Raw genomic sequence first — 144179 nt, 5'->3', positions numbered from 1 at the left:
ATGCATAAATAATAGTCTTCATTTTCTACTCATTCTTCTTTCCCACCCTTTGTCCATACTTTTGAGCTCAAGGGGAAACCTGTCTTTAAATCGTTTGCATACAAAACTGGATTTAGGCCTGTTATGCTCCTTTCAGGCTCACTACCAGCCAGTACAAACAATCACCACATAAATCTTACATTTAATGTCATTTGTTTTGTACCCAGGTTTCATCCAACATGCTTCTGATAAAATGTACAGTCCTCCTCCTGTAAGCTGCAAGGATCAAGCCTGTAAGGTCAAGTTTAGGCTTGGCGCAAATGGCTGCAATTTCCAGTGATCTCTGTTGAGTCTCACCGTTTGTGCTAGAGCTGAATTTGGCCTGTGATCTTTCCCCTGCATGCCAGAAAGACTGAAATCTTTCCCCTAAGTCTATAATATGTTATCAACGTCTTTCTCATGCTCTACAGTCAAAGAGACTGCTGAGCCATATAGCTAGCCCTGGGCCTCTTTCCGTTACTGTGTGTACCTAGATTAAAAATCAAATGGTAACATATTTCAGTATCCATTAAGCAATTCTGAGGAGGTTTTTTTTCTGACTGCTATGGGAATATCTTTGTCCATATTTTAGTGAGTGTGTGCAGCTCTAGGTGCCTTTGCTGCAAAATCAGAAGATTAAAACTAGAGATATGTTTCCCACTTGGAAAAAAATACAAGTTTCCTCTATGAGCCTAGGTATGTAGGGCCAGGAATGACAATCTGAATGTGGAATTTAATTCTGGGTTGCAGCCTACTGTATTTTATCAGATGCCATTCCTGTAACTGTAGCCTGTGAAAATGACACTCCCAAGGGTAATAACACTGTGGAGACCAAAAGGCAAAAATCGGTCATGTTGCTTTTTGATTTGCTGTTTTTGCATCTACTGTTTTGAAGGGTGGTTATGGAACACCTCCATCAAAACAAATGTGGGCACCTTTACATCATTTGCAAAAGACAAATATAACTTGCTTGCAAGTGTCAGCTCTAAGGAGACAGTCACAAGATAAACTGAAAACTTCCCCTTCTTTTTCATCCTTGCACCAGTTATTTAGGCAGTGCCGGTGAAGTAGCATGGTTCTTTGTAATGTGCTTTCTCAGCTAGGAGACACAAAGCTTTGTCAGAGTGCAGTGAGGCACGAATTCTGAAAGTCTCTCTTTCTCCTAAGAGCAGTTTAGCTCACTGTCTCCAGGACTCTAGTATCAAAGGGAGCTGGTACCTTGTTCCATTAGCATTGCTATTCAAAACTGAGGATGTTTGCAGTGCCTGTTTAGGCCTTGTGATGATGACTGGCAGAAGGGTGCAAGCCACATGGAATGGGGTAGGAGTCTTGCTGCATAGTGTGCTGTGATGTGTTGGTAATCCTTCACAAGCAAGTTGAGAGGAAGTTCATTGGGAAAAGATGACTAACCAGAACAAAAACTTGGCTTAAGGCATTACAGGTATATTTAAGTAATCTATCTATCTATCTATCTATCTATCTATCTATCTATCTATCTATCTATCTATCTATATATATCAATGATGAGTTTCATATTATTGAACATGCAGAAGAGCACATGAGACACAAAGCCTGCCTGAAAGAATTTATGATCCAGGAAGACAAGAACTCAGCAGCAGTTAAACTAAATAAAGCAAAATATGACCAGAAGTAGGCATTGTAAAACAGAAGTGCAGATATTCTACTGTGGTTTTAATTTGGCAATTCTGGTATTTGTGAGTGCTTGTGTCTAACCGTATAACCCATAACCTATCTCCAAATGAAACTTTGGGGCAGTCAGTTTAAGGATGTGTATCACTATTAATAAAAAGATTTCAGCCTTTGATGTAGTCTGCTACAGCACTGGTAGCCCACATATGTGGTCAGCCCAGGGAATCTGAGCAAAGGGTGCCAGTACCAGGCTGTGAGAAATGGGAAAGCCCAGGGAATTAATTTTCCCTGGTGGCCTAATTCAAATGATATCTTACATATAGCCACAAAGGAGAGTTTCATACTTCTTCTGGAAAGTGTCTTCTATGTTGCTGCATGCTTTCCTGAACAGTGTAAGGGAACTTGTACCTACCTTACTGGGTACACTTTGGAAATGTAATTAAATCACGACTTGTGTATTATGCTGTGTAAATTTGCTTTTGTGGAGCACAGTGGGAAAATAATGCCAGCAGCTTCCATTTGTAGACAAATGAATGTAATCTTCTTGTTTTGGGGTTTCTACAGCATGCTGACAAGAACAAGAATAAATTAAACTGACCCACCCTGCATATATAGAAATTACGTTTTTTTCTGCCAACTTTCAATTTCCACAACAGGAACAATATAGAAAATAAAATATTGTGTAAGGAAACAAATCTGCTGCTGAATCAGAATAGGCCTTTACTGCCTGAATGACAATAAGTTGACATTCAATTATCCTGTTAGTTGAATTAAAGCAAGACAGAAATGACTTAATTCCATAAGTATATGCTCCTGTCAAGTTACTTATTTAATAATTGATGCTTGGTAGATGGAGGATGGGAAAATGGCCTTATAAGAGAATTCTGAGAGGTTAAAAATAAAATTAAATATTCCCACAATACACTATGGATAGGCAACAGAGCAGAAGCAGCTTCTTGATACAGGAAAAGTGTTAAATTATTATTGGAAATTATACGTTTCATAATTTGGCACTGTCTTAAGCATGAAATTCATAAGAGCTTCTGCTATTTTGTAGAGCACACTTGAATGACAATACAAACCTTTTTCCTCCCCCAAAACACTGCAAGGATGCATCTCTGTTATACTTCCTACAGCACAAAACTATTTAAGCCTGAGGGCTAAGAATTCTCACAGCTGCAGAAAAAAAAGAGGTAGGGAGGGGCAGTTGACTTGCTCATACCTGTTTGAAGTGCTGCTAGAAATACTGAGGATGCTTCTCACTTGCCGTGCTTTCATAAGCCCCCAGTACAAGTCCAGTCTAGCACAAAGCAGTGAACTGGTAGCCACTGCCAGGGTCACGCTTGTTTGCCTTCATAGAAAACTATTGACAGCCAAACCTTGTTACTCGTGAAAATTAACAACTCCCCAGACAGGCAGAGCTTAACTTACCCTAAGTTTTAGGACAAACCAGGACCAATCAGAATGTGCAAAACTACCATAAGGATCATTAAACCACTTGTATATTGACCTAAGCAGTGAGCATCTTCAAAAGGACAACAGCTTATAAGAGCTCAAGCTGTTCTTAGAGGACATGCCAGTGCCTTTAAAAGGACAAAGTGGGGTGAGATGACCACCCTCCAGACAAGACAGCCTGCAGGCACCATTCTGGCCAATTATCATAGAATCATAGAATACTTAGGGTTGGAAAGGACCTTAAGATCATCTAGTTCCAACCCCCCTGCCATGGGCAGGGACACCTTATGCTAAACCATGACACTCAAGGCTTTGTCCAACCTGACCTTGAACACCACCAGGGATGGAGCATTCACAGCCTCCTTGGGCAACCCATTCCAGTGCTTCACCACCCTGACAGTAAAGAATTTCCTTCTTATATCCAATCTAAACTTCCCCTGTTTAAGTTTTAACCCATTACCCCTTGTCCTATCACTACAGTCTCTAATGAAGAGTCCCTCCCCAGCATCCCTATAGGCCCCCTTCAGATACTGGAAGGCTGCTATGAGGTCTCCACGCAGCCTTCTCTTCTCCAGGCTGAACAGCCCCAACTTTCATACAGGCGGTGCTCCAGTCCCCTGATTATCCTGGTGGCTCTCCTCTGGACTTGTTCCAACAGTTCCATGTCCTTAGGCTGAGGACACCAGAACTGTACACAATACTCAAATCAGACTGGGGTTATCAAAAACCTTTCCCCATCCAGTTAAGGACTTTTTTTTACTATAATACCTTCTATTACATGGTTAATGTTTATATTACCATTGAAGACATGGTGTTCATGTGATTATTCCTGGCTCACAAGATTCAAGGAAAGAGGGCAAGACAATGTGTACACAGAACACGGTAGGTGTATAGGTAGGAAATAATTAAATAATGGCTGTATGATGATGTTCCTCTGAAGTAGTGATGGTTTAGATGGAGATTTACAGAATTGTTGTTAGCTTCATATTATTGAGTTAACCTTGTGCAATATGACTATGGGAGGGAAAAGTCAGGTCCCAGAGGACTTTTTCAATATGCTGTGACTGTAAGAGCACAGCAGGAGTGTTTATTTTTTATATTTGTGTAATGCAAAATCCAGCGCAGAGGCAGTAGATACATGATCTTTTGAAGATCATTGTTCTGTATAAAATTCTTTGTTCAGCTATGTTTTTTAAACTTGCTATCAGAATGATGCAGAGGCATAGCAATATACAAAGCAGTATAAGTTAGTCTTTGTTCTGTAGGTCAAGCTAAATTCATTTTAACAACTAGGAACAGATTGTTGCCTAATTTTTTATTCATTTTCAAAACAAACAGTACATTTCCCTAATAATCGTAAGCGATTACAACTTAAAAAGCAAATTGCTACCATTTTTTTGCAAAACAACAGGAGATCAGTCAACACTATATATTTATCTTAATCTGGAGAAATTACAAGTGTATGCCGATACAGTTGCACAGCTAAAACCAATCTTTATATTTACAATTTTAAAAGCCTAAGTCTTCTCTGTTTCCATTATGATCCTTTGCTTCCCTGGGAAGCAAAATCTTTAATCCTGTTAGGCAGCCATATCTGTGGTTTGTTCTGTCTCTGAAAGCAAATCCTCAGTCAAACAAAAAAACGTTTCAAGAGCACATTCTTTACAAAAATTGTGTTGTACTAGATCCTTCCAGCCTGACAGGACCACTTCCACTTTGTAGCCTGCAACTGTATTGTCCTCTGCCTGTGTGCTGCAAGGTCCTCTCCATTACAAGACTGATGGTTTTACTGGAGTGTTGGAAGGTCAAAAGAGATCACTTTAAAGTTGCATAAAGTTTCTCCTTCTGGGGAGTACATGTTCATGCGTGATTTTCAGCTGTTAAAATCAGGAGACTACCCCAAAATTGTCATAAATAGTGTTGTCTATCTTTTGCCTTTGAATCAATAGCTCTGTTAACTAGGTAGTGTGGAACGGAAGGAATAAGGTGGATAGCCTTTACTCTCTTTATGGAGGCTTTCCATAGGTGCCCACGTTGTGCACTTAGCTGGAGAAGGGGACAGCTGAGACTCGAAGCTGTTGTTCCATTTTGTGTAATACCATGAATCCCAAATGTCCACGAAAACATGAATTATCCTCTGGCGTGTGACTTAAAAATTGTGAAATATAGCAACATAAAAATAAATTTTCTGTCCATTTATTTGTCTCTCTCACTTTTAAACCTTCCATTTAGATGTTTTTTAAGTTTTTCTCTGCAACAAGTAAAGCTGGGAGTCAATCCTGCTTAGTTACATGACACCAAGATGTTTGCATGACTCCTAAATTTACCCTTTCAGAAAAAATATGAAGTAGTGAGAAACTCATGGTAATATTTGCAAAGAGGAATGCTGACTTGTTCCCAAATCCATCACTGACACGGCTAACAGCAAGTCATTAGCTAGGTTTCAAGTGTCAGGAACTGGTTCTCCTCATAAGAACTTTCAACCCTAAATCTACTTATGCTCTTCTAACATCATGTTACTGTAGTGCTGTGAGGTCATGCCTAACCCTCCAGATAATCTTTGATGTTGAAATTTGTGTAAAATTGAAGTGATTTTCCAAGCATTTTAATCTATTATGAGATTGTGCACATGCTGCATTTAAAATAATTTGGTGAGTTGAGAGAAATATGCAGAAATAGATCCGTGCTCCCAAGAAGTTAATTAGACTGATATGGGATCAAACTGGAATAATGACTTACATTTATTATCCTAAGCAGCTCCATGAAGCTTCTTTGACTGCTCCCAACAGTTCATCTGCGGAAGGGAGAAAGCCTTTTGGCTGATCTATGTGGTGCCTTGATCTTCACCTTCATTTAGCTCAGATGTCTTTCTGCACATTCTCATCTTCCCCAGAAGGTTTTAACTCATGTCACTAGTGGGAACCAGTAGAAGGGCCTACGCCTGCTTTCCCCCATCCCTAAAGGTCGTATTTGAAAGCATGCTTGGTGCTTCACTTTGAACAATAAAACCTGAGATGCAATGAAGGGTATTGTTTTTTCAGTACTGCTGGGTAGTTAAAGGGTGTTTCACAGTTGGAACAATATTTTCTTTAAAATATTTGATGTTTATTATTTCACTCTTCAAGCAATATGAGGAGGAAAGGCTGTTTACTTAGAAAGACTTTCTGAGGATGCATGAGACAAACCAGTAATATATAAAAACAAAGCCAGATTAATTTTCCAATGTGACACTTTGTTTTTAGGTGTACAAAAAGAAAACTGAAGCTGCCAAGAAGGAATATCTGAAGCAGTTAGCTGCCTACAGAGCAAGCCTTGTATCCAAGGTAACACATAATGCATATACATACACACATATATATATAGTGACATATTGCAAACCATTTTCAGCATTTATATGGTGCTGAGCACCATAGTATTTAGTGCAAATAGTGGTGTTTGTTCTTACCTTAAACTTGGGTTTAGAGTGCAAATGTTCAATAAACACAGTGTCCTCTCCATGAAAAGATATCCTTACCCTTATGGTCAGAGAGACAGCACTTCATCACGCTGGGAGTATCACTGCAGTTCAACAGAGGAAGGAGATATAATGGTAAAAAGACCTCAAAAAAACATGCCATGCCAGGTGGTTGCTGTTCCACCTGTAAGGGAAAAAAATATATCATACCTGGGTTTGTTTTTGTTGTTTTTTTTTTTAAGTACTGCTTTTTACCTTGCAATCACAATGCATAAAAAGTCAAGCTCAGCTCACATAGCAAATTTTCATAAGAAAATGTGAAATTCCAGTTTACATCCAGCAGGCAATTTGTGTGAGCACAGCATAGGTCACTGGAAGGCTCTTATACTCTTACACACAGCAGAGGATCCCCAGTACACAGCTACTAGCAATTTTATAAATATTTTATATAAACATTCTTAGTGCCAAAAATTTTGAAATAGACCTTTAAAATTTGTAATAGACCTTAAAATATGCAGAAGAATGTGAAATTACTGCATTGTGTCGATGTGAAAAATCAACTGAGAAACTTCAGAATCATACCAGTTACAGTCACACCAGTTAGAATCACTTGGTTTGGGTCTGTCAAAACAAATTAAAATATATTTTGTTCTTACATAAATGAACGTAATTTTAGAGGTAAAGGTGGCAGTGTGAAGGACTAGAATATATGACATGAGTAGAACTTTTTTTTTGTTTAAAATGTCTTTGGGGTCTTGCACAATACTTTTCTGATGTTAAATTAATTTGTATATGTTATCAGGGAAGACTATAGGATTAGCCATATGCATCTTTCTACATTATCTTAGTATTCAGCCAGTGTTTGTTCCAGACTTAACAGCCTGAAATATGGGTGTTACCTTATTCATTTTTGGGGGTTGTGTTTTATGCAATTTAATTTCTTAGCTACCATCATAAAGACTAATGCATTTAAAGTGATTTACAAGGTACCTTTAATTTCTGTCTTGGGGCTATTTGGTTCTAGAAATACTCATTGCCTTCAGAAAGTGTACCATGTGCACACAAATAGATTTTTTTTTAAATAGCCGCCTTATTGGCAAAAGGTAGGTCAAAAAACCTCAAAATATCTCAATAGGCTTTGAAGAAATGTATGAAGCCAGTTTTTCACTTGTGAAAATTATTTGGATGTCATTAATTCAGCACATCATGGACTGTTACACAACACTGTATATAGCTTAATTTTGAAATAATATATATTAAAAAATGGATTTTTTTTTAAGAGAAAAAAATTGCTGTTAGAGAAGCGCTGAAGCATTTTCTTAACTTTTAAGCAATTGTTTAAATTCTGCCCATAATGTAATATTTTCCTAGTGTAGAAAGTATCAAAATGTAAGTGTAATGAAGTTGAATACTTGCTTACTCTTCATGAACACACTCACAAATCCAACAAAGCAATCATTTAACTAAAGCAAGTCCATTTTGGAATAAGGATGTAAAATACCTAGATGTAATATTATATCAGCATATTCTAAATCATCATTATTAAATATTTATGAGGCACAGGAAGAATTGTAGTGTAGACAAAGAATGTAAGCATTAAGGAATATATATAATACATTATTAAGACTGTTTAGAGTCCATGTGGTCTTTTACATCTATGTGTTACATTATCATCCATAAAATCTGCTTTTAGAGAATATTACTAAGATTCAAAAGACCTCGTTCTCAAAAGTTAAGACATGCCAGAAGTAACATACCTTTTCCAAAAATGCTTTAATACTAAATGATTTGCTCACTATATGTTTTATAGTTCATATTGCACTCTGTGTGAGTCTCATTTCATATGCTTAAAATAGGGTTACCACCCAGTAAATAAGGTAAACATATGATTGTCTAAATGTCAGTTATGCATTAATCCACATTTAATTTATCAGGTTATCTGCTGTGTTTTCTCCTTTTTCATAGTGATTGAAATTAATGGGGCTGTTCACAAGTTTGTTCATGTGTGTAGGAATTGATATGTGAAGTAAAAATCACATTACAAAGCATTATATCTTCTGCTATGCAGTTTGCCATATTGCTTATAGTACTGACTAAGCCTTTGCATTGTTAACAAGTGTCTTTATATTTGCCCTTAGTTGCAACTTTTAGTACTATTCAGGTCCAGAAATGCAGTCTCTGATATCTGGTAATTTGTACAACATTACATAAAGTGCTGTGAATTGCAATTTTACTTTTTCATAAAACAAGCACTTTTTCTAGCTTATCCAGCCCTTTTTCTGGCTGACATTAGAGTTTTTGCTGCATCTTTTAAATATATGTATTTAATATGGATATAGATGGGTAAATGTACTTTCATATATTATATATGTGCAACTGTGTATTTATATAACGATATATGCATATTATGTATTTAGCATGCATAATATATATGTGCATATAACTGATACATATATGTATGTTAACTGTAGCAGTACAAGCTTGACTGTTTGACTAGTACAAAGATTTCTTTCCTGTTTTGTTCTCTCTGGCTAAATGAATCTTTAATTTTCTCTCTGTAGTGACACAATTTCAAGTTTCGTGCAGACATATTTTAGCAGCTATGGCTGAAGCTAAAAACCTCTCAGCAAGGAGAATATTATTCAAATTCAAAATATTCAAGCATATTTCAAAATTCTCATGTTCTATCTAAGTCAAAGCGGTGTCCTCACTTGACATTGCAGCAAAAGCATTGGCCATTTTTCAGTTTTGTGGACAGTGCAGATCCTTTGGACATGTAAAATTGCGTCTTGAAAGTATGTCAGGCAAAGCTTTCCTAGCCCATCACCTTGCAATTACGTTTCATAAAAAAACTAAAGGTCATATCTAGTAAGACTGGCATTGCCTTAATGCCATTAGCGCAGCAATTTGTAACCAGAGAGTTTCCAGGCACAGAGAATATCTATTAGACTGCCTATATTGTGATACAATTGAACAGCCTAAGGAACCCGAGTCTCTTACGGCTGCAGTGAATATACATGAAAAAGTTCATACATGCATGTGTGTATTTGCCTAACGTATAAAAATGAAAAAAAAAAAAAAAATCTCCCAGATCGTGCATTCCCCCACTCCTAAGTAAATGTTGATGTGCAGGTGTGCTCTCCCCACACTTTGTTTTCTGTAGCCCGGTGAATCCCAAATTCTTTCCTGCATAGTAGCCAAGCTTCAGATGTGGGGAAACACCTTATCCTGGCTCACTTCTCCTTGAAATAAGCAGCTGCTGGGGTTTAGGACATTTGTTTTGGAAACACGGTTCTGAATATCTCTTGATGGAGTAGGTGACTGAACTGTCTTTTCTCCTGGTCAGTGCTTTAATCAGTTAGGTATTGCACATAAGGAGAGCAGCGTCCCTTTTGCTGCTGGCAGAAAGGCACTTGGTTTCTACTTTTTGAGACAACAGATTCCTATATTATACCTAACCCCAGTTCATGAAGATGTTTTGGAGTTTAATAAAACAGTTTAGGCTGTTCTCAATGAAAGGATCAGAGGAAGAATAAATAAAAAATATGGTTATGTTTGATGCATGATTTTTTTTTTTTTTGTACCTCTTGAAGTGCTACAAGTCATTTGGCAATATTTCCCTTAAAACAGTAATGAATAACCCCAGAATGATGACATGCATCTACAGCTTTTACTTTTTTCTGTTAAACATTAGAATCCCTACCTGGGAAAAAGATAATGTATGGCTTTTACAGCATGTACTTCATGCTTGTGTGACAACTTGGTATTTCATTCTTTCTGGAGTTATTATAATGTAGTCAGAAATTTTCAAGAAATCATAAAGTTATGTATGTGCAAGTATGTGATGTATCAGAGTATCTGGTACGTGAATGCATATATTTATAAAACAATTGTCTAATCTGATAAGAAGACAAATCCAACCATATTCTCATCCAGCAAGGAAACCAACTACCTACTGCAGCTGCACATGTAGAACAAACTATATTTAAGTTAATGCCATGAATTCAATTTGAGGCTAAATCTTGTGAAGCTTTACGTTCAGCAGTGCAAAAACTGAGAGATGCTCTCACATAATTTCTGCCAAAACTGGCAGAAATGTCTTGAGCTTGAGAGAAGCCAAATTTTGATTTGGAGAGGAACTGTGTTTGGTTTTGAAGTGAGTTAATAAAACTAGATTTCCCTATTAGCCTAGTGCTTCCATTTGGGGAATTAAAACACTTGTATCAAATTAAAGTTGCATATCCTTTATCACATGTACCCAGGTTACATTCATAAAACATCCATTTTTACTTACATACCCTGAATGAATCCATGACAATCCCCTGTAGATGATGACAAAATGTATATTTAGATTTGAAGATGTTCTTCTGAGCCACCTCAGCTAATTACAGATGACAACCCATGGCTTACTCCTTTGTTCTGAAACATCAAGAATGTGTCAAAAAGCTTTCTGAACTCTCTAGAGTCCCAGATGTTGTTATTGCAATAGGTGACTGGAATTAACAAAATACGAAAAGTCATTTGGTAAGAGCCTCTTGTGACTTAGGTAGGAAGGCAGCTGTACTGCAAATATGCATATAAGTTCTCTACCAGAGTGGATGGAGTTAAGTTGAAGGAGTCTCTAAAGGAGTTAAACAGCTAAGCAGGAAAGAGAAAATGCTGCCAGGGAGACTAGTCATTCTCTCATAAACAGCTTTACTGGAGTAATAATAAAATGGCTGAGCCCATGCAGGCTAGAAAAGGGATTCTTCTCAAGGACAGGCTTGGGATTGGAAGTGACCTAAAATGTCAGAAACCTTAAAACCGGACAGAAAAGCTGAGAGAAGGAATAAACAATTCAAGATGTTCTTTCCTCCAAAGAGACAGCAAAGACAGCAGATGCAAACTTAAGCTTAGGTAAGCTTTGTAGGAGCTGCATAAATATTCAGCCAATTTCCTTCTATCTACCTCTTTAATGTCACAGTACTAAAGATAACTCATTTAAAGCTGAGTCAGGCCTGCCTAAGTTTGATCACAGCCTGCACACACTGGACCTTCCTGGTACCAGCTAACGTAATCACTGCCATTACGTGAATGTAACCTTCATTCTGATCATGAGTCTAAAACTTGTTGAATTTCTCATCATGGCTTAATGACAGATACCAGCCACTATATGTGTGTATGACTCCATCATGAAAAGAGACAGTGTAGTAACTATATAGGTTTCTGACACATATTCATGTAAAACTTGAATTGAGTTAAACTCTTTTCTAGGATTTGAAATACATAATACATGTTCTTGTCTATGAAGAGAGAATGCCAAACATCTGTTTCTCATTTAAAGAGAAGCACCTGTTTCTCATTTGAGGTAACACCATGTTACACCATTTTGGCTATGTAAAAAAATCTTCTGAGGTTGGAATAGGTTATGTTTGCCCACAAATAAAGCTGTTTGCATTGATAGAAAGTTTATGCTGGCCATGCTGGCCGTTCTGGCCATAGGGCTTATGTCTTTGCCCTTGAGGAGTTCTGTCAGCCTGTATTTAAAGGACACATAGACATACAGTAGTACCAAATACACTTACTAAATGTTTTGAACGTACTGAATGTATTTACTGAATATTCTACTATAAAGGAGAGCTTAATTGCTGATGTCAATAAAGAAGTATTTTGATAACGTATGGTCTGTAAATGACTGAAATTATATTGCTCCAGCTGAAAGGCTTTGATCAGTAACTAATTTTGTGAAATCAACAGAAAAAGGAAAAAGACTTTATTCTCTGTAAGTAGAAACAGCTATGGTTTCTTTGAGACAACACTGATTTTTTGATTTTGTATTGCAAACAGTGGTATTAGTTGTTCACTGCTTATAGAATGAAATTATTGCAAATGTATTTATGTAATTCCCATATGTTATGTTATCATATGCTATAGTAGATAATGCTGAATATAAAGCATGAGCATGTATACAGTATGTAAATTGAAGATGTTCATATACGTATCTCTGTATCTATATGGTCCTAGTTGCTGGCAACATGTCTACAAATGACTGCATTAACATGTTAAAAAAGCAAAATGAAGTAAGTACAAGCACTTACAATTTCTACATATGCTTCTGAAGAAACATAGGTCAAAAGTAGTGCTCATCACTTGGGAATGATTCTCAGCCTCTGTTAGCCAGGTCCTACCTGATTTTAATGAAAAATGAAATGGACATCCAGACATTAATACTGAAATAACAGTGTTGGGCTCTGATCCAAATTCACTTAAGTTAATAGGATACTTTCCATTCAATTCAAGAATCTATGGCTCAGGCCCTTGGAGTACTGCCTTGTTAAAACACATCCTTGCTTTACTTCCAATCACATGGATGTTGTTTACTTTTCAACAGAATTGGTTTAGAAGAGCCAACAGTAGCCAGAAGTCAGCCACAGGTTAGAATCAAAACCCATGCTTAGGTCTCTACAGCTGTTTGGTTACCCAGGTGTACAGGTGAGGGTTTAAAGTGCAACTTTTCAAAGTAGAAGCAAAATTACATCCAAAGGGAAGCTGTGGAGATGCCAGAATAGCATCACTAGGCAGTTGCTGTTTTCTCTTACACAGCAAAATTAAGCAGGACGTCTGTCCCATAAATAATTTCTCAGCTGTAGGAATGGGTTAGATGTTTTGGGGTGAGGGAAACCCCAGTGTCACTTTCCTCTAAGGAACTGACACTCCTTCTGTGTCTGAATTCAGTCTGTGATAAGAACCATCGTGCTGGGGTAGTTGTCCTTAGAAAAGAATAGCACAACTGGATAAGCAATGCTTAACTCCTTAACCTAATTTAATTCTTTGATTCGGCAATTGTGCATAAACGGTTCTGGTGCATAATAGGAGAGTTAGAAGGTGAATGGGAGTGCTCGCTTTGCTCTAGAATTGGAAGGAAAGGCATGAGTTTGGTGAAAACTGGTCGGAAGGACTTGATTCAGCACTTCCCAAACTTTGTGCAAAATTATCAGATAATTTTGTGTTGTGCCTGAAGGGCAGCCATACTTTTTCTGTGGCATTCCATTGCCTTGGCCTACCTACCTTGTCTTCAGCTTCTGATTTTTTTTTCTTGTTTTCACTTTAAGCAACACTATTAGATGATGATGTTATATGGAAAGGAAGGTCTATAAGGAAGCCTACTCCTAGCCTCTGAAGAACTTGAAAGGCTTAGAGTAAGGCTTTGACCTGAACCCCGGAACAAGTAGAAGCCACTCAAAGAGCACACAGGATTGTCAAGAAAAGCTAGGTTTGTGGTCATAGTGTATATTGGCTAATCTATGTGTACAATGCTACTTCCTACCATTAACTAAATATAATATTCTGTCACCCTCTAGTGGTGGGTCTACAACACCATACTTCTGACAGTAGAGTTACTCACTGCATGTCTAGTAGAAGACCTTGGTGCATGTAGGAGATACTAAGCTTCAGTGTGTGGTGGCCTGTGTGTACGGACTTGTAGTTTTGGTCTCCGTTGCTTATATCTGTAAATTAGTTCTATCCTATAACTTCATGCCAAAAAATTAGAGATGTAAATTGTCCGTGTTGGGTTTGGGCAGATTAATTAACTAAAGAGGATTTAAAAAAAAAAAAAAAAAATTTCTATCCTCTTCCTCTTGGATAAGGCAAGAGAAAACTACTGAATTCTAGCCTGCAAAGTTAGGGAACATGAGTGTTCATTTGAAGCCCACATTGGCTAATCAAATCCCTTGTGTTTTAATTCCTAGTTTTACCCATAATAAAAGTCCTTGTCTAAGACCCTGTGATGGACAGATGCAATGCCCATTCAAATCTGTGAAAGCTGTAATGATGTCCAAAATGGTAGCATGACCTATGCTTCATATATACCTCTTGTTATATTTCACGTTAAAGACACATAACAAAGCCAAAATATTTGACATCACCCATTCCATTAACTTCAGCAATACTTACAAAATCTATGTTGCTCACCCAGCCTTAGAAAAAGCTGCAATTGCAGTATGCTGGAGAATAGCGTTTAATGAGTTCATTTATCAAGATTACCAGTAACTGATAATATTAATGTGTTTTACACTGATACTGGACAATTTGGCTTCAGATCACATATTTAAAGTGTCCTAAGTAACAACAAAATACTTGGTCTGAAATTGAAGTGTTGTGCTTTTCAATGCATCAGGAGGTAGTGAAACATACAGAAAGCTGATTGATAGCTCGAGACAACTGGAACAGTCCCTTTTGATCACTTTGCAAATGCTCTTCTCAGAGGTAAAGCAAGTGTTACTCATCTCTGGCCTGAGACTGTACAATTTCTCTTAACATCATTTGGTATTTGAAGTATTAAATGATACTAAATATCTGATATGTCTGTAATTTTATCAGTATGAGCCATGCATTCACCACTTACGTGTGGACTCAGGTTACCCAATAATTAAATTGGTTCACTGTATCTTCGTTAAAGAGGTGTATGGCAGCATCTCTCTAGTCACAAATGAAATGTAAGTATGGCAGTACATCACAAATAGTGGCACAAAGGGTTTTTGCTACCTCCTCACCAGGAGGAATTGTTTAACCGATCTGCCCTTAGACACTTCAGGAGCAATTTTCCTGCTTGGACCAGATAAAGCCTGCCAGCTACACTGTGGAAAAGCAATCTGTTTTCATGAGGAGACAATGCTTCCAGTAAAACACAGCGCTGTACACATTACTCCTGTAATGTGTAAAGAGCCCAGGACATTTGAGAGGAGGGTCCTTACCATGCTGCTAATTAGAAAACCTTCTTCTGAGTCTCTGAAATTTCAGCAAACCTGCCAGGCTTTGCTCCCACACTCACTGGAGTTTCCTAAAAATACAATGGGAAGAGAGGGAGAAAATATTTCTCATGTGTTCATGAACTTTAGTTCAGGGTTTTAAAAATAATATCAAAAAACTGCCAGACTTTGAACCTGCTTTCAGGTTTTATCATTTACACCCTGTGGGTATTTATGTCTGCATCTGAATCCTGCAAACATGCATATAATACATATTGCACACTTGTACACCCACTGGTGAGCAGAGTCAGGCAGATCACAGAAGCAGAGATTTGCATTTGTTTTATCATATTCATTTAATTGTCCTTAGTTTACTGGAGAAAACCAGGGGAGTTGCTAATGGAACTGCGGTTATATTTTGGGAAATGAACTTGGCTTTTTCAACTTTATTATCACAGACAAAGAAGCAATTTCAATAATGCACATGTCAGCAGATTGCTGGTGATGGTACATCCTTCAGAAAGAATCTGAATAGACTTCACTGACCCTGGAGTGCTGAGAGTAACATGAAACTTACTCTGACTTGTAAACTGAGCAAACATGACACAGAGATCACAGAATAAGGGCATCTATGCATCTTTGAGCCCTTGTTTTGACAAAGTGACTTCTTTCTCCAGAGGCACATTTCCACCATTTTTTTCCAGCATGTTTCACCGTTCACTGACTATTAATCCCAGTATGTCTTAGCTGCAAATTATGATTCCCACGTATAAGTTCATGAGAGTTAATTCTTAATTTTTTTTTTTTCATCATTTATTTGAGCACACAGAGTTAGCACTGAGGAGATCTAAGAAAATAAGGGTATAGAAAACAATAAATTTAATTAAATAAAGTTATAAATACTAGAACAAAGAGTATTAGTAAAATTGACATTCATTAATGGAAAGATTTTATTACTAACATCTTTAAGAAGAAATCAGAGTAGATCATAAAGTTTTTGAAAATCTGTGCATTTTCTAATACTCTATGTGGTATTCTTCCAGGTTGAGTAAGATAGCTTCCTTGTGCCTGATGCAGCCTCACATATATGTAGACATCAGTTTTATATAGAATTTTCAGAACTTTATGAACTGGATTAACAAAGGAAGTTTTGCTAAAAGTGAAATTATTCAGAATATCCTTATTTTTCTAAATGCATGGCTTATGAAACATTCAATTGCTGGCGTGGGTAGCAACCCAGCACAGAAAGTTTCAAAATACAGGTATTGGCACAGCAACTAGCATATTTGTTCAATGCAGTAGGACAACTGTGAACGGGGTTTAGCCTCTTCATCATATTGGCTAAGTAATAAAGCATCGTTAGCAGTTATCAATGTGTATGGTAAAGGACACTGAGCTTCTTTTTGCTGGTTTGCAGATGGAAAGTTAAGACATGTCAAAGATCACTGCAGACTTCTGCTGGAACCCGCCTTCTGAAACTCTTTTCAACTAGGCCATCAAATTGGAGAACAATAGTAGTGGCTGTGTATATGAATAAATGTAATGGGCCTGGTTGTCTTTGTTGTGTAAGTTACTAGGTCAGTGATGTCAGTTTCAAGTTTGGAAAAAGCAAAATGTCAGGTTAGACCAGGAAACAGAGGAGCTAACTTCTTTTTTTTCCACATTGTTGAAGACTGCAAGGTAAAAGGGATTAATTCTTTTCCCCGTATAATAACCAAAATCCGTTTTGAGAATAATTTAATGGTCCAGATACGTGTTTTACTGTGGTGTAACTCTTAGACTTCAGTGGGTAGACAGCAGCATTTTATAGCTTCTAAGTATTGTCTGGTTTTTGTTTTTCTCAACAGAGCTACAGTGAACCTGTTGATGCTAAAGCCTCTCCACAACCTCAGATGATGAATTCAAAGCAGTCAGTGTTTCATGGGCCCTCCCAGGCTCACTCTGCACTGTACCTCAGCTCCCACTATCACCAACAACCAGGAATGAATCCTCACATCACTGCCATGCATGCCAATATCCCCAGGAACATAGCACCCAAGCCCAACAACCAAATGCCAGTGACTGTTTCCATAGCAAACATGGCTGTGTCCCCACCGCCACCTCTTCAGATCAGCCCCCCTCTGCACCAGCATCTCAACATCCAGCAACACCAGCCAATTTCAATGCAGCAGTCCATTGGAAACCAGCTACCGATGCAGGTCCAGTCTGCTTTACACTCACCTACAATGCAGCAAGTAAGTTTGAGCTTTTCACTTGTCGTGGGAATTCTTTTTGTGGTGTGGGAAGGGATGTCGTCCAGAAACGGACGTGGTGAAGGGGATTTGGAGCTATGGATTAGCTTTAATTTTGCAGGGTTCCAAAACTGTGGTAGTATAGTCTGAGGGCTTAGTCTTTTGAAGACAAGAACAAATGAATGAGGTTACCTAGATGACAGGGAATTTCAGTAGAACTGTTTGTGTTAGCAGCAATGTTCAGCACATTCTTCTGAACTCTAGCCCTGTCTTCCCCCAAATTCAGGGGGCATCCTTTAAGTAGAAGTGCATCCATCTGCATATGTGGGAGCATCCTGAAATAGAAGTGAAATGTTAATCTTCAGGACTCACATTTTACAAACAAAAGGCAGGAATGTCTAGGAAAAGATCTGATTGCAGCTTGTGCTGTTACCCTTGTGCTGACTGTGATATGGAATAGTCAGAGGGAACATAAAGCAACACAGGTTGTGTTAAACATGACTGATAAAGTGAACACAAGTATGTTAGTTTCTGCTGCTTTCATAATTACATTTTGCTAGGTAGGTATACTGGAAATAAGTGGGTTGTACCCAGTATCCCAATATGATGGTGCTTTTTTTTTTCTTCATTCTCAATGGTTTAGTTGATTCTCAATACATTTCCTAGGAGTTCTGAATGAAGGCAGGCCAAGCATAATATTGTGACTTTTGGGCCCAGGCCTATGGAGGGTTAGAGCCGATTAACTTTGCTAACCTCCTGAGAGAAGATTTCCTTTTGTATTGGATGAGCCCTGACTATCAGTAATAAGATCTTGCCTTGCAAAGAGGCTGTAGAATTAAATTATTTTTTTTTAATGGAGTTGCAAGAATCTACAGAATTTGTATACACAAAACTTGTCAGTTCTGGTTGATAATAAATAGTCATGAACTTGCTGCATGTTTTGAATATCTCTATAAATTCACCTTTGCTAACAAGGCATTTGCATTTGCTTTCCAAGCTGGAAACATTTCATCTCAAGACTGGTCTTTAGAGAACGGAATACCTGAGCACCAAACATAGCTGGGAGAACAATTTAATGGGGAAAGAAATTTTTCAAAGCAGGACAAAGGCAAAAAAAAAGAAAAAAAGATTTTCAAATCTGGGCTGATAAATTCAGCTGTTTGGAAGGTGAACCAAGGTTCAGTACTCATGGTGATATATTTTTTTTCAGTCTTTGATCTTAGTCCTGAAAGTGATTTGGAGTAATCAGACAAGAAGGAAAACTTGTATTTTTCCTGGTCCAGTTTATTTTTCACAATCAGAGTAAATACTTATCAGACTTATGACCACAAAAATGTGGAGTCTTTCACTGTCATGTATTCCTGAAGGTTTTCCTATTGGTTAGAAATCCAGTGTCCTGGTGAGAGTGTCCTGGGAGAGCGCATGCTCAAGTCTCAGAGAAACCCAGGAATTAACCACAAACCTAGACAGCTGGAATTAGCCAGGGAAAATCCTAGACAGGTGAGCCAGGAGGGTCTGTCTGGGGCTTCTAAACCTGATACAATCCTGGTTGAATCTGAAGGGTCAGGGCAATGAGAAACAAAGCAATGGACTCAATGCAGTACCCTGCTTCATTTACCAAACATGGCAGATGACATTTGTGACAGAAGCCTGTTTAAATTGTATAGTTATATTTCACCGAGTTTTTATTAGAGATCCAGTCTTCCAAATTCAGATTGTTTGACAAGTTCAGTGTCACTTGTACATTACTTGTCCAGTGCAGAGTTATTGAAGATAAAACCCCTTATATGTTTTCCAGAATCATTGATAGGCATAATTTACTCAACAGATTTTAAAATCTAGATTTATGGAATTTATAGTACAGTAGGGGCTAGCAAAAGATGTAATGCAGATGTTAGATAATTGCATATGTATACATACATCATTATTGTATGAATCCAAACACTTAGGTGCTATTCCAAACCATCACATACTACAAAAAAGGTAAGATAATATGAATCTTCTGATGCTTTATTTTACCATATTGCACGCTTGTAGCATATGGTGTGCACATCAATGGCTTGAGAGTAATTTCACTCATCTGTGAGATGTGTGGCATGCAATTATTTCTAACTTAAGAGAAAGGGCACTAGGTTGTATAATAGAGGTGTAGAAGTCATATGTAGACCCGTACTATGATGAGTCTTCCTTTGCTAAGAATAAGTACAGTAAAGCAAAAAATGGTGTATCACTGTGTTCCTGCTCTCCACTATTAATCTCCTGAAAGGTTAGGTTAAATACCAGTTTATATTCCTTAGTCAGAAAGGCTGATGCTCATAATGAAGATACCATGGTGAGATATTTCTGAGCTTCACTCAAGGTGGCAGGTGCTTAGAACGTGCTGAAATGCTACACTGCCAATCTTAACTACATTTCTCTTTAAGCACTGTGAAACATCTGCCAGACAGTTTATACTTCTTATACTCCTCCTTTTGTTTTAAAGTAATATAACCTTTGACCTTTGGAAAAACTATGTAATTTCACTTTGGAATGTTTGTAAATTTGTTTGTTTGTTTGTTTGTTTGTTTTAGCACACAAAAGTTTACAGAGTTTGAGAATTTATTTTAAATGTAATCCATTTCCTTTCAAGAGTGATGTTGGTAAAGTCAAAGCAAAAAGTAAGTCAAATTTTAGGGCAACAGGCATACTACACCATGATTTGCCATGCTAGAATAGCACAGTGGTATCCTCTCTAGTCTCTTAGGTTTGCCTCTTTCTAGTCATACTCAAGCTATATTAGAAAACACTATCCCTGTGATTTTGTACTGCATTAGAGCAAGCAAGACAGGTTGGACACCAAATGGCAAAGAGCAAGAAGTCAAGAAACTGTAACCTGAGCCTCTTACTGGCTCAGTTTTCTAAGGACTCTTCTCTCTGCTCAAAACACTGCTTATCACAGAGTGAGTTAAGAGGAAAAGGCATAGTGGAAAAAGAAGCAAGCCCTCCAAATGATGGAGAAGCATAGAATCAACAGCAATGAAGACAAACAAAAGGCACCAACCTGTGTGTGTGGCCCATGGTGAGGAAGAAGGAAGGTCTCTAGATGCAGGGCTCCAGTCTGCAGCAGCACAGTGTAGACCCTGCTATTCTGCTACATAAAAAGATAGCCGAGAAGAATGGGAGACTATGTGGTCTGTTAAACCAGAAGCAATAGTTGTATTTATTTCAACTTTTTTTTCACTTCCCCCTCCCTCAGCTGTTTCATTTCCTCCATGCTGAATGCGTGGCCACCCTAAGCCTTTTCCAGACTCCAAAAGGAATCTAGTTTGTGTAAGCAGAACAGAAACTAATTAACATCCCACTCCCTACAACATGACTTACAACAGGAGAGATTTTCCTTTTCGGAAGCCTCACTACTGCTCATACCAAACAGACTAATACACTTTAAGAAGAAATTAGGTAAATTTTCTCATGTCACACTACAGCATGAAGCATAATAGGGACAAGGGAAGGGTCAGTGTGCCAACAGCTTCCTAGCAGTCTACTGCAGGCATTCACAGACTCACCTGGCTGGGCACCACCATTGCACAGACAGCTGTGCTGCAGACCTGTTAGAAGCAGTAATCACAGCTACCACCAGTGGTGAGTTGTCATTTCTTTCCTTTTTTTTTGTGACATCTAGCTTTGAAATAGTTAGTGGCTTACTAGTGGGATGCTCAGTGGTAACAGGCTCAAGAAATCCCTGCTCTCTACAGATCTCCTGCCTTAACACTGTAGCTTGGGGAGATTTGGTCACTCATTTTTTCCAGTCACAGAAGAATAGTTTCTTATCCTGAAGAGCATCTTGTAGTATGTCTGAAGTACAGCCAGCTCGAAGAAAAATCACATAAAGAACCAGGTTCCAGTCCTGGAAAGCAGAAACACAGTTCTCCAAAGCCACTGTGCGTGAAATCCACAAATTATTCTTCTGTGCGTAACTTTGAGAAGGAACTGATAAGTGCTGACCTGGGGAGACAGTTCTGCCCCCACTGCTACCAGGACAATGAGCTGATCTTCATCAGCTCCACAGGGAACAGCATGTCCTCCACTGCCTGCATGTGTGCAGCTGCCAAACCAAGAGAGACTGCCAGCTGGAGAAAGGCAGTCTCCTCCACGAGTCCACAAAAAGTACAGAGCATCAAGAAGATCAGAAGGGTTGGTAGCCAAAGATCCTCAGTGACTGCACAATTTCCATCATTTTAAAAATCAATTAGTTCTGTGGAGTATACAGCAATGCATCCAAATTGTTCTGAAAGGCACAAGGCAAAGTAATGTTTAAGTATTAGCATTTTGGTCATATGCCTAGAATTGGTAAATACTTTTTAATTTGTTTTGAACAATCTCCTCTATTTTGAGTTATCTAAACATTTTTTTGGATTTTTTTTCTGGAAAGTAGACTATTTTGTCTCTTTTCGTGCCTGTTCCAAAACAATTAATTAATAAATTAAATAATGAGCACTACTGTAGACCTTCGAGGTACTTGTTTACAGTGTTAATCCTTTGCACTGTAAGAAATGACTGTTTAGTTCTATTCTCAATCTATTCTCAATTAGATCCCGATTGTTATTATATTTAACTTCTAATTCTGAATTATGCTATGTTTTTCTTAAATATTATTAAAGGGAGCCACATTAAAGTTTTACTTTGTGAAAGTCTAAATCCATCGTGTGGCAGTTTTTCTTTCATCCACTTTTGATACACTGAAAGAAACACAGTAGAAGAGTATGATTTTTCTTTAATTAAATGCTCATGTGAGCATTTTATCAGTGTATTATTTTTAACCTGATAAAAGAGTTGCTTCTCTCCAGTCTGTTTCTTAGGTTTGACATGATGTTTAGTTTTTTCTTAGTTGGGATCAGATAGTCTGAATCTTAACACTTGTCATTCAAATCAGCACAATTTCTCCAATGATCAGGCTAAAATGGTGTCTGAAGTTGCAACCTGTTTTCTGTTTCAAAGTTGTTGCTTCCTTTCTCTACTCAGACAATTTTGCTTCTTTCTGAGTGTACCCCTCTGTGCAGCCTGTTGTACTGTGCTGTTTTGTGTGGGGAGTGACGAGACTGAGGATTCATTCCCTCCCAGATACACCCAGTCCTTGTTAAGGAAGCCTTTTATGTAGCCCTGCTGGAAGCATCTCCTTCCCTGTTCAAAATCCTTCACCCAAGCATTGGGTGGGATGGGAAGTCCTGTTACAATCTCTGTCCCACATCAGTTCATAGGTAGAGCAAGCAAAACTAGATTCTTAATGCCTAGTAGTCATGGCTGCAAGTGTATGCATAACAAAGTAGAAGATTAATGTATGTCACATCTTTTTTTTTTTTTTTTTAAATAATAACTCATTTAGTCTACTTCTAGGTATTTCTTTTCCTTTAGAAAATAAATGTATACTGCAAGATGATTGCATAGCCTGCCAAAAGTAATAGCCTCATTTTTTCTGGTATGTATTATATATAGTAAACTCAGGGACCTGCTGTATTTGTCCAGATTTTTCCTCTTTTTTTGTTAAGCTTTGTCTTCGAATGAGGTCAAGAGAAAAAAAAAATCATTAATATCTGTCAACTTCCTTTATAACCTTAAGGAAAAATCTTTCTATGATATCACACAGACAGATTTTCAATTTCCTTGTGTAATAAACAGATGCTTTAGGATTTGGATGTAATTTAAAGGTTTAAAATATCACATTGAGATTGATGAATAAATCAGTTGTGAAGACAAAAACATTGATGCCTGTTGAAAATACCTCTCCAGACAGGCAGGAAATGAAATTAGTTCCCAGTAAAGTGTGGAGATGAGGATCACTGTTTAGTTCTGCTGCAGGCTTTTTAGGACTTGCTACAGTGGCACAACGAAACTGCTAGGGCTACAGAAATCTAATTAAAAAGCAAATGTCCCTCCTGACATCGAATTAATCTTTATCAAGTTCCCTATTTTTATTTCAATCTGGAACAAGAAAATGAAGTTTAAAATTCTAGGCATGTTGCAAAACAGTTGGTGATTTTCTCTTGGGCATTACGATGCAAAAACATTCAGCATTGTTTAATTAGACCTCGAAGCACTCATTTTCTGAGCACTTTTTATTTCATTGTTTGTTAAGGGCTTACATAAATAATACAAATATATTTACTACAAGTCTGGTACAAGGCTGTCTCCCTCTGTTGTACCTATCTCAATTTCCAGAGCTCTTATGTTGGTGAAAATGCTGTAGTAATTATTGCTTACATCTTAAACATCACCATGCTTTATCAGTCCTTCATATTGAGTTTGGGTTTCATAAATTACTTTGCCTTAGAAGCACACTTCCCAGCACCCACATTGCTGGTATTCTTGTAGCCCTCAACCCCAGAGGGACTGCTGAGCTCAGCTGCTTCGGAACTGCAGCCTGGCTCAGATACCTCTGCACCACATTAAAATCTAGCGTGTGAGCATGTCCTAAGAAACAGGCTCCAATCCCAGACAGTTATAAACTAAACAGCCTTGCCAGGTGCAAGATGAAAGTGTTGTTACCCCTTAATTTGCAGATAGGAGAATTAAGTTTGGATCCGTGGTCCCAACTTTAATATGAGAGGTATCAATTCAGTCCAAGTGTATGTGCATGCATGCTTCCCTGGAAGACAGCCAAAGCAATTTGGCTGTGGTCATACAGAAAACCTGAAAAAATATAAGTCCCCACTCAGTTCGAAGCTGGCATTTAAACTACAGGACCATCCTCCAGCATCTAAGCTATTCATTTATTTCATTTAGGACAAGAGGGAATGGCTTTAAACTGAAAGAGGGTATATTTAGATTAGACATGAGGAAGAAATTCTTTACTGTGAGGGTGGTGAGACACTGGAACAGGTTGCCCAGAGAAGTTGTGGATGCCCCATCCCTGGAAGTGTTCAAGGATAGACTAAATGGGACTTCGAGCAACCTGGTCTAGTGAAAGGCGTCCCTGCCTATGGCAGGGGACTTGGAATTAGATGATCTTTAAGGTCCTTTCCAACCTAAACCATTCTGTGATTCTATGATTCTATTATTTGCCCTAAGTCCAGAAGAAATGAAATGGATATTGCATTGATGGTCTCTTCCTCTGATTTGAGGGAACTGTCTCTTCCTGCTGCATGCTCACTTGCATGCTTTGCTACAGCACTGCTGGAGCTGCTGGTCCCATACAGTGTTTTTCTCATATATGATTGTTTCATGAAGACATAAGAGATAGCTCAAGGGCATTTCTACCAAAGGTAAACCTGATTGCCTGAAGGTGGGATGTGTTTCTGCGGTTAGTTTACTCTTACAGCTAAATTAGAAAGTCCTTATGGGGGATGTTTTGTATAAAAATGATGATGGTGATCTACAAAACCAATTTTTCTGCCTTCTAATTACATGGTCCTCCAATTAAAGTCTTTGGGAAGTCTGCTCAATTACAGTTTCCTTTGGATCTGTTGCAGGCATGGGGGTTGTTTTAGCAGCCTGATGTGCAGCTTTGGAGCCTGGTGAAAAAACAGTGTACAATCACCACGGGTGGTTTTATTGTACTTTATTAGCTGGGCAGTGTATAATTTACATGACAACTAGATGCAGAATTCAGCTGTGGAATTGCCCACAACTGTTTCTTGGAGTCATCAAGGACAAAGTGAGGCTTCAAAGAGCTGAAGTGCATACTGAAGTGTGACTTGGGATATACTCCATATGGGAGATAATATGGAAGAAAATGGCACTCATTTATGGCCACAATCCAAGATCAGGATAAGTGGAATAGGTTGATGTGGCAGGGCAGAACACCCTCAGGACCTCTGGGAAAGATCCGGAGTATAATGCACCAGAAAGAGGGATTTGAAGAAGGAACTGACATGCTATACTTGAAGGAAGTTCATTTCTGTGGATGGAGGGGCAGGCAAAAACCGAGAATACTCATTTATATTGATTAAAGATAGTGTGGCTGATTTGTTAAACCTGCAGAAAAGAAAAAAAAACAGCTCTCCACAAAATTCCTGTCCCAGTGGAAGCTGTGTGCAAGAAGTGATCACAGATATGATGTCATAATTGCATAATGAGCTACAATTTAAAACTAAAAGCTGTGAGCTTCAATTCAGTCTATTCTCTACGTGGACACTGGCCAGGCAGAAGGGGTTTTCAAACTAAGTATCTCAATTCAGGTTCAGTTTCTGATTTAGCAGCTACATATCCACATAACTTGAGTGGGAATTGTATGCCCTTCCCCAGGAAGGAGTTTGGTCTGTTTTTTTTTCAGCAGTCACTGATTGCTTTCATACAGCATTCCCATACTTTTACCCAATATAGTTCTTCTAACTCTACAGGAATATACATTTACACAGGGTGAACCAGATACATTAGCCTTGAAATTTCAATTGTTCTCCTGGTTTTGAAACACAATATTTAAACATCCTCATATATCAAAAGAGCTAAAAATTATTATGACTTCACATGACAGAGATTTCAGGGAGAAGGTTAGATGTCTCTTTGTAACTTCCACTTTTTTTTCTCAGCTTCTTAGTTTCAAAAAGCAAGTTATTCTGTGCTACTTTCGCTGCATTAGTCCAACAACTGTTAAAAGGCTTTGGTTGAATTTCTGTTTAGTTGAGAGAGAAGTACAAATAAAAGAAGCAGCAGATGGTCCCTTTGTGACTGAATGAAGAAAAAGGGGTTTGAGAACAATATGTGAATAGGTGTAGTCTAATAAAACAGTCAGCCACCTGCTGCCTCCATCCTTCTAAAGGATTCTGTTGCATATTCTGGGAATTAACGACTAGTGTGTATCCTTACATTTAATCTAAATGGAAGCTCTAAGGAGCAAACAGGGGTTTTTGCCCCAGTGCTGATTGAGTTGTTCTCTTGGTTTTGAATTGTTTCTGCCCTGTCCCTTTTAGTTCCTTCCTGTGACTCTACTAGGTAACAACAGTTTGGCAGTGTTTCATTTCTCAAATCAAAGAACGATTTAAAACCTTAGAAAACACCAACATGTTTTTTCCTATTTGAGGTTTGATGACCTAAAGTACACCTGGAAAAGGAATTATTCTACAGTTTCACAGTATGCATATTTTGGGTTTTTTTAATGTACCCAAACTCTTGCTTGGTTTCCATACATTGTAATGTACTTGCTTTCTCCTCTAGGGATTTACTCTTCAACCTGATTATCAGAATATCATCAATCCAACATCAACAGCTGCACAAGTTGTTACCCAAGCAATGGAGTATGTTCGTTCAGGGTGCAGAAATCCTCCAGCACAGACTGTGGACTGGAATAATGACTACTGCAGTAATGGGTGAGCAGCCAGTGAATGCCACCTTGTGTTGAGCAACGTTCATGACACAAGTATCTGGTAAACTTTGGAAACAACTTTGTTGCCTGTTTCCCTACAGGATTTCAGAAGTGCATCTGTGAATGTACTGTATTTATTCAGCAGTTAGACTGTTGTGGGACAACAAGTTTTCAATACATGCACTTATTAGATATTTTTGTCACTTTATCACAGCACATACACACTTTCGTCTTAGAGAACTTCCGTTCTTTAGAAAATCAGAACTGAAATCTTGAGGGAGAAGGTACAGGAAAGAAGTTTTAAGATCACTATGTCCTATCTGAGAGGCAAATGGCATGAACTATTTTCTCCAAATACTCCGTTGCTGAGGAGAGCTTGCTGCCAGTGAAAACAACTGGTTTGGGTCATGAAAACAACTAGTTCGGGTCATGAAAACCCATCAGTGAGATGCAGGGGTGATGTATGTGGTACAAGATACATGAGAATCACATAACTGTAACCAGAAACAAAACACCATGCCTGCAAGAGCTGTACCATAAGGTTAGTAGCCCCTTCAAACCCCTAGCTCTTCTGCAACATGGGTTTTCTGGAGCCATGTTGCTGTCCACAGAACTGCAGGGAACCATTTAAGACTCTGAACAGAAGGTATCTTTTGAGTTTTAAATAATAGATGTTGTGCCTTGTGAACAGGCTGACCAGCCTGACCTCTCCTTGACCTTGGCATGAATCACCAAGGCAAAGGCAGATAAAAGCTCTTAGTTGCGACCAAATCGTCAAATTAGGGCAGAGAAATGAACACAAACACATGCCTACCCAACGCATTTTGGCTGTCTGTATGAGTGAATAAAATAGGCCAGAGATATCAGCGCCTGGCACCTATGTGTATGTAACTAAGCTTTCATGACCTCTAAGGAAAGTGGCCACATCGTATTAGGGTGCTTATGGAATATTGTTCCAAGATCTGTGCTGAACCCTCAGCTGTACCTGTCTATGCAGTACATGAGAGAGGGACCATCAGTGCTACCGATGTGCTAAAGCAGGTGATGTCAAACCAGAGCTTAAGCCCACGTCCCAGTCCTGTGTAGTTTAGAGCCAGATGTTGATCTTTGGGTTGCTACATGCCACTTTGGCACTAGGATTTTTCTTACTATTACCATGGTCATGCAGCCAGTGATATGCTTGGAATTAATGACCTGTGGTAGAGATATGGGTTTTTTTGGAAGAATAGGACTAAAATATCGGAAAAAGAAATTTAAAATCACATTTGTTCTTTTTTCTTTTTGAACAGGGGCATGCAGAGGGACAAAGCACTCTACCTTACCTGAAAATCTGAAACACCTCTCCTTTCCACTGAGGAATGCAGGGAAGTCTTTTCATCATGGATTGCTTTATGCAGTCAAGGCAGTTCTGCATTTTACTAGGAAATACAAGTTGCTAAGCACTTAGGACTATTTGAGCTTGTGGGTCCCCCACTCTGGAAAAAATAGTCATGCTTCTTTCCTTTTCTTTTTTTTTTTTTCCTCTTTTTCTTACCCGTTTTTTTCTCTTTCTTTCTCCTCTGCATCCCTACCCTGAGATCCTTTAACGGACATTGCTTTTCTTCTTCCCTGAAGGAAACTTGGACCATTCAGATTTTATGTTGGTTTTTTGCTGTGAAGTGCTGCGATAGTAACTGCCTTAGCAACTGTAGATGTCTCAGATAAAAGTCCTGGATTTTCCATTGGTTTTTCATAATGGGTGTTTATATGAAACTACTAAAGACTTTTTAAATGGCTTGATGTAGCAGTCATAGCAAGTTTGTAAATAGCATCTATGTTACACTCTCCTAGAGTATAAAATGTGAATGTTTTTGTAGCTAATTGTAATTGAAACTGGCTCATTCCAGTTTATTGATTTCACAATAAGGGTTAAATTGGCAAACATTCATATTTTTACTTCATTTTTAAACAACTGACTAATAGTTCTATATTTTCAAAGTGTCTGGAGAAAAAAAAAAACTAAAATATTCCCAAATTATATTAATTAAAAATATTGGCTTTATCTCATGAAATAAACACAAAAAAAAAAAATAAAGGACAGAAACTAATGTTGATAAAGAGCAAACACATTTATTTTGTACTGCCTAAAAAAGGCTTTTTTTTTAAAAAAGAAAATCACTTTATGTGTACTGGTTAGTAAACGTCATTTAAGTCCTTTCATGTATAAAACTGCCAAATGCTTACCTGATATTTTATTAGATGCAAAACCAGATTGGAGACAGCTAAATTATAACCTTTACATATGGCTATGTATTATTGTTTCTTCATACTGTGTCTGTATTTAATCTTTTTTATGGAACCTGTTGCGCCTATTTATGAAATAATAAATATAGGTGTTTGTAAGTAAATTTGTTAGCATTTTAAAGAGGTTTCTTTGATGCTTTAACGTTTGCTGGCACAAATTGTTCACAACTGATGTGAATACTTTATTTAGTTTTTACAGTGACATATACAACACCAAACCTGCTTTACTGGCAGAAAATGAAGGTAACCAATACTTATTTCTCTATTTCTTTGGTTGTTAAGGAAAAAGAAAAAAATATATTTTAAGTCATTCCCTTTTTAAAGCATTGTAGCAGAAAGTTGCCCAAAACTGAGGCTTGAACCAACAAAACTAACTGAATAAAGCTGCATAATGCTGCTTCTTGGAACTTCATCAGTTTTGGTTAATTAGTCAAGTGGAATAAAAATATTGCCAACAGAAATATTACCAAATATGCTTCAGCCATTTTATTATACATGCAAAAGGTCCTACAGAGTTGTAGGGACTGTAGCACAAATAAAGTGAAAGGTAAGTTCAACAGCCACAGGGAAAGGGTTAAAAAAATCCAAAAGAAGGTATTTTTGTCAAAATTTTGGATCAGGGATAGCTCTGAAAATATATTTCAGAAGGATTTCATCCCAGATGCCTGTCGAGTTAATGGAGAGTACCATGGATTTGTATTTTCTGTGTGAAATAAAGCAAGCAACTTGGATAAAATACACATTATGCAATGCCATTGATTTTTCTTTAAAAACAAAACAGAAACAAAGGCATGCTTGTTTTTGAATGATTTCAGGCAATGTACAATCAGAATCACTTGGCATGTAATAACTAATAAATAATGCAGATCAGATGTGATTACTCAAATGACTGTAGCTGAGAGCTCTAATTTTCCTGTCTTGAAACTGTATGAGAACTCGTGATTAAATTCACAGTTTATTGTTTGTCTGTTTAGTACTTTAGAAATATATCAGCACTACTAATTACCCAATGTCTTCTATTTATTATATTATAGTAAACTACATTTTCCACTCATATTAATTTTAAAGCAAGAAGATAATTACTGAGGATGAGAAAAATCAGCTTTGATTTTGAAAGGCAGTTTTCCTTTTTCTGTTATGGAAAAGAACTGTGTTATCTTCATTTCTTTTAGAGCAGGTGCACAGTCACATAAAGTTGTTAATTTCGGTATCCAATCAGAGTTCAAAATACAAGAAAACTTTAATGTAAATAAAAAAAATACATCATGAATAAAATACTTATTCTGTATGAACATCTGGCTAGTTGGTGTCCCTCAGTCTGTAAGAAGGGAAACCTTTGGTGTGTTTACCATGCAGCACCTTACCCATCCACTGCTTTGAGTGTGGTTCTGTACCTGGACTCTGTTGGGATGGGACAGCTATGCTGGAAGAGCAGCCCTTTTGGCCAGGGTTATACTGAAGCCACTTTGTTCCAAAGGAAGGATCCAACTTCAATGCATAAACATCAGTTCTTCTTGTCTGACCTTGGGAAAAAGCAATGGTTGCCAGCAAAGGGCAGCTGCTACTTTGGTTTCAGCTGTGCGTTGATATACACAAGTTGTCAATAGATGTAGTCTAGAAAGTTGAGATCTTTCTGTAAGCAGGTGAAACTCCACTGGAGTTCATGAAGATATTCCCCGTCCTTCGCTAAAGCTCTGTGGCTTAGGCCACAATAACACATACACCAAAGTCACTGGTTGTAAGTTGCCATCTGTCATAATGATGATAGCACACAGGAACAAAACAACCTACACATTGAAGCAACACAGTACAGCAAGTAAATAAGATAAAGACATCTGTCAAAGTGATAGAAACAAAGGGAAATAATGTCTTCCATCAACTGAATTTTTAATTGTTTTTGTTTTAAAGTGCTAGGCAAAATGCAAGGTTAGCAACATACACACTGCAAAATGTAAATCCCATTTGCTTTCACCAAGGTAAGCAGAGGTTTTGAAAAGGAAAGGCTGTTCAAATTTGATGCTGCTCTCAGTGTGCCACATTCTGGCAATGCGAGTCCAGGTCTATCACCAAATTCACAGAGGTTAGAGCAGAAATCCCACCCTGCTACTGCCTCTGGCCCAAAGCAGTTCTTTAAAGGGACCCACTACAGGATTCCCCACACACACCATTCATCCACAGGCAATAAGTAATGTATTCATGGAGGGCCCCAGCCATTCACAATGAAATGTAATGTATTCATGCCCACTTCTCTCTCTTTTACCAAGTACCAGTTCCTGATTCCAATGGTGTCTCTGCCAAATATTCCCTGCGAGGCTCCTCTGTAAACAGGAAACCCGACAACAAAAGAGCTCATTACTGGAAGGTAAAACATGCTCTTACCACCTTCCTCAACCTTCTGAGACTTCATCTCAACATGAACTAACATCTCCAAGACTATATCTGCTTATTTCTTAACCAATCCTGTAAACATGGCAGATCCACAAAGATCTCTTTCTGTGCTCTGGGGGAAACGGAGGAGGTAAAAATCCTTCTTTCGTGCACTACGTGAGAAGCAGCTGAAGAGCTGCATGCAACCCATACCGGAGTTACTCCACAGAGCTCCCATTAATAGTCAGGCATAGATAGATTGGAGGTAGAGGCAGAGCTAGAGGTAGGGCTAGAGACAGAGGCAGAGACAGAGAGAGGCAGAGGTAGAAGTAGAGGTAGAGCTTGAGGTAGGGCTAGAGACAGACAGAGGCAGAGACAAACAGACAGATACATAACCATTGCCCTGTTAATTATTTATCTGGTGTCTTCAAGCCGTTTTTCATTTGAACAAAATACTCTAGTGAGTACCGCAGTGTGCTGGCAGTGCTGCAGGAGGTGCTCAGCACCTCAGAGAACACGAGGTGCTTTGTGTCAGGTCTTGCAGACGGCATTTGGTTTCCTTTGCAAAGTCATGTATTTTAGTATTACCCAGCAGCACATTAAATCACAGCTCAAATGTAGTTCTTATTCCACCGACAAGAGGACAAGTGAGAACAATGACTTGTAACATTTCAGAGCCTGTCACAGTTACTGCCTAATTAGAGAAACCCACTAGCAAATGTGCATCTGCATGGATCCTGCCACTGTCATCATTTCACATTCTATTAAGGGCTTGCTGCGATAGACACTTTACAAAGAAATTTTGTTCAGGCTAATACCAAGCTGGCGAACACATAATTGGCTAGAAAATAAAACAGGAGAGGGAAAAAAGAAAGAAAGAGAGGAAAGGGGAAAAGAAAAGGAAACATTCCTATTTGGAAAACAAGCTGTGTGCAAAAATCCACAGTATACTGCCGAGAAGATCCTTACCCTCTGACAATTGTGTGTTTACAAGGAGTCTGAGCATAATTGCTCTGATGGGCTGTCAAGGAAAAGATTAATTTGGCAAAGATTAGTATTGACTTGCTGTTTATTAAGGCTTTTAAACAGCTGTATCTGGCAACATTCCTGTAAGTGCCTGTCATGTCTGAAAATCAGGCTCACACCCGGGTGCTTGCCAGCTGTTGCTAAACAATCTTACCACTTTGAATATCTTTCTCCAGGCCAAACAGCAAGAGCAAAGTATTGCCAAATGAGTCTCTCTCGCGCCCTGTCACTTTTCAGGAGATCTGAGAGCTCAAATATCAGTTGATGGCTTGATGGCTCAGCTGATAGCAGATGCACGGTGGTTAGAGAGGGGCTACACCAGCCGGTCCGCCCGTGCCAAGGGGAGGGTGCTGCTGTTGGTCACCTCACCGACACAGAAAACCAGAGCTTTCAACTGCTGCAATGCAAAAGGGGGTTTAAACCCTTTAGTGCTGCAAATCAAAGTTTATTAGGAGGCACTCCAGAGTGAGATGTTCAGCTCCGCCAGGCTCTGATGGATCAAGCCAACAGTCTAGGAGGGTGTGTGAAAGTACAGTAGACACCATTAATCTTTATAAAATGAGCCAACGTTTTCTTCTATGATTTTTTCCCCCAGACTGCTGATAAACACAAGTCATAAAAGCCATGCATGCAAAATACCCTGGTTCAATGGAAACCTGTAAAAGCAAAGATGTCAGCTGTTGTTTTTGTTACATTACTTAAAACATTTCAGCTTGCATTGTAGGCTTCAGTAGTGAGCTCAGAAACAAATAATACCAGCGGAAAGAAGGATAAACGGCTGCAGCTAAATGCCAATACAAATAGCCATGTGTTACAATTAAAGTTGATTTGGCCTTTCAAATAGAAGTCTGATTTTCTGGGATTAATCTCGACCTTTTCAAGTCGCATCAGGCTGAAGTAAGTTGTCAGAACAGATGTGAATTTTGTTTGCAGAGAACAATTGTAATCCGGTAACCCTTAGAACATCAGCATTTTCCAGACTGCCAGCCAGTTGACCAGTGAGGATGTGGACAGTGGATACGGAGCACACACGGCAGGCAGAACCAGAGGACTCCTAGCCATGTCCAGAGGCTGGAAGTTTAGGTCAGAAAATCTCAAACTGGAACTGAAGTAGTTTTAACTCTGAATTTACCAAGCATTACAGTGGAGGTACAACCACTTGGGAAAAAAAAGAAGTTAGATAAGGATGGACACCTTTGTAAAGCACATGTTCTTTAGCTAAATCAAACATGTAAGTAGGTGATGCTCCATGTGTTTCACAGAAGGCTGGGAACACATTTTGTAACACAGAAGTCTCTGAAGGCTCCAAGAATCACACATTTCAGATGCTGCTCTAAACTAGCTTTCTAAGAAGTTTTGGCTTACAATCTGCATGGCTCCAGTACTTTAAAAAAAAAAAAGGGGGGGGGGGGGAATGAAAATGGGGGAAAAAGAAAACCTCTAGTGAATATTCAGGCTTCTCATATTTTGATACATAGAGTCAGTAACTTCCCAGCTCTGTGCACAGCATGTATGGTGTCCTTGAGGGTCCCAAAGAGCCAAGTTTCAGTGGAAGTAAAAGAGTCAAAGGCCCTTCCAACACAGGCTGAGGGTGGGGGGCAGAGGAGCTAGTCCCCTTACTGCGCTAGCACAGCAGCTGTGGCAATGCAAGTCCTCTGCAGGCACAAAGCCTGCAGGTGGCTTTTGTGATGCCGCCTTTCTTCACAATGGAACACTTTTGGATCCATGTTTATGCCATCAGTGCAGTCACATTGTTAAATATTGAAGATGCAAGAAAGATTCTTCCTGCTGTCTATATAGCACAGCTTAGATAGCAACTAGAAGTTCCAAAGTTCATTCAAAACATGTCATTGCTTGAATAAAAAAGGCTGATGCCCTGTTTCGTAGAGAAAGCCTTCATGTTTTGATATCTACTTCTGCTCAGAGTTCTTAAATAATGAGCAGAGCATCTCCTTTTCTCTGACATAGAAACATGTGTTACATAGTTTTGTAAGAGATCAATATAAAAGGAGGTAATTGATGTGCCCGAGAACACAGAGCAATTTAGAGTGGGTGAGATCTGAGAGTTTTGAAAGAGACTTCTGCTTTACTCAGAACTAAAGTTCAAAAACTGTGAAGCAGCACTCAGATCCATGAGGATAGCTTTAACTCAGGTGAGAGATTTTACATATCGTATGTAAGAGGAGGTGCCCAGGTTTTATTTGTCTTCATCAGTTTTCCACTTTTAAGCCATATGTGTACAGATGAGTGCAATTTTCAAACATAAATGTACACTTTAAAAAGGTTGAAATGAGAGATGTCTGAGTAATCTCTTGTCTCGTGTTGCTGTAATTTTTATTAAAATTTCAGCTTATGAGACTGGAATTTTTACTGTACTCAAACTTCTTTATTTGTCTCTCCCTTTTTGCAGAATATCTGCTCCACTGCGTACCTCCATGGGCTGCAGTGGGACAGCCTGCGTCATCATGATCTTCACGAGCTGCAGGGAAATCTCTGCTCTGGTGCCTGGAGCTCCTCCTGCCCTTCTTCTGCACTGGCCTTGGTGTCTGCAGGGCCGTTTCACATATTCTCATCCCTCCCTCCAACTGCAGTTTCTCCTACACAGTAACTTTACCACCTTCTTAACTATGTTATCTCAGAGGCGCTACCACCATCACTGATGGGCTTGCCCATCACAAGAGGCAGGTCCATCTTGGAGCCATCTGGCATCGGCTCTGTTGGACACAGGGGAAGCTTCCAGCAGCTTATCACAGAAGACACCACGGTAGCTCCCCCCTGCTACCAAAACCTTGCCATACAAACACAATACACTGAGTATTTCTAAACTCTTAAAAGACAACTTTTTTGAGAACAGCTTGATCAAACACCAGAAACAGGATGTTCCTGCCTTCTTGTGCTGTTGTCACCTTTGGACTAGGAAGGAACTAGAACCCAGAGGTGGCAGCTTTTCCAAAAGTGACCCAGTACAGGGAAAATACTGTCCTGCTGGAGAGAATCCACTGGAGGTCACCACGACGGACAGGGGCTAGAGTACAGGGCACAGGTGGAGAGGCTGAGAGTGCTGGGTCTGGTTAGTCCCAAGGAGAGGACTCCACGGTAAGTTCCTGTTGCAGTCTGTAACTGCCTGGTGAGTCTTTATAAGCAAAGACAGAGCCCAAAACTTTCTGGAGGCAAACATGAAGGACAAGGACAGCAGACACAAGATGGAATAAAGAAAGTTCCGATTACATATTAGGAAAAAGGATCACAATGGGGAAGTTGAAAACACTGAGGCAGGAGCCCAGAGAAGCTGTGGGCTCTCCCTCCATGGAGAGTGCCATCTAAGTTGCACCAGATTTTGCTATGGGGGTAGAGGAGACCAGAAAACCTACAGCGATCCCCTCCAAACTAGGCTGGTCTGTGACTGTTTCACACAAAATCCCCTGCACACAGGATAGAAAGAAAGCCGAGCAGATCATAGTTCTGTGGCCTCAAATTGCAAAAGGGAGCGAGAAAGTCTTTGTTGGTTACTTCCTGCTACACATCTCATGCTCTACAGTAAATGGTGCTATTTTAAACTGAGGTTTCACAGTCTGGTTCTACATGTACAGAAAAAGCAAAAGTGAATGTCATTTGTATCTGAACTTCCTGTAGAGGTTTACTTAAGGGAAAAAAATCCCTCCCAAGCAAATCATAAACCCTAACCTACTGATCACTTTCTTGAAATGAATTTAGTTTGCATTATTGGGAGCACAACTCTTATGCAAAGACAAGCAGGAGAGTGTTGGTTGCCAAAGCAAAGCTGACTGGTTAAAGCTTGGACTCTGGGGAGTGAGGCCTCAGATAAATGAAGGAAATATACAGGTTTTTTATATTTTTTTTTTTAATATAGCACTCCCAAGAAGTCTCAGAGGGCTTCAGTACGTGACTTTACATTTTAATGCTTTTCCTCCACCAGATGGTTTAGATAAAAACTTATTAGTTTCATTCGTGCCAATGGTTTCTTGCAAAAAATGTCTATTTTTAACATTTTTCCTCAAGGCTTGGATTTAAGTTGTTTTTTTTCTTGCAGAAGTGGAGAAGTTTTCACTAGTGTCTAATATTTTAATCATCATCATTCTTACCATCAAATGAGATTCACACCAGACTGTGGTTGATGAACCCTCTAAGAGAATTTATGTCCAAAAAGTGCATTAAAATTACTTCATAAATTTGATTTATGCATCTTTTCATACAACCTTTATGTGTTTGCAATTTTCCATGAGCTTAGTTATGATTATTTCAATCTCTGCAAAAGTAGTGTGTATGTTCTGTCAAACATAATGATGCAGACCCTTTATCTTCCCTTTTTGTCTTGATGACATTACTTTGGAGAATACATTCAGTGTGTGAAAACTGGAGAGGGTTCAATCCTGAAAACCCTAATTGCTATTACAGTCAAATCCAGTCTCACTTCTGAAGGTAAGAAATTCCCCCTAGCAGTGAAATTAATGTGGTCCTGCTGTACACATTCTGACGGGATGTTAGGAGGGCATCCCATATGAGTAATTTCAATTCCGCGAGGTCCTTTATGATTCAAAGAGCTCATTTGGAACCAAGTGGAGCAGGACATGGGAAACACCAGAATCTCTTCATTAAGACAGTCATCAAGGTTGATCCAGAGTAGACTCTGTGTTTTTCTTTCATTTCAGCAGAGCTCTCCAGCACCCAGCACATTGTCATGCAGAGCACTAAGACCTAACTCTACCACCTGATGGAGGTACACTGTTGGGAACCTGATTGCACTGGCCTCCCTCTGCGGTCAGAGGAGAAGGATCAACACCTTCAAAGTCCATATTATGTAGGAAAAACTCCTCTCTCCTTTACTGTCTTCTCTACAGCACTTGGAGAGCCTAAAAAACTATGTCTGCACTACAGCAGGAAGTAATTCCACCTATTAGGAGTTGATCAGCTGGTTGAAGAAGTGCAGGGGACCAAAGACCTTACAGCTGCACTGCATGAAGTTCCGGGGTTCCACTTAGGACAGAATTTGCTTTCTGCACTGCACCTCATCACCAGTAACTCAGAAATTCACACACCACAAGTTAGATGGCTGAATTCGTACACAAACTTGAGCAAGCATCTAGAAAGTTAGATGCGTTGTTAACACAGAGATTTAAAATGAACAAATAAACCTTCTATGTGTTTTCCTAGATTAGGTACTTAGCTACTGTGCCAGAAAAAAACACTGGCAAATAGCTGTGGGAAGAAAGAAGGTAAGGGAGCCAAAAGCAAGAAAAGAAGGGGGAAGAGAAAGTAAATAACATCCCCATGTGTCTTCAAGCTGTGGGTTTGTGCAGTATTGCATTCTGTTGGACATTTCGGGAACCTGAGCATATGTAAATAGAAACCACTCCAAAGGACAAAACTCACCATGCAATAAAGGGATTTCCAATCATGAGTATATTGCTTGGAGGGCTTACACCACAGGGGCAATACATTGACAGACCGTGACTTCATATATACATCACTGTATTATTATAGCTGTTAGGATGTTCTGAAGGTTGTAATTAGTGAGCATCAGAGTGTGTAAGCCTCCCGCATGGTGCTGCCAAGGCTAATCCATGTCATTGCCTACAGGCAATGGTGGAAAATAAAACATTTCAGTGAACAGCACCAGGAAAATCTAAGCCAGGCCAAGACAGACACAAGGACCTGTGATATGAAATAAAAGCAAACATAATCTATGGGTCAGAAATAACTGCTGATCCAAGCCTTATTTTCTGGTGCACCTCCTGCATCAAGAGAAAAATCTGGATAGGAAAATGGCAGATAGGAGTGTTGTGTTGTGTGGGGTTTTTCTCCCAAAATAATCCAAACAGATACCAGCACATCACTTACAGCCATGGGTGGTAGCTGGACACAGGCGTTCATATCTGTGGGCACTGAGGGCTGGTTGAGAAATCTCCACCCCAGAGTGGTTGCTACAGCAGAAGTGGTAACCGTCCCATCTGATGCTTCTCAGTCGACTTAAGATGTGGATCCATTTGCCCAGGTCCAAAGTTAGGACTCTCTTTTTGTCATTGATGACACCCTTGGCTTTGACAGCATCTAAGTTATACTTTGTTTCCTTTTAGGTCAAAGCCTATTCCTTCCTTGGCAGCCCTGCTCCACCATAATGCCTTGGTCTGATTGCCTGCCCTCCCAGAGACCAGCCTCAGGAGCACAGCAGACATCTACACTCTGGGGGATACCCCTCACAGGCTGGTAAGAAGTCTAGTAATTGCCTTTGGGGGTTTGCCACACCCAAAAAGCTGCATCAGCACACCAACACAGCAGCAGGAAGATGGCCAAAGCTACTGAGCTACCTCTTCATCTATCATTCCCACCAGCATTTTTCTGCTCTTGCCTCCCCTCCCCTTTCTGTGCTTTGAAATCAGCTGGGTCATCAGCCTTTGAAGCTGGGTCATCAGCTATTGCCAATTATTTCAATCACATCTGAAAGACTGACCGTTGCATGAAATGTAAATCACCTGAGATGGAGTAAGAACCCTCTCCATGGCTCAGATTGCATCAAATTTTATTCCAATTGCATGGAAGTTTTTCAGCACATTGCTTTGGGTGAGCAGACCTTCCCTTCCCCCATCCTCTAAGGAAAGGAGCTATCATCTTAGCAGCAAATAATCATTACCATGATTTTGTCTTAATGAATATTTGTACCACAGAAACAGATTCTGAAAGAATACTGTGCTTCCAGTCTGGGAAAATGGACCCAAACCATGACCTGCATGGCCTCAAAGAAGCTATGACTTGAATTACAGTGAACCATTCATGAGTAAGCTGCATATCAAGAAGCAGCTAGTTTCTCTAAACATCAGACTTACAGTGCATATTAGCAAACAGAAAGAAATGTAATTCATCATATGAATAATCTGTTGTAATCGATTTGCCTGCATTGGTTACTTTCCAAATGGTGCCTTTTATCTTGTTTGGGAAAAGAAATTTATCTCAAGATTATCACGCACTTTTCAAAAGGAATCAGAAAATTTCCTCTTGATAGGCACGTGCAAGTCAGGAAGCCTAAGAAAGTGTTCCTCCAGTAAGACCCTATCCTCTACCATTAATACTAACAGGACTTTTGCCATTGTTATGAATACAACTGAATTAAAAAAAATAGAAAAACAATACAGACTGCAGAATGAGTGAAGCCAAGCACAGAACGGTGTCGAATGAATGCCTTGATTCCATGCTATGCTTTTTTTCAAAACAGAAAACAGATAAACTAGGTAAAGGCATAAAAGCAAACACTTAAAATGAATTAAGCTGTGTTTCAAGAGAGGGCTGAAATTCCCCTTTGTCCTCAAAACAGTCTTCTTTCCTTGTCCTCAGACAAGCCAGAGATTTAATTTGCCTCACACAAAGGAAGTGTTCCCAAAGGAATAAGCATCCAATTTGCAGTATGACATGTGAATGCTCCACCTGCTTTGGGCCATGCAGAGAACCCGCCTTTCTACTGAGGACACTGCTGCAGCACAGTCTCCACGGGGAATTAAAAAAATTACAGCTTGTGATGACTTCTGGATATGAGCAAATTTGGACTGATCAGTGGTAAAAAAAACCCTACAACATAGGAATATAAACTGTACTCTCCTTCAGCACATCCTTGGGATTTAAAGAGTGCATCAGTCCTGTCAAATAACTTAGTTCACCAGTTCACTCTTGGGCCCCAATATCTTTCCTGTTTAAGTGGTAGCTCATTCCTGTGTTCTCTTTTGGCATGAAGGTCCTCTTCATTTCAGGCCTGTGTGTGGTTTTAAGCCCATTTCCCTATGGAAACCCCTGAGTTTTGCCCTTGAGAATGGACAAGATGGCACCCACCACTATGCCTGCATGACCATCACCCTTAAGGTGCCCACTCCCGTGCCCACACACAGCCTCTATTTCCTGCTGTGTGCTCCAAGGGGCCACAAAATCATCATGGATTTGAGGAAAAAAAGACAAAATCCTCAAACAAACTTATCTGTGCATTGCAGCTCCAGGGTACAATGGGATCTCTGGAGTCCCTGGGCTGAGGGCTGTGCAACAGGGATGCTGCTAGCTTGCCCAAGGGGTGGCTGGCCCTTGGGTGGGGAGGGTGGATCACACTAAACTGCTTGGTCTAAGGGCCCAGGATGGCTTCTTGTGGTGTGTGCCTTCAGCCACAGTATAGCTAAAAAGATCCATCCATCCCTTGGACCTTTTCTGTGCCTCACACAAAGGATCACTGGGATGAAATGGCCCCGTGGACACACTGGACAGCCCCATGAGCAAGGCATCAGCCAAACAGCAGTGCTGGTCTTTGCATACTACACAAGAAAGGCTAATGAAATTATTCTTGCTCATCCATTTATGCTGAGGTCCCTGTCTATTCTGGAGTTGTAGGTACATGTGAGAGGAAAGGAGTTTTGTAAGCTATCTCCCTGAGAGAGTAAAAACCATTTTGCAAATGCAACAGCATTTTTTTAATGTAGCTTATGCCAAACATATTTTACAAGCTAAAGCAAACTTTAGATGGAATAAAATAAAACAGCTAATGGAAGACTATAATAGACAGTGAGGCTAAACATCTGGCAATTTCCCACTGCTGAGTATGATTATCAGTATCACTATACTCAGCCATGTGAATTATCATCACGAGTCACGTTTCATCTTATAATATGAAATGGCCATGTTTGAAAACTCTGATCAGCATAAATGATGCAACTTATAAATAATTTCTAATTTATGTTTTGCTTCATTTTGTGACTCACGGCTATAGTAATATCTCGATCCAAATCACTGAAGAGTCTGTTCCATGCCAACCAGGAGTGCAGAAATTCTGTGTACACCAAATGGAGTTAGGAGGGCAAGGAGCACACTCCAGCACCCTGCTGTGCTGGCTCATGTCACAGGAGGTGGAGCTGGAGCTGACTGAGGTGAAGAGGCTTGTATAGAGTCATAATCCTCTCATTATTCATAGATGTTTGAATAAAAGCAGGAGAGTTCATACTATGGATATGGAGCATGTTATCTGGACACCAGACAGGCATGGATGGAGTTATCTGAGAAGATGATCCCTTGGGAGCAGTGACCATTGTTCAGTTTGGGGTGAAACCAGTGGTTTAGGTGTTGCTCTCAGCTGAGCATCACAGCATACATCCCTGAGTGATAGTCTCCTGATGGTGGGTTTCTTTCAGCCTCTATACCTAAGACAAATGGCACTACCACGGGACTTTTCTATCTTCAAGCCATGGAGACTTAGCCCAAAGCTGAAAAGTAGTCTTTTCCGATACAGAATGAGCCAGAGAAGCAGCTGCAGAGTGACCTACTGTCACAGAGCAAGCCACTATCATAATAGCAACCAGATGGTCAAGCTTTGCCTTTATTATTGAAATTTTTATTCATATCACAGGAGTGCTGAGATTCTCCAGCCAAGATTGGCACTTGATAGACACATGATAGAAACATCCTTTGCCTACAAAGGTTCCCATTTAAATGTCAGGACAAGTAAAAAGGAAAGAAAAAACAGGTACACAGAGAAGTCAATTGTTGATCAGTGTCTGTACAGTCTGCCTCTGCAGCAGAGCAGTGTCAGAGCAAGAGAGCAGGCAAGTGTTAGCCTCCTGCCATGCTGCCCTCCTAGCCACACCAACCACCCTGCAGCTGCAAGGGCTCACAACTATCAAGCCTGCTTGAGATCTGCACAGGTCCCAGCAGAAAAGGTCCCAGTCTCTGTGCAGGCAGTTCTGCTGTGCAATAGTAAATACTAGTGTGGTAATACCAGGGGGCAAAGTGAAGCTTCAACACGTTAAAACAGATAGTTGCTGGAAACCATCCTATCCCGGCCACCCCTGGATCAAACATGATGACAAACAATTTCACCAGCATCTCCTTGACATATTACTGATACAAACTTGTTGGTTTTATCTTTGCCCACTCCCTTTAAGGAAAAAATATCTCAGTAGTTAGTAAGAGTGTAGAGAAAGATCCACCATCAGATAGCATGTGTGCACTGGCTTTGTTTATTGTAAACCCACAAGGTGTCACATGCCATTTTGGTTTCATTTTGCCAAGATCTGAAAAATCAGCTTAACAGAAACAAAAAGAACTCACCCACAAGGGTAAAAGCCCTAGGGCAAGAGATAAACATATGGGATATTTTTAAGGTAGGTCACATTTTTCTCTAAAGTTGAGTAAACTCCTAGAATTGATAAAATCTTGCAGCCAGACTTCATTTGATATGAGAAAGCATTTGTGGGAGGGAAGCATCTGTTCATTATCGCTCATGGGCTTAATTGTATGTTTCTTATCACCCAGTGGTGTTTTCATACTTACCACATGCACTACCGTATGTCCAACTTCAAAGAGAGAAAAGAATATTGCAGTCCTGAGTGATTTGTTTCAATAAGGAAGATAGTTTCAAATAACCTGTGTTTCTTCTGAGAAAAGAGGCAAAATCTGGGGAGTGGTGTCTCCTAGAGGAGTTAAATTGACACCTTGGAGAATAGCAGGCTGCTTTGAAAGACCATGTGGCTCCAGTGAGTTAGCTATCACTCTGCTTAGTGCTCACAGGAGCCAGTGTGATTCATTTTTTCCTGGAGAGGAAGACTTACCCTCTTGCCTCACTTAAAAATAAAATAAATAAGCAAAACAAACCAAAATACTTTATATTTCTCTTTTAAAAGCATATCAGAGCTCAGAAACAAGCATGAATTAAGGGTGAGAGGAAAAAAGCAGTAGGAATACAGAAAAGAAATAAGAAAGGAGAACAAATTGATATGAGGGGTGATGATACTCAAGAGTGTCCGTTCTTTCTTGCAGTACTGCCCTCCCCTCCCTGCCTGTCACCTCTCACCTCATGCTCTGCTCCCAGACTCAGGTCTGTGGTTTGAGCTCTGGTTTCTACTCAAAACCTTCAACATCAGAAAATGAAAAGAAAGTTCACCAAATTCTTTTCAAATTGCTTTTCCTAATTTTCCATAGAAAAAAAAAAAAAAAAAAAAAGAAGGAAAAGAAAAAGAGAAATAATCATTGCAGAGCTGAAGTAGTCCTCTCGGTGTGAGTTTAATTAATTGAAGCAAGAGAGTCCCCAGGAACCCTGTCATCTTTCCCATCAAAAACACTGTAGTAAGTAACCCCATAGCTATAGAAGAGGAATTTTTTTCATTACTGTTTCAATCTCAACCCTTCAGAAATCCTTTTTGTATTTCAGCCGTGACTCAGCTGATTTAGGTACTTTAATTCCTCTTTTCTTCCTTCCTGCTTTCCATATTGTTTTGTATTTCCTAACAATACAGACATGAAATTCATGCTGTGAAAGATGAGAAGTAATCTCTGATAACTACTTGAAAGCTCAAGTTAAAAATAATCTTGTGGCACAAAAGACTGTTTTTTCTTGTTCTCTAGATTCATATTCCATGCTGGTCACACGCCAAGGAGTTTACTAAGGTGTTTATTTCCCTGCATTTTACTGTCCCAGTGTGCTAGTCTACTGAAGTACACTCAGAATTAGCCATCCACTGCACTTCCAGGACATACTGCATTAAAAACCATAAGCGGACACATGACAGTGGCAGCTGAGGATTTCTTCTCCCTACTGCTTCAAGAAGCTAAAGTTCAAAAACCTGTTTGTTTATCCAAAACCTCATTATCACAGACACTGAGAATTGGGTGGTTCAGTCTCTCTCCTTTTTTCTTTTTATTTTTTTTTAGTTGGAAAGCCCCAGATTAGGCTGGCTGTGTCAAGGCAGTAAGATGAAGAGTTTTGAACATTCATCCACTTTTGGCTTGCCCACGTCCAGCACCTTTCCTGTGCTCACACTCCCATTGCTCTCATCTGCTCCCAGGAGTACTTTGTTTTGCTCTTCTGCAGGAAGGCAGTATCTCTGTCTCCCCTTCTCCCTTTCAGCCCCTGCCACAGGCAGTGAGCTGGGCAGAGTACACACAAGTTGGTCTGGAGATCTTCTTTCTCCTACTTCCTTTCCAGGACCAGTCTACCCCCAAGCTCACCTTGATCAACTTCTAGCTGCCCTGACTGATGTTACTGCAAGTCCATTAGATTTTGGATACAAGGAAGAGAATTTTTAACATCTACTGGAGTATCCACCATACTCAACACCTTCTTGTTGAGATATTACCTTCATTTTCTTCTTTTCTCTGTCCTCTGAGTACAACAGGGAAGTGTCCTGCATATACTAACACTGGTCCAGCATAAAGCCCCATGACCCCAGCTATGCCCCCTCATCTCCTGCACCCTACTCCCACCAACCAGCGTTTCTTGCTGCTGGAACTATCACAGTTGAGTATCCTTTAGGGTAGAGCAAACCCTTCATTCACCCTTCAGGCTCCAGTGGTACTTTTAAGCTCACAATTAAGCTAAGCTCCACAAACGAGGATTTCATAATCCCTTTCTCCTCCACTTATTCATGTTTCTTCTGTCTGTAAACTAGACCAGCATCACCTTCAGAGCTTCCCTGACACACATTTGATTCTGTGTCATTTCAGATATTTATTAAATCCAAGCAGCTGTAGTAATATTATGGTATGTTCCCACAATACAACTTACAAAATAAAACAATCAGGAAGTATAAAAATGAAGCTTCCTTAGGAGCTTTTTGTTAGCTGCTATTTAGTTGAAGTATGTTTTACCATAGCTGTTGACCACACAAAACCAATACACCATATCAAGACACTCATTTAACCAGAAAAAGAGACAGAAAAGTTTGCAAATATCCCATGCAGCCAATGAACTGTGTTGGACATTTAATTTTTGTTTCTTTTGAATCTTTAATTTTTTTCCCTATGCAGATTTTGTGGGTGTGAATTTCATTTCCTGATTCAGGTTCTATTTTCCTTTCTTTTTAATAAATAAATAAATAAATGAATAAATGTGGTGTTATTTGATTTGAGAAAGTTATTGATTCTTTGGACATGAACTCCTAAGTTAAGGGGCATTTTTATGAAGCCCATTTTCCTTACCTCATCTAAACACTGCCCTTAGCTACTATCAGCAAAATAGAAAATATTCTCTTCCAAGCTTTTCATGTGTGGTCTGCCACTTTCTTTCATAACCTTGGAATTTAAACTTAGAAAACACTTCTCAGAGTGCTTTTACTACCTTCTACAATTCCTTGAAGAGTGAGTATTTATGTGGTTCCCTGCTTACAGTTCTCAGTTTCCAAGAAAAGAGGGCAAGAGTTTTGCTCAGGAAACTTTCCCTCTATTTCCCATCAAAGTGCAAAATCCAATTGTCACCAACTGATCGTAATCCAAATGATGGAACTCGTTTATTTTAGCGACCATCCACTCCATCTGAAAACTTGTCTCCTGGCAGAATAAAGAAGCCTTTCACTCCCCATTGTTCCTGCTTCAACAGGGGATAAATCCCCACATCTACCACACAAATCTCTTTCTTTATGATTTTTTCTAAAATGTAATACAAGTGAGCAGTCCTGATGACAGCTACTTATAAGCATGAACTGGAAGCACAGAGAATCAGTTCTCCTACTGACATTTCCCCACTTTCAGCATGGGGAAAGCACGGGGGGGGGGGGGGGGTAGCAATTGACACCACTCATAAAGTCAAGGTACCAATGCCCCCACCAAGGGTATTAATAATTGTACTCTTCCATATTAAAATAACAGTAAAAACTACCAAATCAAGCAATTAAGGTAAACACAGAGCTAATCAGGAAGGAGATTTAGGAGTTACAGTATAATTCCCCCAAACCCCCAGCCTAATTAGTGAAGAAGATAAACTGGTTGACAGATTGCACAGCTAGAAAAACATAAAGCAAAGAAGGTTATAGTATTTATTATTACTGTATAAGACAGTGATTAGACCCCCAACCTATGTACAGATCTAATCACCATCCCCTGGAAAGGATAATAGCCAGCCCTGTGAGTCTAGTTTGACAAATTAATCCAAGCCTGATCCAAATAAAGAGATTTGTAGTTTTCAATGAAAAATTAACTTGTTGGCTGTGCAGTGGGGACATCACCACATGCACTAATGGCACTGTTACCAAGAAACAGTGTTGCACCATGTCTGTGTTCAAGGATCTCTCAAACAGTGCATGGTTTGGTGTTGCAGCAAGGGCAAAGATTTAAGGTAGCAATTGGTGTATTTGTGGAGCATTAGTCGTAACAGGACATAAAACCTAATCCCAGCTTGTAGGTGGTAGTCTACAAAGCGTGGGTTGATGAATCATCTAATCCCAGCCTTCTTGAAGTATATCCATATATCTCAGAAAGGTTAAGGTGAGGAAATTGCTCTGAGTATCGCACAACTTAGAAAAAAAATCACACAAACTGGATTTTAGTACATAGTTGTACTATGGTATGGCATTCTGACAGCAACAGGAGAAAGAAGCAACGTGATTAGTAGGTGGGATGTTATGTGGACACCCATGTTTGTCCATAAAAATAAGGAGTGTGTGGAGCTTAGGGAACTTGGGAAGCCTCAGGAAACTCCTGGAGCAAAAAAGAAAATTAAAGCAAAGGATGTACCCAGCAAAACAGTGCGGAAAGGGCAGGCTTGATTTTCTTTTCCATGTAATGAATTAAGTTTGCTGGTTTGTGTTCTACAAGATCTTGTTCTAAGGATTTTAAACCCTTCCATATTTTGAGGAAATGTCACGGCCATTCACTTCAGGGCCATGGTCAGCACCACATTCCCTCAGAGAATATTAACAAATGTTGTTTATATTATAATAATATATTAATAAATATATATTATATTTATTCACCTAAACACTACAGAATCTACATATTTATATATCAAGTAAGCCAAATTTCTGCCGCAGTGTTCTTAATGAGGTATAGAGGAAGAGCGAGGCTACAAAGCTCAGCAGTTTGCCAAAGTAGGTTCCTACTTTCTATATGTCTAGACTCCTGAAGTGAAAGCCTTCATGTGGGGTTAGGCAGGTAAGCACTCAGTGCAATCGCAGGGCAGGTCAGGTGTCTCAGAACAGCTTTCACAGCAGTCAGCAACCTAAGAGAGTTTGGGTAGGTACCAGGAGGAAGAACTGAAGTCCTGCCCATTTCCTGCCCTGTGGCATGCGGATCCATGTTGTCAGGAGACATTCACCAACTACCCTGCGTTTTCTCCAAACCGCTTTCTAAAAGCAGTAGGGAGGGACCAATCCCTTTTCTCAGGTGACAGCAGCAGCAGCAATCTTCTGGCCAGAAAGTGTAAAACCTGTGCTCATTTCCTGCCATTTCCAAAGAGGACACCGACCCATTTTCACACCCCACAGCACAGTGTCCCAACCGCAGAACTAGAAGATTTCCCCCAATAGAAGTAGTAGAGATGATGCCCCTGAAGAGAAGCTCTAGCTCTGAAGTAGTTTGTGTAAAATGTGCAGGTGTCCTTGCGATTAGACAGCATTATCACAATATCTGACTACTGTGATTATCTTGGAAATTATGCTACACTCAGAATCTAATCCAAATTTCTACCTGTATCTAATTTTCCCTTCCTAAATTGTACATAATTCAGTGTAATCTTCCTTTTCAATATTCAGTCTGAACACTTTTATCAGTTTTGGCCAAAAAAGCAGAACTTTTCAAGTGATCCTTTCCAACATTTCTGACAATAAAACATTTACTAAAGCAATGTGGTATGTACCTGAGTGATTTAGAGAAGACTGTGTTATTGTCCAACTGTGCTTTGAACAGCTAGGCTTCATAATAGTACAGACAAATAGCTGAGGAGAATACAGGCTTTTATAATACTATGAACACAATATTCAGAAAACAGAAATTACAAAAGAATCTTCTTTTATTCCAACAACTTGTGTTTAGCTGAAATTCATATTTGATGGGACTAGATAACTAGCATCAAGTCCTTAATGTAACTGCTCAAAACACCATTATGCTTTTGCTATCCAAAGATTATATGTTGTGATAACCAGATACAGACACTGAGAAAAGAAAATAAATTCTTATAAAACACTTTCTGGAACTAGTAACTAAATAAAAATACAACAGAAGTATAAAGATAAAAGTAAAGGAGATTTAAAGGTAGTTTTTTTCTCAGAAAGGGCCTGTCCACTGAATCTAAATCATCTCCCAAGCTATGGTTAATGAAAAGTTATTAGGAAAAATGTTGTCAGGGCACTAAGTCTGGTAAGGGCATCTAAGGCCCACTGGTGCATCCGGAGTGCATGCTGATAAATATGAAGTAAGTATTTTGTTGTGTGTGAGGTTGTTCTGCTCTTAGGCTGTCTGAATAAGGCTGCCTCTGGTGCTACTAACTCGATAGACCTTAGCGTGCCATCTACAGTCCTGCTGAAGAGCAATACTAAGTAAAGTCACGCAGTCTTGTTTAACTGGACTCAAAGATTCTGTAAAGAGAAGATACCACTGTGAACACTTAACTTGTTTTCCTGCCTCTATTGTACAAACCTACCCAATTTACACTCTGATGCAGGTGCAGGCACAGTCCTAAGTGCTGAGCCATGAGCAGATGGCATAGGAGAGTTCACTCCAGAACTAATTGCTTATCCCAAGCAAATCTAACAGCTCCTGGCTCTGAGAGGCTGTCTGTGTTCAGAAGGTACAAAAATGGTGGCTTTTCATCTCCTGCCAGACAGTGAAATAAATATGCTGGACTGGAAGGAAAAATGTTGTGGGGAGGATTTGACTCAGAGATCAGCATCTAGATATTGCCCTTAAGGACTTCACTGTGCTGGCTCCTGCCTGTAATGAAAAACACTTTAAAGAACATGCGATCTTAACTGAGATATTTCCAGATGACTTCACCACAGATTTCAGTAAGCAATTCAAGTGTTTAACTACTATGGAATGTACGTATCCTCAATGCTGGATCTTTTTACATGTTCACATCCAGACTAAAGAACCCTTTATTCTGGCCAATCTCCCCCCTGCAGTCAGCTGTAGACTGTGAGCAAAAGCATCCTCCTACCTGCTTCTTGTTGAGCTAAACAGGGCCTCTGCATTCCCTCTCTTTCTCTCCAAGGTATGTTTGCTTGTCCTGTTGTATCCGTCATGACTGTTTCCTGAACCCCTTCCAAATTGTGAACATTTTCCTCAGGCTGCAGAGAAAACAGTAACACAGGATTGTGGTAACAGATTCGTGCCAAATGTAGAGGGAGTACAAAATTTCAGTTCTTAAGATCACTCTGTTTACGGTCCAAGGATCACATCAGCACCACAGCCCACTGACACACAATAAGCACTTGTACTTACCTGAGCTATTTCCTCACAACTTGGTGACCCCCTTTGCACGAAGGGGGATAACTTAGAATCACAGAATCATAGCATAGTTCGGGTTGGAAAGGACCTTAAGATCATCTAGTTCCAACCCCCCTGCCATAGGCAGACACACCTCACACTAAACCATGTTACCCAAGGCTCTGCCCAACCCAGCCTTGAACACCGCCAGGGATGGAGCATTCACAACCTCCCTGGCCAACCCATTCCAGTGTTTCTCCACCCTAACAGTAATGAGATTCTTCCTTATATCCAATCTAAACTTTCCCTGTTTAAGTTTTAACCCATTACCCCTAGTCCTATCACTACAGTCCCTAATGAAGAGTCCCTCCCCAGCATCCCTATAGGCCCCCTTCAGATACTGGAAGGCTGCTATGAGGTCTCCATGCAGCCTTCTCTTCTCCAGGCTGAACAGCCCCAACTTGAATGACATTATATGTGACTGTCTGAAAAAAATTGCTTACACTGAGCAGCTCACCCATTCCTCTTTATCACTCACCTTTCCCACAGTCTCCATCACCTGAAAACCCAGCTGGCAATGATAGAAGTATGAAGAGACATTCAAGGACAGGCTCGATGTGGTACTGAGCAACCCGATCTAGTTCAAGATTTCCCTGCTCATTGCAGGGGGGTGGATTAGATGACCTTTGAAGGTCCCTTCCAACCCAGACTATTCTATGATTCTATGAAATGGTTCCAGATCTGCTTCCAGTGGGAAGAAATAACTGCCCAACACATTCTCAATTTTTGTAAGGACTTCATAGTAAGCTTTCTATCAGTTATATATGCCACGCTTCTTTTTATCATTCTAGCTTTCACCCTGAAGGTTGTGCTGAACCCTGTCAAAAACTTCAAAAAGTCAAGCATCATTATGTTTATCACCCAGCTTCACTAAAAGAAACCCTATCAGGTTGGTCAGACAGGACCCATTTTCCATCTGTGCATTGCCATTAACTAGATTAGTACTATATTACCACTTAAAGGAAGGAACTGTAGCACAGAACTATATTAGTACTTCAGTTTTCTTATTATGTGTCAGCTGTTTATTATTTAAAACAGAAAACCCCTGTTTTAGGTTGATAGGCCTGTAATTGCCTTGACTATTCCTCTTACCTATTATAATACAATGGTAACTTTTTTTAATGTCTAATGGAATTTTTTGGTGCTCTGAGACTGATTAAATTTCAGCATTAATGTTCATTGAGTTCCTTTGCCAGCTCTTTCAAAACTCATGGGTACAGGATGACCAGATTGCTGATTTGAAAATATCTTCTTCCACAGCTGTTCTCTAACATATTCTTTAGTTACAACTGGAGAGCACATATATGATATTGACATATTCTACCCTATACGCTGTACATACATACAAACATTTCCCTTTGCTACACTACCGTTGGAAAATTTAACACTTTTTTCATTAATAAACTCCAGAAAGAGTTCTATTATTCTTTAATTTGTGTTTGTTTAAAAAATCCACAGTTGTGATTGATATTTATTACCAGCAATTTCTCTTTTCTCCCAATGAACAGAGGGACAATTTTAATCCTCTCTTTAAGCAAGTCTGAATGAGTTAGGCTTTTCTATTTCACTTGGGAAGTGTAGCTTCTGGGCTATTTCACACAATGTTCACAAGCATTTGGGATTAATAATTCACATCAATTATTTGTTACCACTTTTTTCACAAATCTTTGGTGATTACTTAGTTCCTTATTTCTGGCTTCCTCAAGCTTGTACATTTACATAGTTGTGCAATATAACAAAGAGTGTAATATGACAAATTACAGGGATTGGGATCAGTTTACTGACCCTAAAATGACAAGGATTTGGAGGGAGTCATGAAGGCAAATAGAAGTATCTTATGTTCAAAGTAATAAAAATAAGTGGAGCTAGTGCACCTATGCAAGAGGTGTGTATTTGAAATGCTGTGTCAAGAAAGTAGTTTTATCACTCTGACTAGGTATTAGTTGATCAGATACACCTACAGCAAAAGAACTGAATGCAGCTGACTGCCTTTTCAGAACTGAAAATGATCTTCAATAAAACTCTACAAAATAACTCCCAACTCAGTACTGAGATTGCCTCTGGGAAGAGGTCATCTAGTCATTATGTGATCCAACTATTAGTGTAGAACGTTTGCTCACTGTAAAGAAGGCATTATGGCTATCTCATCATCTTTTGTCATGATCAACCCATGGGATACACAAATTTTAAAGGGATTGCAGTTTCTTTGTGCTGTAAAACCTGCTGGGCCACTGACACCTGTTCCTAGATGCCATATGTTGGCCAAGAAAAGAAATTTCAGAAATTCTATACTTTTCTGAGTCCTCAAAATGCCAATTTTTATCACTGATTTTGTTCAGATTTACAGTTATACTTTAATTTTCAGTTACATTTTATCATTGTCCCCTGCTTTACTCAATCATCTTCATCAGCAATGATAGTTTCCAAGCTCTATTAGTAAATACATTAGGAAGTGTAGAAGTAGAGGAATGAACAACCAGCAGTTTATATGTAACTGAAGTAGGTCTATTGATTTCAATTGAATGCATACTCTCACTTAGCTGGGGATCTGACCCGTTGCTACAGCAAATGGTAGTACTTATACAACTATAATGATACTGTTCATCAACTATATGTTTTACAGTTCTTCTATAGCAAATCTGCTGACAACACCAAGCTGTGTGGTTGACAGACTGGAGGCAAAGGTTGCCATCCAGAGGGACCTTGAGAGGATTGAAAGGTGGGCCAACATGAACCTCATGAGGTTCAACAAGGCCAAGTGCAAGGTCCTGCACCTGGGTTGGGGCAAACTCAACTATAAAAACAGTCTGGGCAGGGAATGGATTGGGATCAGCCTTGACGAGAAAGACTTGGGGGTGTTGGTTGACAAAAAGCTTAACATGAGTCAGCAATGTGTGCCTGCGGCCCAGAAAGCCAAACTTATACTGGGCTCCATGAAAAGGAGCTACTATGAGGGTGGTGAGACAGGTTTCCCAGAGAAAGCTGTGGATGTCCTATCCCTGGAAGCGCTCAAGGCCAGTCTGGATGGGGCTTTAAGCAGCCCGGTCTAGCTTGGATTTATATTAATGGATGCTCCCATTAACTTCAGTAGTGCAGGGTTAGATGCCAGTGTGAGACAAGAAAATGAAGAGCACTGGACTGCCTGTGAAACTTTAAATATATGTTTAGGTCTCTGCCTAACCAGCAAAGCCTTGCAGGACATGTGAGCATTGCTGACTTCATTTGAAGAGTGGTGGAATAAGAGTACAAACACTCCAAATACGCCAAGGATCACATTTTGGCAAAGAGATCTGGTTCACACTGTGAAAGAGCTAAGAATGGAGTATGCCAAAGAATGAGGACACAAGGAGCCTGTTTGCTGAACATACAAATGCTGGAAAGAGGAGGTGACAGCTAAGGTAGTCATTAAGAGTGTAGATCAGGAGCAGCACTCACTGGAAAAACAGAGTTCACAGGACAGCAAGTAGTACTCCCTGCTCTGCTTGATGCAGGTGTGTTACCTCCTATATGGCTAATTAAATAAAAGAGATCCCATAGAGGGCTTTGCTGTAAGAAAAGGTCAGATTTCTGAAATGAACAATGTAATGATTTTAATGACCTGTGGGGATGGACTGGAATTAAGTAGTGAGAGCAGCAGTGAGCCATGCTGGTGGAGGAAAGGCCGGTGTAAATCCTGCACTCACCAGGATCAGCAGCAGCACCCTGCTACCTACAGCGATGCAAGAGGAGGACTGTCCAGAATTGAGACATTAGAATTAAAGGATGAGTAAAAAAGTACTGATTATCCACCTGTGATTATGAAGCTTTTTAACTGGTCTGGAGTCTTGGAGTCTGTGAGACTTGTCTGACAGGCTATTTCAGGCTATGCAGGACTTCTCTATGGTGCCTTTTGCAGAATGGGATTATCATACAATCCCAGAGTCTAGATTCATCTCTTACATACTTTGACTTTGGATTCATTGCAGATCTGACATATTTTTTATTAGGACTGCTTGCATGAGGATTTAAGATAGTGTTTGTAATAGTGTTCATAAAACTTGTTATTTTCTATGATTGTTATCAACTTATTCATTAGGTTTTACATTTTTATGTATTCTTTTATGGCTTTATCTTATAAAATGAGCACTGAAATGTAGTGATATTAATATAAACCTATGACAAGCACACAGTTTTTCATTATTCCAAATATAAGAAGAGGTTATATGGTGTAATTAATGGCAGTTAAATGAAGAACAAATTCAAGGAAATGTTATTTCATGCAAAATATGGGATTTACAGCCCCAAGAGACCTTTTGAATGAAATAGTGAGTTGAGTGATTGGATTTTAAAAAGAGCTTGATAATTATGTGACCATTAGCATTTATAATTACACTAAGATAATTAAGTATAATGAAACCTCATGCTTCTTGGTATAAACCGATTACTTACAGAAGTCAGGAAGGAATATGCTTTAGGAAATCAGCATTTCACTCAGCATTTCACAACTAGCCAGGTGTATTTTGGTTTTATTATGCAGAGACTCTTCTTTTTTAAAACTTTTCCAATCAGACAACAAACACATCTGTATGCAGCATGAAAATTGAATGGGGTAGCCATCTATTTTACTCTAGAATACCCTATCTCCTTACCAGTTTAAGATAATAAAGTTTCACTGTCTATCTGTAAAACCCTTTATAAGTTTTCAAAATTGACTATTCAAAATTGCCACAGAGGAAATCCTATTTGGAGATATGTCAGTAACCTTATCTGCTACATCACCTTCTTGTTGCTCTTTCACAACCAGGAATTTCATTGATGGACACTGTAGTCTCAGAAGCCAGATGTGTTTTTCAAAGGAAATGTCACTGATCTAATAGAAGGCAAGCTTTTGACAGAAGACGAAAAGTTGCATTATGAATACTTTTAATCTAGACAAGACTTAAAAGGTTCTTCTTAATAAAAATAAGTGTGAATCAGAGATATGTCGCTGTTGTTTACAAAGTCAAAAATCTGTGTTAACGCATTGCATAATCTGGTTCTTATTTATGCATTCATTTTAAATAAGAAATTTACAACATTTTGCTGGTGAATATTTTTGCCTACAAGTGGTGTGCCTGATTTATATAACCCTGTATGTTGCATAGATATTTAGAGTACCACAAAGTGAATATGGCTTGGCTGAAATACCATTCTGTTTTGGCTGTGTTTGGCATTTGCTTTCACATCATGCGGTCACAAAGAACAAACCTGATATAGCCCAGGTATTTCTGGCCCATTTGGTCCATTAGGTGAGAAGTAGCACTATTTTCCACAGATCGAGATAGAAATATATAGCCATCTGTTGTTCTGAAAGAGACTGCATTTAACTACTGAAGTTTAAAAATTAACTGGAAGTCAACAGGCATGGCATATATTCCTGGTTCAAAGAAAGACTTTCCTTGTTGGCAAGTTATGCAATACTTTAGTATGTTGCTTTCTGTGGCTGTAAAACAATGATAGAAGCATTTATTTCAACCACTCTGGAACTCCAAAGATTTATAAAGATCCTTGAGAGCCATCTGTCAAATGTTTAAAGGATAATGCTTAGGCATTATACTATACTATTCATACAGTATGAACATCTGCAGATCGATACCTATTCATCTGCACATTTACTAATACAGGGATAGCCAAAGAGTTTTTCAGGTCAAAGGACAATCTGAGTTATTTCAAAAAATAATTAAATGCAAGAACCTTTTGCACAAGCAAGGTACACAAAAGAAACACCTCATTATATCACTCGCTAGTTGAAGTTTTTGCTTTCGCTTTTTTCCAAGCAGAGGCTGACACAGAGCACGAGGCTATACACTGCATACAAATGTATATATGTACATATATATGGACAGGCATACTGAACTGTTCTAAGAGCTGAAAGGAAAAGTTACATTCCCATAACAATGGACCACCATAGTAGTTTATTCCTGTAACTAGAGCTAAAGTACCAGTAACTGGGCAGATTTCCTACTTCATTTGCAATGGCTATAGAAAACCACAGCTCAGATTTCACTTCCCTTGTGCCCTTCTGGAATTGCTCTTATCCAGTGAACATCCTGTAGCTCTATTGGTTGAGCCTTATCCAAGCAATCACTTACCTAGTCTGCAGCCTGAGGAGAGGTTCACCTACACCAAATTGATGTCATATGCATACTGACGGGATCAGCTTTTGAGGGTCTTGTTTAGGGCCTGAGAACATTCCTATATTTACCTGCCTGTATATCTATCTAACAGACTTCTACAATTCATATCACTGTAATACCTCTAACTTTGTAACACCTGAGCAAACATCCAACTCTAATTTCTATGTGCTCTTGAAGAAAAGGGGATCTGCAACCATTTTCATAGGTCCAATCATCAATGGTGTCAGAGCAGCTGATGGGCTAGCAACAGCTGAGATGGACTTCCCTTGTTCCTAAGGAAAAAATCTGTTACTCTGCAGCCATGAAATAGTGTTTTCTAGTTCTCATAAAGTCCCTTAGAAGTTTCAGAAAAGTAACGTACTACTGAAGTATCAACACACAGAATCTTAAAAGACTCATTTCTTGTTAAGCTGTCTCAGCTTCAGCCTACCAACTGAACCAGCCCAGCTTGGGTTATATTTCACTCACTTTTCCAAAATCCACTACTGCTGAGTCCGGGATTATCCCCGTCTAAAAATTCAGTCCTCCTGTGTCTGAAGGTGAAATTTGGTTTAGCAGCAGGAAGGTGTTAACACAACCGCATTGTGGAGATTAACATTACAGTAAATCCTCAAAAGAACCAGAAATATCCAACACACTCAAGATATCTATTTTTGATGAAAGCTTCAAGAAAGTAATAAAAGAATAGTAGGTCAGTTATTAATTTTTCTTGGAACACCAACAAGTGCTTGGCAAGAAGCAACATGTCTGCAATATAATTTTTTACTTTTTATTTAATAAGAATCTCCATATATCATTTACTTTCTCTTACTCAAGCTCAGTATTTATTATTTCACCTGCTTTGAACTAGGAACTGTGATCTCATTAATAAAAGGTTAGAAATAGTGTTTAGCTTCATCGTAGTTCCTGTAAGTATCCCTGTACCAGAACTGAAAAAAGAGCATGTGATACACAGCAGCAGCATTTGTGGTGATTCACAACTTATGCCCCTCCCACGTCAAAAGATCTATAACTACCCATACACACGAGTGAGAAAGGGTAGAAGGGCTCCCCTTTTTCTGTGCTCAGGTCCTAACAGGGGACACAGCTGCTATCCTGGCACCTTTGAGCAGTTAAGATGTTCCTGGTTGTACTTGCTAGCCTGCAAAGAGAGTAAGAGCACAGAAGGTGGTAGCATCACCCTCTAACTGGCCAGGTTCTCCAAGCAAATAGCCACTATGCCAAAAAAAATGCTGTGTCCACCACACGTGTCTAAAATGCATCAGCTCTTCCAGCGTGACAGCATGGCAACATGACAGTATGATTAAATGACTATCTTTACTCATATTAGCTTTAATGTAATGAAAGCTAAGGTAAAAAGAGTAGTGATGCCTGATGAGGGTTTGCAACATGAGCAACTCAGCAAAGGAAGAGCTCATTTCAGACAAGAGTCTATGTCATATCTTATGAAGTGTGGTCTCCCTTTTTCTGCTAACAAGACCTGTGCTGCTACCCCCGTACAGTGCTGTCTGCTCAGCTTCTTGGAAATATCTAGTTCTCATAAAGCATACTTACTCCTTCACTATGCTAACAACAACATAAGCAGTTTTAGTATATACTACTGTCTCTGGTGAGTTGATGTGTGTAATGTCCCACAACACTAATGGTGAGTCTGGAAGCATTTCAAGAGAGTCTGAAAATCTTTTAAAGAACCTGTGGCTCCATCATCTTTCCAGTCATTTGAAATAATCCCATTTAAAATCCAGTTGCTTAAAACTAAACCACCAGAAAAAATATACTAGATGTAAATGGATATATTGCTCAGAAAAATAGTGAGCAACTGATAGAAAATACATGATTTAATAAGGGATATGCTGTCTGTTGTATTAATCTTTGATCCATACGGTTAAAACAAAACAAAACATTTGTGTCTGTCAGCTACAGACTGTTTAGCCCACACTGGCCACACTAGAGAAGAGGTTCATGCTGTAGAATTACTACCTTTTCTATTTAATCTGTCAGAGCTACAAGAAGTAGATTGGAGAGGAAAAGATCGTGCATCAACTGCTAGACAGCAGCCCAAACAAATAGCTGTGCAAAGTGAAGTGGACCTGCTCACCTCAGGTTTCAGACACATATTTCATTGGTATCTAAACTTCATCAGTTTATGAATACACAGTCATCCAGTTTGAAAATTTTCCAATCTGAGCTTAAAGGTTTCACATTAATACTTCTGTTACTGCAAGAAATCAAAGCAGCAAAGAAATAAACCCCTTTTCCCTAAAGCCTCCCGCAGAGCTATCATTGCTGCTTCACACAGCAACAAACCAAACTAAGATGTGTTTGGAACCACTGACTTAAAATCCGAAGTATGTGCACTCAAGTATGGGTGCTAGTCATGCATGTGCATAATCATGTTAAAACTGCAAACCCATGAGCCTAAGCTCAGACTCAAATCACAGTTCTCTGAAATGACTCGGACAACATAGGGAAGAGCTTTTCCTGATAGTTTCTACCTCTTCTACATCTTATCCTCATATAGTGTGTTGGGGGATGAAGAAGAGAAATATGATTAAGGTATTTCAAGCCTGACATGAATATTTTTCCAGTGGAGAGGGTTTTGATAATGTAGGCTTGTGGACTGAATTTGGAATTTGCTTTGCTTCTGTAATTGGGCTTCTAATGCCAGCGAAAGAATCAAGGCCTGAGACGCAAACTAAAAATACATTTCAAGGGAATGCACACATCTGTGGTACGGTAAAACTATTAGGTTACTGAATGCCTGTTTTGAATTACATCAAATCACCTGAAGACCATATGGCTAATGGAAATTTTTTAAGCTAACATTTACTGCCTTGCACAGTACCAGGAAAGTTTGTTTTGTTATTTTAGCTAAACCTATATATGTAAACTCAAACGTTTTCAACTTCTTGTAATCAATAGCTGAAGGCCAAATGCAACCTGCTACAAATGCATAATCTGCAGAACAGCGAGCCGTCTTCTAGTGAAGAAGCATGTCTGCATTTTTAGAAGTGGGATGAATAAAGAACCAGTCACCTAATCCCTAGACAGTATCACCGATTCTTCTCAGAATCACTAGGGGAACCAGGACTAAGAATCTTAGAAGTAGATGCTGAACTGACGACTCAGGATTCTAACTTTAGGAGCCAATATTTGAAAATACTGACCTATATGTCTGTCCCTATGAGGAGAAAGCTCTAGCAAGCTTAATTTCCCCATGCACTTTCCCATGTACATCCCACAGTGTTTGAGGGTTGCAGATGGAGAGAGCTGACAGCAGTCCTAAAAGCAGTTTTCTTGCAAAGTGGCATAAGATCTTTGATAAAATGTCAAACAGAATTTAATCATTTTCTAAGCACATTCCCACATATACATGCAACAATTAGTGAAATTACTGCCCAAATCAGTTGTTTAACACAGCTAGTGAGCCTTTGCCTTTGTCCTTACACTGGCAGAATACAACTTTGGCTCTGTATTAATGTCAACACCATTTCGTCAGACTAGCACGGTGGGGAGCAGTCCCAAAGTCTCAGTTTTTTTCCTGATTCCTAAGAAAATCTGACCCTTTTAGACTAGGATGTCCGTCATGATATAAACTAATTTAAAGTTTGCATTGTATCTCAGGCCATTCTGAATATATATTTCTCATTGCTGGGATGTTTTGTGCCTCTCCTGGCCCAGGATTTGTAATGTTTGTTCACCGCTGCTTGAAGTTGGTTTTCTGTAGTGAGTTTTGAGTAGTCTGTCTCAAGAATATTTACTCTCAATAACTGATCACGAATCTGTAAGTGCTGTAGTGCACATCTCAACACTAAATACACATTTAAGGCAATAGGAATTGATGGGCATAGGTAAATAATGGCTACCTGGACATACAATTGTACCTAATGCTTTCAAAAATAGCCATTTTTTACTTCCAAGATGCTTTTCCTGTTTTCTGCCTTTCTAACTTCTACAAGAGAGAAACAGCACTGGTCTCTCAGAGCTACCACTTAGTTTATTATTCATATTCTTGCTTCATCCCAGTGAGAAAAGAGGAACCTCCCCAGATGGAAAAGGCTGCATTATGCATTCTGTCTAATAAAACATGGGGTTTTATGTTCTGGTTTGTTAGGAGTAACACAGCTTATCAATGAGCTGCACTAGTCTAAAATTGAGGACAGTTTTTTAAAGAATCATTATTCAAAAGAATTACTGTAATGAAAAACACATGCCAGACAGATTTATACTTTGATATTTTAGTTTATTTCTATATCTTTACATTAATTTCCTAAATACCTAAAACATGTATAGGATAAAGGCCTTTCCTATGCTTGTACCTGCTATGTTTTCTGAGGTGGCCTTTCAGTTCGCAGCAGTATGTTGCTCTCCAGCACAAACATTCATTATTTGAACCTGATACTGCAGTTGCTGTGACTATGGCTGTAGTGCAAAAAATACACCTGTTCAGGGACCATCCTCTGGCCCTGAAGCAAAGATCTGGCCTGATGCTGTCTGCACTAGGTACCACCTGTCCTTCAGGTGTCCTTAAGGTCCAGCATGGTATCCCTGAGACTCTAACATATAATTATCATTATAATATGTGCTCAAAATGTCCACAGCAATACATAAGTGAATCACAGCTTATAAAAACAGTGATTTTGTAGCATGGAAATAAAATTAGGGTTGCCTTGGGTTTGATATGCTGACATGTTTGAGGTACAAAATCTGCTAGTACAGTTTTGGAGAACTGAAAAAGGTAGAGTGAGGCAAGTCTTGTCATTCTTGTTCATACCACCCTTTTGGGAATGGTCCTTAATGCTCCCAAACCCAAAATCTGAATCTGATCATTATGGCAGAGCATGCTAGTTGGCACAGAAGAAATCATGCCAGTAAGCTACTGAGTAATCAAGCAACGCAGATGATCAGAGTATATGTTTCCTCCACAATGCCTGTTACATAGCCAGGTTAAACTCTTCCATGACTTCCAATGGTTGAAGTGTGCAGGACTCAGGTGTGTTATGTTTATCTGGGTAAATACATCTGCTGTTCAGTTTTCCACCTGAGACCATTAATTTTGATTTAATTATTCCTGATTTCCACTGCTGACTGAAAAGTCAAAACTCCCATTTTGTAATACTTAACCCATGATAATAGGAAAATCACCCCTTTTTCCAGCTCTGAGTTATGGGGCTGCATATTGCCTCATAGACATGTCCAAACCTGCAATCCATAGCCTGGCAGGTCAATTCATCTTACCTGTATAACATTTCCAGGGATATATTCTTTAGAGAGCCTTTGTGCCCGTCTACCCTCAGGCATGGTCTCTTCTGGGACCCCATAGCCTTCAATAAGGCTGGTAGGTGGGGCTGCAGAGGAGGGGATCCCTCAGTAGGCAGAGCAGCTGCAAAGGTTGAGAGGATGGTTATCATCAAGGTTTTCTACCATCAACACACACAACCGTAACTGCACTTTGTTAAAGACTAGGTCTTTCCAAAATTACACACATTATTCAGGGCTGGAATTAAGAGATTAAAAGGAAAATGAACAGTTAGCAAAGACGGGAAGGGAAATCTTAGCTTCTGTTACCACACTTAGCTGCTGAGGGAAGACAGCTAAATTAAGTCTGACTTCTTGAGCAGATGATCATGCACACAGCTGTTAATTTGGGATGAAGGAATGCACTTCGCATGAACTCCAAAGCTGTCTTTAATTACTTTTTTAAAACTTTTTGATTAATTTTTTTTTTTTTTTTTAGAATTCACAACATGTTTCTGTTTCTTTCAGAGAACAATATAAGCACTTTTCAGTGGCCAAAACCAATACGCCTAAATTCCACTGGATTTTAAACAAAGACTGCACAGACCAATGGATAAAGTGTCTGCCTTGTATTTCAAAGTGCAAAGTTCAAATTTAGTAGGTACTTGTATTTTTAAATTTTAACTGGCCAGATTCTCAGTTTGGGTAAACCAGCAAAGCTCTACTGATGTTAAGGGAACTACGCTAAGCTGCATTAGCTTAGTATCTGGCTTCACAACTTTTTTTCCCTTTGTATTGAATTCCACCTTCAGTAGTCATGCACTAATAATTCATTTGAAGGCTGTAACTAAGTGGGTTTTTTTTTTTTCTTTTATTATAAGTAAAAATATAGTCTATGAATTTGTGAAAATGAGCAGGATCTGTGAAGGAAAGGTTGGAGGCATAAAAAGATACTAAAGCTGGACTTCCCCAATTCAGACTTTTACTGAAGTCGATGGAAACATTGACAGAGTAGAGAATGAGCAAAATCATATGGACAGAGTGTCTTCTGTCTCTGCAATGCAGAAGAGGACGCAATGATCTCCTTCCCTATTTTACACTCAAACACAAGGCTGTTCAGAATTAGAAGGTGACAGCAACATGATTTTTGCCATCAATCTCAATGTCTACAGCTTCCAATACCAGCCTGAGGCTACACCAGACTCCCTGATCTGCCTATTCCCTAACTGTTAACACCCATGAACAGCTTTCACTGCCAATCCCTTTGCCATCCGCTTCCTTGAATTTAATGTTTATTAAATTCTTGTGTTTAATTGTATTTAATGTCTGCATCTAACAAGCTATGCAAAATCCTGTGTATTCTGTGGGAGCAATTGCTGGGGCCAGGTTTGCTGAATGGATGAGCTGCAAAATTGAGCCTTGCTAAGGCTGTCCCTCAAGAATCAATACGAACCTATCCAGTGAGACCAAGATTTTATCTTTTAGTTCTATTATGAAGCTTTGATGAGCACATCCTAGCCTGTAACTAAAACTGTTTGCAATGAAGAGTTAGTTATGCATCTGTCAGATGTATAAAACTTAGCATATATGGGTGTACATAACTCTAAGCGAGATGACAGAACTGAACACAGCAGAGCTGTGGGTCTGCCCTGTTAGGTAGCTAATGGCTATTCAGTGCTAAAAGAGACAAGTAGTGGAGTGAATGGACATGAGAGGTCTCCTTAGGAGTCTTCAAGTGTGTTTCTGGTGTCACAGCAATCCCTGTATCTTATTCAATTTTATTCAGGTAGAAATGCAGTGCAAATCTATCTGAATAAGGACCATGAGGTTCCATGAAGACACAGAGGGGCAAGGCAGGGGGCCCTTGGGCACAAAGGCAGCCCTTAGCCAGGCAGATCCATTGAGTCTCCCTGTGTCCATCTTTCTGAAAGTCCCTCTAGTAGTCCTTTCAGCAAATGCTAGATTTTTTATTCAAAGCTTTACAGAATGATTAATCTTGCAATGTTTTTAAAACCCTTTAGAAATTGATAAAACAAGAAATAACTCAATTTACACTGTGTAATCAAAAGACAATTTGGAAAATGATCACAGTCCAGCAACATAAGGGTATTTTCTGAGCTAGATACCAGCAACAATAATCAAGCCTTCACACGTAATTGAAATGATGACTTTTTTTGCCAGGCTTATAAAAAGTTAGGCCTTGTGTTATGTGATTACAGTACATGTATGAGAAACATAAATACCCTATGACATAATAATTGAAAACTTATATGACAGTGTGTGAGACTGAAAGGATGACCTCTTGAGCTTTTTCCCATTTCTTGTCTTTGCTTCTCTGGCAGTGAGTTTGCATGTCTGAATTTCATCTTGAGATCCTATGCTTTTACTTATAATGTAAAAACTAGATGTGCACCTAAATTACAGACCTTCATCTATTATTTTTGAGATCTTCATATTCATTTCTATATTTCCATATAGTTTTCAAATAGCATTGGACTGGTACTGCACAGATCAGTGTGATTTTTTCACATGGTTTAAATTAGCTTAGCTCACATTTATCCAACTTCATGAACAGATTCAGTTTGTTGTAGTTGGATTAAATTTAGTAAGTACATAATCAGATAGGCATGAAAACAAGGTATTTTTAAGCCAAGAAAGACAAATTTGTCCTCACTTACCTCCTGTGGAAAGCCATTAGTAGAAAGGAGGGCAGAAATTGGCTTTGTGTACTGTGGAAGTCACTGCAATGCTTTGGCCAATCACTTTTCTCCAGCTTAGCATGGTTAAGGATGCACAAGGTGACAAGTCCAACCAAAATTTTGACAATGGATTCACTGGCTGGCAAGTTGCAATTCTTCCATTTAATTGAAGCCATTGCAAAGTCCACAAGACTCCCAGAAAGCACCATACTTCGCAGAAGTTGCAGAATCATCGGAGATAGGAAATTATGAGAATATGGGAAAGTGAAGTCCATCATGACCTTCTGCAGCAGTTAGAAAATGACAACGTGAGGCTCAAGGGAGACCTTATTGCACTTTACAACTACGTGAAAGGAGGTTGTAGCAAGGTAGGTGTTGGTCTCTTCTGCCAAGTAACAGGTCATAGAATGAGAGGAAATGGCCTCAAGTTGCACCAGAGGAGGTTTAGATTGGATATTAGGAAACATCCCTTCACCAAAAGGTGTGTCAATCATTGACAGGCTGCCCAGGAATGTGGTGGAGTCCCCATCCCCGGAGGTATTTAAAAGATGTATAAATGTGGTAGTTAGGGACATGGTTTAGTGGTGGCCATGGCAGTGTTAGGTTAGCTGGACTCGATCTTAAAGGTCTTTTCCAAACTAAATGATTCTATGATTAAAAAAAAAAAAAAAAGAAAGAAAAAAAGAAAAAAAAGGCTTAAAAGTGTAAAAATTAACAGAAGTGCCTTAACATACAATGACCATGTTTCCTTCTCCATAAGATAGGACAGGTGCATGTGATGTCATGGGGTTTCCCATACTCACTTCTATGAAAGTCCCTCTGTGCAAGCACTACTCCGTCAGTCACCACAGCTCTTTCAGGAAAGCTGTGAGGAAGGGGGAGAGCAGCTGCAACCTGCAGCATCATTTCTAGAGCTGTCTGGGCATTTTGTGCCACAGATTGTTGTGTGGACTGATTCATTAAAACCTATTTATGGGAAAGGCTTGAATGTTATCCCTTGTTTCAAAAAGAAACACCCCCCCAGCCCTTTCAACTTGCTGAAATATCCTTTGTGGTTGCCTTTGGAAGGTGTGAAAAATCTTTCAAAACTTTTGGAGGTTTTGAAGTCTAAGTAACTTCCTGTTGAAAAAGAAGCTAAAAACATTCAGAGAAAAGGCATCATTGGAATAAAATACATTCTTTGATCCAACAAAAGCATTTTGATTGCTGATTGGTGAAAATTTCCAAAAATCTTTGTTTTCCTCCTTTTTCAGGAGGGGAAAATTTTTTGAAAGATTGAAACTTCTGACAAATAAATAAAAATGTTCCTTTAGTACTCAGATCACATCCTGAAAAGTTGTGGAAAAGGCTCCATTTAGCTGAGGATTTCTCAGTTCTCAGACTTCTAACTGCAAATAAATATAATACAGATATTTGATGGACAGCTCCTGAGAGGGTGCCTTTCTGGGGAGACACAGTGGACTGCAGTCCTTTCTTCAGCCATCTATCACACCAGGAGGTTCCTATTACATGACTAAGACCATCCAAGCAAAGCTCCCCCTGCTTCACCTCTGCATTCACAAAATGAACCCAACATTCAGCCTCGAAATACTAGCAACTTCCCTCTAAATAAAGAGACACAGGAAAGGCCAGGCTGTCCACTTGCTCTGCCTCATGTAGGTGGCCTCCTGGTGGCCACACATTTTGGTGGAAATGACACTTTCCAAAGTTTGCAGATATTTCTCTGAGATTTGCTACTGAAAGGCTTGGTTTGGTCTTTGGTGTGTTATGTTTTGTTTTGCTCAGAAATGCTATGTATTCCATTATGCTGTGGTATTTGTAGTATGTTGTGAACTTTAACAAGACAGACAGAACACAGATTTCACAACTGCTTCTTGGCTTCATGTTTGGGTTTTTTTATATCTCTTTTATGTCTGAAATCTGCCCTTAACAAAACAAAGCACTTTCATCAGGCCAAGCCTTAAAAAAAAATACACTGGCACAGATGTATTCTTATGCTATTTGTGATTAATATGTATAGTGTTAGTTTAGTGCCATCAAGTGACCAAAAATGTGAAAAAGCACTTCTATGTGGGTTTTTGGTTTCAGATTTTTCTCAATCAAATGAAAGCTGACCTGTTATCCTTTTGATATAAGTACAGGGCAATAGCTTCACAGGCTTCTGGCGGTCTAATTCTAGGGCATTTTTAGTAGGAATCTCAAGGTTATCTTCAAAATTTCTTGCATACATTGGTAAATCAAGGCCTCCTCTGTTTTGAAGAACTTCACTCACCTCCCTGGCTGAAATCCTTGCTGTATAGAATTTAAAATGAGGTCTCACTTGGGTGAAAACTCTTAACAATTTTTATTGTACGCTGGTATCCCTAGGCTCTGACAGAGGGTTTTTTAATGAGGGATATCATGAACTGGGTGTACAAACCCTTATTTTGTTTTCTGACATGCAGAAGCTAGCTCTGTCAGGAACAGAAATCCTAAATGGATTGGAATGATACATCAAGGAAAAAGTTTAGTACTTAGTATGTCCACTTGTATGACAAAACACCATATGAACAAGCATAGCTAATGTAAATTTCTAAGAAAACATTTCTACAAATTATTTTTCCAGATTGTACCTATCAAAACCATACTTAAATTAATTTTAAACACTCATTAGTGAAGTAGATAAACACATATTAAGTTTCTGATTTGCTAGGGTAGGACCAGTCTCAGAGGCGTTCTTCTCTGAGGCGGAGGAAACGCGCTTTCTCTCGAGTCTGTCGTACTGATTTTCCACCAGCAGCTGGAGCTGTGTATCAGCCGCCAGGACAGCGTAAACCCTACAACTGGCAGAAAAGCGATGCAAAGACTTTATAAAGCACACTTGAGGGCAAAGGGAGAACCCGGGAGAGCCGAGCATCAGCCGACAGGACACGAAATGCAAGCATTTTAAAAATCCCAGGTCATGCCTTCAAGAATACTGGTCTGCCAGGGCTTGCTGTGGTCGAGAGCACAATATTACTACAAATCATGTTTGTTACCTGGCAGCCCCAAAAAGCAGAAATATCATAGGTGCTTTTGTAAAAGACTTCTTGTGATACTTCACCTCATCTCCCCCTTTACAAAGTAATTCCTGTATTGTGTGTAGACAGTTAGCACTTGTGGTTATAGCTTCTGCTGAAATATAAGGAAGAACAAACCTTTGTGGTGTTGCTAATTCACAAGAGCGTATGGTTTACAGTTACATCTATTTTGTGATAAGCTTGCAAGAGCTGAAAGCTCTGCACATACCCTTTAGCCTTTAAAGTGGTTTCATGCGCTGCCTGGGAGCATCCTAAGTGCACGGGGAGCTGTGTAATCAGTATTCATATATTTAGACACTATCTATAGTTTAAATGCATATTTAAATGTGTGATAACTTCCTTTTTTTTTCAGTGTATTTCCTCCCACTTCGTTTCTCACTTTCCTGTGAAGTTATAAAAATTTAGAATTAAAAAACTGTTTGCTTCTTAATGAAGTTTCTGCATCTCTCTAGAAAAAGGTTGTGAAGAAAAAAAGCTGTTATATATCTGGAGACATGTGACAGTGACAAGAGCACAGCTAACAGCAGAAACCAGCCAGAGAAACACCTGTACCAGTTGGCAAGAGATATGCATCTGCCGGAAAAAAAATGAAAAGCATGTTTTAAGAGACAAACTCACTTAAATAACACTCCTAAATGACAAGGTTTCAGATTCTTGAAGGATTCAGATGCTGGTCTAGTGAGTAGTACTGGTCAGAGTAGAGGAAAATGTGAATGTCAACCAGTTTATAAAGTAGAATTTTACCTTGTCCATCATGACATTTCCTTTTGCTAACAGCATCTGCTTATGGTCTTATAACTTCATTTAGGCTTTTGGGGTCTTGCTGATTTCCTTGACTTTCTCATGGTCCCGTTGCCATCATCGTCATCAACAACTAATGTAGCTCTACTGTTGTAATTGATTTAGTGTCATGGACCAGAATATCCCATGGTGGCTATTATATACGTATTAATATAGGCATATCCAAAAGATGCCTTTTCCCAAAAAATTACTGCTTACTTACATAAAGAGGTAACAAATCCTCACAGTCAGAGGAAGAAATACAACCAGAGTCAAAACCATCCAACTCACAGATACAACTGGCTAGAAAAATTGATCCCACTTGTTGGACACAGAAGCTGTGATCCGTGTAGCAATGATAAACTGTACTCTTGGCTTTTTTTGTTTTTGTCTTCTGCTCCCTTCTTCCCAAACCACCACAGCTCATTGCTTCAGTTGTCAACCAAAGTGCTGCATCCTTTAATGCCTGATCATTAGACCAAAATCTTAGAAGCACAGGTGCCTTTTGCTTTCAACTGTTAAAAATTCTTACTTACTTTAAGTATGCCATTGCAGCATATGAGCTTTTTAAGCTTAACCACCCAACAACAAGCCAAATACTGCTTCAGTGTCTAAACCATCTTTCTAACATCCTTTTGAAAGAAGTGATCTGGTACATTCAAGACGAATAGCTTCTTCCATTAATGGTCTTTCCCTTTAGGAATTTCTTTTTACATGTTTAAATATTGGAAGGCATATAGCATGAGGAGCTGTTCAATTTATTTTCTGCATATTGCTGACTGATGTATTCCTAAGTAGTTTCTCAAACTATTCTGTTCCAGTTCTTTGAACAGAGGGCTATTGAAGTCAGGCTATTATAATGAGGCAGCAATATCAAATACTGAATTCTTCTCTTTCATATCATACCAAGTGGGAACTCTGAATGTGATACTGTAAAAATTACCATATGCTTATGAGTACTGAGCAGAAGTGCGAGCTTGGTTTTGGAAATGTTTCAGAGCACACAAGAACCCAGAATTTTACTTCTGTTCCTCTTGAAATGCAAGACCGCTTCTCATCACTCCTTCTACCAGTCAGCTGATAGTGGCTATGTTTCTACCACAATTAAAAGCCCAATTTACACAGTGTGCTTTATGTCTGGTAAACATTCTCTTTGCTATGTTGCCTGCTGGACAGCCTGCCCAAACATGTCTGATCACTTTGACTCCCAAGATCAGCATAGCCACAGAGGTTTTGATGATACACTTAAAACACGTTGCAAGTTATTCCTGCATGCACATTATATGGCAATTGGTGAGTTTAATCTTTAGGGCAATTTTGGGGTTGCTCTTAAAGAATAATGTAACACAAACAATGACTTTTCTTTGGAAAGCACCTCCTGCAGCATATGGCTCATTTTACCCAGCTGTAGTTACATTAAAATTGAATATCTAACTTAGGGCAAACGTGTAGACTCTTTCCACAGTGAACAGAGATCCTATAGGAAGCAATTCATTCTCCTTAGGTGTGATGTCTAAAGTAAGAACACTAAATCACCCACATCTCTCCATGATATACAGTAGAAACATAGAAGACTACCTCAGTCTAGAAGCTTAACCCACGTTTAGTTAAATTTAGCTGAGAAGAATCCACCCTTAGTGCCTCAAGTACAATTATTTCCTGAAGAAATTAAATTCTGAACAATCGCTCTGAAGAGTTATTTGCATTCATCACTTCTCCAACTGCTCTGAAACAAAATATAACCATTGACTAGTTACAGAGGAGGCAGCATTTTCCAGTTAAGAAAAAATCTGTTCTTGCTTTCAGAAACATATTCACAGGACATCTGTATTAAACATCATACAAAAGACGTCAATTTTTCTAGATGGGAATGAAGAAGGAAGGGCTTTAACACATTTGTTGTGTGTTCTTCGATATAGGGAAAGCAATCTAATTTGTTTATTCAGGCTCAGGCTCAGCTGTTCTTGTATCTCCCCAGTTCACCACACAATATTAGCTTTTATAGAACTTATCATAGGTTTGCTCTTTCTCTTTACCAAACTGGATTCTGATTTATGGAAAGCAGGATGCAGTCAACTAATAGTTTAGACTACATATCAAAGAAATATTACATGCTGGCATGTATGTCTGAAAATTATGCATTTGTTCTATGTAACTAAAATGGAAGCATGGATATTATTCTGTCACAGCTCTTCTTTGTAGACAAATGCTATTGGATACAGAGTAGAAGTAGTTTAGTTAATAAATAAAAGGCCTAGCATAACTGGGCAAATTACCTATGGAAAAAATACAGGCATTTAAAATATTCTTAGCTGAAACCTTTTAAAAGTTTTAAAGGCAACCTACCTAAGCAAATGAAACAGTTTAGTCTTGCATCTCAGTTCATCATTCAAGCAAACCACCACCTGCCAGGGCAGGTACTTCCTAGCAGAAGTTGAGAGATAGTTGTGATTTTAGAATTTACAGAGTGGGATTTAAACTTCCCTTTGACATAGAGATGTACACACATATGATCTTGAATGTGCAGATGTGCACTTGTTCTCAAGGAAAGAAATAAACCAGTATTAACCTGCAAACTAATGTTCTGCAACATATTTACAGTACATACTTAGTAGTTATACAGCAGGACAGAGTGACTTTTATGCATCTCAAGACATGAAGTAGGTATGGGTGCTGGAGGGGAACCAAGCTTCATAGAGTAGCTGGGACACTGAAGGTGTGAGGAGAGATCTTACTTGATGAACATAATCAGCTGTTTTTTCCAGTATAGGTAGCATGTGTTCAAAGCCTGTTTTAATAAAGTAAATACATTATTTTCTGTTAAAAAAATTGTCTCCAATCTTTACATCTTACATGCTTTTAAAGAGACTAAGTTAATAGCACTGCATTTCTCAGCAGTGCGGACATATAGAAGTGTACCAGATGATTTCTGGATTACCATATACTCTGCACTATTTCACGTTTTATTCAGGACACTTCAAAAATGAAGTGCAGGGATCTGGCTGAGCAGGGTATACCAAACCAGAGGCTGAGAATCCAGCCCTCAAATTCTGTATGACTTAACCTATGAAAAAAGCTATTAATACGTCAGTGAAGGAATAGAGAGACATAAAGTTGTATTAGCTACCTAATCCTCCAATGAGTACTAAAATCAAAACAACTTATAGAATCATAGAGTAGTTAGGGTTGGAAAAGACCTTAAGGTCATCTAGTTCCAACCCCCCTGCAGGTGACACCTCACACTACACCGTGTCACCCACGGCTCTCTCCAGCCTGGCCTTGAACACTGCCAGGGATGGAGCATTTACCACTTTTCTGGCAACCCATTCCAGTGCCTCAGCACCCTCACAGTAAATAACTTCCTTATATCCAACCTGAACTTCCTGTTTTAGTTTGAACCCATTACCCCCTTGTCCTACCACTACAGTCCCTGATGAAGAGTCCTTCTCCAGCATCCTCATAGGGCCCCTTCAGATTTTGGAACACAGCCTTTTCTATGAGGTTACCACACAGCTTCTCTCCCCCAGGCTGAACAGCCACAACTTTCTCAGCCTGTCTTCATATGGGAAGTGCTCCAGCCCCCTGATCATCCTTGTGGCCCTCCTCTGGACTTGCTTCAACAGCTCCATGTCCTTATGTTGAGGGCACTAGAACTGCACAAAGTACTCCAACTGGGGTCTCATTAGAACAGAGTAGAGCAGTAGGATCACCTCCTTCAACCTGCCAAGTAATCCACTTAATCATGGGTATAGTTTATGGGTGTAGGGATTTCACTAAAAACATTAATTTTACATAAAACTGTCAACTTAAATTGCTCTGTAAAATAATTGCATAAAATTCTCTCTTCCTTGTCTTCATGGTTTTGCCTACAGAACAGCTTTAAATGCTGACACTGCAAATCTGCCTCTAAGATTGTTTTGCTCCAGGTGAAATTGTAAATTACTCGTTTATTGACAAAAATTGGTTTAATTAAAATTGATTTAAAATTAAACACAAACTTTTTTGTGTACACATACAAATTGATTTACAACTAGCTCAAAAAAAAACTTAGCAGAATTTAGTACATAAGAGCTGGTTTCAAACTAGTAAATATGTTCACACCACAGCTTGCAATGGTGTGATTGGGGTAAACTTTTTACAGTTCTTTTTAAATTAGTGGAATTTCTGCATGCACACCCAAGTCATCATCCAGATCATGGCAACAGGTAAGCCATGCCACATCTAATTGAAGGCACAACATTAAAAGGGACTTCATTGTTGCTGATGTTGTTCTATTGTTGTTCCTGAGGTAGAAGCAGTGAAGGATCTCTTTTTCTAGCTTTTGAGTGCACACACAATGAAAAGATAGCATATGCCACAAAGAACTCAGAGCTAGCATCTGCTTTGCAGAATTTAACTTGCCCTAATTTTTTCTGAAAGCAAAACTTTTAATTTGCGTCTTTAAAAAATGCTAAAACTGCAAACTTGAATAGTTAAAATTTCACTGAAAAACAGTGAGAAGTGACTATATTCCATGACTAAAATGTGATTCCATTCTCTGACTACCTCTAATAACAACAAGCTTTGCTTTTAGTTAATGTGTCATGGGCTGGCCATTGACATACCTTGAAGAGCAAATATATTATTGGATGATTCCTTGAAATACACCCAGGAGTCTTTTATGCTCCCACCAATTCTCTGGGAACTTCACCACCGACTTCAACAGTTGAGGTTAAGCCTATTTTGAACAAGTCTAAAAATTCTCAGTACAACAAATGGATTGACATGGAACACTTGAGCATTGTACTTCACAAGGCTTTTTAGGTATCTGAAAGACAAAGCTTTACCAGATAAATACCCTGAAGAATATCTACCAGAAACCCACTATTGTAAAAACCTTCCCTAATAAATCTTTGGCACAGTAAGTTCAGTACTACACCTAAGACATGAATCTTGTATTCACAATGACATTAATGTATATATTCATATACATTCATATGTACTCCCACATTCCTGAAAGAAAAATCTATGTGCATTTTGAAGCTTGTGCTGATATGTGAGTATTGCCTGAATTGAACCCTTTATTTATTTAAGGTGGCACTACCAGTGTGAAAATATAACGGTTCTGGGTCTTGTCATTCTGGTTCTTTCAATTACTTTGCTTTCCAACGGTTTCTTCAGGAAAGGGAAAATGAGCAGGGGTACTTACCTGGAAAATACAAGCAAAGACAAGGACATCATTAGCACAACGCTGGCACAAATCTAGAATGGAGGAAACTAGACAGATTGACATTCTTTATAACAGCACTTTGACAGAAGAAAGACTAACAACTCTATGGGAAAGATTGGGTCCTGACTGCTCCATGACAAGCACTGGGTTTTAATTCCCAGTTTTGTGAACGGTTTGGCAGGGGGTCTGAACTACTTGACCACAGGGTGTTTTTCCATAATATTATTGGAGAGAAATTACGTCTATTCAGCAAGGACAGGAAAAAGCATTTGAGGACATGGAGAGGTGACCTTTTAACAACGTTAGAAAGGGACTTTGAAAGAGGCCAGTTACAAAGAGCTAGAAAAAAGGAATCTTAGAGAGGAAGAGAGAATAAAGAACTAGGCATTAAGAGAGAAAACAAAATAATAAAAAACATCTTAGGATACTTGAAGTCAAATGACAGGGATCTAGTTGTATCTACAGGGGGAAAAATGTCGGGTTTGTATCATCCCAGAGATACCATGGTACATACCAGTGACAGCAGAATACAAGAATGCTAATGAAAATGGGCAGAGAAAATCAGGGGAGGATGATTCATACTGTACTGTATCCAGGAAGAGACAAGAGATACTGTTTTTGGTGAAAATTAACAGGAGGAAGTAAAAGTATGCCATGATTGGGGTCTATTTTATGTAACAGGCTATAGCTGTATTCAAAAGGAGGAAGTCAATTTTTCTGACTTATTCTGAGCATAAAGGTATTCATATTCAAAAATCTTGCCCATAAGACAACAGTGAATTTCAATTACTTAAGTGCCAGTTAGAAAAATGATATGGAAGGACATAAAAGGTCTATCAAATACTTGTAGTATTTTAAGGATGATCTTTTGCTTCACAGGACAGAGGAAGTTATGAGAGGCATTACCAAGTTGAACTGCATGACCAGTAGGGAGGAACTCATTTTTTTTTAAAGGCAGAAGGTAAACTGGGTGAAAGTGATCATGACACATTTTACCAAAATAGGCTTCTCTACTCTAAGAGGAAGAAAAAGCATGCCTGCACTGCCAACTATGGATTGCATTGTTATGTAGAAACAGTTAAGCTAACTTTAATGAAGCTAGTCTAGGTACTAAAAGCAGGCTCATCATAACAGCATGCCATTTTGGACGAGTTAATTAATCTCCTTTCTGGTTTAGGCCTGAGCTCATTTAAAGCTAACGTAGATTTTCTGCAGAGAACAGACTCATTTTTAATTAAACGTACAATACCAAGCTATATAGATGTGAACAAAAGGAAGCTGGGAAGCGTAAGTAGACTGTGCTAACATCACGTTAAGAGCTCTTCAAGGATTTGCAAAAAAAAGAAGTCACAATAAGGGGACATAACTGAAAAGTAACATAAAAGAATTTGCATAAAAGAATAAAATCATAAAGCCTACAGTACAAAATGAGCAATAGGTAAAAAAGGGTATAAAGGTCAACAAGAAAATGTTCTGGAAATAGAAGTGCCTAAATACTTAGTTAAATTTATCTTACCACAGAATTTACAGAAGGAATGAGTTAAAAGCTATTTAAATTGTATATATTCAGGTTAATAGGGCCTGAAGAAATTTACTTAATAATATAGCAAAAATTATCTCTGAGTTGCTAAAGGACTTACATGGGTTCAAGGAGACTAGGAAAAGACAAATTGTGTCTAAGGAAAGCAGATCCAAAGCTATAGATTAATTCTTATCTCAATGGATATTCTAGAAGAAATTCCATGATGAAGAAGATAGTATAAGTTTGCCCAGAACAGATGCTCTCACACTAGTCTAATTCCCTTTTTTACAATCAATTTTAGTGATTCAGCAGAAAAAGAGAAACAGTAAGTATCATAGATCTTGAGTTTAGTATAAGTTACACACTGTCTCATGACAATTCCGTTAAAACAAAAAGCATGGAAATGTAGTTTTCATTAATCCACTAACAATTGCCATGCTGCTTGCAGAAATCAAACCTGGAGAGCATTTGCAGTGAGAACCCATAGGTTCTGTTAGTCATTTCAGTTCTATTCATTATTTCCATTAGTGATCTGTAAGAGGCAACAGAATATTGATATATGTATATAAAATAAAATTTAAAAAAAATCTGGTTTTCACCAACCTAGGAGCTAGAAGACAGAATCAGATTTCAAAACCAGTTTCATAACTTGGATAAATGTCTAAATTTGGGATGAAATTATCAAGGCTAAGGCAAAAATATTATACCTGAGAACTTAAACATATGACATAAATTGTAGAGAACTAGGTGGCAGTATGTTAGAAAAAGTTCTGAGAAGTTTCTGTCATAGGAAGAAAAGCAAGTTATTTCTGGGATGTATTCACAGACGTTCCTCTCATGTGCAATACATGGGACATAACTACTGCACTCTAGTTGGTGCAGTAATTATGGACTGCTATAAGGGGCCTTGAGATAAAAACGAAAGTCACACTGAAAAGAAGCCAGAGTAAAGCTGTTAGAATAAATCATTTATTATGAGTGCAGTCTATGAGGAAAGTGAACAGAATTGTTTCGTTTACGAGAAGATGATATGCACATCTGCGCATATAAATAATTGTATAAATAGATATATATTTACACACACATTTATTAAAAATGTGAACAGCTTAACAAATAGGGTCAATTTCCACTGAGAGTATGACAACAAGGTACACAGCAAACAAAATTCAGGTTGGATACTGGACACGTACATATTCATAAATGTTGTTAGACATTTGTACAAGCTGCATGCAAGTGTTGCGGATTTCTTTCAAATCAGTGCTTTTACAAATCAATTAGACAAATAGCTCTTGAGGATATCACTGTTTTCCAAACTGATCTCTCACGCCCTTAGATTCTGTGAACTACTCCTAAGAGGTCCCTGGAAGACAATCAGCAAAACTCTTGTCAGTACATACAACACTTCTCAAATTCACGTTTATGGATCCACAAGTTGAAGTGTTCAGAGTTACACTGATCGACATAACACTCAACTCAGTTTTAGTACAGAGATTAGATCAGGCAATCAATTGAGGCCAACAAGCCTGTATTTCTTTTTATTCCTATGTGAAAAATTGCACCTCCTCTGTGAATAATTTTTACTTATAAAATGCAAATAGCAGTATTTTCCTACCTCACAATACAACCAGTAAACACATTATAAATTGTTCAAATACAACGGCAGCGATACAAACTAATGGATTTTATTTACCTCAGCCTCCCTCAGAGGTTTTAAAAACCTGGCAGAACTCTGCCACACGCATTATGGGCTGAGGGAATCTCACTGAAATAGCATTATATTTACGATTTTTATTCAAACGCAATGAAAACGCAATAAACGCGTCTTCCGCGATGCACTGAAGTGTGCGCTTCCCTCCGTGAGCACACGACGCCGGCTCTCGGCCGGGGCATTACAGGAGGGCTGCATTTCCGTGCTCAGCCTCCGCTGTCATGAGCCGCGGACACTGGTGACATCTCCGTGCCAGCCACAGTAAAAATAAACCGACAGAAGCCTTAAGGAAAGAGACGGATGGAGTGTGGTTGGGCAGCCGCGTTCCCGTGGGAGGTGGGTCCCCTCGCCAAGACCCGCTGTGGCACCTCAGCATCCCCGGCCCTTCCCCAGCCTCTCCCGGAGGCCCCAAAGGGCCGCAGAGACGCCGCAGCCCGGGCGAGGGCGCAAAGTCCTCGGCGCCAACTAGTTTCCCTTCCCCAGCAGCCTGTGCCACCTTCCCCCCCCCGTATAAACGGGGCGGGCGCCGCCGGCCGGGCCCGCCAGACCGGCTGCCTGCCTGCGGCCGCGGGCCACCCGATCTCCCCGCCTCCCTGAGGCGAGGCGAGGCGCGGTCCGGCCTGGCTCGGCCTAGCCTGGCCTAGCCTAGCCTAGCCTACTGTGGCGGTGATACCTCGGCCGCGCGGCTCCATGGCTTTCATCCGCAAGCGGCGGCTGGAGCGGGAGCTCTACTCCAAGGAGAGGTGAGCTGCCCTGTCCCCGACTCGGCCTTGGCCTCGCGGCAGGGGCAGGGAGTGGGGACGCCGCCGTCTCCCTCACCGCTTAGGGAGACCCGGGGGGCGGGGGCCCGGGCCCGGCGGAGCCCTGCGGCCGGCAGGACTGCCAGCAGAGGGTCTGGTCCGCTGGTTGCAGCGCAGCGCAGCGCCGGGACGGGGGTCAGCGGCTGTGCACGGCGTGTTGCTGACGGTGTTGTTACTGTGTGAACCAGCTGGCTAATGATTCCCGAGAGTTAGGGCTCGGATAGGCCGTAGAATAGACCTGGGGAAATACGAATGCTGATCGCCTTTCATAAATCGCATGAAAATAGCGTTTGTAGGTTTCTGTTTATTTCTTTATTGTCAGTTGTGTTCGTGGCATGGAGTTGGAGCTCTGCTTTACTATGGGTGCAGTTTATTTGGTTTTTTTTTCCTGAACATTATAATCAGCGTATCGTTAGCCCTTAAATTATAGACTCTGTGCTGGCTCTTTAAAGTGTTGAATTCAATAGTCCATTCCTGCTTTCTGACTCTAGTCTGTATTTTACGCTCCTGTGGCTAGCTGAACGTACAACAAAGGCTTCTCACGCGTGCCCTAGTATATCCTGAATCAACTCTCTTATTTTTAGGTAGTGTCCAGCTTTCTTTGATGTGGCTTATCTATATCTGGTTTGTCATGAAGTTTCAAAACCCTTTCCTGTGGTAGTATTGCCATGTTGGGAAATCTCTGAGGTGAGAGTGATAGGTCAGCCTGGGTCAGACAGTGGAAGGACACAGGTGTCTTTTCTGGAGGGACCAAGACTCCCCAGCTGGCTCCCATTGCAGGTACCAGGAAGCCAGCAGGCACAGGACAAGAGAGACTTGTTACTATACAAGCCCTGTGCAAATTCCTGCTGCAGGTTTGCTGGTCACACAGTACTGTTTATTGTTGGTGAGAAAAGCACATGACAAAGAGCTTGGCTCACTTTGTCAATATAATTTCTGATTCATAGCTATTCAGCCTGCGAAGCTACTGTAACTCTTGAAGTATTGTTGGAGTACAGACATTGGCGGGCTGCTGTGGTTTCAGTTGTGTATGAAGGGCTGATGGAGAATGGACAAACTTCCTGTGCAGAAAGAAAAGTGAACAGTTTTTAATTTTGAAATAGAAAAAGTATATAGAAAGTGAGAATGACTATATTAGCTGTGTTAAGGATTTAATGTAAATAGTCTCCTTTTTTATTGAGAAGCTGAGAAAAAGCCAAAACTCATCAGACTTGTCACAAAGAACTCAAGTGGGAACTAAGTCTTTTCTAAAAAGCCCTGAAAACAACCCCAACATATCAATATGCGTCAGCATTACTGATATGCAGTTATTGAAAGTCTCTAATGAGAAATGTTTTTCTTTGCTCATTGTTGGAAGCATTTTAGGATAATCTTATTTGAGTTTGTAATATAAGCACTTCATGAAAGTCTTGTTCTCATTTGCACTGATAGGTTTTTGTCTAAGTATCTGCAGTGTCATTTCTTTTCTTCCACTTGACGAACAATTAATATCTGTGTAAAATAAAAGTAATTTTCTATATATTTTGTACCTTATATGAGGTATTTCACCGTCCTTGTCTTCCTATGCTTCTCTGAATTGGGTTATCTTGAAAACAATTAAGTGATTTAAAAGATTTTGGGCTCTGAAGTAGCAAATGAGAAGTATCAATTTTTTCCTCATAGTTCCGCTTAAAACAACAGCAAAAAAGCAACAACAACAACAAAAAAAAAACACCCAGCTTTTTATCACCTAATTGATTGGGTAGCCTCAGACAGCTTTTCTTTTTGCTTACTGGGTAACTGTTACAGACACCAACTCCTGCTTCATAGCTTCTCATGATTTATGTAACCTTGGTGTAGGTACTTCCTAGTGAGATGACGAAGACTTTTTGAAGCTTTGTGGCAACTGCATTTCTGATGTGGTTGGTTGGTTGGTTTGTTGCTGCTACTACAAAAATACAAGCTGTAAAAGTTCTGGCTAAGAGTACCATGGAACTTAGTAGGCAAAAGGTTAATCATCTTATGCAGTTGCTTTAGGGGGGAAGCAAGATCAGATTGGTTTTAAGTGATCTGAAAAAATTACTTCCTCTTAACTAATCAGTTGAACTGCATTAATACCTGGTTACATAAACCTGCTTTTCTATGAGCAGTTTTCTAGAAGAAAACAAGAAACCACTGAAATGTCCTGTGTGTGCACACTGATAACAAGGAGCAGGTTTTACTTTACATTTGATTAAATAAATCCATCTCTCTACTGAGCAGGGTTTATTCTGGCAGGAATTTTGCCTTCAAATTCACCCATATCATGTATCTGTTTCATCTGTGTTTATCGCTGTTTTTGCCCAGGTATTCAGAGTAAAGAAAGCTAAGATATGTCCCTTTGTGTAAGGGTGTGTGCGCACTTACCCAATTTATTTAATACCTAAAATATTTAGCATTCATTAACAGGAATTCTTTTTTACAAATAATTGTAGTTGCAAAACTTGAAATTGACTGTTGTGCTGTTTGGCTCAGAAGGTTGTTGCTCTCTTTATAACTGAGTTCTTGGTTCTGTTGGTGGTTTGCCCAAACATGGCATTGATACAGAGACTCTTTATAACAGTTCTGCTGTTTTGTCTTGCATGTTGATTGGCTTCCTGTTTGAGCGGTTTTTCTCTTCTGCTGGGAACATCACTCACACGAAGCAACCAACTGGCAGCACATGTAGGCCCTTGGATGGCTCTTTTATATGATGGCTGCTTCAGCATTTGGGTATTTTTTGGGAAATCTGTGCCCTTATCTTAATCTCTTGGGACAAAATACACATAATGAAGGCTTTTATTCAGATGTCAGCAAATGAGTCCTACAGCTTGTCTGTAGATACTTTGCTTTCATTAGAAAGAGGTTTAATTTGAGAACTGGTTTTATACAGCTGTGGGCTGCTGCTGGATTGGGCTAGCATGCTTTTTGTCCTTGGCAATGTCCTTCCGTTATCAGGATTGTACTTCCCATATCTTGTCCAGTGACTGTGCAAGGTGTGTTGGATCAGTCACTTGACATCTTGTGTCCAAGTACATTTCCAGCATGCACTTCCCTGAAGTGATGGAAATGGTGAAAATTTAAAGTGGGATCTGTGGGGTACCTTCTCTGAGTGGTATAAACAGGATTTTGCCAAGACACTGGTTAATGCATATTCATTCCTGTTTCCAGTTTGAACAAGTCCAGTGATTCAGTTGTTGAGTGACATTGGTATATCAAATGTGGGTTTCTTGGAAGTTTTATTTTGTTGTTTTATGTCCCTTCCACCATGTTGTTAGATCTTAGATGAGATCTTTTCAAACTGGAGTATAGATGGACAGGCACATCAAGCAAAGTAACAGTAAAATTCTCAAGTAGACTTAAGCCTGATACAATGCACACTTTATTTGGAGGATATTTTTATGGCATCTTGGCAGGACTTGTAAACCTCAGGGTGTAGTTTGTAAAGTGTGATTCTCTTTGTTGCATACTCTGAACAATGCTAGGAATGTTTGGGTACCATTTGGATTTCCATTTGGAAATCCATTTGGATTACCATTTGGATGTAGGGAATGACATCATTGGAGGTGAAGTTTTGCAGATGTTTTTCTGCTACTTAGTGATGTGCCTAGTTTTCCTGAATGTCTTGGGTGTGTTCTTGACTCATATTCATCAGCTCTTTTCTAAGTGGCAGTTATATGGGAGCTTTTTGAAAAAAGGCAAAAATAAACAAGTAATTTTCAATTTTGTATTTAGAAGAGAGCAACCAGAGTTCTTAAGTACTTTGTTCATTTACCAACCTTCCCCCCCCCCCCCCGTCACTCTTATCTTTCTGCTGCTGTATATTAAGTTCTCTTATTTTCTTGGCAAGGTACGGGGCTCCCTTTTTTTTTGTCTTCCCCTGAAGCTGCTTCTCAAACCAATACCAATTCAGTTCACAAGAAAATACATTCCATACCACTTCCATATAAATTTTTCAGATCTCCTTAGTATAATTTTTCTGGGACAGTACATACAGGAATCTGAAACTAGTCTTTAAGCAAAAATATATTAGCATGCTTTAATTTACCTCTCCCCTTAAGTGTAGGTGCTTGCTTACCTCTTGAGCTCAAACAGCTCTGTCATACACTATTAAAGGATTAATTAACTGTACTCTGCCAGGTTCTGTATACGTCTAACACTGGGTGGGAATTGAAGATGTTTCAACATAAAATCTGTTAAAGCCTTCATTAAAATTATCCAGAGGAGGGTGTGGAGGTCTGTGTGACAACATTAGACTGATTATCCACTGCCTTCCCTCCTGCCCCCCCCAGCATACATCCCTAGACAGACAGACACAACAGTGACTGAACAGTCTTCCTTATGTTTCAGGCTTGGGAAGCTCTTTAAAGTTGTTTGCTGTATGAATTGTTATAATAGAAAATGTTCCCTTACCTAGCATGTTGAACTGTATTGGTGGAGAAAGCAAGGATTTACTGTGAAGGTGGTGAGGCACTGGAACAGGTTGCCCAAGGAAGTTGTGAATGCTCCATTCCTGGCAGTGTTCAAGGCGTGGACGCTCTGGACAGAGTCTTGAGTGACACAGTGTAGTGTGTGGTGATCCTGTCTGTGGCAGGGGTGCTGGAACTAGATGATGTTAAGGTCCTTTCCAACCCTAACTATTCTGTGTTCTTCTTCACACACACCCCCATCCCCCCCAAAACTGCTGCTGCTGCTGTTGATTTTGAATACAGGGTTTGAATTACACCTGAGATGTAACAGCCTAAGTTCTCTTTCACTCACTGTAAAGGTCAGGGTTTTGCCCTGGTGGCAGGGGTGATTACCGATTCATTTCATCCTGGAAAGTGAAACTGCCTCTTTCTGTGTCTCTGACAGCAGAGCTGGCCACCTTGTTCTTGTTTCTGACCCCTTCATGCTGTACCATCTTTGGTACTTCATGTTTGCTTCCATGGCCTGATGTTACTAAATCTGTGCAGAACTGTCCTGGGGGGACTCCACAGCTCTGAAAAGAAGCTTGTGTTCTGATCTATTTGCTAATGTGGTAGGTTTTCCAGTCAGAAGTGGATGGGCTCCTCAAGTATAAGTAGTTTTCTGAGGTATTACAGTTTGGTGGGCTAGGTTGGACCAGTGAGGCTACCCTTTCCACCTCACACTTCCCCCCCAACAGCCCCTTAAATTCCAATTTTCACATGTATTAAGAAAATACAATCTTCTTAGATATTTTCTGAAAGCTTGTTTGCTGTTGAAGAGACTTTGAGGATGAAGACCAGACTGTTAAGAAGCTATATTATAAGGCATTAAGTATCTTTCAGACTCTTGCCCTTTATAGGTACTTTCGTGTGGTTTGAGCTTTATTTGAAATTCTTGTCTAATTTGTCTTTTATTTTCATTGTCAAAATAATATTTTTTTAAAATAGTCTAAAATGTCAAGCTCAATATGCAAGAGAAAAGGGTAAATGAGCCCTGAAGACATGATGCAGCTTACTAACTTCAGTCTGTTGTGAGCCATTAAGACCACAAAATATGTGAACATAAATCTGTGAAATATGTCTTTATTAGGAGACCAGCATAAAAATATCCTGTAATACACATTAAGGTGTGAGCTTTATTGCTTATTTTAAAGGATTTTGTGTCAACAGATACTTGAGTTGCTTTCCAAAAGAAGGTATAGCATGATCCTTCTCTAAGTAGATTTTTAATAAACACTGATTAAATTATTTATACTTGGGAATTTTCAAGTATGCTGGGTTACACATTTTGAAAATAGATTAAAATTAATCACTTGCTGATGATAAGAAAAATATCTCAAACTCGATCTCTTATATTTGCCTGAAACAGTAGTTTCTTATATTTGGTATCAGAATTGACAAAATGATATTTGTGTTGTAGTAATACAAAGTTTCAGAACAGCAGGCAAATGTCGAAGATTCCTTTGAGTTTTCTTAAACCCACAACTGTTTGTGGTAGTATCTGAAAAAAAAAACAAAAAACCAAATCAAACGACAAAACAACCAGTTCTGTTTCTAGCTCTTGCTTATAATTTAAACGGACAAAAAAAAAAAAAATCTTTTTCATTTTATATATGATAGTATTTTTTTTATATTTCCCACTTAATACTTATGGTTTGCTTTTATAGATAGATAGATATGGGGTTTATTTGGAGGAGGGAGAGATGGGGACAATTACATTATTGAAGTTGTCCAGTCATTCTCATTGGAAGACCAGCTTACCTACCTAATTGCTGAGGTTAAGAGAGGGCTGGGGGTCTATGTCCTGGGGTCAGACTTAAAGGCAAGAAAGGGTAGACTGGGAACAGACTTGCTTGGTCTTGATTTGACATTGGCTTTGTGATCCAGGCTGTTTTTCCAGGGCAGTGTGCAAGTCATAGGTTTACAATATGTGCTGTTAATTACTCAGCACAGGGAACACTGCAGCTCTTCAGTGGCTGAAAACCAACATACAGTTCTCAACTCTTACAGATTTCATCAGTTTCTCATATAGGGTATCATGCATTCCCCTCCTACTGTTATATGTTGGTTTTCTGGTTGGTTTTGATTTTGTAGGGTTTTTCCTTTCTGTCATGTGCATAAGAATTCAATTACTCTTTTAGATCCGCATTAAGTGTGCATACAGATTCCTGTTGCAGAACTACAGAGCAGTTGATAGTATATAAATTTCGTATGACGGTCATCTTGATATCACAAGTGTCTTTGGAATACCTTATCTAAGCTTTTTGGAAGACAGCCTGAGGTCCAACTGCTTAGTTGTATGCCGAAGAGCCCCACTTCTTTAATTGTATAGTTATTGTGATTGATTTCCTATTTTTTCAGGCCTTCACAACACAGTGTTTGCCTGCTCATGCAACATACCGGAGACTGATCTGTTCTCTTGCTGTCTGTAAACACTTGTTAAACCTCCTGAAGTACCATCCTGTGTAGTGATGGTTCTCAAGAGGGACCCTGTTGATACAATAGCTATCAATGGCTGTATTATTTACATGGAAGAAGTCTGTTCTGTGAAGATAAGAAGCACTGTCTGTATTCTAGTAACATCTGATGAAACTCTACTTCTTTTTTTAACAACTCTGTGGATCATTAACACAGACAAATGAAATTTAAGTACTTAAGCAGTAAGGACTGAGATGAATTGAGAGATTCTAGAAGGTTATTCCAGAGATCATGCTTCATAATCTCCAAAGTTCATAATTAGCAGTGATTTGAACTTGTCTATCTTTGCTAGCCAGTAGTTGAGATGCAAGTCTGAAAGTTTTTGTTCCACTTCTGGTATCATAACTAGAACTTGAAAACATATTTGTAGAAGTGAAGGTAAGAGGGAGTATTCTCATGAGCTTCAAAAGAGAACAGCAAGAGAAAAGGAGATGTGAAAAGCTCCAGGGAGCTGTAACACACTGGCAGTATCATGAAAAAGAGTTAAAGGTAGACTTGGTATGTGTATGCAAACAGTTGGACTCCAGGAAAAAGTATAGCAGTATTTCTCCTTAACTAATGATATCTTTAATTATGCATACTTTTGTCCTGGTGAAGAAACAGACATTTCAAATTGTGTGGTTTGAGGGATATGATACTTTATGGCCAAGAAAGGTGGATTTTTGAAAAGTGAAGTTTTTGTGACGGGATCGTTGGAATGGGTGCTTGAGAAGAGTAGAGGTAGGTGATTGTACTTGTGGAGATTTGATGTCAGGCTCTGCCTGCCGAAGTGACTCATCAGCCTGGAAATGTGGTTAGAGTAAACGGACTTGCAAGTTAGAGAGTAGCAGTAAGCACAGAAATGCTTGTAAGAAGGACCACCTGGAAAGCTCTGTGGAGAACGTGGCGGAGTGAAGATAAAATGTGGAAAATGTACTTGACCTACATGACATACAGTTTTTGGAGAAAGTGCTTAACAGCTGCCAGCAATACAACCCTTTCTCAAGATGGCAAAGCAGAGATCAGAAAGTGATCATGAGATTAGGGCACAGGAGGTCGCTGGTCTCCAGCAAGGAGCTTTAACTGGATACTGTAGTAGTCATATGGGAAAGACACAGTCTAACAGCAAAAGGGTAAACTGGATGCTGCTACGAAATACTGTATTTAAAAGGGAAGAAACCTGTCATTTCCCACAGTACCTAGTTAGCCTATGTGAAGAGCTTATCTTGAGTTTTTGTGTGTAGCTTGTGTTGTGTTTTTCATGAAAGCATCCGATTCAGCAGGCATAAGGAGTATGCCAGGTAAAGTGTACCTCAGATCCTTCCCAATAGCTCACAGCTTCTGCTTTTGGGAAGGTGAATTGGTGGATAATGTGTTGAATATAAAGATACAGTAGTTTATGGGGGTTGGTTATCCTGAAAACTTTGAAAAAGAGCTCTAGCTTTATGTATTCTCGCTTATGTAATCATGTTGTAGTTACTGTGAATAACAGAGGCAATGTTTTGATTTAAACACATGGCTTATCTTGAATAGATGGGTTCTTGCATTTACCAAACACTTAAAAGGGAAGTCTGTTAACTACCAGTGCTGCCAACTTGTGGATTTAGAAAGACTATAAAAATGTAGGGAGTTTGTCAAAAGAATGGGTGGAGACAAAGAAAAGAGACCAAGAATGAAGAACTTCAGAAATCAGTTCTGTTGACCAGGCGTTACCTTGGAAGTTACCAGTTTCCTTGGAACAAAAATTGGGTGCCCATGAAAGTCATTGCTGTGAAGCTGATTGTTCCCTATGTCAATAGTGTCTGTTCCCTGATAAAAGAGAGTAGAAGAATATATATATTAATATTTATATATATTTCATATATATTTATATATATATATGAATATATATATATAAATATAAATTTATATATATATATAAATATACCATAGTGTATAGTATATTTACAATATAGGCTACATATATCAAAATACATATATATATTTCAAATAAATTTGTATATTACCTTTGTTCCTAACCTTTTTTTATTTAAATATTTTGGCTTGTGGCTAATAAGCTGATTGTATGCACTTATATTAGAAAGAAAAGCATTCTGATGATGTATTTCTCTTTACATATCCTAACATAGCTTTATTAAATAACTTTCAATCAAAATGTGATAGTATTTGCTGGATCTGAGTTTGCAAAATCCCCAAAATTTTAAGTTTATCCCAGACAATTTCAACTGTGTGACGTGTTGAAAAATGGGATTTTATGGTAACTGTGTGGAACATGGTATGGTTTCATACTCCTCTTCCCCCTTACCTTGTAGACTGTTTCTACCTCCTGTTTTAGCTTCCTGAAGGTGAGTGAGCAAAATAAATATGAAAAGAACAATTTGGCCCCTTCAAAAGCCCCAAGGCCTCAGAAACTTAGAAATTCCGTTTACACCTGTTATAAGACATGCTTTCATAGGTGGCAGGAATTTTGAAGAACAGACTTTGGGGAGAAATAGAAGGCAACTGAAGTTAAGTCTTTTGAGAAAGGATACATGAAGGCATAGCCCCTATAACCCTAGTGGAAACTGGAGATGCTCAAGAACCTTACAATAACAGCAACTGGGGTAGAGGCTGAAGAGACTGAGATGCGTGGTGAATTTTCTGAAGTTTTGTATGGCATATATTGTTCTAACTCATATGTTTTGTAACGTTATAACATCATTTGTTTCTTAATGGCATCGTAAAATACCTGTTTTCAAGAAAGAAGCGGTAAAGACAATGCCATTTTGAAAAAGCAGCAGAGCATTAGTACAGAGTGTCTTGGACACACATGCAGTTTTGAGTATGTTGACCCACTGTTACTTGTATTTACAGTAAACCTTTATTGTTGTATTCTGTTTAATATAACAGTCACAACACAAATCTTAGTTGAACAAGATATGTTTTCCAATAACTCTGTTTTTTTTTTTTAATTATGAAATATGCTTTCTTAACAAGCAGGCTATTAAGTACATACAGTTCATTTTGTGAACTTTTGACACCTTTACTGCTGTTTGACTACTGCTCTGGGGACATTTGATGTTTATTAGCACTGTCACGGGCATTTCTTGTGGAGCACATCATGAACACAGTACAAAAAGCTCAAAGAGTGGATGTGAGTAAATGCTAAGAACTTCTGCTGATCATGCCACCGCTGCACACAAACAAGATGGTGTGCTTCCAACTGAAGTGATAGATGTTTCTGCTCCTCCTTTTGTGCCAATACACACTGCACTCCCCACAGCTGAAAACATAGGTGACCCTGTGTTCGCCCTGTTAGTATTGTTGGTGTGTTTTAATCACTTACAGCAGTTTAAGTCAAGTTGTTAGAGAACAGTTTCATGTTGTATCTAAACTAGCCTATTTGCATTTACCTCCTCCTTACTATGATCCTGCAGTTAAATACTTTAGAAGATTTCAGAGGTTTTATTGTTATTATTTGTTGTTATTGAAGTTTCTTGTCTATTGGATTAGTCCATAAACTTAGTCTTCCCGTGGGGTTGAAGACGCACTGGTACAGAGGAAATGCAGAAATGTGGTTACAGAGAAAGGTATTGTTTCCTCAGAGGGTATCCATTGGGTGGCTCAGCCAATGTAATTTGGCTTTGCTTTAAAAAGGTCTGATCTCCTCCATTCCAAGCAGTTAGTTCCTGCCTCTCCTTTTGTGTTATTGCATACTTTGACAGGCATATGCTGATCGGGCTTAAGCTAATGTTTAATGGGTGGAAAGCCTGGCTGTGTTAGGGCAGTTCCCACCTAAGACATATGAACAGAATCAAATACGTAACTTTATATATGTTGGAAGAGCATCAGTCAGTCTTCCTCATGCATATACAAATTTTCCATATGGGTTTGTTCTTTTAAAAAGTTAATTCATTTTGGGGGGGATGTGGCACAGCACAGAAATTGGTGAAGACTTCCCAAACACTTTATAGAATTTCTTAAGAACTGTAACTATTACAGTGTTTTCTTTTTGAATAAATATTTTTTATTTATTTGTAGGTTTTCACTCCTTCTTCTTAACCTGGAAGAATATTACTTTGAACAGCACACAGCTAATCATATTAAAAATAAAGGTTGCAGAGATGAAAGGTACAAAACTCTTAATACATTCATTTACTAGAGTTGTTTTAGTCTCGTGGATCTCTAACACATACACAACTACTTTCTTTTTTATTATTCCTTTTAGAAAATTCAGAGGGTCTCTAAAAATCTGTTCAAAGTCAATAATTTTTGAACCTGATGACAATATCCAACCTATTATAAAGGTAAGCAATGTGAATTTACAATTTCTTGGTAATTTAATATTCTCTTTATAAAGCTTTTAAGAGGTATGTATTTTTATAACTTGCTGCAGATACCACTGAGAGACTGCATTAGTATAAAAGCCCCAGAAGATAGTGAAGCAAAGAACCCTTTCACACGGTACGTGAATTTGAGTTACATATTTAACTCCTTTTAAAGCTGAAATGGCCATCACTTCAATTATCTTTTTTACATTTTAGGGATTCATCTGGAGGGATTTCTGTTGTATGTAATCAGGTAAGAACTGCATATAACAGATTCTTGATATATAAATGAGCAAGGTTATGTTCTTTAATGGTGTCTTTCTCAAAGCTGGTGTCTTTCTCAAAGCTGGAGTCTTAGGGTGGGGGGTTAACTGGAAACAAAACTAATTAGTGTCAAAAATTTAGCATTAATGTGAAGCTGTTGATACTGGGAATATTCAACTGTTAATGACTTTATTAAGTCATTCATTTGATAAAGTGAACTTTTCACACTGTGCATTTTATAATGGCGCTTAGGGCAATTTTAGAATTGAATGAAAAAGGAGAATAGACTGAAATAAAACTGGTTATTAATCATCTTTGGTCTTGCTATATTGCTTTCTTTTACTTCCTGCAGCGTGTAGTGGTAATGGCAAGGCCATCTTGATCCTTGCATTTCAGCTTTGTGGAAACATTGGACTGTGCTGTATGTCCACAAAATAATTTTTGGTAGCTGTCCTGAAATACTGGGTTGAAGCTTCAATCATAAGTTGACATTAATTTGGATATGTTCATAGTTAACCAAGGGAATATACTTCAAACTTTGATAAATTGCAGCTGATAGGTGTTCCAAAGCTATACAAGTTTCCAAAAAATGTTCATGTTTTCATTTCAGGAAAGAACAGAGATAAGATGGAAATATCCTTTTAAATATTCTAGCATCTTTGTAAAATCTCTTTAGCAATATCTAAAATTGATAGCTTTGCTTAGTTAAGCACTGCTGCAGTCAAAAATGAACTCAAGCATTTAATATTATCTATACTGGAGAAGTTTGTGGACCATGTTAAAGTATTCAGTATATTTAATTTCATCTTGAATCTGCTTCTGTGAAGAATATTGTGTAGTCAAGGTTTCTTGTGTTGCCATTTTTTTGTGTATTAAGTATATGTAGAGAAGGTATTTCCCATATGAAGACACCCTAAGAAACTTAGGGCTGTTCAGCCTGGAGAAGAGAAGGCTGCGGAAGACCTCATAGCAGCCTTCCAGTATCTGAAGGGGGCCTACAAGGATACCAGAGAGGGACTCTTCAGCAGGGACTGTAGTGACAGGACAAGGGGTAATGTGTTTAAACTAGAACAGGGGAAGTGCAGGTTATATACAAAGAAGAAGTTCTTCACTGTGAGGGTGGTGAGGCACTGGAACAGGTTTGCCAGAGAAGTGGTAAATGCTCCATCCCTGGCAGCTTTCAAGGCTAGGCTGGACAGAGCCTTGGGTGACATTGTCTAGTGTGAGGTGTCCCTGCTCATAGTAGGGGGGTTGGAACTAGATGATCTTAATGTGCTTTCCAACCCTAAGCATTCTATGATTCTATGTAAGTAAGTAAGCCTCAACTAAATTGGACACTTGCCCCCTTTGCAGTTAACTGCCATAAACTAGATGATCTTAACAAGATAATCATAACTAGATGATCTTAAGGTCCTTTCCAACCCTAATTATTCTGTGATTCTATAATTTTCGTTGGTTCTCTGCAGTTTCTCTGGGGTAGCTAAAGCAAGATACTGAAACCCAGTGTTTGCTTGCTTAAGCAGCATTCCTAGCTTTGCATTTGTCAGTACTTCTGATTTTATTATTTTTTAAGGACTGAAACTGTGACATTTCTTACTCTTCCAGGTTTTTCTCATTAAAGAAAGAAACATCATTGCACCCTATAAAACAGTAAGAGTGAGTATACTTTTTTTCCTATTCTCAGCAAACTAATGTTTTGCAAGAATTTATGTTCTCATTTCTGAAAGAGTAAGATAATTATCATTTGAGGAATATAACAACAAAGCTTTTAAAAAAGGTAATTGCGCATATTGATAAAACAAGTGTTCGAATTCTTCTTCAATGGGTTTGTGATATTTCTTGGAATGCAGACTTTACACTTGCTACTTGCCTTGATGTGCAGCTCTGGGCTCAACAGTCAGAGCTGGCTGCTAGTATTCAGTGGATGCTGCATCCTGGATAAATGATGGCTTCTCAGTTTTGCTTACACCCGAGATGAGAGATTTCCCATCTGGGTGCTTCACAGTTGAAAGAAATGGCAGATGAAGCTGCTCACAGCAGAAATCAGAGCTTGCTTCTGGTTGCATTCTGCTGATGGGGGTGGCTCTGCTCTGATTCTGAGCTTGGATGCTGTAAGGCATAGAAGTAAGGGTTTTCCAGCTGGAGTATGCGATGTCTTAACACACAAACACAAAATGAAAACGCAGGGTCATTAAACGCCATATTTGCCCAAGAATTGAAACACACAGAATTGTGTTTCTCTCTTACTTGTTCAAGTAAAAAATATCAAGTGTGATGGAATCCATAAATTTGCTTTACTGTAATGAACAACAAAGAGGCAATGGATGATCTCTGCTCTTTCAGCAACTGCTTTAGATTGGTTTTGTGATTAGATCTGTCTCTAAGCTAGGATTTTTGAATGTTTTTGTTTCTTTGCTTGCTTTATGCCATTAATTCTTCATGTTTTGAACATTTTCTCTTCTAGTCCTTCTATTTTCTGTTTTGCCTCCATGTGCAAGATTTATTAAGTATACAAATATCATGGTGCCAACAAAGTGAAAAAGAAAAGAGTCAAAAGGGCTGTTCTGAAAACCTTTCACATTATTTTCCTCTAAGTCAGATTCAGGCATACCTAAAACATTCCTGACAGTAAACCATTACGATTTACTTCACAAAAGTTCACAAAAGTTTGCCTTCAGTAATTTCAGATATTTTTTTTTTCTCTGTTGCTGATAATTAATTTCTGTTTGAATTGTTGCCAGTTCTGGATATGTCACTGAGTGCTGAGATTCAGTAGTACATTTTATCTTCCATGTCATGCATTGGTTGGTTCAGATCAATTACAAAATACTGAGCTATTGTCTTTGTATATGACTGGAGAGCTACAGAGAACCACTCACAAAAGCTTTTACATTGTTGGCTGTAAGCAATCCTTGTAGACCATCCACTGGGTTTTCTGAGAGTCATGCTTTCCATGATGACAGAAAATGGTGCTCTGGGTGAAATGTTAAAAGTGTTTCATCTAGGTTGCTACTGAATTTCATGACTCCCTTTACTCCATCTCTATTTGCTTCCTGAAGCAGGCTTTTTTCTTGGGTTTCTGTCAGTTCAGCTAGATCATACATTATACTGAAGATCGTCTAGATTTTCATGTCTTTTTTCTTCAATTTTAAATTAATCCCATCATATCCACTGTCTTCATGTAGTCTTACTTATAAATTTTTGGTTTTGGTTTTGTTTGTTTGTTTTTTTTTTTGTTTAGCCTGAGAAATTACAAAACCCCCCAGAAATGTGTTGATACAGTCTTCTACTACATTCAGGGGTCACCAAGGGATCTCACCACCTTTGCTAAATAAGAGTTATGTGTAAGAGATCTATTGATTCATTGATCAGTGCACATACTTTTAATATATTACAGTCAAAACCAGAAATACATGTTATGAAACAACATTTAAGCTAGAAAAACTTCACAGGGGAAAAATGAGTATGCCACATATACTGGGTGCTGTGTTAGTGAGGTTTTTATTAGTGAGTAGTCACAACAGGTTGTAATTGGATTTGGGATCTTTTCAGCTCAAAACTATTTATGTAGAGGAGAACGATAACTTTTATAGCCTAGTCTTTAAAGATTTGATGGTCTAGTATCTTTTGTCTAAAAGATATACAGTAGCTGGCTTAATGTAACATGTTATTTACTAGTTCTATATTTACATGTGTTTACTTGGTATTAAAATAGAGCAGATACTAGTTCTACATTTACTGATGTTTACACTACATTTATCTGTTCACTTCAAAGCTGTTATGTTGCATTGTATTAAATAACAGACTAAATACTGCACAAAGAGCTTATCACAGGGAAGATACAGTTGTAAGGAAAAAAAAAAATCAGGTTTAACATCTGCCTTTGGAATGTTTCAGGTATACTGCAACCTTTGATAGCGTACCTTGACCAGGTTTTACAGTATTTTTCTTTTAGTTTTAATTTTATTTTTTTTTAACTGAGCTTTATTTTAAACTCATTTGTGGTAAATGTACTTTTGGTTTTAGGGTAGAACAGAACACTTATTCCAACTGGATGTTGCTGGAAAGCTAGGAGATGTTGTGCAAACTCTGCATCAGGTGTGTGGTTACTAAACACTTTATTACAACTTTTTTTTTGTGTTTTAATATTTAATGGAGAGCTTTCTTTATTCTCAAGGTGAAAGCTTGGTGAATCTATTTTTGAAATGTAGTAGTTGAACACAGCATCTAGTTCTGACAGCTGTTGTAAGCTACTTGTATTAACTTTTACTACGCAGGATGGCAGTATACAGACAAAGTAATAGAATGACAGTAGCAATGAACAAGCATGTCCTACTTTAAAAACAAATAATAATAGCTCTTTTAGTACTCTGACACCAAGAATGCTCAAAGCCCCCTTAGTTTCTATTGGCTTCTGAGCTGTGTAGGACATCTCTGTGCTGTTTCACTTACAGATTATTTTGCTTCAGCTTTACAGGGCTTCTTGTCTAGATAAGATGGGAGATCAAGCTGCCATGGTAAATATCTGCTTATTCCTGATATCACTGTTTAATAATGAAATTCTGAGTGCATATGAATCTTAAGACTTTTTTTTTTCCCCTTCCACATTAGATAACTGCCATATTGCAATCACGCTTGGCTAGAACTTCGTTTGATAAAAACAGGTATCTTTCTAATTACTTTGTACTGGGAAATTATTCCTCTTGTTGGTTGATTAGTTTGCTGCATCAGTACTTAATATCTTCTTCTTTGGGGCAGCATAAGCTCTCTAATTCAGAGAGTTGTGTTCTCTTATATTCTGAACTATCTGGAACAGAGAATGGGAAATTCTGTATTGCGAAGATGAACGTATTACTTTGTCTCCAAACCATTCTGTTTATGAATTTGTTGCAAATCAGGCATCAGTAAACGCCAAATAAAGCTCTGTATAAAACAGTCAACTGGTTTGCTACTCTGAGGCTGGTGGAAAATGTGGCAACTTTCTGGAGTACCTCTTAAAGTAGAGGTCTCGACAAAGAACTTTCTTTGTGTCTAAAATAGGGTTAGTGAAGTCCCCTTTCTGAAGAATTTAAGGGTAGCTATACCTAAGTAAGAACTGGAGGTAAACTTACTCCTTTTCTTCACTTGTAGATTTCAAAGCATTTCTGAAACGCTGCATATGGAATGTAAAGCAGAAATGGTGACACCACTGGTGACTAATCCAGGGCATGTGTGTGTTACTGATGCTAACTTGTACTTCCAGCCTCTTAATGGATATCCTGTAAGTGCCTCATAGATGGTCTTGCATATGGTATGAGCACACTGCTCCTCTAGTGGACAGTTTTCATTATCTGTATTATTCCTTTTAAATGCACATTGAGCACATCTCCAAGACTCTGTTTTCATTTATAATCAAGCTCCTTGATCTCTGCTGCTGTGTTGCATTCAAGCATATCTCTGGTTCTGAGGCTTTATTCTGTACTGATTTGCTTAAAGTTGACCTCCTCCTGACAAAGCACAAAATGTCCTTTGCTCGTTCCCTATTGATATTTTTAAAGATCACTTTTTATAACACTTCATTTGAGATAAATTGCTTAATTTTACTCTGTGGTGCAATTCCTACCTAGTAAGAGCTTTATATACATTTATTTCATATTGGAAGATCTTAGCTAGGTTTCATATTAAACTAGTATTTTTTTTTCTCTAGAGGAAAACTGAATGCATGTTGCAGATATTACTGCTTTGGAACCTTCTCACAGAAAAAGCAGCGTTAGTCTTAGCAGGCCACTGATATTTGTACGCACACAAGGAAAATTGTATTTCACAGCTGATGACAAAATGCCATTCAATTTCTGTCCACCAGGTGACACCATTGGCAAACAGTTTGCCCCGCAGCTCAGTGGCTTCCTTATTCTTAGCACAGTTTATTGTGTTCTGCTCCTTTCTCTTGCATGATTATTATAACTGGTGACAGACTCGGCTGATAATACATTGCTCGTTCTTTGTTCTTAAACTGCTTTGCTACTCATACAAGAATCAACAGCAAAGACAAGCTTTCTCTTTTTAGTATAACTGTTTAGAACCACTGTTCCACTGCTAAAATGATATGGATGGATATTGTTTTCATATTTCTAGTATCTCTATTCAAGAGAAATTTCATATTGACTGGAGAGGTTAATGTAGAAGAACATAAACCTTCTAGAATATCTCCATCTTTTCTTCCCCCTCCCTTGTTCCCCACAGAAACCAGTAGTACAAATAACACTGCAAAATGTGCATCGCATCTATAAAAGAAGGCATGGGCTAATGCCACTGGTAAGCTCAAATATTACTCTCATTTTAATATCTTGCTGTATATATTTTTTCTTAAAATGACCAGCTGAAACTATGTGCATCATTAGTTAAAAGCTATGCGTTTTTAAAAACTCTGGATTAAAAAGTGAACAGGACTCAGAAGATCCTTTCTGGCTTTTAAGTGTTTTAGTTCCCTGTGCTGTTAAAAGGTTGAAAGCAGGAAGAGTGAAACCTGTCAAGGATGAAAAATGTCTTTCATAAGCAGTCAGTGTAGGGGAAGGTAGAAGGGAGTATCTCCAGGGAGTGATTCATTCCATTTATTTCAAACAGCTATCATCGGATGGAATGAATTACTCTCATGGTGTATTTTCTCTCAGATTTGATTCATGGAGGGAGTTTGATCGCCAGTTTAGATGAGAGTAATGTGGAGTGATGAGTCCCCCTGTACATGACTGAGGAGTAATGAGAGTGCTGCAGTGCGACCTCAGTTGTATGCTTTCAGTGTTTGTACTTTCAGTCTTAAACAAAATTTTTGTCTCAAAACACGTTTAAGATAAATAGACATTTTACTCTGTCTCACTCCATTCACTTATGATATTGCCTGTGATTAATCAATCCAGACAGAGCCAATCTATGGACAGCTATAAAGCTATTTGCTCAACTGGCTGTAAACTGAATGCTTTTATGATTGGAAATAGGAAAGATCAAAATGTTAAACTTTGTGAGCAAAATGTCATGCAGTTTAGAGACTTAAGCTTTAGATGCTAGCTACTGGAATATTCTGTTGAAAAAAAAAAATGAATATTACAGCTTGTCAGTAATTGCTCTCATTTACTTTTTCCCTCCCTTTAACTTTAAGGGACTTGAAGTATTTTGCACAGAAAATGATCTGTGTTCTGACATCTACTTGAAATTCTACAACTATCAAGATCGAGATGAGCTCTATTTCCTTATTGCAACATATATAGGTTTGCAGTATTTATTTATTAATGTAGTTTGTAGTACCTTGTGTGGGGAAATTTGTCTGGGCTTTGCTCTGTTGTTATGTGGGAAGAATGAGAAGAACAAACAGATGTATTAGCCCTAAACATTTTTTAGAAGAAGCAGCAAAGTTCAGAATAAATATTGTGAAGTTGCATATATTCTGTTTGTGTTTGAAGAGCTGAGTATGAAAGGTAAGACAGCATTATTCAAGTGAAACTAATTCTTTTGATTTGTAACTTGATATGCACTCATTGAACACCTCCCCCTAACCCCACTCCACCACCACCACCAGCCTCATTGACCACCTCCCCCTAACCCCACTCCAACACCACCACCAGCCTCCCTATCACCCTCACTCCCCCCAAAAAAACAACACAAAACAGTTTATCTTCAAAGTAATGGGTAAATAAGATCCACTCGGCTAAATTGTGTTTTGCTGAAAGAATACAGACTGCCTTTTGGATGGATACCCCTGGCACCTGCTAAAGTCCAAGTAAAAATCCTGTTAAGAAAGTTCTTGTAACAGCTGGATACCCAGTGCACACATAAATATCTGAACTTTCCTCAGTCTTAGAAGTGGTTGATGAAAGTTACCATTCTGAACCAGTTAATTTCTCATTTTTATTAAATCTTGTATGCATTAATTCCAAGAAAGTGATGCGTATCTTTTGCAGATCATGAACAGAAGCTAACAGGCTTGCATGGTTCCTAGAAAAACAAGGAGAAAAAGAAATCTGACTACAAATAAACATTGCAACTCATGTTTACTGCCAGTATTGAAAGTGTTTAAATCTCATACTATTTTGTTGTTGTACCAGAACTCAGTTATGTTTTATTGAATTTGCATAAATATCCGTTGACATTTTCCCCACTTTACAAAGCAAAGTGGAAAGTCCACAAAGAAATGATTGCTTCCTCTGAGAATCATTTTAATCTTTTAGATTTTCCTTTTAAAAGGAAGTAGATTCTGACACGCGTTTTTGTTATTGAATTAACTGCATGCTGTTACCCTGCTTCAAACTTCATTTTCTGGATAACTTTCAGAGGTGAAATTTCAAGCTGCAGGTGAAGATGGTGATGATGATGATGTAGCTTAGTTCTGTTTGAATAGATCATATTAAAAATGTATAAAGTATGGTAGTTTTTGAAACATGAAGTTGCCATTTAATTCTGACTTGTTCTTTTAAGCACCTCTGACCTTAATTTTTTATATTGCATAATACTAATCATGGTATAATTTGGGGATGAAACTCCAAACCTCAAAACTCTGAATGTTTTCTTTTGTTTTAGAAAATCACATTACAGAGCATACAGCTGAAAGTTATATGTTGCAATGGCAGCGAGGACATATATCAAATTACCAGTATCTTCTTCATCTCAACAACCTGGCTGATAGAAGCTGCAATGATCTCTCTCAATATCCTGTATTTCCCTGGATAATAGCAGACTACTCTAGTTCAGTATTAGGTATGTGGATACAAAAAGGCATGTTAGTGTATCCTGTCCAATGTGAAATGTTTTGGGGAGGAGGGTGTTTACACTGCATAAAGTTCAAGTTACATCAGAATGAACTTGGCATTAGTGATCTTGGATGTTGTGCAGTAAAATGGCTTTTTGTGGAACAAGTTGGATGCACTGAAATGTGTAGAATCCAGGTGTTCTTTTACAATTCTTAGCATTATAAGTTGAAAGGAAGAGGCTAACAAGGCTTGTGCCTAAATTAGGCTTCTTGATTAAGGGTCTTAGTGCAATTTGTATTGGAAGCTTGCCCTTTTGAGAATTGTGTCCCTATACATGGAGTAGAGTAGGGGAATCTCATGCTATTCATCAGCACCCGCTCAAACACTTCAATCTCATAATTTGGTGGGACTTAACTGTAACCTGACAGAATAGTGAACACATAGGAAGAAGACAATAACAGCTGGTTTTGTGCCTCAGCTAGTGGGACCTGTATTGACTAGGTGATGCTAGTTGCAGTAGCTGTCACGTACATGTAGCTACTTGTTCTTAAGCAAGATTATATTTACCTGTTAAGAAGAAATGAATAGCCGTTTACAGTAAGATGATTCTTTTGCAGTAATGAAACAGAGAAAATTACTGGAGAGGTTTGTATTGGGTTTGGGTTTTGTTTTGGTTTGTTTTTTTCTTTTGTTTTAAATATTGATTATATTCCTGTCTAGTAGAATACATAGAGTCTAACTGGTTTTTTTTTTAGATCTGACAAAACCTGAAACATTCCGTGACCTTAGTAAGCCAATTGGTGCCCTGAATAAGGAAAGGCTGGATAGACTATTGGTATGTATATCTTGGCTTTTATGTGCTGCACTTTTTTTGCCTTATACATGTTGTTAATAAAAGGACCTTTATCACGAAAGGGAATTATGTAGATATCTAACACTAACTATAAACCTTGTCTGAGCAAACTTACTTATAAACATACCACATTTATTTTTCAGCTTAGTTTCATCAGTACTGATTTTGTCAGTATTAATTTAAAATTACTTTAATCTGTTTTCTCTCTCTTACTACTGTTTCGTACGTATATGCTTTTAAACGCTTTTACCTCACTTTTAAAATAAACTCCCCAAATCAATTTAATTGTTGTGTTTACATTTATATGGCAGTCACTGAGGTGCTGCAAACATATCGAATCATAGAATAGTTAGGGTTGGAAAGGACCATAAGATCATCTAGTTCTGACCCCCCTGCCTTCTCCAACAGTTCCATGTCCTTTTTATGTTGAGGACACCAGAACTGCACACAGTACTCCAAGTGAGGTCTCACAAGAGGAGAGTAGAGGGGCAGGATCACCTCCTTCAACCTGCTGGTCATGCTCCTTTTGACGCAGCCCAGCACGCGGTTGGTTTCTGGGCTGCGAGCACACACTGAAGCTGGCTCATGTTCAGTTTCTCATTGACCAACACCCCCAAGGAAAAAAAACCTGAAGACTAACAGATTTAAATGTGTAATGTAAAATATGTATTAGAATTAAACAGGACAAAGTTATAGAAATCTTAAGTACCTCCATTTAAGAAAAATGCTGAATTTGGGGGAGAGTACTTCAAATGGAGGAAATCTGGATTCATGGAGATCAGAGCACCAGCCTGGAATTTCCACATGCAGATAGTAATGCACAGTCTTTTTCCACTTCTCAAAGTAGGCAGGCTTTCTTTTCATAAATAGTTAAACAGATAGTTACAGACTTAGAAGGTACGCTGTTTCTTGGCTTTTTATTCTTTGCATAAAATTGTCTCTTACTGCAAGTTAATTATTCCAAAATCATTTATAGAATGTAAGTTAATTATGTAGTAATTTATATTTAGTAATTATTCCACAGTCATTTAAAGAACATAAATATATTTAATGCTTTGGAACCTTTATTAGTTCTTAGTGAGGCATTAGAAAAAAATGTTGCCAGACTAACTGCATTATATTGACAAAAAGGATTAAATGTTTCAAAGTAATAGGGCTTCCTAAGATTGTAGAAGGAAAGAACATGATCAATATTATGTTTTCAGTCATGGTAAACAATGTTTTCTTTCTAAGATATGACTGTTTCTTTAAGCTGTTAGCTGCCTCATGCTTACTGCAGTAAAAGTAATTTTATTTAGATTATGATAGGTTTTGGAAATAACACATAGGAGCTTCAGATAGGAGGGAATCTTCCAGGTTGAATTAAGTCAGTACATTCTTCTGTACTCTCTTTACACTTCGTATGAAAGATAAAAAAGGAAGCGCTTGTTTGCACTCCTTTGAAGTTGAGTCACTGCAGTTACATATGAGAGAGGAAAAAAGACTAAAACCTGGTAATTCTGGATTCAAAGTTGCAAAGAATTTCTTGCCTTGTAGATTTACTGATCTGATTACAGCTGCATGTTTATTAGAACCTAGTTTGTTTCATTGTTTAAAGAAGAAAAAGAGGGTGGTCCTAATCTCTGTCTTTAAAAAAAAAGTGTGTTTATATTCAATATTGAAGGAAAGCAGGAGTGCTGATTTTAAACAGACCTCTCTTTTTCTTCATATGTTGCAGACACGTTATCAGGAAATGCCAGAGCCTAAGTTCATGTATGGGAGCCATTACTCATCCCCAGGATATGTTTTGTTTTATCTCGTTAGAGTTGGTAAGACAGTTTTTATGTTCTCTCTGAGCAGTTACCTCCAAAGTGGACAAGGTTTGGAATAAGCTGATGGCCTTTTCTTTCTCCTTAGCTCCAGAATATATGCTCTGTCTGCAGAATGGAAAATTTGATCATGCTGACAGAACGTTCAATAGGTTTGTTTACATTTTGTCTATAAGGAGCTTGGGTTTGTTCTCGAATATGCATCAAGAGAGTGCAAAGCTTTAAAAACTGGGGGGGGGGGGGGGGGGGGGTTAACAAATGTGTGATTGTTATGTGTTATGTAGCCTTGCAGAGACCTGGAAAAACTGTTTGGATGGTGCAACAGACTTCAAAGAGGTAATTGACTGGAAAATTGTTCTAGTCCTTCTTGATAATCGCTGCTAAGCTTTCTCTTCTTAGCGGTCTCCTGTTGATTTGAGAGTTTTGGGTTGGGGATGAGGTATGTTTGGTTGGGTTTTTTTGTTCTGGTTTTTTGTGGGGTTTAGGTGTGTGTGTGGTAAGCCAGTTGACTGCATTTTCTGAATCCTTTAACATTTTAAACTTCTTCCTTCTGTTGAATTCCATAATTGCTTGTCTGTGTCTGCTTTGTGGCTTTTAATTTAACAGAACTGTCATTGCGAATGTTACTGGAATAAATGAGAATTACCAGAGTGGATTAAGGCTGAAAAGATGCAATTTTATATATTGTCTGCTGGAGTCCTGTAAGGATTTGGCTGTATTACAACAGTACATCTGGAAAGGTTAAACTACAGAAGTTTTTGGGTTTTGAGCCTTGTAGACTATAGCTTGTATAATATGTAGAGAATGATTAACTGTCAGATAGTGGGTGCTGTTAAATAAGGTTCCTTTGATAAAGGAGTTTAATATAGTGATTCTTAAAAAAAAAAAAGTCTATAGTTAATGGTTAGCTATTGTGGTCTTTAAATTATTGGCTTAACCTCTGAAACTTGTCATTCTCGTTTTCTGTATTTTTGCCTTGATTCTCAACTGATGGCTATGCAATGAGAGTTCTGAAGATATTCTTACATATTATGGATTCATGTGTCACATATTACATGTTAAAAATATTTATGCCGCTCTGAATTTAGCTCTGAAAATTGCCTAGTAGTTGGAAGGATAATGGGGGGAAACTTTCAGACATGCATAACTGACAGAGGATAAAGCCTGGAAAAATTACTACCCAACTTTAGGGCTTGGCATATAAACCTTGGTAACTTTTAGTTTTTATTTAAGTTATTAGTTATTTTATTAAGTTATTAAGTTATTTAAGTATTTAGGTTTTTTTTTCGTATTGTACTAAAGTGATGAAATCCCAGCTAATCTCAAAACTTCCTTTTATTTTTTTTTTCAGTTGATTCCAGAATTTTATGAAAATGATTCTAGTTTTCTAGTAAACAGTTTGAAGCTGGACTTGGGAAAAAGGCAGGGTGGAAAGATGGTTGATGATGTAGAGCTTCCCCCTTGGGCGTCAGGTAATAATTCATAATACAAGAAGTTTGAATATTAATTCAAGATGATCTGGATTCCTGGGATGTCAGTTCTTCTCTCAGAAATGCCTGTTCTATTTTCTTCTGAAGGAATTTTTCCTTCAAAACATTGACATAATTAATAGTTGTGTTTAATTTTTAAAGCAAATTTGAGGTTTGGTGGGGGGTGTTGGGGTTTTTTTGGTTGCTTGCTTTCTCAAGAACGAAGAGAAACAGAGATGGATACCAGTACTGGGTGGTGTATCTTCTCCTTCAATTAACTTTTCTCTTTCTCTTGCCAGGTCCTGATGACTTTCTTCGGAAGAGTCGAGAGGCTTTAGAAAGTCAGTATGTATCAGAACATCTTCATGAATGGATTGACATAATATTCGGCTACAAACAGAAAGGAACTGAAGCAGTTGCAGCTCACAATGGTAAATATATACTTTATAAAAACAAATTAAAAGGTGCTTTAATTAGGTAGGAATGGTAAATAACAGTGTTTCTAGTGTCTGATTTGTTTTAAGCATTCATAACTGTCCTTTGAATGTTTGATCCTTAAAGGAAATGCAGTTCTTTGTTACTGAAATAATGTCTTATCTAGTAAAATCTATTGCTTTCATGGTGATTTGCATCTTTGAAGATGTACTTAAGATGACAGCATACAACCCTCATGGCAGGGGGGTTGGAACTAGATGATCTTTAGGTCATTTTCAACCCTAACTGTTCTATTTTATGGTAGGTCAGAAGGGTCTGCAGCACTGCTGTTATTTGCTCGCACTGCATGGTGTGGCAATGTAGTGTGGAATTGCCGTTTCCCAATTAAAAATGGGAGTCTGTAGGGTTTCTACACAGACTATTTAACTTTCCTGTACTGTAATTGCAGTGTGAGAATTTCAATGCAATTTTTTCCTCTCCTTCTGAGAGAGAATTGGCAAGTGAAAGAAGGGGCCAATGGGCTAAAGCTCTCTAGGAGCAAGAATGTAAAGAAAAAAAAAAAATCATGTACGTGACTAAGTTTGTCCTTGTGTACATATATACAGCTGCAGTAGTATACATACTTCTTCCTGTATATGTTGAAAGCTTTACTGCTTGCAATCTTATTCTGGGCATGTATGTAATCGTTGTGAATGCTTACAAAAGGGGTGATTGCTACATGGATGCGTTAATTTATCTAGACCTAACAGTAATAACAATGATTAAGTTATTCAGCAGTCTGATATTTAGCTATGTGTGTTACTACCCAGTAAGGAAAAGGTAAAGGAAGATTAGTCAGATTTTTAGGGTATTTATTCCAGAAGCCTTGATGTTTTTGATGGATTGGAAGTAACAGACAATGTTGAGGTAGTCTGCATTTTTGAAGATAGAAGTTTGAAAACAACTTTCCTACAGCGGGGGGGGGGGGGAGAAGGAATAGGCAACTCTTCATTGCAGTAGTTAATGCTTTCTACTTCCTGGATAAGATAATGTGATTTATTTTGTGGTGGGTTTTTTGTTTGTTTGTTTTCTTCGGTTTGGTTTGTTGAGGATTTTTTAATATGCTTCCCGACATGTTCTTAAATAGTATTTTAGGCTTGCAGGGTTTGGCATCCACTCATGCTGTGACCATAAGTGTCAATTACAATGTGCCAGAGGCTTTGAATATGGTAAATGAGCATTTAAATTATGGCACCTATATTTTTACCTCTCAAATGGGAGCCCATTTTATGCACAGTATGCTGCTTCTGCTGCAACATGGATTTTTTTTAGCATAATAAATTGAGGACACTTGAGAATATCCAGTTAATGCAACTGTGCTTTTTTTTTTTTCCTTATTGAGTGGCGGGTATTTAATGAAGCCTAAGTAAGTAATTCTTCCTTTATGAAAGGACTGACTTATTCTGAAACTCTGAGTCTCTTAGAAATCCTAAACTTTCTTCAGGTAAGAAACCCAGGATTAAAGCACAAGATCTCAGATTCTGTAGCCTGCTGAAATAACTTAGTTGCTTAAATATAACCGAGTTGCGTAAAACATACAGCTTTTTTTTTATAGTATGTATGCAAGAAAATGTCCTTGTATAGCTACATAGTACAAATAAACTTTCTTTTCCCCCCAGTGTTTCACCCATTAACTTATGAAGGAGGAGTGGATTTAAACAGGTAATTAAAAAGAATCTGAATGGTTTTGTTAAAGCAGTTAGCTGAATTTCTCAGTATCCCTCCAGATTCTCTGGTGGCTGTAAAAGTACTTTGAACGTGAATGGTGTAGCTCTTCCATTTCATACTCCCAGGTATGCAGAAAACCAGCATTGGGTTCTCGGTTTTATCATGTGTTGAAAGATTGTTACTTGAAAACTTTTTCAATCTGGCTTTTGTAAAATTGCTTTATATTTTTAGTTGATGAGCATGTTGTCATACATTAGCAAAATTATGAAGCTGTCTTCTGACAGTTCTGCACATCTGTGGTAAATCAGTTTTGTAAGAACTGCGATGGCCTATACTGCTGTAGTTAACTGTACAGGCAGGCCCATGCTTTCAGGGGAAGAAAGGAAGAAAAAGTACTTGCCTATTTGGCTTAATTAAGTATCTTGTTTTTGGAAAGTATTATGGATCCCAACGAAAAAGTAGCTCTGCTGACACAAATCTTGGAGTTTGGACAGACACCGAAACAGTTGTTTACAATTCCTCATCCTCGAAGGATAATGCCGAAGTTGAAAAGCTTGGCTGGAACATCTAGTCACAATGTTTCCATAACTGAGTCTCCAGGTAAATGTCTACAGATAAACTGGCAGTGTAATGGATTTGTAATTTTGACAAGTTCTGTATCTTTCTCCCACAGGATCTTGTTATACAACTCTTGGACACTTTCCCAGTAAGCCAACTCAAAATAAATCCATGAACTAATTGTTAAACTGGCAAGACCAATTTCATATTTGGAAATACAGGCATTGTCCTGCCTTCTGCTTTCTGTCCCTGTGATCTCCTGTGGGGCTGTTCAACCTCTGCTTTTGAAGCCATGGGAGGGCTGTCATCCCTGCTTTTTTATGACATTTTAAAATCAAGCTGATATGACAGCTTCAATGACCATATCTGCAGGCATTCCAAATGATGTAAAGATTTGCTCAGTTTTTAAACAGGGGTGTCTTTAGGGTGATCGATTGGCTTGGTCTAAATAAACCCTAAGAACTTACATTAAGCACCTAAATTTTGTTCCTTTTCTATGACTTAAAGCCTATGGGTTTTTTGGTTTGGTATTTTTGTTTGGTTTGATGGCTTGTTGGTTGGTTTGGGTTTTTTCCATTTTGGAAATGTATTCCCTCAAGTCTCCGGTTTAAAAGCCCTGTTTTGGAAAAAAAAAAAACAAACCCCAAACCAACATATATTTGACAGTGTAAGCCTATGCATTCAGGAAGAAATCTGACGAAAAGTTGGTGAACTTGTCACTTTCTACTTTAGCTAAAAATTCTTATTCCTGGATCTCTCCATGATTTCTGTGCTTTCATCTTTGTCTGCAACTTCAGCTACCTAATTATTTGAAGTCAATCTTTTTCTATTTGTGATGGAGCTTTATTGTGGCATTGTATTGCAGTTTCTCCAAATGAAGAATCATTTGAAGATTTGACAGAAGAAAGTATAACACTTGCTTGGAACAACATTGCCAAACTAAAATTAGATGAGCAATATAAAATTCACAAAGAGTAGGTACTATTTTTTTCACAATCAAAATTGTTCCATTTAGTTTTGGGGCAGGGGAAGTATCTGCATGTCAATCTGAATGATGGGTTAGGTCTTAAGGTAAATACATTTCTTTGTGAGGCAGCTCATTGATTTGATTATACAAGATGATTCTGAGTATATGCTGGGTTATCAATCCAGAAAAGGTATTTGTCAGCTTGTGTTTGTTGTTGTTGTTCCTTACACAGATCTAGAGCTAAGTTCCATATCATTTTAGTAGCTGAAGCAGATACTGATTACCCTTCTCTAAAACTGTGATAGCAGCAGCCAGATAAATTTCATTGAATCATATGATGGTTAGAGTTGGAAAGGACCTTCAGATCATCTAGTTTCAACTGCTCTGCCTCCATTTATATTTTTATGACCCCAGGAGGACCTAACTTACTCATTCCATTTGTTTTTTTAAGGAAAAACAACTTAAGTTCAAGTACTGTACACCTTAAGCTGCTGCTGTATGAGCAGCTTGCAAAGTCTCCAGCTATAGGCTTTCAGTTAATCCAGGTATCAAAGTACTGTTGCGATGGTTTCCTTGGGAGTCTTGAGTCAGCAAGGGCACTTCAGGTGAACTTTGAAAATACCTAACAATGAACAACAGCTATATTTTAAAGAAGATTTTCCTTTGGCCCCATCCCTTGTGCTGGTGGCTGAACTAGTAGGAGGATTTCTTACTGCTTTGAGTGCAACTACTTTCTTGTCTGTAAACAGTATAGAAAAGAAACATTCTCTTGTCCAGAAAACAAGGTAATACTTGTAGTGAGAAAGGGCCTCTGGTACCAGGTTGTTAGGGTTAGGGAAATCCAGAACCTGAAAACAGACTGAATTTCAGTTTCCAATCCTTTGTTTGCTTGGTGGGAGCTTGTTTGTTTGTTTGTTTGTTTTGTGGATTTTGTTGGGTTTTTCTTTCAGATTGCTGAGAAAAACTAGAAGTAGGTCTGCGTAGCAGAATTTTGGCTGTGCAGAATTCTCTGTGCTTCCTAACAACTAACTCCCTAATATAAGCTATATATCTAAATATCTAGACTACAGTGATTTTGCCACTGTCAAAGTTGAGAAGACATGCAAGTTCTGATTCCTGACACTTGAGGTATTCAGTATCTGCTTGTAGGCAGGTTCCTGACGGCTTTCTTTAGCTAATCCCAAATTGGAAAGACTCAGTGTGAAACTATTTGTCCTCTCATTGGGCATGTCCTTTCTGATGAGGATGAAGTTCTTGCAGAACAGTGTGGGGAACTTGTAGTGATGTTTCACTTTTCATATCAAGATATATTTTGGTCTCTAGTTATATAAAACACCACTGTAGTGCTTTTACTCACCTTGAATGTCTTAGCCCTTCCAGAGATCAAATAACAAATTTAAACTGTAGTCAATTTACAGTTAAGTTTTAAAACCTATGAAATCACCTATAAGCTTCCTTGTATTAAACAGGGCAATTACTGGAATAGCAGTCACTTGCAATGGGTCTTCTGTTTTCACTACATCCCAGGGTAAGTATTATTGCAAAGATATTTATTAGACCCTGGAGTGTAAATGCAGGTTAATGTTTTGTGAACGAAATAGCATGAAACTCTGCAATGTAGATAAGATTGAATCCCATTAGTATCTTCACTGACAGCAAAGACAATGTCAAATGTGGTATTTATGGAACCACTGGGGTTTTTACAGTCATGAAAAGAGCAGCCCTAATCTTCTGCCAAATGCATGATCTTTGTTTTCATTTCATATTCAATTCCTTCTCACTGAGGGTATTCATATGCAAAGGCTAGTTCTGTTTGGCTTTTGGATTGTCACTTTGAAAGTCTCCTATTATAAAAACTAAGTTAAAGGTATTTTTCCCATAATACTTCAAGTACATAAACTTGTTAAGTTTTAGATCACTTTAGACTCAAAGATCTCAATATCATCTATATTTAGGCTTGGGAAGGTGGTAATTTCTCCTTTCAGGTATGGGAGTGTTCTTACAGTTTGATGGGCATGGGGGAGTCTGTAGCTGGTGTAGAACAGGATAGTTCCAGGCTCCAGTCACAAGCTTTATAAAGAGTTTAAGACTATGAGAAACCTATGTATACTTTTCATAGTAAGATATTTGAATATTCAGATAGGACCAAAATTACTGTCTTCTATAATATAAACCAGTCTTTTTATCTTCTATTTTGTCCATTGTCTCCAGATTCAACTTTGAAGATGTTTTCTAAGGAATCAAAAAAAATCCAGAGAAGCATGTCCTTTTCAAACATGGTAAGCTGCTGTCAAAATAAAAACAAGATCACTGGGAATCTTCTGAAAGCTACTCAGAAAAATGGCTCTTAGTACACATCAGTGCTTCTTTTCTTCCCCTGCCTACTCAGTTGTATTGTGTATGAATAATTTAGCAGAGTGAATTGAGACTCTGTCAGGCCTCCAGGGAGACAGAGTGCATTCTTGAAACATGGGAACATTAGATGGTTGCAGTTCTGTGCCAGCTCTGTTCTGAGTTGCCCTGCTATCCAGGAAAGGGCTTGCAGTAGACAAATAGTCTGGCATGAGCAGAGGAGTCTTTCTGAACAACCTTGAACTGCCACTGGGATCAGAATCACAAAGCTTAAATTCCACCCATGTGCTCACACCCAGCATTGCCTTGCTGCTTCCAAACGCTTGAAGGTTGTGAGTCAACTAGCAGAGGAAAACCAACCACACAGAGTGGAATTTCTGCTGGGTGAATTTGAGCTGTCTTTCCTCAATAAGCAGTGATCTCTGCAAGCTCTGAGCAACTTTTTTTAATCTGCTTCTAAAACAGACCTTGGAAAGAGATTCTGTATTTGATTTTCTGTGCTTGAGTACTGTGGGCAGACCTGGGTCATAGGGATTCACTCCCAATTGTCACGTTCACAATCCTTTATTGAGGCAAGATACTAAGATATAACAACCTTCTCTGTACCTTCATCTCTGGGGGGGTGGAACAAAAAAGGTAAAGGGGTTGCCTACATAGACCATGCTGTGGCTTCTAACAGGTCCCCAGGTAAGGTGCAGAATCAAGACCCTGTGGCCTGCCATGGCACACACTAGGTGGTGAAGCTAGATACAGCAATTCCTAATGCTTTAGTCAAAGCAAAATTAGGATATGTTGCTTCTTGGCCTGTAAAAAGGGAGCTCTTGACTCCTAAGCCAAAAGTCATTTTTTCATGAGGAGGCCTTGTATACCTTTTCTTTATTATTCTCCTCTCTGTAGTCTTAGTGCTGATCTGTTGCAGCAATGCCAGAAGGAGTAGTCTTTTTACAATCCAGCATCTTACTGGCTTTTTTAAAACAGATGTAAAACACAACCAGTAGTGATACTAGTAGAAGCACTGGGCTGATTTTATTTTTTTTCCCTTGCTGCTTCCATTGATGGTAATGTAACTGAGCATCTGTCTGTAAGGAATGTTCTTGTTGAGAAATGCAGGATTTAGATAGTTATGCTTGTTGTTTGAAAGAGCTGAGTTGATAAGTAGCTGTCATGGAGAACAAACATCAAAGGAAACCTTCATTTTAGTTTCTGTTAGGTGATTGCATCTAGAATTGATAGTACCTTACAAGATTAAGAGCTGACCCATTTTCTCCTGAGTGAGGAATTACATACCATGTCCTTGAGATACCACCATTTTGAAAAGGGAGCTCCATCAGTTCCGTATTCCTTAACTTCAGTGCCTCCTGTACATATACCAGGGGTTAAATATTCTTGCTGTTCAGTGTCCAACCTATAAAGTTGGGCTTTCTTGTGTTCATATATCACCTGTATGTTGTGTGTATAGAAGATTAAGATGCTTCCTGTTCTCCAGAAGCATTAGGGTAAGAGATTGAACACTACTTCCTTTTCTCTTTCTTACAGGCTTTGTCATCTTGTCTGATCTTACCAGGAGATACCACTGTCATAAGTTCTTCATGGGACAATCATATGTGTGTATTTACTACTTACTTTATTGAATTACACTGAATGCCTTGGTTGTTATGCTTATGGTTTTAGATAATGATACAAAAATTCATTGTTAAGATGCAGTGTATTTCCACTTGATTTTCAGTAGATTTGTTAGAAACTGTAGAAGCCAAGTTACTTTCATCTATTTAGAAAAAAACCCTGAAGTTTTCTGCCTTTATAACCTTCTCCTGCTAGATATTTTTATTCAGTTGCATTCGGAAGACAGCAAGACATCTTAATGGGACATGATGATGCAGTCAGTAAGATCTGTTGGCAAGATGGGCGTTTGTATTCTGCATCTTGGGATTCCACTGTGAAGGTTTGTATATGGGTTTGTTGTACTTCAGTAACTATTTATCCCTAAGTGCTTTATAATATTCAGCCAGCCAAATGCTTTGGAGTGGATGTACCTGTTGTGCTGGAATAATAACTTAGTGTCACAGTAGGTTTGCTTCTAGAATATCTATCTTCTTCATTTAGCTTTATCTCAACTGTTTCAAAGATGAAGTGTTACTTTAAATTTCGTTTCTTCTAACTTACTCTAAATGTAGAGGTTTTGGAAGCAAACTGTATTTGTAGGAGAAACTGGAGTGTTCTGTGACCTTGACTCGTGATTTTGTTTGCTGAGTAGAATAGGCTTCTGAAATGTTTCAGTTGTGTAGTTTATGTTCATCAGATAAGTGGACCAGGAACTTGCTATCTAAAGAGCATGCCTACAGTTAGGTGGAAAGGTAATTTGGAAATTAGAGACAGGAAGGGATGTATATGGCTTTTTGGTAAGTATACATTCAGTGCAGTGATGTACCTAAGCAGGCTTCTATAAGCTCTCTGGAATCAGCATAGTCCTGTTCAGTATGTGGCTCTGTTTAGGGTAAATGAGTTCAGGTGCCATTTGCTGTTGCTGCATTCTGCCACGCAGGCAAGGTCGAGAGTTCACACGAGCAGCCCTCCTTGTAATGTGAGAATTCAGTACTGAAGAAACTCATCCAGGGTTATACTAATGCTTCCTTGAGCAAACTGAAATATCTGTGTTGTAGGTGTGGCACTGTGCTCCTGGAGAGACCTTGAGCAGTAAAAAACACCGCTTTGAACTGCTGGCAGAGCTAGAACATGAAGTTAGTGTAAGTATGTGGATAGAGATATGGTATCTCAAAATATGAAAATTAATTGCTCATTAAAATCAAAGTCAAGATCTAGTACTAAAGCACAAGGATTGGGTTGGGTGTACTGTTGGAAGTGTGTGTGTAGGGGAGGGGGCTGGTTTGTTTTTTGTGGGTTTGTCTGATGTGTCCTGCATCAGTGTCCTGTGCTTCCCTGGTCAAGGTCTGTTCCTGGGGACTTTTTAATTTGTCTGGCTTAGCTTGTAAGCACAAAGTTCCAGAGGAAGAAAGGGAGGACTGGGGACTTTTTGTCTACTGCTTTGTTTTCAGAAACAGACTCATGTTTTTCAGGTATTTGCATTGTTACAGCTTCTTCTTAATGTAGATTTGCCAAAGGCAAGCAAATGAAAAAGAATTCCTCAAAGTTCTTTACCATGCTCTGAAATACATTAGTGGATCTCACTGTAACTATATTAAACACATTGTGTGAAGTGAATCATAAATGTGTAACTGCTAACTTTTATTTATAGTCTGTAATGTCATTCTATAGTAGTATATTTAGAATATACTGTGTTTTAAACCTTATTAATGTTTAGGGTTTTTAACAGGTCACATAATAGGCAAATACTAAACCAGTTCTGATAATATTTAAGAACTGTACCCAAGGGAACTGGAAACAACTGACAGCTGGAATATATTTTTAAAGTAAAGAATTTCACCCTTAAGGGCAAATTCTTGCATTTAGATGGGGAGGGCATGGGAACTAGAAACAGTCAAAAATGGTAATTTCTATTTATGATTCTGCAAAGAAAAAGCATTTTAAAATAATATCAAAGAGACCTATCTTCTACTTTATACAGGCAGGATTTATAATAATTAAGGATGTTGCAGAATTAAATGTAAAAGCTTTTTGTAAACAAAATACCATCTTGCAGATAATGGGCTTGCTTTATGTGTGTTTAAAACCTTTATCAAGATGGCTCATGTGAAAGAACAGAGAATCATGGGATGTTTAACTTCTTAGGTAAATACAATCAACCTTAATGCTGCAAATACTATACTAGTGTCTGGAACCAAAGAAGGTACCATTAATGTTTGGGATATTACTACAGCAACAGCGTTGCACCAGTTACCATGTCATTCTGGAACTGTGTTTGATGCTGCTTTTAGTCCTGGTATGTTGGATTTCAATTTTTAATATGCATCATTGGGAATGTCAAAGGGAATTTTGTTCCTCATATCATGTAATACACCCTTCTTGTTGGAATTGCTACTTTAAGGGGGATGGTGAGATGTTTTGGATTTCCACTCATCTCCATTACAAAGAAGTTACTAATTGTAAACCAGGCCATACTAAGTTGTAAACCAGTGGGCTCAACACTTAAACCAACTTTGTTTATCATTGCTTGTTTAGGTAACATTAAAAATTAAGTCTCTATAAATACCTAGGTCAGGCAATGCCTCATCCAACATGCTCTATCACAGACTGCTTTGGTAACTAGGACTGAATGTCTAAACATGCTATTTTATTCTTGTTTCTTTTGTTTGCTTTTGTACAGACAGCAGGCATCTACTAAGCACAGGAGAAGACTGTTGTTTTAAAGTAATAGATGTACAGACTGGAATGGTTATCTCTTCTGTAACCACTGAGGAGCCACAGAGGTAATTCTGACAACATGCGGATTGTGAAGCTGCATGGCCAGCTCTGGAGATACCTGATGGTTGGTGATAGCAGAATGGAAGGGACAGTAATACTGGCAACTTTGTTTTACTGAACTGCTTTTTAAAGTGCAAAGGCTGACATTCTAGCATGTTGTGTGCATTAAGATCAAGCTTTCCAACCTGGGACAAAACCAGTCAAGTATCTAAGTAAATAACTCATGTTTTTTCTTAACCACTTTCACATCCATGAAAGATAACTGGTGCTGTAGCTAAGTTTGCAGCTTCCAGTTTTCTAACAGAGACAGTTCTCTTGCTTGTTTCATCTGTCAATGATCTTTTTTAAATATTTATCTTTTGCAATGCTTCCTTTTTGTTTCAATAATCTAAGAAAATATTAACTATTATAAGAAGAGGGATCACTTTTTTCCACAAACCAGTTCTTTATGGTTTATCAGGTAAACAGATGGAACCCTTATTCAGTTACTGAAGTAAAAACATAGCAGCCATACATGGGGTACACTTGTTGGTTCCTTTTGTGTGTGCATACATAGCTATGTATGTATATGAATGTGTATCTAAATCTTTTTTTCTTCAGTTATTTCCCTGAAAGTCCTCTTTGCATGAATGTTTCAGGAATATGAAGTGACACAAGTGAAAATGGTGGTTCATGAGAGCCCTTGCGTACCATAAACATATACAGCTGACTGGGTCCCTTTCTAATACAGGAATAAGTTCCATCATTCTGCTAGGGAAAGGTGTGGTTTGGTCTAGGGCAGTCAAGAGAAGCAAGTTTGGGTCATGACTCTTCAAAATAGTTTGGGGAATAACCTTTCCAGAAAGGTTGTGTTAGACAGTAGAGTTTCCTTCAGTTTGGTACATCATTTTCAATTCTTTTTGGCTTAGTCAGTTTGGAAATATTTAGCTCTCATTATGCAAGAGCTTGGAGTGAATTAATTCCAGACTTGCTTGCAGGTGCTTCAAATGGGATGGAAATACCATCTTATCAGGAAGTCAATCTGGTGAATTACTGATTTGGGATCTTCTTGGAGGAAAAGTTACTGAAAGACTCAAAGGACATACAGGTATGCCTGAATTATTCCTATTCTCAGATTGCATGGAAGATCCCTTAGTATTGAAAATTTTGCGAGTCATCTGCACAGTCAGTGAGCTGTTCTTAATGTGTTATCTGGAACACCAGAACTAAAAGTAGGTCCCATGAGCCACCTAGGAAATCTGTTAACAATGCAGGAATATATGACTGTTTACAAGACTGGCCAAAGGTAAATGACCTGGGATTTTTCTAATCCATACAACATTACAAAAATTATCAGTTTTCTATCTCATAGCCCTAACCTTAGTATAGACTGCACTGTTGTAGGCTTTGTTGAAGTCCATCCGGACTGAGAGTCTAACAACAAATTAAGTTAACCAGCAAAATAGTTTGGGATGGGGATTTATAGGCTTCTTAAATGTATGGTATAGTCTTCAGCACATTACTGACTAGGCTGTGTAAAAGAGAAACTGTTTTATTCAGTTTGTTTTTTCAGGCTGACTTAACGAACAGTTACTTCAAACTTCCCTATTACAAGCTTGTACTCTGGAACTTGACCTGTATAGAGATCGTTCTGTAGCTAGAGAAATCATTAGAATAGATTAGATTAGATGTGGGTTTCTAGGCATATTCTAGAAAATGTGAACATTCTTCTAAAAAGAGAAGGCCAACTGTTGGAGAGAAAAAAATCCCACTTTTTAGAAAAACCTTCTCTCCTTGCCCCCATGAATCTTTTTGCCAGTGTGCCATCTTCATTCTGTACTGCAACTGACATTGTCCCTCTAAGTACCCAAAGCCAGCTGAGGCAATGTAGCATGTGATCATTACTGTGAATAGAGGCAGCCACCTAGAAGCCAACTAACATTCTTCATAGCATATGTAGTCTCAGTGTAAGCCAAACTAATGATCAGATAATCCTAAACTCTTTCAAAAAGACCTGTTCCATCATCTTGAGTATTGCCTCTATTTGCATTTGGATTTACTTGTTTGGTTGGTTTTCATTCCCCAGGTGCCGTAATGTCCATGTGGATGAATGAACAGTGCAACAGTGTTATTACAGGAGGGGAAGACAAACAAATCGTATTCTGGAAACTGCAATACTAAGTGCCTTTCCCTCCAGATATTTAAATGAACTCTTATTTTAAACAAAACCTTTTAAAGGAACTTAACTGTGTGCGATGATGGCTGCTGAAGTTCAACCAGATAGGAAGCTTTGTTCAACTACAACTTTGTATGTTACGGTGACTTCACTGAGAGCTCTTAACTTCTGTTGTGTATGCATTTGTTTTTCATGGACTTACCATACAGAAAATTCTTGTCTAAAATGATATCTGAAGTGAAATTAAAGACCTATTTTTATGTAATTAAAGAGCTCTTCACTTGCAGTCATTGTTTGATTTACGTAGAATGCATCATAGCTAGCTGTTTGAACTAGTTTCAAAGAAACAGCATTTGCATTAAGAAGTCTTTAAGGATGCTTGCAGCTTAGTGCCACATCTCATGACAATGTATGTACCTCCTACGTAGTCAGCCTTTCTTCCTAGCGAAGATGCAGATGATGGTAAATGCTATTTTGAACACTAAGGCAGCTGTTGCTCTGAGCAGTGGTGGGTCTAGTCTACTGTCTAGTCTTCAAATGTGTTTGCAAAGGCATAGAGGAGAATAAGAATATATTTCACGTTGCTTTTTCCTCTTACATTAGCCTGAAAAGAAGCCAAGCATAAAATTGATCCCCTAACAGAAAACAGTTATATATATATATATATAAAACTATGTAACATGTAAATCTTTCCTCATAATGGGCATGAAGCTAGTCTTAAGCTGAACTACTACTGCCTTCCATCACTTCTATTACTATCCTTCTCTTAATAATCTTCAGCATCTTCATTCATGCTTTGTTTGGTGTTTGCAGCCTCTCAACTCAAATCATCTTTGAGATGGAATTTAAAGACAACAGTGTTTAAATAGAGCTGTAGCTTGTGGGTTTATCCTCTGTTTTAACCCAGTGATAAAGCAGTGTTGGACTGGGCTTACTTGCTCTGTAGGACTTCAGGATATGACTCCCTGCAAAGAGCTGTTCTGAAGTTAAAGACCTGAAATAGTCTTTTAATGGCTGATTACAGCACCAAACAGCTGCAGTTGACATTGCCCCAAAATCAATATTTATTTCTGTCCTGGTATTCTCTGCTGCTGGTATTATGATGTGTCCAAGACAGGCATCCTTTTAAGCTACAGTCAGTCTTTTGTCTGTAGCTATCCTGCCTGGGTTGACACCTAACATCAATGTGGCTTTAACTGTAAAACAATCGTTTCATGGTTGAGGGATGCTTTTTCATTCCCTCAACTTTTAATTATGCTGGAGTTTTATTTTTAATAACAATGCCATGATGGTAAAGCAAACTGGTATTCCAGCTGCATTACTCCCTTGGTTTAGCAAATACTTGAATCTTTTTCTGTAATCCATGAGTGTGGTGAAAGCACATGTGGCAAAAGATTAACCCATACCAGCATGTTACCAGTCTTAATCACGCAGCACAATGTTTGGTGGCTGCCCTGTTTCTTCACCTTTTACTATATTTATTTCCCAGATATAACTGTGTGTACGCAAAGAGAGCAAAAAATATCATATTCTACACTTGCCTGCAACTGTCTTGGGCGATTTTGGGCACAGCTGTGCTCCTTTGTCATGAGGGGGCCTCCTGTTGACCTAAACCAGAGGAACACAAGCCTGTTTTGAATTACCTCAGACAGAAAATACCCTTAACTTTCTTTTGGTTAAAGATGGATGCCAGATCCTGCATCCGAGGTTTGCTTGCTGCTGTAAAGCATGCTCACACAACAGAGCCCTCAAGCAGCTGCCTCATTGCCTAAAGTAACCTTTATAAGGGGGGGGGGTGAAATAATGAAGTTAACCTTGTTACTGGTCACATTATCAGTAGGCATCAGTACTACATTGTTTTGGGCTCCAGGGATTTCATAGCAAAGCAAACTAGCTTGTCAAGGAACTTAAGGATGACTGCCACAGGCCCTGTGCCCAAAAAGCTGAACCATACCAATGCTACATGAAGCCACCAATTTACTGGCAGTAAGCACTTGCCACAGTGGTTCCAGAGACATATAATTTAGTAACCAAACAACCCAATTAAAATGGCTCCCAAGATAAATTCAATCACCACTGCAGCCTGAGGTAGTGTAATGGGTTTCTCCCAGTTACAGTACTGCCAGGAAGAAGAGCACACTGCAGCTCAGATCAACTGGAATTGCCAGCCCTACCCTCATTGGTACTTTTCCTACAAACTGGGAAAGGTACAGCTAGCTGCACATGCTAGCAGGGACACATGAGATGTATTTATTACTAAGTAAGTGCCAAACACTTTGCATTTTGGTGCAAGTAAATGATTAAGGTAACACCAACCTCAGACCAATTCTGGATTCAGATTAGTTTCAGAAGAGCAGATGAACCGATTCCTCATACCCATGTTCCAACAAGTACCTGTACTAAGCTGAAGTTACTTGCTTTGACTTTAGGCTACTACCTAGAGGAAGACTGAAATTCAATAACCCTGCAACAGAAGCAGGAAAAAAAAAATAGAAGCAAGCACTCAGTAAAACTGGTATTTAACTTGAGACCACTTTAGAATCTCACCTGAACATGCCTGTGACCCACTGCAGCAGGTTAACCTTAACCACCTGCTGAGCCCCCAAGGAGTTTCTCACTCACTCACCCAACAGCAGGATCAGTAACAGAATCAGAAGGGCAAAAGTTAGGAAAAATTGCAGGTTGCAATAGTTTACTGAGTGAAGCCAAGGGGGAGAAAGAAAATGCGAAGCACAGACAATCACTCACTGCCTCCCAGCAGCAGTCTGATGCCAGCCAGTCTCCAAGCAATGACTACTTTGGAGGAAGACCCCCCACAAATTATTGCCAGGCAGGATGAGTCTATGATGTCAGTGTGGAATTTTTGCCTTGCTAAGTCTGGGTCAGCAGTCCCAGCTGTGTTCCCCCTCAGCCTCTTGGCCACCCCATGCTACTCACTGGGACAGGGGACAGAGCAAGAAGCAGAGAAGGCCTTGACACCCTTCAAGCACTGCTCAGCAACAGGAAAAACATGAGTGCATTATCAACACTTAGTCACACTCTCAAACACAGCACCATATCAGCTACTGTAAACTCCATCCCAACCAGACCCAGTACACCCAGCAAGCTGCAAACAATTTGAAATGAAAAATGCAGCTATACAATTTGTACATGTTGTAGAACAGCCAGGCTGATATTCCAGTTATTAAACTGAAAGGAGGGAGTTAAGCATCTTGTCTAAAGTATCCTAGATCTACCCTTTAAAACATTTCACCATTGTAGACAGCAAGATAATTTAGAATGCAATTTTAAGCTATGTCCTATCTTGTCTTTGTTGTTGCCTGAAACTGACCTCAACAAAACAAGCCAGTCATAGCTCATCTTAAGTACACACACAGAGTACCTAAAGTTTCAGTCGTTTATTTGGTTATTTCTGAATCCTTAAGAACATGGTTAAGGCGAGAGATAAGCATATTAGTTACAATTTGTATAACAAGTAATAGAGTAGCTGTACACTACTTTAATACGCTTACTTACTGAATGATGCCTTTAGCTATATTCAGCTTAGCTGGCATTCTCGTGTAAACAGTATTTACTAGAACAAAAAGATTAACTAGTACCAGCCATATTTCTAAAAACCTATTTCAAATCTACTCTTGCAAACAGAAAGCAGTAAAAATACTCATTTGTCTTAGACATACAAAGCACAGCATTGTCTTAGATAACAAGAAGTAACTTTGCAAGTGACATCTGGTTCCTTTAATTGCAATGGCTTATAATAGTACTAAACTAAAAGACCTACGAAAAGAAGTCATAACAATTGGAATTTCACATTTGTCAAGCATATAAGGCTACAAGTTTTACAGTTTGTGAATATAAAACGATATGTTGAACTGTAACATTCCCAGCCATTATAGATGCAAGTGCTCGATGCAGCATATCTTCTCTTAGCCTCCAGAAAGGCTCATGTGCAGAAGAAAGAAATCACTGAGTATAGTAGCCCAAGTTTTGTGGAATCATCATTATGTATATGTACACACAAGCATACATGATGTAAGTTTAGACTTCAGGAACGGAGTGATCCATCAGGCTTTTCATAATGCTAGTTGCCATCCTAAAGAAAAGGGAAGCGCATTCAGTTTTAAGAGAAAACTGTGAAAGATCACTAAAGCTTCTGATCACTATCTTTCAAATTGTATTAAAGGGCTGGGAATGATGAGGTTGCCCTTTTGCTCTACTGTTTCTGAAAGTATGTTGCTACTGAAAGCTGCAACAAGCTGCACCCACAGAAAAGGTCATAGAAGAAAATCCCATGAAACAAAATGGGTTTATTACTAACTGAGGTGCATCACCAACATCTTTCAGGATGTGGGCATGTGTGCAAGGCAGAGTAGTACCACAAACACGAGGGAAGGAGGGCAGGAGCAAAGGTGGCTGTTAGACCAAACCCCGTTTTTTAGGAAGAGTGTACCTAGGGGGCAGGGAGAATGGAGACAAACCCCACACCCCTAAATTATACATGAAGCGTTATTAATCTCTAGGAACTTCAAAAACATTTTTGCAGGAGAGATTTAGTTGTAGAAAGCCTCTGCTGCCAGCGGATTAGAAAGAATTACTATGGGAATTACTATTATTCCCAAGAATAATGTTCACTTCAACAGAATTTGCTGCACTCGAAACAGCATTTTAGTTTCAAGGTAACCAATACTTGTGTTATCCATGTACTGTGAAGTTCTTGGAAATTCAAGTATAGTCATATTACCTTTAGAAAAGGGTTTTTCAAGAGAAGGAAAGGCAAAGGAGCATCACTAACGTATGTATAGTTTGAAAACAGAACCAAAATGTGGTGGTTTGACTAAAACATCAGCAAGTACTTCCCCTACCCCTCTCAAGCCTTCATGGCAAGTCTGTAATTAGGTCTTAGGACAAGTACAAAAATCAGTCACTGTCAACTTGATTCTCACACCATCATAGCTGCATTGTTTATTACCTACCTCTTTATTATGTACTCATAAATACTGGAAGGCATGACTGTAATGGTCACTACATTTCCAGCTGTTGCCAAGATGTCTGCAATCTGGGGGTCCTGTTATTAAACAAGAAGTCATATGAGCAACATTTTACCCAAGCTGACTAACAAAGCAGCAGTTCAAGAGCTTTTTCTATACACATTTCATGCATCTTAAGAGACCCACAACTTCTTGGTTGGAGTATTTAACTTTCAGGGCACATCACTCAATCTGCAATACCATTTCTGGATGTTTGGTTATCAGTATCTTGCATGAACTGACTGGAGAAGGGATATACACATTATGCACAGAATTCCTACTAGAGTTTGATACAGGCTGGCAGGAAGAAGCTTCAGTTTTTTGCCAGCTAAGTTAGACTAAAGGTAAAATTCGAGTGTTGGACAGAAAGAAGCAGAAGAAGGGAGTGACTTACCCTGCCTACAGCTACAAAACTGCAGAGAAGCCACAAAACATTTATGTCTCTCCAATCAAGTGAAATTATCTCTCATGACTTACTTTCTTATTTTATGACCATTAAACAACATATTACAATCCGCTCCAAACACAATTACTATATGCACACAAAAGGCTCACAGCTATTCACACCCACAGCATACTATTTATTTTACCTTCAATCCAATTACATTCTGGCCATTAATTTCACAGATGTTGTGCTCTGTAAGAAGTCCATTTCTTGCAGCAGAACTGTCCTTCACTATTGAGGTTATTTTTCCGTTCTTGAATATGAAACCAACATGCCCTGTACTGTCCTTATGCATAGTTATAATCCGTTCAAAAGGCCTACAAGACGTTTAAAATGCAAAACCATGTTTTAAGTCTCCTAAGCCACAGAAAGAACCACACAATTTCAACATTTTTGACTTACAAAAAGATCTAAGAGACTCATAACATTACCTACAATGAAAGGTAGCTGGGTTTAACTTCATTTTGTTAATTTTGTCATATTAATATATACTTGTTTACAAACCTTACATGTCTTCCCTGTTTTACAAGGAAATCCACCATCTGGATTAATAATAGTAACAATATAGAAAACCCATCCACTCACCCACAACCACCAACCAAAACCACAAATGTCCATTAAAAACTAAGTTTTCTCTACAAACACTATAAGGCAGATAAAATAGAACAGGCAATTCAAACTGCTGTAGGTAGGCCACAGGATTTTGGAGTACGAGGCTTCCCCAACAATATTTCTACTGTTCTACAGACAAAACTTTAAAATTGTGTCTTAGAAAGCTACTTAATATATTCATTACTTAATATAATTAAATCTTAATAATCTTTAATTAATAATCATTACTTAATATAATTAAATATCTGTATTGATTCATCAAGCACACTTTTTAGTGAAACTGGCTTTAATTCATATATAAGCAAGAGCTCAGAAGAAAACTACCACAGTAAAAAATGCACATGTATTCACTAATACAGCAAATATTTTGGCACCATCTTCTATCGCTTTTCAATTAGTGTAAGCGGAAGTCAAGAAAGCACGTAACTCTTGAATTCAGAGTTTAAATCTGATTTGTTCTATGGCTCCTTAGTTTACCTTGAAAAATCTTATGCCCCATCATGTACACCCATGCAAGCATGCATGGGAAGTTTATGAGTTGACAACTACTTGGTCTGTTCCCCACAAAAGGGAACATCTCTGAGGAGCTTTACTATTGAAGTACACAGACAAACAGATTTTGTTATTCCTGCAGTCCTGCTCAAGCAAGGGGAGACCCAAACCCCACAGAATTACCCCGAGACAGATGATGACAACCTGTATCTGCAGCTAGCTTTACCTGTCCCGAATGATCATTGAAATCCTTTCTCCAGAAGCCTGTTTCAGAACTTTATGTGCCTTGTCAGAACTCCATCCTGCACAGTTTTCACTATTGATCTGCAGAACTTGGTCCCCAAACCGCAGACCAGCGAGGGATGCTGGAGAGTTTGCCTGAACTAACTGGACAAATATACCCTACAAAAGGGGAAAAAAATTAAAATAAATGAAAATAAATACAATACAGAAGTTCTTCCTTAAGGCTAAAGACCAGTGACAGAACACAGTCCTGTGACATTTCCCATTCTCTGTGTAATACCAACCAGACAGAAACATTTGGTAACTACCTCTCTTTAAGTGGTAGCTTTTGAAAGGTCAGTTTGTTTTTAGATGGTTTTAAGAGACTGACACATAATTAATGCTAGAATGAAGTTCAGAAACGGGCAAATCTGTTCTGTCTAGATCTCTAGATATTAAAGAAACAAGCATAACATTTGTCCTGGGTTCAGCAGTAGCAGTCATGTAAAGCCTTAGTAAAGTAAAGCCTTAGTTGAGGGGGTAAATACTGTTCTGTTTTAAAAAGAAATCTGAAAAACTGGATCAAGACAGACTACTGGTAAATTTGCGTATCTCCTTATGCATTTAACTAATAATTCTTTTACCAGACTTCAGAGTCTACATGTAGCTGAAGAAACAGATCAGCAATGCTAGGAACTCTATAGCAGATTTTCCTTCTTTCACAACCACATTAGTTTTCAACTTTTTATCAATTTTGTTAGCACCTTACATAAGAAAACAAGGCACTAAAAAGTTATTTCTAGACAAATTACCCCTAAAAACCATGTAAAGTATAGCCAGCAAAACTGCAGATAATACTAGGGGAAGAACAGAGTAATGTCTTCCATGCTGAGAATCCAAAAGTGCTGAAACAGAGAAGCTCCAGAGCAGGTTTAAGGATCTTCTTGCAGCCATGTTCACATCAAGGGAAACAATCCTACTTCGTAACTACTCCTTACAGCAACCTGCTGCAAGAATTGATAAAAGAGGAACTACTTCTAAGCCATGGGCAGTTCTCTGCATACTGCTGAACTTCAAGCACAGCCCAAGTGTTTCCACGAAGCTAGAGACAAGAAGTCTTGAACTGCTAACAAGTATCACAGCTGCTCGGAAGGACAATATTATGCTCTGAAGCAGAAAAACAAAATTACAAGTAGAAGACAATTTTGTGACCATACACTAAGTTCGCTACTAATTTAATCCTGCAGTAAGATCTTTATAAGCAAAACACAAGCTTCTGTACTTACATTGTCAACTGACTTCAGGCGAAGTCCAATTTTGCCATCTTGATCTTTACATAAGATGACTTCACGGATGCCTTGCTTAATTTCTGCTCTGCGAATCCCAACATCATTTCCAGTCACTGGAGCTACCATGTAATTAGTAGAAGGTCGTGTTACCAGTTGCTGATTAAAACAAAATAGCCAGACAACTTAGTTTCAGCTTCTTAAAATAGTTATACATCAATTTATATGAAGTTATATTAAAAAAAAAAAAAGCAAAAACAAAGCCAACAAAACAAAGTCACAACACCAGCTCTTTCCCACCCACACCCCCCCCCCCCCCCCCCCAGACACTGGAAATTTACTGCTTAGTTTTAAGACCAGATTAAAGTAGGCACTATTACTTAAAACAATTCATTTATCAGTCATGTATGCTACTTAAGACAAATAGTCTGATCTCTAGAACACTAACTATGCATATAGTCTTTATACTTTTGCTTTCTAAAACATGCTTGACTGGTACCTACACCCTGTGGCTGAGCAGTTGCTGCCACTGGAAAGTTTCTCTGCACCTCTTCCTCATTGAGGCTCAGGCCCATATACTGAGAAAGTTCTGGATACAATCTAGGGTACAAGCCTATAGAAGGAAAATGGAACAAAACAAAAGTCAGTATAATTGTTGGCTTAAGAGAACAAGTGGTTACTACTTTCACATGTACAATTACAATAGCACAAGACTTGAAATAACATTTAATTTGAAAATTAAGATGGCAGACCCACTTCAATTACGACTGTTATTCTAGCCCAGTTTAGAAAAGTCACACGGCATAAAATATCCAGCAGGAGATTTCTCTACACCAGAGAGGAGTGGGGTGCAGGGAGTGGGAGGAACAGATGTTAAACCAACAGACTTGTCAGACCTTGAATAGAAGCATTCTGGAAATAAGCTTGATATTGCTCTTAACATTCCACAGGTGATTAACTGGTGCCATTTAGCTAGAAGCAGTTCAGAGGAATCTTAAGAGCCCACCTTCTGTTCTCACAGAACCGCTGGGGACAGAAAAGGCTGCTTGGGAAACTAGATGGTGCAAGGGAGAGCCCTGGAAATAAGCAGGCTCCACAGTTCACAAAGCTTCAGTTTCTAGTGTTCAGTTACAGGTACATGCATAAAACTTTAAGAATCCAAATTTGACCAGAAATGGAAAATAACTTTTCTGGGAAGGAACAAACATCATTGCAAGGTGAATTTCAGTATAAATAAAATTTTTTTCACTCCTTCATACTTTCAGTGATCATGTTTGCATGCTACTTCGTAAGACTTGTTTGATCTCATTTCCAGATTATCAGATTATAGTTTCACCATTACTGATTAATAAGATTTTAATTAACATTTCTTCTACTTTTGCTTGTGTTTTCAAGCCCCTAAAATTATACACAACTAATGATGCACAGCACTTGTGCAGCTACTTGATCTCTTATTCCTCATCAAAGACCACAATACAGGATGCATCTCTGCTTGCTGTATTACATTCTCATTCAAAACAGTGACCTCCAAATAGCAGAACACATCCAAAAGCTCTTGATGTTGAATATTCTCCTGCCTCTGCTAGCAGAGAGGGATTCCCAGCAGATTTCGCACATCCTATAGATGGAGTAGGCCTCCCTTTCTGGGGATATATTGAGCGACTAATCACTCTTCAGCCACACACAACTCCTGAGCAATCCATGCAAAGCTAACATCAAAATGATGGCATTTTGCCAGCACACACAGAAACTGCAAGAGAATTAAAATTCTGGACAGCAGGAAGAGCACTGCCAAGAAGAGAACTGAAGCTGAACCTTTTTAGTTCCTCACCCTGTCTAATAACACAGCTACCTTCTGAACCTCCAGAAGGTTGCTGAAGTGAACTCGGATCTGGTGAAGTTAGGCTAGCTAAATATCTAGTCCCAAAAGGAACTACAACAGGCATCTCTCTGACGAGCTATACAAACTCCTGCCTTAAAGTTACCAGCATCCAGAGGGTAATGGGAGACAAAGTTATATCTCCCAAGCTTTAATATCCTATTCACCAGTATTCCTGGCAGCTGATCCAGCACTGCTGCTGGTCATGCTGGTTAGAGACTTTAGACTTTTTAGACCAACTAACCCAGAGCCCTGACCTAAAACATACTTGTTCACCTTTGTGGACGTACATGGAAGAAAAGGAGGAGAAAGGGGTACAAGTCATTCACCTTTAGACCTAATGGATTACCCACCAGACATTTGATCCCAAAATCTGCTGGAAGCTAATGTGGACAGTATGACAAGATTAAGTTCCAGCTTCCTTGGCCCTTCACTGCTGACATAGATTTGTGCCTATCTGCTCCTAATTAAGATTATATGAAGAGGAAAGGCAGAAGCATGCTGCCCAATAAAGCTTACAGATAGACATGTGATAAGTAATAATTAAGGCAAGAGTTAAAACTAGCTCAAATGGTACCAACAGCAAATCTTGTTACATCAGGCTCACTTTGAAAAGGTTTCAAAATGTTGAGAGAAGAGCTAGTGTTGGCCGAAACTTCCTTTTATAAGCAAACACTGGTTTTGATTCCTGTAGCACCTTACAAAGGTGGATATTGGCATCTCCAAGAGGCATGGTGTCACCCTCTGTAAACAGGACTACATATTGGTAGGCATTTTTGACTGTTCCGTTAACACTGGGATTCATAGCAACTATCTGTAACATTAGGATACTAGAGTACATGAGCTTACCTCCATCATGAAGAATAGGAGCAGAAGCTTCAGACAAGATTGCTGGATTGGCTGGATTTGAAGAAAAGGCAGTCTGAGCCTAAAAGCAAAGAAAAATCACATTATCTTTGGGGGGGAGGGGGAATAATCTATGAAATCCTTATTGTGCAGACAGGAAATTAAGTTATTTCTTTTTTCTCATACACGCTCATTATTATTCGTCTTGAAGTTCTGAAGCAAATCTTTCTTTGAAATAAAGAACTTCCATACAATATGCTGTAGTAGCATAAAACTCCTTTGGTAGATCTGAGATATCTTCCTCAGAGACAAGGCTACTAAATAATATAGAAAAGCTTTACTGTCAACCTGTTCCATTTTTGTCATTAAGCAAGTTAAAGAGTCTTAAAGGACATATTGGTTGAGAAAGCTTTACAAGTTTAAATTTTAAGGTATGACCTTTGACAGTGTTTTGCAATTACGTTTTTTACCTGGATCGCAATAGCTTTACCATATACAAACGTTATTCATGACTTCTGCCATAGTCCATTACAGGCTGCAAGTTCCACACAATCCAATGCTACTACTTTAATACCTTCTGAAACAAATGGAACTTCTAAGATAACTTTTTCTTCTACAGAAGTTGCCACTACGGTAAACACACTAAGCTTGATTTCTGTATTGTTTACTGACTCACAAACAGAAGAGACCATACAAGGCAAGCCAGTTTCCTTCCTTCTCAATACCGCAGCTACTACTTTTTTGGCCTTGTGTAATCATGACCAGTGAAAAACGCCCATTAAGTGTGATGGAAATAGCTATCCCAGTAGCTTTCCTGAGGTTGAATGTCAAAGGTGGGAGGGAAATTACTAAATACACAGTGAAAGATTATGCCAAACAGGACATATAAATCACCTAACATAACATGATGGTCGAATTACTTCATGTTTTTAAGGAAATCATGCTTAAAAATAGAAGACGTCATAGTCCTGCACTCTCCAGGAAGTTGTTTTTAGGAAAATGTTTCAGAGCAAGAATGACTCTATTTAGGAATATCAAATGTATTTAGAAGAATAGCCTCCAACTGAAATGCTGGACAAAAAAGAACAAGCTAGAATATTTAATGTACCAAGCCTGTCTGTTTAACCAGCAGTCATTTTAATCTCACTCACTTTTTGTGGATACAGACTTTGCCTTTTAGTACCTGAAAGGTAATAAGGATGCTGGGCAGGGACTCTTCGTTAGGGTCTGTACTGGTAGGACAAGGGGTAACGGGTTCAAACTTAAACAGGGGAAGTTTAGACTGGGTATAAGGAAGAAGTTCTGTACTGTGAGGGTGGTGAGGCACTGGAATGGGCTGCCCAGGGAGGCTGTGAATGCTCCGTCCCTGGAGGTGGTGTTCAAGGCCAGGCTGCACAGTCTGAGTTGCCTCTACCTGTGGCAGGGGGGGGTGGAACTAGGTGATCTTAAGGTCCTTTCCAACTCTAACTATTCTATTCTACTCTGCCCCCTTTTCTCCTAGAGTGCTCTCAAACATATTAAAACAGGTACTTTTATAAAGCACTTTTTGGGAGATGAAATAATTCAGCTTTTGCTACCTCCTGTGTCCAACAGGTCAAGGTAGGTGATTCTCCCCTTTTATTCTCATCAGACCCCATCTGCAGTACTGTTCAGCTCTGGGGCACTAAACACAGGAGGGAGTGAGTCCAGATAAGGCCACAAAAACTATTAGAGGGTTACAGCACCTCTCCTATGAGGACAGGCTGAGAGAGTTGAGACTGCTCAGCCTGGAGAAGGCACTGGGGAGACCTTAGAGCAGCCTTCCAGTACCTAAAAGGGGCTTATAAAAAAGATGGGGACAAATTTTTTAGCAGGGCCTAATGTGATAGGACAAAGGATAATGGCTTTAAACTAAAAAACAGTAGATTCAGATGGGATAGAAGGAAGGAAATTTTTGAGTGGTGAAACACTGGAACAGGTTGTCCAGAATGGTGTCCCTGCAAACATTTAAGGCCAGGCTGGATGTGATTGTGGGCAACCTGATCTAGTTCAAGATGTCCCTGCTCATTGCAGGGTGTTGGACTAGATAACCTTTAAGGGTCCCTTCCAACCCAAATTATTGTATAACACCAGGAAAAACATCAGTGTAACTGTAATGGCTTAATTATTACATTTACCACAATTTTAAACTGCAATCTATAAACTCTAGCAGTTGGTCAGTAAAAGGCTGAAGGAGCACATTCATGGCTCCAGGGTACTCTTTTTTTTTTTTTTTTTTTACCCCCTCTACTTCATCATTACCTGACTGTAGATAAAGGACTTTCGTAAGATAAGAAGAATGGTGTGGGCAGATACAACAAGGAGATACTCCAACACAGCAGAACTTCAGAAGTCCCACCCCACACATACAAACATAGGTCAGACTGAGGCAATCCACTCTGGGACAGCACAGGAGAGTTAGTAAGCTCTTCTATGCAGCTTGCTTGATTGCTTCCCCGTGAGAAGAACAAGGACAGAAGTAGCAGCCACCTTAAAATCCATTATAACTCCCTGCTGTTGTTTAAAGTGGGAGGGAATCCAGTTTAAGTTTAGGAAAGAAAAATGGAAGTTAGGTACAATGGTGAAGAAAGCAAACTCCTCATAAAATACATTCATGTGGAATTTCTTATGGAGCTTTTATTAAGATGCTTTTCATTATTCTGTTTCACAGATGTTCCCATCCTCATCCTAATAAAGCCACCAATATTCTTATACATAGTGTTTCATACAGACACAATAATCCTGGAAGTATTGTAAGAACTGGTCACTACCATGCAATAGCCAGAGGATGAGTCTGATTCCAGATGATGTCAAGAGAGTCACTGCTCTTTTTTTGTGCCCAACTGACCATGAACACTTTCTGCCACAGATTTGGACACCAAGAGTAAGACACAGTAGGTTTATTAATTCCGTCAACACTAATTCATCACATCAGAGCTGAAGTGCAAGAAGAGACTATGTCTACTTAAGACCAAGTATTTATACTTTAAAAAAAAGAACCCCACCCAAACATATCAACACATTAAAAGCAAATGACTATAAATGAATATACAAAAAAAAAATATACCAAACAGTAGTAAAGTAAGCATTAACTATATTATATCAAGCTATAAACAGTTTGTCTTTTCCCTTTTAGAGTGTGATGGTAAAACTCTCACTCGCAATAATTCTCCCCTTCCCTAGATTAAGTATCATCAGTTATATCACTGCCATCAAAACTCATCTTATGAAAGCCCCTCATACCTGAATAACTTTGTCCACCTTTAGATCTTCCAGGGAAGGATAGAGAGACATTTCGATGAAGTCTCACTGGGTAGCGGGAAGGCCGAAACAAAAAAAAAGGGAAGCAAACAAACAACAGGGTTAGCCCTCAGAGATATTTACTGAGCATTACAACATCAGAGGGAAAATAAGAAAAAGCAGACGGTGATGTACAAGTGATCTGTGACCTGTAAGTCTTAGCACTACAGATCCCTGGCGCTGCAGATAAACTCCATTAAGACTACCCATTTAATCTATTATCAATGACAACCTTTGCTTAGTAGGCTTTGTTTACCATACTTAGTGTTGTCATAGGTCTCAGTGATGAGAGAGCCTATACAGAGAAAACCATTTCACATGATGTATTGCAAGGACAGACATTAGGAAGCCATGAGGCAGTGATGATGAGGGTTGAGAGGAAAAAAATCTGATCACCCTCCTCCTACTCCTCCTCCCAACTGGGCCACTATTTTTATACAACTGCAGAAGCTATCACTCTGTTATCCAAAGTATCTAAACATTTTCATCAGTTCTGATACTCCAGTGTACTGGTTTCAACTCAGATACAGTTAATTTTCTTCCTAATAGCTGATACAGTGCTGTGTTTTGAATTCAGTATGAGAATAATGTTGATCTCACACTGATGTTTTCAATTGTTGTTAAGTAGTGTTTACATTAAGTAAAGGATTTTCAGCATCACATGCCTTGCCAGCAAATAGGCTGGAAGGGCACAAGAAGTTGTGAGGAAGCACAGCTGACCTGAACTGGCCAAAGGGATATTCTATACTACATAATATCACACTCAGTATATAAACTGGGGGAACAACCGACCAGGGGGTGCTGCTTGGAACTGGCAGGGCATCAGCTGGCAAGTGGTGAGCAACTGCACTGTTCACCACTCGTTCTGTATATTCTAATTCTTTTATTATCATTATTATTTTCTTCCTTTTCTGTCCCATTAAACTGTCTTTATCTCAATCTCCGAGTTTTCTCACTTTTACTCTTCTGATTCTTTCCCCCATCTCACAGGGGGGTGGAATGATGAGTGAGCAGCTATGTGGTGCTTAGTTGCCAGCTGGGGTTAAACCATGACATCCAGTAAGAAACCACCAAAGAGAACTGGCTTCCCATGTCCATTTGCAATACATTAACTGTAGCAGGAGACCATAAACCAGCAAGATTCAGTCAGTGGCGAGTTACAAAACACACAGAGCTTCAGGCTGTCTCTCATGTGATATTGGGAAAGCCCTGTGACAACTTATCAGGAAGTAATCCAACAAAAAAAAAGTCAAGGGCAGGAGGGGAAGCAGGGATTGCAGGGTACAAAAAGACAAGCAACCCACTTCATATGATACTCTAAGGCGCCACACCGACATCCAGCTCTGCTAGAGCCAGGTACCCAAAGCTTCAGGAAATCACAGTTTTACAGTGCTCCTTCACGCACAGTCTCACTGAGGTCAGCTGAACTTCTCAAAACCGTAATAAAACATTTCACATCAACATACGGGAACATTTTAATGGGGAAAGGGGGATGGGGGCCTAGGGAGAGGGAAGAGAGAAACAGTTTAAACAGAAGACAACAAAATTGGATACAGTTTTGCAAGTTATAGAAAGCACTGAGAACACAGTTAATGAGACAATTCTATTAAAAGCTTTAAGTTCATGGATTCATTTTCGCATCCAAACAAGAGGTCTTTATTCACGCAGCAATTTAGCACTCCTTGCAGAAGTGACCACTAAATAAATCCTTCTACTACTGATTCTCTAAGTGCAGATGTTAACTTGATTGAAAGAAAAAAAACTACACACACTCATACCTAATGTAATACTGCAGTAAGACAACAGACATCTCTTCATATTACACTAAGCTCATCAACAGCTTTTCTACTTGTTCAGCAGAGTGCCCAACAGCTTCAGTATCACGTCAAACTACAACTAAAACTTCCAAAAAGCATGGCCTAGATGTGATAGATATATAAACTGTGAGTGCATGGCCAGTTATGTTGCAATACTTAATTACCACTGACATTTTTCACTAATTGTCACGACTAAACCAAGCATACGAAGCTTCCAGGCTTCAAGTAAGTTAAACATACACGTGTAAAACTAGTTTAAAGTTCTGCTTCCTGCAGGCATAAAGAGAGCAGGCCAAGGACTGTGCTCCCAAAGAAATCACCTTGTTGCAGGGTGAGGAGGAACAAAAGAGCAGCAGTTTGCAGATGCTGATCTCAGACACAGGCACAACCATGCAGCACAGCACAGGGTCTGCTGGGTCCCTCATCTCAGTGACCAACTTCCACACCACAAACCCCAGCACATTTACAACTCGGCCAGCTTTAGTTCTCTTCCACAGACCAGTCTCACACTGCACATTATTACATTTGTCACAAATTGGAAACCTCAACTTTCCTCTAGTGTACAAAGAGGAACATCGTGCTTTCTGTAGAAAAGCATTAGCAAGGCTAAACAAACATTAGCTCTCAGATCACATACAGACGACAATTCCAACAGTTTGTCACCTTACAACCTTCCTAGCCACCTCTGCTCCCCAGCTGGGGGCTCACAAACCCAGGTGTTTGTCACAGAATCATAGAACAGTTTGGGTTGGGAGGGACCTTAAAGATCTTCTAGTTTCAACCATGGGCAGGGACATCTCCCACTAGACCAGGTTGCTGAAAGCCCCATTCAACCTGGCCTTGAACACTGCCAGGAATGGGACAGACACAGCTTCTCTGTGCCAGTGCCTCACCACCCTCACAGTGAAGAATCTACCCTCTGTCAGTCCTGTCACTACATGCCCTTGTAAAAAGTCCCTCTCCAAATTTCTTGCAGGCCCCCTTTAGGTAAAAGCTGGCTACAATAAGGTCTCCCCATAGCCTTTGCCAGGCTGAACAACCCCAGCCCTCTCAGCCAGTCTTCAGGGGAGACATGCTCCAGCCCTCCAATCATCTTCATGCCCTGCTCTGGACTCGCTCTAACAGTTCCATGTCCTTCTGATGTTGGGGATCCCAGAGCTGAATGGAGTACTCCAGGTGAGGTCTTATGAAGAACAATAAAGGGGGATAATCACCTTCCTCAGCTTGCTAGCAAGCTACCAAGGAGCTGCTGGGCTAGATCCTCATCTTAATCTCACCAGTCACTGGTTTTGGTTTTCCCAACTAAATAGCCAGAACAACTGTCACCACTGTAACTGCATCCAGTGATCTCATAACTTTTGCATATGGTATTTTCAATTTCTGCGCAGGCAGTTGTAACACAAATATCCCTCATTAGGTAATGCAAGATCCACAAAAAAAAACCAAACCAAACCAAAAAAAAAAAAACAACACAAAAACCCCAGTATTTAGTTTGAAATTGCCACTGCCAGGGATGGCCAGTAAGTGCAGGAAGAAGTTGTCCATGACTTCTGTGCAACATTATTCACAGTATAAACAAGAGTTGCAGCAGGCACTCTAACAGCTTCAGAAACTTGGCAGTGGCTACCATGAAACATGAGTCACTATAACCTCCTTTTCTTTTTAAAATCTACACTGACATCAAAAACAGTTTTCCTTGATCATTTCCATATCCTCACTTCTTGTGAGGAACACAAATGTTTAGGAAAGCAAAAGTGAAAGCCACAGAAATAGCATGGGGCAGGAGAGACAGCCATAACCCAGCTGGTGAACTGCACAACCCAGTAGTAAAGACCTCTCCCCATCTCTCGGTGCCCTTTGCTGGAAAGTCTGACTGCCAGCGCCCATCACCACGTCCCACTAAGCAGATCCTGTCCGCTAAAGGGAAGTGCTGTGCTGCTGATCGGAGACCCATGGAAAGGCAGCACTCGTGACACCCTGAGGCTGCCAGCAGGAAGTCTTACGGGTAGGAGTGATCCCAAATTGCCCACAGTGGCGTGGCTAGGAGGAGACGGGCTTCCAAACAGGCTCTCCAGGTTGGAAAGCATGGAGCTGAACTCAGCACGGGATAGAACTGAACCCCAACTCTGGCCAGCCCATAGCGATTACTATCTCCCAAAGTACCAGTATGCAATACTGGGGGAGGGAAGAAAAAAAAAAAAACCCAAACCAAACAATGGCACCCACAAGTAATTTCTGCCTGTGCCCACAGAAATATTACAGCAAGCCACAGATCCAGCCCTACACTTAACCTTATAAGCTTGTGACCCCCAAAATTCATTTTTAGAGCAAATCTAGAACAAAACAACCTGGAGGTCACACTGAGATATCAGGAACCGAACAACTGTTTTGCAAGACGAATTCTTCACTAACACCTCGGCGTTTCCTTTCTGAAACATTCCTAATTAGCCTCCGAGCAAGTGCTCTCATTACACACAGCTCTGAAATCTGCTGCCTCCATTTCAGACCTGAAGCAGGGCTCGCTTGCCCGAAAAGGCACATCGCATCATTTAGCAACACTTAACCCGTATTTTCAGAGACAGAAGCTGTTACAGACGTCCGAGCCTCCTTACGGGAGCCGGCCGACAAGTTCGGCCCTGCCGCAACGACCGCGGAGCCTGACCGACAGAGATCAGAAGACACCCGAAAGCTCACCGCCAAGACGGCGGGGGAATGCGGACACAGGCACGCAGGCGCTTACTTCGGCTATTCTTTCTGGCCGCCGACGGAGGAGCCCCCCGGGGAGGCAGAGCCCCTCACCCGGCACCGTACTCCCTCCAGCCCTGATTTTCTCCCGACCGGCTCCGGGGAGCGGTCGCTCCGCAGGAGCACGACACAGCTCCCGGCGGGAGCGAGAACAACGTTGCCCCCGCAAGAAGCCGGCTCGGCACCGGCCCACCCTCCCTCACCTCCCCGCTCCGCCATGCCCAGACGCCGTGCTCTCAGCCACCCCACCCCACCCCCCCGTCCTCGTCCCCTTCCCCTCCCGCCGCTGAGGACGGGCCGCGGGGCCGCACACAATGGCCTGCAGGGGAGGAAACCCTCACAGTAGGCCCCGGCCACTCCTTTACCTCCGGCCCAGGCAGCGATGGCTGTTCGTCGAGACCCTCAGCGAGCGGACTTGCAGCAGCGGCTCCCCTCCAGTCCCGGCAGCGCCGCTATGAGGGGAGCAGGGGTGGCGGCGGAACCGGCTCAGCCCCGCGCATGCTCCAGCGGCGGTGGCGGGAGGGGGCTGGCTGGCCGGGCGGGGAAGGGGCTGGCGGTTGTGAGGTGGAGGGTCGGGAGGCCGGGTGGCGTAGGCTCAGTTGCCTTAGAAACTGCTTGCTGTGTTACCCGCGGCCGGCAGCGTTTGCCTCTGGCTGCTTGTTTTATTTACCCGATGACTCCCCACTGGCGTTCTTCAGTTTTACCCTGTACGTCACTCATTTGCCTTTATGGGCTCACAGCTGTTATCTTAATGAAGGAAAAGTATATTTTTTTAATTCATTCTCCAGTCTCTTTATCACCCCTTCCCTCTCCTGTAATAAAGCATGCTTTGCTAGGTTGTGGCCGCCCCATTCCTGTTCAAGGCCAAGCTGGGTGGAGCTTTGAGCAATCTGGTGTAGTGGCAGGTGTCCCTGCCCGTGGCAGAGGGCTTGGAACTGGATGAGCATTAAGGTCCCTTCCAACCCAAACCCTTCCGTGATTTATGATTCTGTGAACTGCCATGTATCAGCTTTGCTTCCCGTGTTTGTTGGCCGGGTGTCAGTGAGTTGCGACACTCCAGAGCTGAAGTGACTATGTCAGCTGGCCCATGATCCGGTGCCTGTGTGGGCCTTCTGCCACTGGAACACCTCTGAAGCTGACCACATTTCCTGGAGAAGCTCCCCCAGAGAAACCATGATGCAAATATGCTAGCGACAGGAAAATCCCAGAACGAGCTTGGAAAGAGGCTTTCATACTCAATTACCATAATTACTCCATTTGCCATTTGCCTTATTTATAGCATGAAGTTCTCTAGCTTCAATTTTCAGTCTTTAAAATCCTTCTTCACTAGGATTCTTTGCTTGCTTATTTGACTGTTATCAAATCTAGTCTGTAATATAGGTAATTAAATGTGTTGAGCAACCTGAAGCTTCTCTTCAGCTAAGAAACCAGTGTTCTGTGAAGGACTTTTATCAGTTTGCCAGCACTGATAAGCACAGGCTAGAGGTCTGCTCCCACCTCTAGTCTCTTTCTCCTGTCCTCAGCCAGTCCCAGCAGTTGTCAGGCTCTTGTGTGGCACAGCTTAAGTCACTGCTCCAGCAGAAATCAAATCCACAAAAAAAAAAAAATGATTGTTTGTCCACTGGGTTAGAGAGCCAAACCAGCAACAAAAGGATCTTGCAAGCACCAGCACCACCCAGGGCAAGGGAAGGGAGGATGTGGCTGAAACAGGAGAAAGAAGGGAGGCACAGGAAAGAGTGGGAAGGCTAATTCCCTTCCTACTGCCACTAAGAAGCTGTTTCACCATTTGAACTGCTTCCACAGTCATAATCTTGGTTAAGCTAAACAGGGATTTTGTTGGAATTTATATTTTCCAGTCCTTGTCTCTTGATCTTCTCCAGTTGCCAGCATCTTTAGTGACCATTACAGGCGTGCAGAGGATTAGGGCAGCAGCCAACAGCAGTGCTGAATACCAAAAGAACAGCTTCTATCTAGCTGCTCAGATGGCTCCTGTTCTATATCCAACCATCAGCTAAGCCTGACACCTTCCTGCCCACCAGCACCTGAACCATCGGCTACTGAGTCATGCAATTACAAATCATTAAATATATATGACGGGCTATTTTGGGCGGGGGGTATGGGTTCACAGAAATCCTGTGTTAGGTGCCTTCTGGGTGAGGAGGGAGGTGGGGAATCTAGCTCTGTTTTAATAATGACAGATGGCTACTGCATTTGAAGTGCTAAATTTTCTGCATGGCCAACAGTGATTTTGACATAAGTGTGGGCAAAGGTTTAAAACTTTGTGTGCTCAGTAACTCTTCATCCTGCAGTGAGGTCAGTGCGGTGAAGCCCTGTACCCACCCTAGAGAATCAAGGAAACTGATTGGAAGGGGGTGGCACATGCCTCAATCACTCTGTGATGTGAACTGAGGACCCAGGGTCAAGGGAAATGTTTCTGAGGCTCAGAGTTTGAAGGGGCATTGGAAAGGCCTGGCTGTATCTTTCTAAGAACTCCACCAAGAATGAGGATCTCCAAGGAGTCAAAGGTGAATTGTCTGAACAAGTGGCTCTTGATTAGTTTCTGAGGTATTTGCAGAAAGATTCTGTATTGGTTAAGAAGTGGAACAAATGGCCAAGTTACCAGATTTTGATGTTGAAATTAGAACACCCATGGGCGATAGTGTGGTATTTTTCCATTGTCAATATACTGTTTGTGGGGTTTTTACTAGTCTTGTGCCAACTTTCAAACAATAATAGAAACCATCTACTGATAGGTATCAGTCTTGGCTGTTGCAAAAATCATCATAAAATAATACATGGTTGTTACCCAAAAATGCACGTTTCTCCTTTGAAGCTGGAAACAAGTTATGCTTTTGTTTGTTAGGAAGCTCTCCACCCCTCCAACAATAAGACATTATCAATGGTCACTCAAAGGATGTACAAACTGTGCAAGATAGCACCCTGTCAGTACTGGAAATGGAATATGTGTATTAAAGCAGTTCTACCTGGGGTAGTTATGAGGGAGTTAACAGGTCCTGCTCTAACCCAGGTACGAGGAGTGTCCTGATGTAGACCTACTGTTTGCATTTCTAGAACAAACCTGCCCCAAAGCAACTTAAGTAACTGCTGCATTGCGTTGAACTGTGTCAATAAACCTCTGGGCTTCCCAAATAAGAATTTTTTGAGTTTGCCTATAGAAACAAGAATTTCAGCATGTTACACCTGTTACACAGAATCAGTTACAGTACAGGAGCTTTGCTCCAATAAGGCACTTAACAGGAGAAACTGCTGGAATTAAAATTGCCTGGGTCACTTTGTTTCCAACTTCCTGTTCATATAGGTTTGACCCTGTCCTTTAAGGGCAATATGACATATTACTTTCATTGTCCCCTCCTCAGCCCACAGGGTGGATGATGCTCAGTGAGTGTATAGTATAATTTTCCACTGTTCAGTTGGCAGTTTCATGCCCGATTTCCTGTCTGCTATTCAAACTTTGCTCTAAAGATGGAAATACTAATGTTGTCACCATCTTTTCTAAGTAACACTCTAGTAGCTGAGTGCTGTGCAAACAATCACTCATTTATTTTCTATCATGATTCCCAGGATACAGACAGGGAATTCAGGCACTTAAATTGAATATGCTCATAATACATTATTCTGAGCTCTCGGTTCTACAAACTTGTGTCTCATGTTTGTGAGAAAACAGATTTTTTTGGTAAATCATCACCTTTCTGATTTCACTTATGGTTGCATGCACCCAACACTTCTATAAATTAGACTCTAGGGCCTCTTTGGGGCAACTGGAAAATGAGGAAAACACAGAGACTGCTTGTGGAGAGCCTGGCTTGTTTCTCACTGCAGGAGGACTCTGCAGCAGAGGTGGGAACAGTATCTGCTTTTCAGCCTGCTCATCCAGGGCGTGAGCACAGAGATGTTCCTCTCTCCTCATTCATTAGATACCTTCCAACCATTAGGGCAGATGAAGCAGAGGTCCTGCAGACAACAGCTTCCTTCATGCACAACCCTGGGTGAGTCCTAGGAGAGAGGAGGCAAGAAAGAGCCAACAAAGGGGTGGATTTGAGCATACAGGTGGGAGGGGTGACTGTGCTCTTCCTGTGCCTAATCCACAACTGGGGCTTCACTGGAAAGGACTTAAATAGCCAAACAGCTTTTTTTTTTCTATCTTTGATTTACATGTTTCTGTATTTTAAAATCTGTATTCTTTGGTTTTATGTGGTAAAGCCTAGGTAGGCATAGTAGAAATGAGGCCTATATTTCACAGTAACAGTATTTTTTACTGTTTAACTGCTTCCCCAGGGATTCAATGTTTTTTACTTTCTCCTATTGTCTCTAAATCAACATTTTATTCATTCATGTTAGATACGGTCTGGTTCAAGCCAAGGTTATGGTGTCTGATTCAGGTGACATTCTGTGGTGCAGATGAAGCATGAAGCCGGGCTAGAAGACTACAGACAGACGCCTCTGCCCTCAAAATGCATAAATAAAATAGCCCGTCTGAGCATATTTCTGTGTTCTGCTTCAACTGAGTCACAGTCGTACACTGGAGTCAGATGAATGTGAAATGCAGCAGGAATTTAGATGGGCTTGAATATCACTGCCCAAGAAGCTCCACTGAGACCACTCAAGCAAACATGGTGGCTGCTGGTAGGCCTGGGGAGGACACCCCATCCACCTCTCCTCCTCACTTTGCAAACGCAGGGCACAAGTGTTTGTGCCAAGCACAAGAAGTGGAACATGAGGAAGCATAGAATCATAGAATAGTTAGGGTTGGAAAGGACCTTAAGATCATCTAGTTCCAGCCCCCCTGCCATGGGCAGGGACACCTCACACTAAACCATATCACCCAAGGCCTCGTCCAACCTGGTCTTGAACACTGCCAGGGATGGAGCATTCACAACCTCCCTGGGCAACCTATTCCAGTGCCTCACCACCCTAATAGGAAAGAATTTCCTCTTTATATCCAATCAAAACTTCCCCTGTTTAAGTTTTAACCCGTTACTCCTTGTCATGCCTCAGTGGAGCCTGGCACTTGGTCTTAAAATGCCACTGAGGGTAAGCTTGAGTAGACACTGGCCTCAGGGCTGAGGTGATGGGATGGAGGTGGGCACTTCTTTCACGCTGCTCTGGCTGCCAGGAAGGTAGCCTCTGTCAGAAGAGAAGAGAGCTGGGGCAGATAGGAATGTCAACCACTTCAGCAGGGCTCACCAGTGGCATCTGCTGGAGAATTTTTATGGTACCATACACATGTGGAGCTTAAATATAAAAGAAAAAATTAATAAACAATGCATTGAGTAGAATCTTACTGCAGTATGCAGTTGGACCTCAATATGCAATATGCAAAGAACCTCAAGCAGGTTCCTTATTTACAATTGCACCAGCACCAATCCCAAGAGTGGTGGCATGGAGCACCTCAGCCTGGCCATGGGTCCATCCCACAGCCCAGCTCTGCTGCCCAAAGGTGACCCATGAGCTTGAATCCCTGAGTGCTCCCATGCCAGTGTGGCTACAAGACAATTCTGAGGCTGTTTCTTATTACAGAGGGAAACCTCACTCCCTTGCAAGGAGTCTGTTCTGCCTCTGGCTTTCCTGCTTCCAGCCAGTTTAACCTCTTCTTGCAGTTGAGTCTCCGTGCTGTATCATTCCTTTGTCACAAATTACCACTGCAGTTATAATTAGAATTTTCCTTTTACATCTGTCACCAGTGGAAGTCTTTGGACCAGCCCAAAAATTCTGGGGGAGACTGTTGTGGGAATTTGCATTGCCATGAGCTATCAAAAGGTGGCTCATCCAAAGGCATGTATTGGTGTTGGCAGAGTGCCCTCGCTCTTCTGGAGAGCTGTCTCCACACTGACTCAGCAAGTCAGATGCTTTCTGTAGCTCAGGAGTGGTTTTTGGAAGGCTGCCACTACATTTCTGACCACACCAAACCTATTTAACTTATGAGATCAGTCTGGAGCCGTATGGCTACTGGAACACTGATGTCAGTTTGTTAAGAAAAGCAGCAATTTATTACCCTTTTTAAATTTTCCAGCTCTTTCACTGCTTATGTCTTTTACCTCGCTTTCCTTTATCTTCTTCAGCTCCTGTTCTCTGCAACACCTACCTGTCATCCCTTATTCATCAGGCTTTTCTTCCTACGTTGCCATGTTCTTTTTGTGTACTTCTTTTTTCATTTTTGTCTTTGTGCTTGTGGTTTTCATCTGAAAAGTAAAGCCATATGAGCTAAATCTCTTGTCTTTTCCTATTTAAGTTAAAAATAATATAAAAGTGTATAGAAAGAAATATGTAAAACACAATATTACAGTAATTCTGGTAGTGGAAAATCAAAATCACTTGTTAAAGAGTTGACACAGTTTTTCAATTAGCCATCTACATTCAGTTGCATTTCCATTTTCTCAGTCCAGAAGGCCAATTCACGTGTAAAGCTAGTGGGCTGTGCTTTGGGCAGCTTGTTTATGTAGTACCATATTTATCATTTTTTAATCTAATCTAGACAGTTGAGCAGCACTTTGAAGTTGCTTTCATACTTTCATATTATGCCTATTACAACACCATGACTTATTTTTGCTTCCTTCTGTACAGTGAAGATATTGTTCAGTGACACCATAGTTCCCTTTAACCAAAAAAAAAAAAAAAGAAAAGGAAAAAAGCAAAAAAGCTTTGGTGGTATAAAAATATGATCATGAAGAGGAATATATCACAGAAAAGGATATGACTTTGGATTGGATATAGTTGTCTGTTATAAGTGGCAGATTTCTGCTGCAATATAGAGGAACTCACTCTTCAATTCTTTCACTCGTATTCTCCAATAAATGCTGTAATGTAAAAAGTAGCACATAGCGTTGGGGAAAATACAACATTCAAGTTATTCTAGCAGTAGAAGGACATGTGTTTTCCCTTGGAAGAATAAAACATATCTCAGTTGCATAGCTGTGTGCCCCACACTTCGTTTAGCTCTTCACATTTTACACAGTCCAGTGAAGCTTAGATCTACATTAAAAGACACATTTATGTACAGCTGTTCCAGGCAAAATTTCCGATACCTAGGGAGCAGGCTAGGAGTGATCCACCAAGGACGTGCTCAGAGAATGATCCCTGTATTCATAGATAGATCAAAGGGAAAAGTGATAGAGGACCATGAAAAGAGGGAAATTCCCACCAGGCAGCCCTCAGTGTTTCCAGGCCACAGATGTTTTCCAGATGGCATTGTTAATCCCACTACCCAATTTCCCTACTTCTGGAGACTTCTTCAGTCCCAAAGTGGCCACAACAGCCACTGAAATCACCATCCAGGGGAACTTGCTGATGGTTTCCAGCTACTGGTTCCTTGTTGGCCTCTGTCTCCCCTTTAGATCTGCAGTGGTCATAGCCTGAAGGAAGCATCCCCACTGTTGACTACAGGTCAAAAAACCCAAGCTGTAGGATCAGAGGAATACAAGCACCCGCACAGAGAAGATGGAAATAGCTGTAAACAACAGAGTTCTGAAGTCACTGAATAAGTACTGGTGTCGATGGTTATTTTTCGTATTAGTATTTCCTTTACAAACTGGCCAGCCAGTCTCTGTCTTCTCCTATTATGTTGCCAAAGCCTTTCAGCTATCTTCCAGTCTATTAAAGATAAAGCCAGATTGATTTCATCTAGATGGCTGCCTTGGAATGAAGAACAGCAAAACAACCCTTCTCTCTTCCTATCCTTTGTTCTCCATTTAAAGCGTCTGCTAAACCAAGAGCCAAGGTATCTGTGAAAGGATTTGGTACTTGCTTGTTGGTGGTTGTCGTGGTTTAAACCCAGTCAGGCAACTTGTTCACTCACTCCCAGTGAGTGGTGCCGAGCTGACAACAATCGAGGGCCGTCCCCCCCCCCCGCACCGGGGCTCTCCTGTTCCCCGGTCCCAGAGGAACGGGGAGGAGGATCGAAAGAGTGCAACTCCTACGGGTTGAGACAGGAACAGTCCAGCAACCAATGTACAACACAAATCACCACCGCTACTATCAACTACAACAATGATAAGGGAAAATAACAAGGGAAGAGAATACGATACCCCCGGCCAAGAAACGAGTCCCACCCGGAAGCCCGTGTCCTTCCGGGTAACTCCCAGTTACCCCCCACCCGAGGCATGACGTTCTGTGGTATGGAATACCTCCCCGGCCAGCCCGGGTCAGGCGCCCCATCTCTGCTTCCTCACAGCTTCCCCTCCTCCCTAGCAGAGCATGAGCCTCACAAAGTCCTTGGTCAGGGTAAATATCACTTAGCAACAACCGAAAACATCGGCTTCACCAACATTGCTCCCAGGCTGGAAGTCAAAACACAGCACTGCACCAGCTACCACAAAGGAAAAACATGACTGCTACTGCTGAACCCAGGACAGTGGTTAAGCCACTTTGCCACCTTGGAGCCTTTGTTTTGACTTGCTTGATCAGCTTTTCCGTTCTATTCAATTTCTATACCCTGACAATTGTAAGGTTTAAATGTCATGCAATACTATCTTACTTGGAGATGTAAGTAAAAAGGGGAAAGGTCTTACATACGCTTGTAGAAATAAACTTGGGCATACATATTTTAGCATTTTAGTTTGGATCAGGAGTGCAAAGCAAACCTTTCAGATGTCCCCTCTTTCAATGCTTCGGTTTGCATTTGGTGAGGCAGGCCTGGACTTTACAAAGTGCATTTTTTAATTTTAGATGAATGCAAACCTTTGCAATACAGGAGGACATCTGGTCTGTTCTGCCGGTGACTATTCAGTCCATTGCACCAGAGAGCTAGTGTGAAGAGAGAAGGAATAAACCTCCAAAATATGGATAGAGGGAACATCAGATCTTCAGCACCATTTCAATCTACAGATCCACTCTGGTTGTCTTACACCACTTGCTACTGCTGACATAAACTTGGAATTATAGAGACCTTTCAACATCTCAGTCTCTGTGGCTTCTAAATGGAGACGTAAGGTGAGTTGTGAGTGACAGGACAAGGGGTAACAGATTAAAACTTAAACAGGGGAAGTTTAGATTGGATATAAAGAGGAAATTCTTTCCTGTTAGGGTGGTGAGGCACTGGAATGGGTTGCCCAGGGAGGTTGTGAATGCTCCATCCCTGGCAGTGTTCAAGACCAGGTTGGACGAGGCCTTGGGTGATATGATTTAGCTTAAGGTATCCCTGCCCACGGGAGGGGGGTTGGAACTAGATGATCTTAAGGTCCTTTCCAACCCTAATTATTCTATGATTCTATGATTCTATGATGAAGTAGGACACATGAATTAAGAGGTACACTTAATGGGCGGTTAACTCAGGCAGATGAATGCATGCAACAAGGTGCAAAAGAGCAACTAGTAACCTACAGTGGTATGTGGGAAACAGAACGGTACACTTTAAAAAAAAAAAAAAAAGTAAAAAAACTTAATAAAAAGAGGCAGCGTAAGCAAAGCAAAAGGAAGCAAAGGGAGGCAGAAGGTACCGTTACACTCCCTGCTCCATCTACTGGGGCAGCCCAGAATAGCTTGTCATTTTCATCCAGACAATTACACTGTAGTAGTCTGCTACTGGCGCATTACCTAACCACATTTCTCCAAATAATTATTTGGTAGTAGTGAGCTGCATAATTTCTGTAATCACATCTAAGCTTTTATTTCTCCCAGCTCAGTGTTTTGAGTACCTGCAATTAGGCTTTTAGGTGCAATGGGATAATACAGAAACTGCTGTTTTGTTATCAAATCATGTGATTCAATTCCAGAGTAAAAAAAAAGGAACCACCAAAAGCTTTAAGAAGATGCCGTTTGCTGCACTGAGTATTAATGACTCCTCATGGTTCATTTTGCATCCATTTCCTTTCTTTGCTAGGGTTCCCATCTCAGTTCTCTTTTGTCTCTGCTTTCATAATTGCTCTCTTTCTTTACAGTTTCTTCTATGCAATACCTAGAAAAAAGTAACTTAATTAAACCTTAATATTCTCAGTAGCTACTAGCAACTACAGGTCGAATAGTTCTCTTTTCTACAGTTTTAAGGAAACTGTCGTGACAGAATGCCACATATTATTAAAATACTCTCATTCAAATGAAGGGATGGTATTTGCTAACGATATTTAGTATATAATGCTTAAAGAAAAGATAGTGGCATTGTAAGCTCCAGGTTTTGAAAGAAAGGTTTTCAAGTGACATTGCAAAAGAACAAAGAAAATCCCAGGGAGAAAATGAACTGATATGGTGTAAACAAGCCAAGTTCATTATTTGATATATGAGCACATTCAGAGGATACTCTAAGATATAGATGTAAATATTAACTTAGTCATTAGAGGAAACATCTGTACATATTATTAAATGCTCAGCAGCAGCAGTCCTAAACAGGATGCAAATAAACCCAGTTCCCAAACCTGTCCAACTTTATAACCCACAATGTTGATTTAGTGGGAGGTGTCCCTGCCCGTGGTAAGTGTGGGGGGGAACTAGATGATCTTAAGGTCCTTTCCAACCCTAACTATTCTATAATTCTATGGTTATCCTAATGCAGATACAAGTCACTGTATATATGCAGAGTGCTTCATGATGAAAAAACATGACAGGGTCAAAGATATCACAAAGATACCAGATTACAGAAAAGTCGTGTTTCTACTGTACTACAGTCAAACAATCTACTGAAAAGCAAATAATAATTAAAACAAAAAATAAATCTGAGCACACTATTTTCCTGGAGAGAGATGACTCACAAATTTTGCAGAAGACTGAGTGAAAGGTAGATAAAATCTGCCCTTTGAACAACCACGACAGTTGCTGAAATAGAGCTGTAGAATGATTAGCATGTATTTATTTCACATTTATATTAGCAGCATGAATTTACTGTCAACTGTGTAGATCATTAAATAATTAAACTGATTGACATTATTCTCTGCAGCATCTTTAATATTGTTTTACTCATATTCTTTTAGATACTCAATTCTTCTTTAGGTATACAAGACTTCCACCTTTTCCAGTTACCCAAGAAAACCAGACAAAAGGTGAATCCAGGTAGGGATCTGTTAGATTTTGTTTTGGGATTACAGTCTCTCTGAGGAAGATACCACCTTTCTGGCATGATCCCATGATAACAGCAGCTAGTTTATGCTCTTTCAACAAAGTTCTAAAAATGACAGAGAAAATAAGATGGCATCAGAAGTGGCAGTGATCAAGAGGTGTTGTAATTCCATTCCTAGTAGTAATTTTTCCTCAAGAGGAAGCACAGAGAAAACAGAATGCAATGGAGACGAGTCATTAGTGTGGACTCATCAAATGAGGACTTAATAGCTTCTGTGCCATTAACCTCTCTCTGTGATGGCAGGTCTTTGCCAAAGCACAGCTGGAAACCATGGCAAAGGCAGGCTGGGCAATGACACTACGTGGTGGGAGGGCAGGTCTGGTGTTGCTGGTGGACACAGCAGACAGCATCCTCTCCTTTGTGCCAGGAGCATCGCTGATGCTTTCCAGTTTCTGAATACACGGGGGCTGCCTCAAGTGAACAGTGATGCTGGTCAAGGACCTTCAGTTTCTGGACTGTCCCCTCAGTACAGGATCGTGTGTGATGACGGCCATCATTCCTTCCTAAAAATAGCTGCTTTTCATGGCTGGAGAAGAGCAAAACCCTAATCCTGTTGAAATCGACAGCAATGTTCACAGTGATCCCAGAAAAGTCAGGTTTTGAGCTCTGCCGTCAGGAACCTCAGCAGTCTTACCCAGCTTATCAGCCCAGAAAAAACAATC

General features: G+C 39.4%; 3 protein-coding genes and 3 long non-coding RNA genes across 13 annotated transcripts in view; 2 read left to right on the top strand and 4 right to left on the bottom strand.

Annotated features, from left to right (window-relative positions):
- TOX (thymocyte selection associated high mobility group box) overlaps positions 1-30399 on the top strand; it is a 225492-nt gene extending 195093 nt beyond the window's left edge. For both annotated transcript variants that reach the window (XM_057397851.1, XM_057397850.1), the window contains exons 6-9: positions 6366-6446; positions 17154-17540; positions 26667-26818; positions 28104-30399. In XM_057397851.1, coding sequence (XP_057253834.1) covers positions 6366-6446; positions 17154-17540; positions 26667-26818; positions 28104-28140 — 657 coding nt within the window. In that variant the 3' untranslated portion in view covers positions 28141-30399. The remainder of the gene's footprint in view (positions 1-6365; positions 6447-17153; positions 17541-26666; positions 26819-28103) is intronic.
- Positions 30400-47908: 17509 nt separating this feature from the next.
- LOC130593010 (uncharacterized) lies at positions 47909-64094 on the bottom strand. The gene is made up of 3 exons (XR_008970733.1): positions 63794-64094; positions 61116-61260; positions 47909-49523 (listed from the first exon to the last, which is right to left on the bottom strand). It is a non-coding gene; the product is annotated as an uncharacterized LOC130593010 (long non-coding RNA).
- A 730-nt stretch (positions 64095-64824) lies between these two features.
- On the bottom strand, positions 64825-74698 carry LOC130593011 (uncharacterized). Its single transcript, XR_008970734.1, has 3 exons — positions 72842-74698; positions 70000-70077; positions 64825-66285 (listed from the first exon to the last, which is right to left on the bottom strand). It is a non-coding gene; the product is annotated as an uncharacterized LOC130593011 (long non-coding RNA).
- A 755-nt stretch (positions 74699-75453) lies between these two features.
- Positions 75454-76892, bottom strand: LOC130593009 (uncharacterized). The gene is made up of 2 exons (XR_008970732.1): positions 76766-76892; positions 75454-75744 (listed from the first exon to the last, which is right to left on the bottom strand). It is a non-coding gene; the product is annotated as an uncharacterized LOC130593009 (long non-coding RNA).
- On the top strand, positions 76697-114142 carry NSMAF (neutral sphingomyelinase activation associated factor). Of its 6 annotated transcripts, XM_057397845.1 has the most exons (31): positions 76698-76835; positions 87815-87904; positions 88002-88080; positions 88170-88237; positions 88318-88354; positions 89971-90021; positions 92392-92463; positions 92835-92882; positions 92977-93029; positions 93496-93625; positions 94588-94659; positions 95498-95606; positions 96913-97089; positions 97838-97917; positions 99653-99743; positions 99832-99895; positions 100028-100079; positions 101095-101215; positions 101512-101643; positions 103306-103348; positions 103791-103954; positions 104778-104886; positions 106349-106407; positions 107091-107158; positions 108768-108835; positions 109050-109173; positions 109892-109975; positions 110979-111129; positions 111514-111616; positions 112589-112698; positions 113677-114142. In XM_057397845.1, exons 1-31 carry the CDS (start codon positions 76783-76785, stop codon positions 113769-113771), a joined length of 2757 nt encoding a protein of 918 aa, XP_057253828.1. In that variant the 5' UTR covers positions 76698-76782; the 3' UTR covers positions 113772-114142. The 6 variants fall into 6 exon arrangements, 4 of the variants coding, with proteins under 4 accessions (XP_057253828.1, XP_057253829.1, XP_057253830.1 ...); XR_008970730.1 differs by lacking the exon at positions 113677-114142 and having other exon boundaries at positions 76697-76835; positions 111514-111675; positions 112589-112700; XR_008970731.1 differs by lacking the exons at positions 110979-111129; positions 113677-114142 and adding an exon at positions 110890-110978 and having other exon boundaries at positions 76697-76835; positions 112589-112607.
- Positions 114143-117149: 3007 nt separating this feature from the next.
- Positions 117150-132947, bottom strand: SDCBP (syndecan binding protein). Of its 2 annotated transcripts, XM_057397844.1 has the most exons (9): positions 132821-132947; positions 127837-127902; positions 124579-124657; positions 122354-122463; positions 121851-122009; positions 120569-120744; positions 119384-119555; positions 118740-118831; positions 117150-117859 (listed from the first exon to the last, which is right to left on the bottom strand). In XM_057397844.1, the coding sequence occupies exons 2-9, from the start codon at positions 127885-127887 to the stop codon at positions 117805-117807; spliced, it is 894 nt and encodes a 297-aa protein (XP_057253827.1). In that variant the 5' UTR covers positions 127888-127902; positions 132821-132947; the 3' UTR covers positions 117150-117804. The 2 variants fall into 2 exon arrangements, with proteins under 2 accessions (XP_057253827.1, XP_057253826.1); XM_057397843.1 differs by lacking the exons at positions 127837-127902; positions 132821-132947 and adding an exon at positions 126153-126338.
- Between the last annotated feature and the right edge of the window lie 11232 nt (positions 132948-144179).

Source organism: Pezoporus wallicus, unplaced genomic scaffold, assembly GCF_028554395.1.
Source record: "Pezoporus wallicus isolate ANWC-B61680 ecotype Strahan unplaced genomic scaffold, APGP_CSIRO_Pwel_v1 contig_227, whole genome shotgun sequence".
In the NCBI taxonomy this organism is placed as follows: domain Eukaryota; kingdom Metazoa; phylum Chordata; class Aves; order Psittaciformes; family Psittacidae; genus Pezoporus; species Pezoporus wallicus.
The sequence above is the reverse complement of the archived record's forward strand: the minus strand, read 5'-3'. Positions and strand labels throughout refer to the sequence as shown.

Excerpts from the sequence above, each read along its gene's own strand:
- NSMAF (XM_057397845.1), top strand. The coding sequence starts at position 76,783 with ATGGCTTTCATCCGCAAGCGGCGGCTGGAGCGGGAGCTCTACTCCAAG. Across the intron at positions 92,464-92,834 it reads TTGTGCAAACTCTGCATCAG|CTTTACAGGGCTTCTTGTCT; the intron begins GTGTGTGGTTAC and ends ATTTTGCTTCAG. Across the intron at positions 101,216-101,511 it reads GCTTCCCCCTTGGGCGTCAG|GTCCTGATGACTTTCTTCGG; the intron begins GTAATAATTCAT and ends TTCTCTTGCCAG.
- SDCBP (XM_057397843.1), bottom strand. The coding sequence starts at position 126,212 with ATGGGGTCTGATGAGAATAAAAGGGGAGAATCACCTACCTTGACCTGT. Across the intron at positions 122,464-124,578 it reads TCCTATTCTTCATGATGGAG|GCTTGTACCCTAGATTGTAT; the intron begins GTAAGCTCATGT and ends TTCCTTCTATAG. Across the intron at positions 119,556-120,568 it reads TCAATGATCATTCGGGACAG|GCCTTTTGAACGGATTATAA; the intron begins GTAAAGCTAGCT and ends AACGTCTTGTAG.